This window comes from Crotalus tigris, unplaced genomic scaffold (assembly GCF_016545835.1).
Source record: "Crotalus tigris isolate CLP2741 ecotype Arizona unplaced genomic scaffold, ASM1654583v1 scf7180000017700.2314712, whole genome shotgun sequence".
Taxonomy (NCBI): domain Eukaryota; kingdom Metazoa; phylum Chordata; class Lepidosauria; order Squamata; family Viperidae; genus Crotalus; species Crotalus tigris.
In genome coordinates, this window is record NW_024096576.1 from 390,903 (window position 1) to 512,798 (window position 121,896).

Consider the following 121,896-nt stretch of genomic DNA (forward strand, 5'->3'; position numbering starts at 1 on the left):
ATCCTGTAGCATCTAGAGTTCAGAACACCCAAAACAGGGCTGCTGGACAACTATTCACAGAGTAGCTCTAACCCGTGCTCAAATGGGTGTGCTTCTTGTTGCCCTCCAGCAGTGCTCAGGTATTTCTTCACCCGTTTTAGCTCCATTAGCTCCTTAGTATGCCAGAGTAAGTTCTGGGATCTGTGGGGTGGGGAGTGGCAGTGAAGCCAGGACTCTTATTGGTGAACAATTAAAAACACCAATAATGTAAAATGAAGATGAAAGTTAAATACAGGTAATCCCCAAGTTACAAGCGTTCACTTAATGCTCATTCAAAGTTACATGATAAGCACCCCCTAGTGTTTATGAGCAATTCCCAAAATTATAAATATTGCAGCACCACAGCAGTTGTTTATCCTTATGAAGGATAAACATTCACCTATTCTCCCCCACTCCCCACAACTGCTTCCTCCTCCCTTCCTGCCGCTCTGGACTCACCTTGCAAAGATCTGTCTCCTCTCTGCTGCAGTTTCTTTCCCTTTGTGGGAGAAGAGAGTCAGCTTGGAAATAATTTTCGTGCTGATATTGGAAGCTCCTAAGTGCTATAATATCATGCAAGTTCAGATATCCATTCTCTGCAAAAGAGATCATGGTCTTCAGAAGCTTCCATTCTCCGGGGGGAGGGAGTGTTTGCTTTGTTTGCATGCCTATGGGACAAAGCTTAGAATTGGAGTTGGCCAGGCACAGGAACAAATGCCATCCATGGCCCGGGTGCGCTGTGCTGGAAGAAAGCAGAGGCGCAGCAGCAGGATTGCTCCCAATAAGGCTAGCAGTGCATCTGGGTCTTATTGTTTGAGAGCAATCCTGCTGCTGTACTTCTGCTTTCTTCCACTCAGATGGAGCCAAGAAACCCAAGCCTCTGCTGCCGCTTCAGTGGGGAAGGCAAGCAGGAGAAGAAGAGAGGTGAGGATTTGTGCCAGCCAACTGGCCAAGTGAGGAGTAGGTTGGGCAGGGTGGGTGGCTTGCTAGGGAGGGGAGAATCATGGCCACTCAGGTGGCAGCCATCAGCGCCAGTGGCTTGGATGCAGGTGCAAAGGGTCTGGCCCTGCGATGCCTCCCCACTCAGTGGAAGGCTTCGTTCCTGCTCTCAAACTAAGGCTGATGCATGTGAGCAAGCAGCGCACCCAGGGCATGGATGGCATTGGTTCCTATGCCCAGCCGACTCCAATTCCACACTTTGCGTGGAATGCAAGCAAAGCAAACACTACCCCCCCCCCCCCGGGAGAATGGAACTTCCAGGGATCATGATGTCTTTTGCAGAGAATGGATGTTTGAACTCCCATGATATTACAGCACCCAGGAGCTTCCATTGTTGGCGCAAAAAGCATTTCCAAGCTGATTCTCCTCTCCCTTAAAGGGAAAGAAACCGCGGCAGAGAGGAGACAGATCTTTACAAGGTGAATCTGGCATGGCAGGAAGGGAGGGAGGGGGAAGCATGAGGTATCTTAGTGGGTCAGGGAGGCCTTGGGGGCCTGTTCCATCACTAGCCCCCCCATGGCCTTCCCCACCCTGAGATACCTCATGTGCACTTAATGAGCCGCATGCATCTTAACGAGTAGGGAGTGATCTTGTTTGATGTATGATATTCACTCCCACGAATTCTTGAGGTATGAATGGAATGGGCATGCTCCATTATATTTGTAACTTGAGGACCACCTGTATACGCAAGAATAAAACAAAAGTGACAGCTGAAGATAAACTACAACAATGGTTAACAATGTCTCATATGCTTATTAGCCTGCTAACTTTGGCATTCTGTTAATAGTTCCCATTTCTCTTTCTACTGTACATGGGAATTGTTTTATTCTATTGTTTTATGATATATTCTTTCTATCTGTAATTGAAATGTTTCATATGGACCTTATTACACTTTCAAGTCATACTCCTGTAAAACCTATTGCTTTATTTGATAGAATTGATCATATATTAGCTGAATGATAAAGATTTTATTAAGGAGATGAAAAAAGAAATGGCAGAGAGGGTTTTTTTTCCATATCAGAGGAACTGGTTAAATTTACAGCAACAGGGTATCACATAAACATTTATAGAATTATGGTGTATTATTTTAACAGAAGCAATAATTGCCTAAAGTTAATTTTTAGAGGAAAAAAAGAATTGTTGAACCATTATGTATTCTCTCCATATCCTGACTGATCTAGAACTTTGGTTTGTACTAAGTACAAACATGTTATGTTTCCAAAACATATGTTATTGCATAGCACTAAATGATATTAGGAAAGGAGAGAAGACTTCTAAGTTATTGATCTTCCAACTCAAGTTAACCTATACAATACTTCATCTTCCATTTGCTTTATAAATATAATTTATATAATTTTTGTTTATTTTTACTCTATACTGTATAGTTTTAATTCTTCATCACTAGAAGGCAAGTTCAATGCCACTTTGCTTCTTGGTCCAATTCAAGGTGTTAGTTATTATCTTTAAAACCCTTCGCAGCAAGGGACCAGGTTGTATCATCCTAATTACATCAACTCATCCCATCCCACTCAAGCAGAGACAGTATGCTGCAAATCCCATCAGTTAAAGAGCTTTGACTGGTGAGGTCTAGGGCCTCTTCTGCCATTGTTCCTGCCCTTTGGAACATCTTACCCCCCAGAGGTGAAGCGAGCCCTCACTCTTCTGGCCTTCTGGAAGAGTGTTAGGACCTGACTCTGCCAATTAGCATGGGGAGTGTGTCTAAGAGTGTGATGCAACCCAGGGAATGGCTTGTTACTTGAGGGCATTCCTTCCATCTTTTTAAACTTTTAGTCTTATTAATATCTTAACTCTGATTTTATACTTTTAACTTCTAAAATTTAAACTTGTTTTTAATTTTATTTTAACTGTGCTTTTGGTCATGTTTTTGTATTATTTTAAGATTTTATGCATTGCTCAGAGACATTTGGCGATGTGGAAATTTGCTAAATTAAATAAGATTATTAAATAAGATTTTAAAAAATAAACAAGATTTAAAAAACCAAAATGAGATGATCCCACTTATCAGAGGATCAAGTTATTAATCATACATTATCTCTCTTACTTTAAGAAACTGTCATAGCAATTAAAACTATGAGGTTGGGGGAAAATTCCAGTTCCTAATTGTTTTCCAATGAACTAGTACATTAGGTATATATTCTCTCTCTCTCTCTCCCTCCCTCCCTCTCTCTCTCTCTCTCTCGCTCTCTCTCCCTCCCTCCCTCTCTCTCTCTCTCTCTCCCTCCCTCCCTCCCCCTCCCTCCCTCCCTCCCTCTCCCTCTCCCTCCCCTTTGCGTGCATATGTATGTAGGGCTGCTCTATTTGTCCTTCAATTTTAGCTTGAATCTTAGTTGTTCCATGAACATTTCAAGACCATTTTCTTAGCAATAGCATGGAAGTGATTTGCTACTGCCTTCTTCCAAGGTGTGTTTCAACTTTTCAGTCTTCTGTAACCCTGATATATCCTAGTTGTCTCCCATCCAAGTACCAGGCAAGCCCATCCTGCTTACCTTTGAATTCAGACAAAGTCACCCATTTGCTGCCACCTGCTGAGGTTCTATTCTTTTTCAAATAACGCCTTTCTTTTTAGTTTTAATGGTACAGCTATTATATCATTCATGAATTGGGCACGTATATTGATTATAGACCTGTTTCCAACAGAAATGAAAATGTTTTTAAGTGTACTTTGGGCCAGTTTGTTCTTTCAACTGTTGTGCATTCCGCTCTGATTGGATTTAAAGAGGACTGCCAACCTTCTCATAGAGCAAGAACATAATTTTAAAATCTGATGCTAACACAAAATAGACAATATTCAGCACCCATCATTTCTTTCAGAAAGTTTTTGAAGTTTTGTCAGTAGGTTTTGACTTATTTTGAATTTTCCCAATCTTTTATATTTTCGATGGATAGGATCTATTCAACACCTAAATCACAGGTGATTTATTAATGGTGCTATTCATCTGTGCTAACATTTATGTCCAAATCATACCAAGAATGGCCCATTTCTTCCGTTCTTTTTAATGTAACTTTAGAACCTCTTGCTGTATAATTAGAAATTCTGAAAACATGAATGGAATTACAATGGAGAAGGCAGAGTATAAAGATTTATTCTATGTTATTAATATTGTATGCTTAATAGATAGACCAGAAATTTCTATTCCTCTTTTCATTTGCATGTGTTTTGTATCCTATATTGTTATTCTATAAATTGAAATAAATCAGATTCAAAACCACTGAAGCATGGTAACAGTTTAGGAGTGTATTAAGGATTGGGAAGTTAGACTGTGTTCTTTGTTTATCTTGATATGGGGCTATGAGAATTGTTCATCTTGGTATGGGAATTCCCAGACAGTTTTCTTAATTGGTAATTCTGAACTTATTCCGTGCTGGTGCAAATGAAAGAAAATGTAGACAGATTGTCAGTATTCCTTTGAGTAATGTGATAAGATAAATGAGGTTAAGATGAATTTAATTTTAAATTTTGCTAACATTTTGAGAGACCTTCCTCTGTTTATTCCATCACATTATTTTAAATGAATGTACAGAGTTACTGTAAACAATTATTCGGCAAGATGGCCTATGGTTTTTGAATTGCAGAAATTGCAAAAGATGGGAAAGTTGAGTTTAACTTTGCACACTTTTAAACATATAATTAGGCCTTTATTACAGCTATAGTCATTGGGTGAAATATAAGGAATTTCAGAATACAATTAATTTTTGCCCTTCAGAGTTCTTACTGAAATCTTGACAAGTACTGAGATCCTTTATTGTGTGGGGATGAATCTTACTATGTGGACAATGTTAAGTAATTTTGAAAAATATTGGATTGAATATACAGTATAGTTTTGGTCTGTTTATCCAGTTTTAATGTAGCTGGTAACTTTATAACCTGAAATTCTTTAACTGAGTTTAAAAAAAACCCGGTGGAAGTTATTTTATTTTATTTTATTTTGCAAAATTTAATAACATGAACCTCATTCATCCAAATGTGCTTTCTAGCTTTCCACTCTTGCATTTGCTATTCAGTTTGTATAATACAAGATTATTGCTCTTCTCAAAGTTTATTTACCATTTATTTAATCAATTTATATAGCTGCCCTGCTTAGTATACAGCCCAGGGCAGCATCAATAATGGAATAATAAATAAAAACCACATAATGAAATAAAATATTAATAACACAACCAAAAGGAGCAACATAGAAACACACAAACACCATAAATAAATACATACATACATACCCTCCTCCAGCACATCAGACTATTCCCAGACCCAATGCTTGAGGGGAAAAAAAATATTCTTTAATACCTTCCAAAAGGAGACAGCATTGGAGCTAACTGAATGTCAAGGGGGCTGAGATGTTCCACAGGTAGGAACAGCAATAGAAAAATCCAATATGTTTTTAGGTTTTGGAGAGATGACCTATGGCTCCTAGGCCAATAACTCATTTACAGAAAGTTGAAGAATATTAATAACATTGTTATTGGTTATTTACATGGCACCCAGAATAATGAAGCAGACCTTCTCCCCATAGCACCTGAGTTGGTGGGAGTTGGTTGGGATATAAATTTAATATGTAAATCGTCATCATCTGATGGAATTCATATGCCCTCCTTCTGATGTTATTTAAATGAGCCCTTGAGACCTTACAATGTCTGCCAACTTTCCTGTTCCACGTTATTCTATTTGTCAAAATTCTTTTAATTAAATTAATAACCTGATAATTTGGCATACTGCAATGCAAAGTGCCAGCTTTTGGTTTATTTTTTATTTCTAAGAATGTAATCGGCCTCACAAATACTCCGTAGGTATTCTTAGAAAATACAAATTATCAGTGCTTTGGATACATATCATTTTCAAAAAATTACAAGCATCCTAAAGAGGTAGAAATGGGCACTTCTAACAACTGCTAGCCCATTTGACTTGTTTCTTAGCTAAGCAGCGGTTGCTAATAATTTACTTACATATATCAATTTGTAAGAATATAAATACATGTAAATTTAAATATAAAGTTAGATACATGTATCTTTTAAACCCTTCTTACCCAGTTCCTGGACTGACTATGTGACCAAATAATGTTGCACTGGCTTCTAATTATTTAATTTGGGGTGGCTGCATAACCCCCATTATAGATTAATGCATCCTCAACATTTTTTGACCAAATGTCTTGGAAGTCCTCTTTTATCCACTGTTAAACAAATCACTTTGACCCTTAACAAAAAAAATGCTACAACAACACTTCAGAACAAGCCTGTTTTGTAATTTTCTTAGCTGCTCTGCTATGCAGAATTCCTTCATGTGTTGATAAATGTCATATACTGTAAGTACAGCATAGAAGAACATGAACGTTTTTCACATATTGCTATGAAATCATATTGAGGGCTCTTTGCTTCCAGGCAAAAATGTACCAGTTAGTGACTCCCTAAAGTATCATTCATGCTGGCTCATTGAAATAGAAGTCTAATATATCTGGAGGATAGCAGAGAAAGCTGTTATATGGGAATACAAGAAGCAACAATAAATATCTTGAAAAAGGGCTTGGGAAGAATGCCAACTTATGTAAAATAATATACATAACCTTCAAAAGCAATGCGATCAGATATTTTTTAATACTGCACAACCCAAGCATATTTAGGTTGGGGTTCTGCAAGTTTGTCATGGCTGGTGCCTATTTTTCACTGTCAGTTCTCAGGATTTAATGAAAAACATAGTACAAAACACTTTTTGAGGGTTTTTTTTCACCCCTTCAGGAAACATATATTCTTTTCTTTTTATTAAAACTTCATCTACTTTTATTTTCCACAGCCTAGTTAGATGTTTATAATGATTCATTCTCCATTTGGGGACAATCCAACGTAGCTTAACTTCCCAAATGCCTTGTGGGTTTTTCTCTTCAGGGGGAAGTAGTATTTTTGACGCAAAGGCCTGCTGTGCCCTTTTTGGTTTACTCATTCATCTTTGGTTCCCACCCAATGCTCAGCTCTCATCTGTGGCTCCAAGTAGCTGTAACATGCCCCAACAGTCAAATCCTCAGAATCCAACCATTCAAACTCTAGCAAACAAAGCCCTTCATATGAAATTGTTATTATTTGTGACTTAACTCAAAGACAGAAGAGTGCAATTTAAATAAGTAACTTAAACAAATTAGTACAATTCCCTTCCAGCCAGCTAATACGTCAAAGCAGAGGTTGGAATGACCCAACTTGATTTATAGATTGTTTTCCTTCCTAGCTTAAACTTTCTCTCTACAAAGGTAATATTTTACTACCATGTCAATGTGTTTGTTTCATAATGTAGCACAAATGTGGTTATGGACAAATCCCCATCTTAGAGTTTGATCAAGGGTATTAATTAACTATTACAGCCAGCTCTCACTCTGAAAAGTTGAAGGACCTGGAGGTTACTTCAGATAACCTTGTTAGGAACAACTTGTCTGCTTGCTGGATATTCTGTTTCCTTGTGCCCTGAAAAAATCTGCCTGTGAAAACTCAGTGATTTTGAACCTGGATGAGATGATGATGCACAATGACTCTACAATCACTAGACTAATGATGTTTCTATCTACTTCTTGGAACTTTAGCTTACTGGGATCTTGTTTATGAGTTTTCAAAGGATTTGGGACTGTTTGAAATCTACATGCCCCACCAGCTGCTACTGTAATACTTAAGTCAAGTAAAGCCTTTGAAATATACTCCTTTGTGGATCTGTGTTTGTGCATCGTGCCTGGGAATCTCTCATGGTTAGCAGATTTTCTTGGGTCTTGCTTTGATCTTCTTCCTCCCCAGAAGAAGGATAGACATGATCTTTCATTTCTGGAATTTTTCCATCATGCCAGAATTTATCAGTGGCCTTTAGTCTGCTGTGGAATAGGCAGTTCTTCCATAACCAAAAACTGTTAAAATCCAACTTTCTCAAAAAGTCTTAATAGCAGCTTTTTTTCTTTGCTAGATTGTTGGCACATCCCAAATTTTTATGCACCCAACATGAGAAATTCTGAAAAAGCATAGATATCCTCTAATATTTCCCCAGACCAAGCATATCAGTTACATGTACACAATAATATATATATTATTCACAATTACACCAGCATTTATTTTCTACAATGACTTTTATTCTGGTAGAACTCAAGAGAATCAGAGAAAAAAATCCTACTGACTCTCTCCTATTTTTTCCTCTATAGTCAAACAATATATGCCATCAACATTCACTTTTTCTCTGCATTTACTGTAGTTACTTTGGCTGGGCCAGAAGCTATTAATTGGTCTCAGAGCTCTCCATTGCTGGGAATTATAGCTATCACAGCTGAACACTGAGAACATAATCTCTTTATCTCCAGCCTCTCCCAAAATTGCCATATTGCAGTCATTGTTATAGTCTTTACAACTATTACAGTCTTGTTATAAAATCTAATCACTTCCCATATTCATTTGAGTTCTTTTCTCCCTCCAGTTAGCTTTTTGACATGATTAGTCATAATTGGTATCATTCTTGTCAAGCTTCTTTATAGCAGATGGGATCAACTATCAGATTGCTTTCATGATTGCTAGATAAAGGAAGAAGAACCTTTTAAAATCTCAAACTTTAGCTATAGTTTATGGGATAATGAAAAGTTTCTATTATATGATAATATATTTTTTTTTCAAATTGAAAATACCATTCTGTGTTTTATATTATAATATACTCAATTGGTTACATTCACATAGACCCACAGCAGAAAGCACATAAAACCATTTAGAGACATATTTTTAATCACATATTCTTGAAAAACAAGATGTTAACATGGAGCTGACCTCAACTGTACTAGACATCTGATGACTTAGGAGCAAAATGAGCAACTTTTTTTTAATTCGGAGCTGGTCATAAATTACCTACAGTCGAGATTTACTCTCATGGCATCATTCCCATGATTCCAGCAATTCAAATTTTAAAAACTGATTCATACTGGGGAGGGCGGCTAATTTCCATGTGGGAGGGGGAGAGGGGATTTCAGCCAGAGTCCCAATTGAGAAGGGGAACAGGATTTTGTTTCCAATTTTTGCCCTTCTCAGTCTTCCTATGACAATTCTGGGGAGACTGACAGAGTGTATGTGTGTTAGGAAACTGCAGATGGGGTTGAAATTCTAGTCACTGGGGTTTTACTGACCTAGAAAGAAACATTTGAACACTTATTAAAATATGTCATAAAATTGCTCAGTGTATTAGCAATTTGGAAAAGTTTTTATTAGAGTTTATTAGACAAATGAAAATAAAGATCAGAAAGAGGGAAAGAGTGCAAAAAAGAAAAAGGAAAAGGAAATCAACTTCTAAATGTTTTTGGTGCAGTATAATATAAATATAATTGTAACCTCAACTTTTGCTTTATTTCTAATAGATACAAGCCATTTCCTGCTGAAACCCTAGAAAGTGTGCAGAGAAGAGCAGCAAAGATGATAAGGCTGAAGGTCTGGAGACTAAACCATATGATGAACAGCTAAGGGAACTAAGTATGTCTAGCCTATCAAAGAGAAGAATTGGGGTGGTAGCTGTCTTCCAACACTGAGGGGCTGTCAAAGAGAAGAGGGGATTGACTTAATCTCCAAAGCATCTGAGCACAGGACAAGAAGCAATGGATGGAAGCTCATTAAAGAGAGATCCAGTCTAGGTGAAATTTCCTGACAATGAGAAAAATTAGTCAAGGGAACAGCTTGTTTTCCAGAGTTGTGGGTGCTCCATTGCTGGAGGTTTTCAAGAACAGACTGGACAACCATTTATCTGGGATGGTATAAGGTCCTTGAGCAAGACTAGAAGACCTCCAAGTCTTTTCCAGCCCTATGATTCTAAGACAAAAGTCTTGTCCCAATATTTTTTTTGCTTTAGCATAAGTCAGTGCATTGCCAAGAAAAGGACACTGATTTAGAAGTTTGAAAACTACACATGTAGATGAATCCCATGAATCCAGATTTCTATAGGCATGAAAGAGTCAGTAAGATAGAAATCTGAAAAAATACATTATAATGGTTTAAAGGGGATTTCGTGTCTATCTCCTATCAGGGGCATGCTTTGAAGAAACCAGCTTCAAAATGGCAGCAGCAAGTAATGATTGAAGCCCCACCTCATTTTACATGCATGCAATAATTGGAACATGTTTAACAGGGATAGTGATATTTCCTGCAAACGCTCCTATTCGTGTGGCAATGCACTTCTAAGTCCAGATTCCTCCTTGAAAGGATTTTAGGCTGTTTTAAAGTTTCACCTGCATATAAAAATATGAACCTAAATCAAAAGGTTAGTAATAAAACACTGGCTTTAGTGTCTTTTCTTTTTTCTGAGAAAGCTATTTATAATAACTCAGTTCTTGATAGTTTATTGCCTTCTCCGCTTTATTCAATTCTTGGTCTTTCCACCATATGTCCATTGACCTTCTGGACTCCCTTCATGGGATGCAGCCAGATGCCAAGAACACTGTTTCCAAAAAGAGGACTTGAGCACAGGACTCAGAAATAAAAATTGGCATGCTGCGTTCTATTGTAATTCTGCCATTGATATTTCAGTGGAATAAGTATGATCTTGCAACCTTGCATTGCTTCATCTCAGCATGTGATGTCCTTTTCAGAAATGACCTGCTTGATAACCTCAACTCTATCCAATATTTTCAGCCCTCAACCAGTTTTGATTCTCACATATTTTAGGACAGAATGGCAAAGTGTATATGGAGAGGGATGAAAGTTAACTTTGGGATTCATAACTGAAGTACTGTAATACATACACAAAAGGATTTCTAAAGGAGCATTCTCTTTAGGTTTAAAGGCAGCTAACTGTTTGAGAATGTTGTTGAAAATACTGGAATGTAATATATTTAGGACACATTTCACTAACTTCCAAGAGCTTTGGTTAAATAAAAACCCTAAAAACCCCTTTTAATGACTTGATGCCTATATGGAGTTCGCAGATTTTTTTTTCTTTGTGCCTTAGGAGAGAAACATTTGCCACTATGTAGAATTGAAATCTCAACCTTTTGAGTGGGAGGCGAGCATCTTCACCACTAGGCCACTACGTTGTTCACCAAGAAGTTTGGTAATCAGAAATTTTTAAAAAGCAAAGCTACCCCCCTGGCTTTTGTTCCTTATCATCCCTATTGTATTTTATTAAATTTTGATATTCCAAACCTTGAAATGTAGCAAGAGTTGTACATTTTTGATAAAGATTACATAGCAATCAAGCAAGCTGTACTGATAAGGGTAAAATTTCAATGGAAGGTACATTAAAAACTATGAATGATTATTCCTTGGCGTTTCTATTTATCCAGTGATGATAATCTACAATATTTATACCTACAAAATGATAAAAAGATCTATTTCTCCCAAGCTTTCTATACAGTATACATTTATATGTAGAATGACTTTCTATAGCTTTTTTAGGTCTTGCATTCTGTACCCCTAAACCTACTTAATTGTACATATATTTATATCAACAAAGAACAATTGTTCACAGATTTAAAGCAGTAACCCCAGCAAGTGTTTTTTTTCCTCATGGAATGGCTCTTGGAATGGCTTTGCTTCATGCCATTTACACAAAGTTCAGGATTAAAGTGCTTCCTATCATCCAGCTTTCCTTCTGTGAAGTATCCCCCCTTCACAGTTTCCAGCAGTGATACTATCATTTCCTTCTCTAACTCTGCAAATGTTTGTTCTGTGAGGGTTAATGCACGTGATATATATGCACCTGGCACCCAAAATAGGTCATGTTCCTGAAATAAAATAGAACACAAGCTGTTAGTGGATGCATCTGAAGATGGCTTATGGTAATTCTTTTAGATGGAACAAAACACTGTAACTTGGTTGCTTTACTGAATATTTTTAATGTAATTTAATTTCTTGTCATGACTTTGCACAGCAATGCCCTCAGAGTAGTGGCATAGACAGTCAGGTTGGAGATTAATTCTGAGACATAATTTACCATTCCTAATTTCCTCTGAACTGCTATCATTTTACTTTTAGTACAGACATGTCAAACACAAGGCCTGGGGGCTGGATGCGGCCGGCAAAGTGGTTTCATGTGGCCCACGAAGCCATCCTGGAAACAGTGAGGGAACGGCCCCCCTCTGCCTTGGCCCTGGCCCAGGCCAGCCAGGAGCCAATGTACAATTTTGTGGTGGCCATCTATGCTGAAACATATTCAGTCTTAGCTCCATAAACGCTCCCCCTGCATGGCCTGAGAGGAACAGTGAGGCTCCTCCAGTGGACTATGCCTTGGCACTTGCCCTGGTCCCACCCCCTTCTACCAGAGACCCTCAGATCTATCACACTCCTGCCCAGGCCCCCACAGGCACCCTTGATGCAAACATTGTAGAGCTGGCCACACCCACCCAGTAGGCCACATCCACTCCATCCACGCCCACCCAGTAGGCTGCACCCACCCTGGCCATACCCACCTGGCCCCCTGAGGGCAACTGCAATGCTGATGCAGCCCTCAATGAAATTGAGTTTGACACCTCTGTTTTAGTACATTTCATTAGTATTTTTCCAAGACACTGTATTTCTTGATCTTTGAAACATTTGTTTTTGTTTAATTGTAATTATAAGGAACTTACTTTTCCTGCTACTAGTTTTAATCAGTGATTGTGTTGTCCTATAGAGATTGATATAAGTATATATTTAATCCCTACAGTGCTTTCCATCTGCTTTTCCATGATGTGATAAAACACTTCCAGGGCCAGGGCAACCCAAGCAATATGCTCCAAATATTTATCAACTAAACTTACATAAACATATTCTTTGTTTTTCCAGTGGTACTTGCCAAAACCCAACTAATGGACTCATCTTGAAAACTGGGCTGCCAATTCTGTTAGCAATTCCACTTTTGACAGCATATAATGTTTTCTCTTAAAACACCATATATTTAGTTATTTGGGATCCAAGAACATTCTTGTACTTTAAAAACAATGCATGGAATGTACCCATTAGTTTTGTTCATTCTATGGTAAATTATTTCTCTTGTTTCCATCATGTTAAATTCAACTTTCAGTTTTGTTCTCAAAGCTATTAGAACAGTTCGCATTTTGGTGACATGAAATGGTATAATGAAACATCACTATTTCTCATTTAGAACCAATACATTTCCATGCATTGTAGGGAAAATGCTGTTTTCTTTTTTTGTGATCCAGTAGAGAAATACTCCTTTTCATTCATAATGGAGAAAACTTGCAGCTCGCTGTTTGCATCATTTTCCTATGTCAGACTGGGAACCAACCATGACAGGTAATACAGTTTGTTAATGGGAAGAAAACAAATCTATGAAACATATATTCTTTCATGCTTACCCATGACAGCATCCTTTCGTGTAACAAAATTATATTATATTGAATCAACACAGGTAAAATACTGCAGCTTTTCAAATGTTGCAAGACCCAGAACAGTTCTTTCAATTCAGTACTACTGTATATGATAAAATGTACTTTTCCCTATGAAGATAATTTGATAGCCACTCTTTATGATTACTGTATTGAGTCTTCAATGGATCATGTTAAGGTACATAATTACTGGATACAATTCTGGCTTAGGTTTCAGTTGACTGAAATCACTTTTAGCTATTTAGGCTGATCTGAGGTGCTAAAGAAGGAATAGGTTTCAATTAAGTATCTTCCAATGGGCTAAAATAATAAGGCTAATACTCTATATACATTTATTTATGAGAAAGCCCCAGTGAATTCCTCTGAGTAGTCATGCCAAGAAATACTGTTAGCTATTCTTTCTTCACACTGATTTTAATTCCATCCATTTTTTAAGCTTGCAGATAAAGAAATAAAACCTGATTTGCTGAAACTAGTTTGAGCATTAAAGCTATTAAATGAAATAACTGCCTTTGGCATTATCAACAATTCAAGGAACCCTAGAATTGTGTTACAAAGCTAAGGAGGACCACAAATAAGAAATGACAAAACAAATTAATCATTTTCCTTTGGCAAAAAAATGGAATTACTGTACAAATAGGCCAGCATATACAGCTTCTGCACCAGCATTTATAGCATGCTGGCTTGTTTTCCAAAAACTAATTAATGTTTGTTCTTCTTTCTACAAATTCTTTGTTCACACACAATTAATATGAAGAATATTATAATCTTTTGATTACTTTTTCAACAAAAGCAACAATTCTGTGAAGTTGCTGCAAGCTGTGCATAAAATTGCAAGCACCAAGTTAACCGGTAACTCCCAGAGCTAAAAGGATTTTTAGTTGGAGAGGCTCCCTACCCACTTACCCACCTACACAGCAGATGGTATATTATATCCTGCTCTATGAGCTAACAATGTCTCCATCACAATTCTTTTTTAATGGTACTGGCAGAATTTGTTCTGTGTGATGGTTGCACCTTCTGTACTTTTTTGCATGTTTGGGTTTTGGTTCATGCCATGTTTTTCCTTATTGATTCATATTTCCAATGAAAGGGAGACTATGCAGTGCATATTGATTCTGCATAAATATGAAAAATTGTTATCTTTCCTACAAGACAGATCAAATCGACACTCATGTGGCAATCACTTCCATTTCAGTGCTTTTTCACTATAGTTTTCTTGCTCTGGTTTTTCCTAAAAGGAGAGTAATTCTCATTCTTTCCAATACTCCAAACTCACTTATAATATAGCCAAACTGCAAAATGTCATTGCATGCAATGAATAGCACTTTGTTTTCAAGAACACAAGATATCTGCATTGAGTGATATTGTCCAAACATCAGTTTGTTGAGTAGTGCTTCCAAAGGCTACTAAAAATGTGATGCCATTTGTTATGTCCCGAGCCTTGCAAACGGCTCGGGCGTTTGCAGGCAGTCCCGGGCAGGTGCAAAGCTGCCCGGGACCAGACAGGCTGTCGCCAGCGCCGTGCGCATGCGCGGGTGCTGGCGCGGGAAAAGTAACACATTTACCCGGGAAGCGTCTATATAAGAAGCTGGGAGGTTTGGGGAGCTGCTGAAGCCATCTACTTGTAAGCTGAACGCTGAATAAAGGAAACTGAGAACTTCAACTGCTTCTCGTGTCTGCTTCCCGCCAAGGACTCAACACTGGCGACGAAGGTGGGATGCCTTGCACTACCTGGAAAGGAAGAAGTGTAAGCTTACCCAAGGAGTCCTGAGCGGCGGAAAGGAACGGCGTCGACTCGGCAGCTGCCCGCCAATCCGGTGCGCATTCGGGGGTAGGCTGGCTGATAGACCCGTCTCCTGAAGATTTGAAGATGGCGAAAATCGGAAGGCTTTCGGAATTCGATGTCTCACATCCAGAGCGGTGGGAGTCCTACGTAGCCAGGGTGGAGAACTACTTCAAGGCAAACCAAGTGAGGGAAGAGAGCTTGAAGGCTGCCACCCTGCTTTGTGTTTGCGGTCAAGACGCCTTCGACATCGCAGAAAACCTTGCAGCACCTGTTCCAGTAGAGTCTGTCAGCTACGCAGATCTGAAGAAGCTACTGAGAGACTTCCACCCCACCGTCCGCATGGCGCCACACCTTCGAGCAGAGGGATCAACGGCCCGGCGACGGAAAGGCCGCAAGCACTGCGAGTTCAAAGACCTCGAAGAACGACTGAGGGACCGATTCGTGTGCGGGTTAAGGCATCGAGATCTACAACAGAGACTTTTCGCTAAAGAAGAACTGACCAAGATGCCTTAAGGGAAGTCACCGCAGAAGAAGCAGCAGGCGGCGCTATCAAGAACATGCGGCCGATCAGAAACAGTCCAGAGGTTGCATCCGTGCACCAGGAAGACGCCCAAAGGAACTCCGAGGAGGATCCGGACGAGGAAGTCGACCGTCTCCACCCCACGACGGAAGAAAAACAGAAGGGAAGCTCTTCAGCTCCGCTCAAGGCATCGCCACAGGAGAACCGACTGCAAGTTCCGCTCCGCTACCTGCCGGGCATGCGGCAAACAAGGACACATTGCAGCTGTGTGTCTGGGCCGACGAAAGGTACAACCTCAGGAAGAACCGCGCCTGAAAGGACTCAACAGTTTACAAAACTCAACATACAGGAAGTCTGCAAAGAAAGCTTTCAGCAGCCCCCAGCTGGGCACATTCAAAGGACCCCCTGTGTCCTTAAAGCTAGACCCCACTGTCACTCCCATTAGAATTAAAGCAAGAAGGGTCCCTTTTGCTTTAAAGAGTAAAATTGACACTGAGTTAGACAAACTGATTCAACAGGGAATCCTAGAACCTGTTGATTCCAGTCCTTGGGAGACCCCCATTGTCACGCCTCTAAAGGCAAATGGGGACATTCGCATTTGTGCTGACTACAAATGCACTCTGAATAAGGCATTGCAGCAACATGCCTATCCTGTTCCTGTGGTCAGTCATATTCTGGCCTCCCTCAAGGGGGGGCGCGTTTTTGCAAAGCTTGACCTAGCTCAAGCGTATCAACAGCTGCCTGTTGATGATGATGCTGCTATAGCTCAGACTATTGTGACCCACAGGGAGCCTTTAAGGTAAAAAGGCTGCAGTTTGGAGTGAATGTCGCTCCTGGGATTTTCCAAAGCGTAATGGAAAACACACTGCGGGGCATACCGGGGGTTTGCCCCTACTTTGATGATGTCTTAATTGCAGGAGACTCCACACACATTCTAGCTGAAAGGCTAAGGGCTGTTCTGTTAAGATTCAGGAAGTCAGGCCTCAAGCTCAAAAAAGACAAATGCAAGATTGGGGTGCCTTCTACTGAATTTCTGGGGTTCAAAATTGATGCTGCTGGGATTCACCCTGCTGAATCCAAACTGACAGCTATTTTAGAAGCACCTAGGCCAAAGTCCAAGGCCGAACTTCAGGCCTTCCTGGGCCTCCTGAATTTCTACAATTCTTTTCTTCCACATAAAGCTAGTGTAGCTGAGCCTCTTCACAGGCTACTAGACAAACAAGCAGTGTGGCAGTGGTCACATACACATGAGGCTTGCTTTAACAAAGTCAAGGCCTTGCTCACTTCTAACAGTGTACTTGCACATTTCAACGAATCTCTTCCTGTGTGCATCGCATGTGATGCGTCCCCTTACGGGGTAGGAGCTGTCCTGAGCCACCTCAGGTCTGATGGAACTCAGGTTCCTGTTGCATATTACTCCAGAACATTGTCTTCTGCTGAGCGCAACTACGCTCAGATAGACAGGGAGGCTCTGGCTGTTGTCGCTGGAATTAAAAAATTCCACGATTTTCTCTATGGCAGGCATTTCACGGTCTTTACTGACCATAAGCCTCTGCTGGGACTGTTTACCACACGTAAGCAGACTCCCCAAATCATTTCCCCTAGAATGCTTAGGTGGTCTATTTTTCTGTCTGCATATGATTTTTCTTTACTCCACAAGCCTGGGAAAGAAATGGGCCATGCTGATGGCCTCAGTAGATTGCCTCTGCCAGTAGTAGAAGCTGACCCTGCGCCAGCTGTCAACATTCTATCAATCCAAGCCTTGCCCGAGCTCCCTCTTTGTGCCAGGGATGTTGCCGCTGAATCAGGTACAGATCACACACTTTCACGTGTCCGTTCCTGGGTTTTGTCCGGTTGGCCTGAGCACTGCCCTAGTCCTGAGTTTCAGAGTTTCTGGTCCAAATGAAACGAGTTGTCCCTTTCTCAGGGTTGTCTGCTTTGGGGAAACAGAGTTGTCATTCCCTCCTCAATGAGGACTAGGGTCTTAGAATCCCTCCACGAGGGTCATCCTGGCATTGTTCGTATGAAGGCTCTTGCACGCAGCCACTTGTGGTGGCCTGTTTTAGATAAGGATATTGAGGCTCAGGTGCATGCATGCCACCTGTGCCAACGATCTCGCCCAGAGATGCCCCAAGCTCCTGTGCATAAATGGGAGGAAACACAGTCCCCATGGTCTAGGGTGCACATTGACTACGCTGGGCCCTTTCAGGGCCAGTTCTTCTTGGTCCTTGTTGACAGCCATTCAAAATGGCTTGAGGTTGTACCTGTCTCTTCCACCACCACTGCAAAGACTATTCAGGTACTGAGGGGGATTTTTGCTGCACACGGGCTTCCAGATGTCATCGTGTCTGACAACGGCCCTCAATTCACTTCCTCCAAATTCCAAGCTTTCTTACAGGCTAACATGATTCGTCATGCCACGTCTGCACCCTTCCACCCGTCCACCAACGGTATGGCTGAACGTATGGTGCGCATCACAAAGGACGCCTTGAAAAGACTCACCTACGGGGACTGGCATCACAGGTTGGCTGACTTTCTCCTTTCTTATCGCACCACACCGTCCACTTCTACAGGGAGAAGCCCAGCTGAACTTCGTTGGGGGCGTCAACTTACTACTAAACTTGACCGGTTGCATCCGGACAGACTGCCTTCATCTACCTCACATCCTAGGGCACCTAGACAACTACTTGTGGGTGCCCCGGTTTGGGCTCGCAATTACGGGCCTGGTCATACCTGGGTCCCCGCTTCTATTTCCAGGGTCACAGGTCCTCTCTCCTACGAGGTTGCCCTGGACAACGGTCGTGTCCTGCGTCGGCACATCGACCAACTCCGCCCTAGGCGGGACTTTTCAGATGAGACTCCTGGGTCTTTTCCAGGGGGGGAGGGGGACCCTTTGGAGCAAAGGGAAGGGCACGAGCTGCTGCCCATCTCCACTGATGGAGCCACAAACGGCCCATCCCAGGGTTCCGCAATTGCTCCGAAAAGGAATTCATGGAGCTTACCCACACAACAGGCACTCACGCCTACTCCAGCCAGGGAGTCACCCCGGGGGCATACTCACCTTCCACACACATCACACAGCACTCCAGTCACGGAGGATACCCGGGGGCATCCCAACAAATCATTCCCCGCAAGAGAGCTGGCACACAATCCCCAAGGTTGGCCTGACCTTACCCCAAATTCTACAGGGGGTCAAACATACAGGGAGGTGGTCGAGGAACCAAGTCCCGACTACAACACCTCTAGCCCAAATCAGGGAGTAACTGAGTTTTGGGAAAGTACAGGAACCCACACAAGCCGGACACAGAACGGGGTTCAGGGAATGGTCAGCCTCCTGACAGGTCTTGGACGGACCTAGGAGGTTCAACAGAGACGCCCAGCAGTGGCTATCACTTCAAGGGGCCCGAGGGTCTACAGCTAGGCAGGTCAACCAGGTCACAAAGTGACAGAAGCCCTGGCCTGACGAGCCCGGTGGGCAAGCAAGCAGGCCAGGCAGCGGGGCACAGTCCTTGGAAGGCACCAAGGCAAAATAAGGAGAACAGGCTCACATCTCCCTCCAGTCAGGGAACTCATGCTAGTAACCCAGAGCTGAGAAGGTCACAGAGAGCAAAGAAGTCTCCTAAATACTTAGAGGATTACATAACATTGCTGGCTAAACAAAAGCCAGGTAACGATAGGAGCACTGAGAAGCAGAACACTGCATAAAATAAATGTTTATATGTTGGTAGTAGTTTTAGCCCGGGGGAAAGGGGTGTTATGTCCCGAGCCTTGCAAACGGCTCGGGCGTTTGCAGGCAGTCCCGGGCAGGTGCAAAGCTGCCCGGGACCAGACAGGCTGTCGCCAGCGCCGTGCGCATGCGCGGGTGCTGGCGTGGGAAAAGTAACACATTTACCCGGGAAGCGTCTATATAAGAAGCTGGGAGGTTTGGGGAGCTGCTGAAGCCATCTACTTGTAAGCTGAACACTGAATAAAGGAAACTGAGAACTTCAACTGCTTCTCGTGTCTGCTTCCCGCCAAGGACTCAACACCATTAATTTCAATATTTTAGTGAAAGCAAATTTGCACAACAAGCAATCTTTACTGAATTACATTTGAAGTAATATCAAAGGGTAAATTGCATTAGATATTAGATTTTGTTTTCCTGTCTTTCATTTCCATATATTTTGCAAAGTCACAATGTTGCTTGTTGATTTGCATCTAATATATTCAAATCTAGTCAAATATGATTGGCTGAGTATACTGAATAAAGTTGTGGTCTATTTGTAAATGATTATTAGGCAATCCTTGGCTGAAAACAATGTGTGAATTTAGTCACTGAAATGTTTGTTGAGCTAACTATAACAATTGTTGGCCATGATGCTTATAAAAGTGGCAGGAAAAAGTGCCTGAAGACTCTTACGTTTAATTAATGAGTGAGATGTTACATATGTGAACCCAATTTTATTTACACAGGAACACATTTCACAGGAAAATATCACCACATTTCTAATTACCTCAGTTGCCTATAAGAATGTTTTAAATTTGACTGCATTGTTTTGGAACTTATTCATAAGTTCATTGTCTTAATATGCTAAAATATCACTAGGAGATTATGAAAGGAATGCATTCTTATTGAATGCATTACTTTTCTCCCAAACCTTTTGAAAAGTTTTGCTCATCTGTTAGTGAGAAGGTGAGACAAACAACTGAGAAATAATACCAATGTTTTAGTTGTAAACTCTTTATTCGTTGCCTCTTTTTCATCTAGTGTATTTTTGTCTCAGATGGTAACTAACCAGGTAGTTGGGTAGAATAAAATAGATATTTAATATTTTGAGAAAAAAATAATATGAAAATTATTATTATGCTAAATGTTTATGATATTTGGTTTATGGAGTCCTTAGTGCTCTGATGATGTTACCTAGTTTGGAAATGAAACATCTATAAGAAAACTACCAAGCTCAGAGAGCACCAAGGACCCCGCACTCAACTCTGAACTACAAATATTTTCTTCTACTGATACACTTGATTTAAAAGCAAATGGGATAGCTTTGGAGAGAGGGGTTGGAGTACCTTCCCTCTGATAATGGTGGTGACACTCTCCCAACTTTGTGTTTTCTCTCTATTCTTCTTCTCAAGCAGCCTCTATCTGCTTTTTAACCACAGCGGAAGCAATACAGGTTGAGCCAAAGATAGAAAAAAATATCAGATGATCTTTCAGATGTGACAGGAATTAATGTATTCTTGAATGTCAGTATAGATTGTGTAGATTATGCATAAAATGAGAGCAAGAGGAAAACTGATCTATAGTAACTATTGGAAATTAGTAGGCACTATCTAATACTGGACTATACTATTTCAGTGGCTGCCTGCTGCATCAGCTGATACTGTAAGTATTTCAGGGATTTTAATAAACTGTCAAGAGTCGTAAGCACCAGTGGAAATTCGCCAAGCATTTTCAGCAGTGCTTGCTAATAAAGTTCTGTATTTTCAGACTTAAGTAGCTGAACACTCCACTGAATACACTTAAAATTTCTGGAGGCTTACCTGGCTCTATTCTTGTATGCCTATCTTCAAATGGTGAATTTTCAAAGCAGAAATGGATGACGTTCTTTTATTATTTTAGTAGAGAAGAGAATGAATCAAGGCCCATTACAATTAGGTGATTCATAATCATTAGCCTAAGAATAAATTGCCATCTCAAAATTATCATGAAATAATTGATCACTATATTTAACATCCTTTTAATGTACTGGGATCCTTTCGTTTGCCAATATTTAGGCAGCGATATTGTCAGAGACTCATCGCTTTTTGTTCTGTCTGGGAGATTCGATTGTTAGCCAAACAACAGTGATTATGATTCTTATTCTCCACAATGTTTTTTAATAAAACCCTGGACTGTATTTTCAGACTTTAGCACTTCAGTTAATTGAGGACTCTCACTGTATATACGAAAAATTAATCAAAGCCTTTCTTGCTTTGCTTTTTCAGCTTCTGCAGTGTGAGGCTACTGAACCTATAGGCTTAAATTGGTTGTGCAAAATATGTGATCAGTTCAACCATCTTGGAAATTTAACCAATTATTTTACTGCAGCAGGCATAATTGTAAAGGAAGGATTATAGAGAAAGAAGAATTATAGAAAGGAGGAGGAATAAGTTGATCTGACGTACCTTACATCAGGATTTTCAAAACTTTTTGCCATCACACCTCACTTTCTTGTAATCTTAATACACATCCTCCCCTAAAATATCCAAACACCAAAATGAATGAACAATGAAATCAATTCAAGGACTCTGGGAAAGGTGGATTTATTATAACAATGTGCAAATAAAAGGTTATTCAGACATCCTCAAAAGAGGTACACCTCTCAGTATGGGAAATCCTGCCTTACATACTATTACTGATCTTCTTGAAACTCTTACTTAGGTCCCAACAAAGTTTGAACAAATATTCTTCCAGCTTCCTATTATGGAAAAGTTCCCATAAACTTGATTTATAGTGTCTTTGTAATCTGTTTATTTAGAAATAGCCAAGCGTAGCCTATTAAAAATGACCAGACTCCTAAAACAAGCAACAAAACAATGAATCTTTCATTAGATTCCCAAGGGCAGGAAGTATTTCAGTTTTAACTCGCTTAAATAAGCAAATAAGCAAACACATGAGAATTAACCATTTTCAGCTCTGTACATCTATTATCTAATATATTCTAATGGGGATTTTTCCAATGGCATTACTGCTACTTTTGCTTTAAAGACTGAATTTAGCAGTTTAGCATTGGATTTTATACTCTAGTAAAGAAAATGCTCTGATATATTATGGGAAAAAGGAGTTTAAAATATCTAAAGTTGTGATGCTTTTTTTTTTTAGGGTATATTTGTTTCTCCAAAACTAAGGCTATCATATTTTGGCCATGTCATGCGAGCTAACTCATTTGAAAAGTCAATCCTGCTGGGAGTGGTCAAAAGAAAAAAGAGAAGGGGCCGCCTTGGTACCTGTTAGCTAGACACTATAAAGGATGACACTGGGATGACCATGGCAGATCTGAAAGTGGCAGTACAAGACAGAGGGGCATGGAGAGTACTGAGGGTTGGACTGAATGGATGACAATGTTGATGACATTTCTTCCAGGTCCTACTTTACTATTTTATCTTTTTTTAACCTGGTAAACAGTGGTTCTCAACCTGTAGCCGCAGATCCCTGAGGGGGCTGTGATGTCATCAGAGGGGGTGGTGGTCTGTGAAGCTTGAAGAATTGTTATGATTTAAATCTTGAGTTAAGTCTTGGTGAGGTCCATGGCTACGGTCGGTGGCCACAAAAGGTATCCAAAGAGAGTCCTTGGTGAAGAAAAAGGTGAGAACCATGGTAGTAAATCATTATTCAAAGTAAGTTCAACTGTAAATAAAAGCAGTATACTTTCAATTCAAAGAAACTAACTCTATGTTTAACTTTAAAAGAAAATGGTTCAGTTTTGAATAAACTATCACTTTTTTAAATACAAGGCTGTTTGCTTCTCTAGCATAGCCACTAGAGCAGGGGGGGGGGTCAAACTTGCAACATCACGTGATGTATCGCGATGTATCACGACTTTTTTTCCATTGCCGGCAATGGGGTGGGCGCGGTTTCAGCATGACTCATCTGGCCTGCGGGCTGGGAGTTTGACACCCCTATACTAGAGATTCTAATTGATCTATCTGCAGCTTCCTCTACAGTCTAATTATAATCCTATGGCTTGGCTATCAATCCCAACTTTTTTCTCCTTGCCAATAAGTTTAATGCAAAGTTCCAGAGTATCTGTAAACTTGTATAGTATTTTATGATCGCAGATTGGCCTGAAAAAAATATCTTAATATGGATTTTGGAATGAGCAGAATCAATAACCAAAGATTCTCTCACATGCTTGAAATCCAAAAGTGTATAACTGAGTTTTTAAATGATACATTCATCTTAGCTTTATAAACAATTGACATCACTGTCCCTCTCTGTAGTATGTTTATTCAAACACATATGGTTCTAAGATACATTACAAATTTCGTTACTAATAAGGTTGGTATATAATTGAGCTTGCAGTTAGCTTAAACTGATTAGCATACTGGCTTGCCTATCTTAATGAGGATACCAGTCAAAAATGGTGGCTATTTTCTGCATGTGTTCAAGTTTCCTATTGCTTATACTTTTAAAAAGATAGCATAAATATTTATATCAGGCTATCAGTAGGTAATTTTTATGGCACATTATTCTCATATTCAGTATTAATGAAAATGCTGCTGCTATGGAAACATCTCAGTACTGTTAAATATATAATTATTAAAGCTTCTGTTGCATAAAATTGCTCATTTATAAATCTTCCATGCCACAGAAATATTTGTAGGACCTTTACCATACTTGTTTATACTAGTTCTCAGAAAAAGTTAGGATACAGGTTAATAACATTTGGTATTCAGCGTATGGATTTATACATACAAGCATATATTCATGTTCTCTTTTGCAGCTACTTCCAGGGAAAAATGACTGTGGTGGAAAGTTTAGCAAGTAAATTGGCTCTTTGTAATTCCTCTCCATACAAAGTGAGGACTTGAGATTGGCCACAAGTGCTTCAAGCAATTGCTCTTCTGAGGAATCTGTAAGGCATTGATCTCCGGTGGGTTTATTGCTCTGAGAGAGGAAGACATAGCACTTCTGCTCAAACAATGTTGCTGCCTTTAAAAGGACACTGGATGTGGATACTTCCTTTTCTAATCACTTTCAGAAATTGCTTGTTAGTTGATTTTTAGCTATTAGGAACTTTGGAGTCAACAGGTTTTATAACACCAGATGAGTTTCCTTCAAACCTTGACAAAAGGAGTTTTAAATACAAGTTTAAGAAATTAAGACTTTTTTCTGGAATAAACAGTAAAGGGGTGATTAAAACTTTGATTTTAGAAAGTTACAAACGGATAAATAAATTTGAAATAAGAGTTTGGAATTAATTACAAAGAATCTTTCCCATGGGAAAATGCTTCTATTTCCAATTCTTAAAAAGAAATAAGATATTGTTCCATTTTGCAGCAAATAGTGTTATGCAAAGCACAAAAAGAAGTAAGAAATAGTAAGCAAAGTAAATTAAATGTATGGTGTTATCTAATGTACAGCAACACCACTGATTATGGCTCTCTAAATTTTTCTTCTTGCAAATATCCTTATGCCCTTCAAAATATTCTTTTGTACTAGAATCTTCAGAAAAAGAGAGGTGAAAAGTTTCATCATCCGAATCAACTCATTTGTTTTCATTTTTCCCTTTGCACCCAACATGCTCATTCTTCCCTCACATGAGTGTTTTACAACTTGATCTACATTCATTCTCTTTGTGTGATTAAACAACCTCAATATATGTGTTAATTCACTTTTGTATTCAATCCATGTTCATTTAGCACCTGTTCATTCTTGACCCTACCTCTTATTTTACATCACGTATTTCTGAAGTAAACCATTCCCTCTATATTCAGTTTATTAGTATGTTTCTCCTAACATACATGTCTCATTCTCATATAATAATGGGTGCTAAAGCACATTCATATATTCCAAATAAAAAATGTTCTTCCATAGATATTTACATACTAGATAGTTCAAGTCTGGCTTAGCGATTTCTAAAACCCCAGCCAAATTTGCTCTATTCAATTGTTCTATGGTTAAGCATACCATAGATCCATAAAGCTACATCTTGCCTTCTGGAGACTCAGAGAATTCAAACAATGGAGAGAAACTATTTTACTTATGTTGTGTGTGTATTTTTAAAAGAAGAGAATTAAGGGTATCGGGAATGAGGTTATTGCAGCTGGATAAGTCCTAATCCTTTTGAACATGGTCTTTGACCTCATCTCCTTTCTGTCCAGGTATATGGCACAGCTTTGGGTTATGAGTCATATAGTAATTTCCCACTTGTCACCATCATCTTCTTGGAGGAAAGACATGCCTTGACTAAGCTCTTCCTCGTCTTTCAATCTGGGTTGTAAAAGAGATAAAACTTATTCATCCATAAACTTGGAATGAAAATAACACAATAACAACCCACTCTAGCATAACCTCTTGGCACTGAATAGTTTTGAGCATGTGGCTAGAGAACACCAGTTCTGTCTCCTATTGAAGAAATTAGAACAAAAGCAATCTTGTAAGTTAAGCTTGACTAGAAATAAGCAAAATTTATTGGAAATAAGCATATTTTTCTTTATTTTTGGATGTTTATTGTGAAATTTGCACAGTATATCTTCTTTTCCTCATTAATATGTATAAAAACAATACATAAAGCAATGGAGACTTTAATACTAAGTAATTAGCTTAAATCTGAAACTTTTATTGCAGCACAAATATTTTGATGCAATCTTCACCAGTTTTTTTTAAATGTTATATTCAATTTTGAATGAAAATGCCAAATAATCTTACACTCATTAATACTGCCAGCCTAAATTATAATTAATATAGATTGGATATTTCTTCTTTTTATTCTCAACAATCTAAACGCAAACGTATTAACAATCTTCAGTCAATACTTTACAAATATTGTTGTATTGAAACAATGTAATGTATTAAGATTTACACACTATAATTTTTATAAAGCTAAAAAAAGCTTTTTTTAACTTGTGTAGCCAAATGCCCAGTTACAGTTGAATAGAATAAGACATTTAACACTGATAAAATACAAAAGGCATTTCAAACATCAGTTTCTCACAGAATGAAAAGATGAGTGGAAGCTGCGGCTCAAATAGTTTCGATGGAATATATAAGCATGGGATTTGCAATAGACAATAAACTTCTCATACTAAAGTCTGAGGCAAGTGCCTTGAGATAATTAACAGGCACTTTTCAAATATCAGAACTCATGAGGCAGACTAGCAAACCTGAAAACAAAGTAATCTCAGTATAGATCTAGACCTAGAACTTTCACTTTAAAGTCAAGATGAAAATTTTCTCCCTAGCTTGCTTTTCCAGCCAGCTGAACATTACTTTGTTCTTTAATTCTCCTGAAGACCATGTGACTGTTTTCAGCTTACATCTTAGTAATAGTAATAGTAGTAAAGTTGGAAGGGACCTTGGAGGTCATCTAGTCCAACCCCCTGCTTGGGCAGGAAACCCTACACCATTTCGGACAAATGGCTGTCCAGTCTCTTCTTAAAAACTTCCAGTGTTGGAGCATTTACTGCTTTTGGAGGCAAGCTGTTCCACTGATTAATTGTTCTCACTGTCAGGAAGTTTCTCCTTAGTTCTAGGTTGCTTCTCTCCTTGATTAGTTTCCACCCGTTGCTTCTTGTCCTGCCTTCAGGTGCTTTGGAAAATAGCTTAATTCCCTCTTCTTTATGGCAGCCCCTGAGATATTGGAATACTGCTATCATGTCCCCCCTTGTCCTTCTCTTCGTTAAACTAGACATACCCAATTCTAGCAACCGTTCCTTATATGTTTTAGCCTCCAGTCCCCCAATCATCTTTGTTGCTCTTCTCTGTACTCTTTCTAGAGTCTCAACATCTTTTTTACATCGTGGTGACCAAAATTGGATGCAGTATTCCAAGTGTGGCCTTACCAAGGCATTGTAGAGTGGTATTAATACTTCACGTGATCTTGATTCTATCCCTCTGTTAATGCAGCCTAGCACTGTGTTGGCCTTTTTGGCAGCTGCCGCACACTGATGGCTCATATTTAAGTGATTGTCTACTAGGACTCCGAGGTCCCTCTCACAGTTACTACTATTGAGCATGGTGCCACCTATGCTGTACTTGTGCATTTGTTTTTCTTGCCTAAATGTAGAACCTTGCTTTTTTCACCATTGAATTTCATTTTGTTAGTTAGTGCCCAGTGTTCAAGTCTGTCCAGATCCTTCTGTATCTTAAGCCTGTCTTCTGGAGTGTTGGCTATTCCTGCCAGCTTGATGTCATCTGCAAATTTGATGAGTTCCCCATCTATCCCTTCGTCCAAATCGTTGATGAAGATGTTGAAGAGTACTGGGCCCAGAACAGAGCCCTGGGGCACCCCACTACACACTTCCCTCCATATAGATGCAGTTCCATTGAGGACCACTCGCTGAGTACGGCCGGTCAGCCAGCTACGGATCCATCTGGTGGTGGTTCGGTCTACCCCACATTTTTCTATCTTGTCAAGTAGTAGGTTGTGATCTACTTTATCAAATGCCTTACTGAAGTCCAAGTAAATTATGTCCACAGCATTCCTCTGATCCACTAATTTTGTCACTTGGTCAAAGAATGCAATAAGATTTGTCTGGCATGATCTATTTTTGACAAACCCATGTTGGCTTTTAGTAATGACTTTGTTTGCCTCTAGGTGTTCGTTGATTCGTTGTTTGATTATCTTTCCATAAACTCCCTTTCTTCTTCTTTTTTTCTGCTGTCAACTTATTTGTTTCTTTTCACCTCTATCAGCTACATCTCCTTCTGCTTTGTCCCAAAGCAAAGAGTTCTCACCCACAGCAAGGAGAACTAGTTGGGCAAGTCCAGGCAAATAACTTTTCCCCCCTTCTCTTGAGGCTTGGATTTTAAGCTGATCAGGAATCCCTTGCTCACACTCTGTTCTCAAGCACTGTAAGTTTGCTTAAATGAAGCTATCTTTCCATGACTAGGAATCATACATCAAACTTGAAATGGTAGTAAATGTGGGGAAGGGAAAGGTCTGGCATGCTTTGTCTAAGTGAAAAAAAAATGAGTGCTTTAAATCTTCATGCCTGAAGCTCTCCCCAGGAATGAGACTTGGCTCCACCTACTTTCTGAATGTATTCTTTACATATCATGCTAAGTGTGTTATGACCTACAAGCTGCTGGAATTTGCACATTTTTTCTTTAGCTCAATATGCAGATCAGGACAGTTATATCTTTACTGAAGTTTTAATAAACAATTACATATGAGGGAATTCATCTCAAAATAAAGGGGAATCATTTGATAGAGAAAAAGAAAATAAATGACTCTTTATATCACTTTTCTCCAGCAATGGACATATATTTGGCCAAGCCCTTTTAGCAGTTCATCATACATAACAAAAATCAGTTTCTCAAAAAGATGTAAATCTGCTTTTGTTCTGGAGCCATCTTGCTCAAATGTTGTTGGTTTTTTTGAATATTTTCATTTGCCTGCATCAGTCTAGAAATGTTTTTTTTTAAAGCAATATAAGCTACTTACTTGAAAATGAAATCTATTATATTTCCCTCATTTGACTCTATAATTATAATATTATTAATATATTTTATTTGAAACATCAGAAGTAATTCTATTTAGTGATCAGACAAATCGATACCATTCAATAAGATATCATGTGTTTGGAAGCTACATGTACACAAGTTATTTTTATGTAAATAATAATAACAACCACAAGTGCGATGGTAGAAGAGTGCTATTTTACTGGACTACATTAATCCATTGTTCTTTTTAACATAAATTCCCTCATATAATTTTCAGTAAAGTATATTTCAAGAGAGAAAACAAAAAACCCTGAAAGCAGCTGAGGGGAATCACATTATTAAACTGGCACAATTGGATCACATTAGTTGGATCACATTATCAAACTGGCACAATATTCCTATTTGCTATTCCAACTTACAAAGCCTTTATTAAACAATACTGAGCAGAATTGCCAATTACTTTGCCCAAGTATAACTTCTGTGCCTTGGGAAAGTTGCATAGCAAGATGTTGCTCTAAGGCAGTGCTTCTCAAATAGTGGGGCGTGCCCCCCAGGGGGGGCACGAGGCTCCGTAAAGGGGGGCTCGTTTGACCTCAGCAAATACTGTCATATTGGATTTTTAGATCGGATCATCCGACTCACTCGCAAGCGGCAACCCGACGCGGAGGACAACATGACCACCAACGCACGTGACACATGCAAAGGACCCGATTGGATAGACATGATGCTCTATCCTGATTGGCCAAACCCGCCCGTGTGACTTTTAGACCCGGAAATCGGTCCTCTGTACAGAAAAAAAATTTTTACAGTCGCGCGGGGGGCGCGAAATGTTTTCTTCTTCCTAGGGGGGCATGACAGAAAATAATTGAGAAGCACTGCTCTAAGGCAACCAGTTGTGAAAGGAAATATGTTTCCTGTTCTTTTCATACTTACTGAGATGTGCAAATCACCGGTGTAAGTTATTGTACAACAGCCCTGGATCAGTTTAGTAGTATTTATTAAAAATAATAAAACTTCCCCAGTTAAGGTTTTTCAACCCCCTTCAGAAGATAACTTCACCTGCTGGTTGCCTGCCAAGCTGCTTCTAACAGGAAATTTTCCAACATAGAAAAATGGCTAGAATTGCAGTGATATGGATAATGGCATAGGCTTTGAATTGGGTCTGCAAAGCACTGTGAGCAAGAAATCCCCTCTGCCTATAGGAACCTAAGAAGAAACCAAAAATAAACCTTAATTTTTAGCAGGTGCAGTATGGAATATGTGGTCCGGAAGTCATAATAGACATTTGCCAGTAAGTACATACATTCTGCGCCCTTATTTTAAGCATTTCTTCTGCTGTTAGGGAAAAGTATTATTATAGTGTCAGTGAGTGGTATTCTTTTTCTTGTGTATTGGCTGTGCACTTCAAAAACAGGGTAGACAAGTATTGGTGTCCAGGTGTCACCCAATATTTAACTTTGAAAAAGCAAACAGCTTCATGGGTGGCCCATGAGTTTACATGTGAAATCTATTTTAGAGTTTATGCTATGGACTAAACATGTTTTCCATCTCAACTCGGAAGAAAATCCCACTAAGTAGTTCCAGTGGGAAGAAAAAATGAGATTAAATGATAAGCAGTCACTTAGGCACATATTGCCTATTCCTGCTCATATATATGCCAGTTAAAGTAACAATAATTGATTGGACAGTAGCACCAGGCATTTACCAACAGCATTTTTATTTTATTATGTTTGTGAGAGCTACTACAGTCATCTCTCTTGAGATTCATATAATAATGAGAAAAGAAAAGAAGTTTTATTAATATGTTTTAACCAGGATACTTTTTAAAATATGAGATGAACAGATACTGTATTTCAAACTATAGAATTGTTCTTTTTACTCCTGTGTATGGATAGTTTTATCTGGGTTGAGACAATGTAAATGGTAAAGCCCAAAGTCTTTTTGTAATATTATTGTCCAAATGAGGGGCACATAACTAATCCAAGAACTTTTATAATTATTGTCTTACTCCATGATTTGTAGGTTATCCTGTAACAAAATATTTCTAAGCATCTTTTAGGTTAAATAGGAAGATTTAAAATAATATAATTAGCAAAGGCTAATTTGCATTGTCTGCCTGATATTACAGTATTTGCAACTTTGATTAATTTTAAAACACAATTTAGGATATAAATGAATATTAGTACAAAACTGAAATGCCAGCTATCTCCATTATGAATTATTTTTATTCTGCTAGACATCAGCTCCAACAAGATGTCTGTTGGGTTAAATAAATATTCTAAATTTAAAATATTCTGATTTTAATTATTCTGAATTTTATATCACACAAACATCCTTCCTTTTCAATATTTTGTCTGTTTGTCAGAACCTTTCACTCTAAAATTAATCTCCTTTTTATTTCTTCAGCATGCTGTTCATATTCATTTTTGTTGAATTCAAGAAAACAAAATTATGTATAGTTTATACTTTTCAACTAACAACTGTAAATTCTCTAAGCATGCTAATTGACATTACCATTATCTTTTTACCATTTAACAGTACCCAGTTTTTTTATAATGAGCTCTCCTAAGTCTTTATTTTCAACAAAAAAGGTGAAATCTTATCTCAAATTGTTAGCATTTCAACCTCCAATTTTGTTTCCAGCTATCATCCTTTCAAATCCTGTCATTCTTATATATTATCTATTTAAATTAAAAAGATATGGGAACAATATACATCCTTGTCTCTTTTTTATTCTGAAGCATTCTTTTTTCCCCCTTTCAGTTCTTATAGTAGTTCCTTGCCCATTATAAAGGCTCTCAAAGGAATAATCAAATATTGTAGCACACCCATTAACTTTAATATATTCCACATACTAACATGATTGACATAGTCAAAGGCCTTGCTGTAGTTAATATCTTGCATTTTCTCCATTATCCATCTTATTTTTGCTATCTGATCATGTGTTCCTCTTCTTTTTCAAACTTTCCAGGCCATTTGACATTTCTCTTTGTATTCATGGCTCAATTTTTCTTTGTAAGATCTTAATATTATAATTACAACCTTGGCTTGAATTCTAATTGTATGCCAAGATGTTTGGAAATGAAGGTTTTCTAAATACAAAGGAAGTAAGACAACATGGTTTTCAGAAGAATACACGGTAGGATGAGGACTATGGAAGAGTAGTGGCCCTGTTAAAATTGTAGTCCCATAATTTTCAAGATATAAAAGTTTCATTATTTGGCATTTTGAGTACCTTCCAACCTTATTTAATTCCAAAAACAACATTGAGTATTGATGAGAAAGATAAAACGTATTGAAAGAGTGTTTGGTTGCTGTGACATGGATATTTCCTTTTGGATCCAATACAACAATAAAACTTCCCTAGTTAAGTTTGTATGATGTTTTATATTACCTTCTATACACATTTCTTTTATACAGTAATGGCCAAAATTGTGGAAAGCTTTTGGGAAAAGTGTATTTTTGAAGTTTGATGGCTAATATCACCACTTTGTTTTGGAGTAGTACATAAAATTATATATCAATGGAAAGATAATTTAATCAAGAATGTAATGCAACAAAGGTGGTTCAATTATCTGTATTCTGTGAAAAGTTACAGCCAAATAAGCAGAAAAAGGAAGCACAACTTGCTTAGATTGATATCAGGTAGCTTTCCTTCATCTAATTGTAGCCAATGAGCATGAATGTTTAGAGAGCCAATCAGGTATCATCTTGTTTTGGCAATGAACCAATCAGATCACAGTAGGATTCAGTTATTGATGTCATGTCATGAGAGGAGGACATTTATCAGTGTGTTATGTGATTGCTATCAAGTTGGTTGGGTTTTTTGTGTTCTTTCATTTAGTGAGCTTCTAAAACATAATATAATTAAAGTAATGGTGCAAAGAGTTGACCGGTTGCCCGGAAAGTGATGTAAAATAGTATTATTAAGTGAACAAGGCTACAGTTATAAAGAAATTAGAAGAAAAATTGGTGGAAACTTAACTAAAAGTGGCATTTCTAAGTTTTTGAAGAGGTATAAGGAGACTCAGTCACTACAAAACCACACTGGTAAAGGTAGGGAAAGGTGCACAACAGCAAGTGATGATAGAAGAATTAAGAGACTGTGCCTACATGACAGAAGAAAATCATCTGGGTGTATGCAAGATGAAATGGCGCAATGTGAAGGTGAGTGCAAAGACTGTTTGGCGCAGACTGCAGGAATTTGGCCTAAAATAGAATTCCACAAAAAAAGCCATTTTTATCTCTCAAACAAAGGTTGAAAAGACTAAACTGGGCTAAAACCCATGTTACCTGGACAGAGGAACAATGGGACAGTGTTATTTGGAGTCATGAGACCAAGATCTCCCTATTTGGTAATGCTAATATTCATGTTGATGCTTATATTATCAGCTCCAATGAATTTTTAGCCACTGATCCATTTGCACAATCCAGTAACATTAGCTTCTAACTCTAGTCTGACCAGTTGGCCGGGATCAGAGAACTGACAGCATAAGAACTCAGTGTTACCTGTTTTTGATGCATCTAGCAGTGCTAGGAGTGGATGGGGCAACTTTATTAGGGATGCTGGTATGTAAAGAGGTAAAAAAAGCTACTTCTTTTTTCCCCACACCTGCCCAAAGATATATGGATCTGGGAAACACTAATCAGAGATTGAGGCGTATATACATGCCTGCAGCAGTCTTAGGAAGCCAATAAAAGCAGGGCAAGTTCTCATTTCTAACTTTACCCTAAGGCATTACTGTACAAATTATCCAAATAGCTAGGTTTGTATTGGCCAAAGGCAGGAAACATCACCTTAAAACTGGAACAGGAAAAGGTGAGGTAGCCTTCATGGTGGGTTAGGGTTAACAATTTCATCCATTTATGTCTTCCTGAAACTTAAGTTAATAAGCTATTTTTTTGCCCAATTAGACAGTCATGTAACAGTGTCTGAAATGGGGTCAGATCAGATTAATAGCTGAATGAGACAACTCTTGGGAGTACCAGGACTATGGGGTTGCCTGGCAAACCTACATTGTTGCCAAGAAAACGCATGTATACAGAGTTACCAGAAGTGAACCTGAGTCAAAGAAGGCTTCAATTTTATTACAAATTTGATAAATAGCATTCAGCCGCAGAGAAATGAAGTGAGATGTTTCTTATCTTCTTTTTATGTCTTCTTCTAATTCTACATACTATATCTGTACTAAACAAAAACTATATTCGCTGTTTCCTTATGTGTTAAGAAAACATAAAGTAAATGCAGAGGCAGGAAAATATTATGGTATTGTTGCAATACTATCATGTTTTATAGAAAAATTGTTTTGCATGTAGGTCTGCAGTGTAATCTCTGGATCTCTAATAAAAGTTAACAAACATCAGATTGCAAGTACTCATGTTAAACAATCTTGACCAGAGACCTTTCTCAATGGCTAAATAATTTGACCTACTACAAGGCAATTTATATATCCCTTAGTAACATCAGGGTGATACTTGTTTTGATTTTCCCATGATGTGGTGAGTTCATCAGTTTTCCAATTGCCATTATTTTATACTAGAAGAAAAATGCCTTTCAACCTTCTATATATTTCATATTTTCAAAGCCACAGAGTCTATTTCAGATGTCCTAGTCACAGGCAGAAAATTAATCTGTATAAAGTGATTCTTCCTGACTATGCACTCTTACTGTAAGCTAAATTAGGTGTTAAGGGAAGGAAAGTTTCTTTTAAGTCTCTTCACCTACTTCACATGTAAAGCTGCCTGATTTTGAAATTAAGACTTATTTGATCACTGAAATATTTAAAGAAAAATCACCATGCACAAACAGGCTGTATGTGGAGTGGACACTTTAAAAACTTGGATGAAATTACCTTGCTATTGAAAAAACAGTTAGAACATAGGTGGCTTGGACTTGTTTTATTTTTGCCACGTTTTGGACTTAAATTGATAGGACTGTTTAGGCTGATAGTTGCACATCATCCTATGTGTTCCTCAATAAACACCAGGATAGGGAAATTATCAAGACATTAAACATTTAGGGCATGAGGTGTGGAAGCTGGCCATCATAATAATAATAATAATGATGATGATGATGATGTTGGAAGGGACCTTGGAGGTCATCTAGTCCAACCCCTGTTCTGGCAGGAAACACTATACCATTTCAGACAAATGGCTGTCCAGTCTTTTCTTAAAAACTTCCAGTGTTGGAGCATTCACCGCTTCTGGAGGCAGGTTGTTCCACTGATTAATTGTTCTGTCAGGAAGTTTCTCTTTAGTTCTAAGTTGCTTCTCTCTTTGGTTAGTTTCATCTGTTGCTTCTTGTCCTGTCTTCAGGTGCTTTGGAGAATAGCTTGACCCTCTCTTCTTTGTGGCAGCCCCTGAAATATTGGAACACTGCTATCACATCCCCCCTCGTCCTTCTCTTCATTAAACTAGACCAGTGATGGCAAACCTTTTAGAGACTGAGTGCCCAAACTGCAACCCAAAACCCACTTATGCATCGTCGGGTGCTGGGTGGGTGTGGACCATTGGGTGGGCATGGCTGCAGTGGTAACAGCAGAGTGGGTGGGACTAAAAAGTTCAATCAATCAATTCCAACTTTGCAAGATCTTTTTTTTTCCCACGAGAAGTTGAAATTGACTGATTGATTGAACCTTTTTTTTTTGTACACAGCGGCAGACGCCTAAAGCAAAAATGTTTTATAAAACCCAGCTGAAGGCCTAGGACTGAGGCGACGGCACACGTGCCCACAGACAGGGCTCTGAGTGCCGCCTCTGGCACCCATGCCATAGGTTTGCCACCACTGAACTAGACATACCCAATTCCAGCAACTATTCCTTATGTTTTAGACCCCAATCCTCTAATCATCTTTGTTGCTCTTCTCTATACTCTTTATAGTCTCAACATCTTTTTTCATTGTGGTGACCAAACTGGATGCAGTATTCCAAGTGTGGCCTTACCAAGGCATTGTAAAGTGGTATTAATACTTCATGTGATCTTGATTCTATCCCTGTTAATGCAGCCTAGCACTGTGTTGGCTTTTTTGGCAGCTGTAGCACACTGTTGGCTCATATTTAAGTGATTATCCACTAGGACAAGGTACCACCTATACTAACGTTTGGTTTTTCTTGCCTAAATGTAGAACCTTACTTTTTTCGCCATTGAATTTCATTTTGTTAGATAGCGCTTAGTGTTCAAGTCTGTCCAGATCCTCCTGTATCTTAAGCCTATCTTCTGGAGTATTGGCTATTCCTGCCAGATTGGTGTTGTCTGCAAATTTGATGAGTTCCCCATCTACCCCCATCGTCCAAATCATTGATGATGTTGAAGACCACTGGGCCCAGAACAGAGCCCTTGGGCACCCCGGGCTACACACTTCCCTTCATGTAGATGTGTTTCCATTGAGGACCACACTAAGTACAGCCAGTCAGCCAGCTATGGATCCATCTGATGGTGATGCTGTTAACCCACATTTTTCTATCTTATCAAGTAGTAGGTTGTGATCTACTTTATCAAATGCCTTACTGAAGTCCAAGTAAACTATATCCACAGCATTCCTCTGGTCCACTAATATTCAAGAATAATCTATTCCTGATTTGTAGCAGTGGATTCCAGTGATATGTTATTGCCTTTTTTATAAAGATTTGTTTCTTTTGGTTTAACACAGGGCACTGGAAAAACTCCTGCCTGAATCACCGGAGAATTGCTGCTGGACAATGCCAACTCTATTGGTCAAGACGGCCTGATCGAGAACAGGGAAAGGAAATAAGGCAGCACTCCCCAAATACCTGAAAGAGAATCACACCGATCAAGATATGTTCTTCAACTCCCAGAGAGTTGGACACGGAATAGTGTTTTTTATTTTCACTATTTATAAGAAGGCGGACTCTGATTAGATACCAAGAAAAACTTCCTAACTCGGAACTTGACAGTGGAGCCAGTTACCTAGGCAGCTGAAGGGTTTTTCATTGCAGGACAGCGGGTTTTTTTTTTTTTAACTGTATTCCTGCATTTCGCCGGGACTGGTCAAAATGGCCCCTTTCGGTTCTGCGATTCGGGCTCAGATGACAGCCAGCCGCCTATCCTCTCTAGGCGTCCCGGGAAGGGGAGGAGACGAGGAAAGAATTCCGTGCCCTGCCAAGAGGCGAGGACGGGATGCGGCTATGCATTGCTCCGAATAGGCGGAGTCGCAAATGCGGAGGGAAGCGGCGAGGGCCCGGGAAAAGCATGGGCACAGACATCCGCAAACCCCCCAGCCCACAGAGAGCCGGGCTGTTCCATCCAATCTCTTTCTTACGTTCCTCGTAGATTGGCCCCTATCGGCTAGGTAAGAGCCGGGATTGGTCGGCGTTGCCAAGGCCGCGGGCGGGATTGGCTCGGCTAGCTGTCCGTCCCGAGACCGTGTGTATTGCGACTGCCGCTGGTGGTGCCCTCTCGGCCTTTGGCTTGGGAAGCGGGTAAGTGGCTGCGTCCGGAGGTTCAGGCCGCAGAAGGCTGGACGAGAGATGGGCTGAAGATGCTTTTGTCTGTGTGGAGGGTGGAAAGAAGGCGGGGGCGCGGGTTGGTCTTCCGCCACCTACCTGTGTTGGCGTTGCGGCCTGTGTTGGAGGAGAGAAAGCAGGCCGCGCCTTCCAGGCCAGCTTTCCCCCTGCCTCGAGCTGATCTTGGTGGCGGTAGCCGAACAGAGGGAATTGGGCTGATGCCCCCCCCCCCCACGGGCCCTTGGCTATTCTGAGGCAGATCCTCAGGATCTCTTGAGCCGAGGGCAGGAAGCGGCTGACGGCATCGGGAGGGCGCGGTGACAGGATTGCGCGATACAGCATCCTACTCTGGGTCAGGGGAGATGGGGATCGGGCGGCTTGTGGATCTGAAGAGCTGAATCGTGAGCTCACTTCTTAAAAGAGCTTTTATTCGCGTCTGTGGAAAGACGGGGGGGGGGGAATGCGGTAAGGTGAGGTTCACTTTGACAGCTTGGCCAGGTTTGGCCTGTTTCCAGGCTGCTGTGTTGGGGAGTCGGAGATGGGTTCTTAATTGGTCAGTTTGGGTCAGAGCAGCGAAGAACCAACCGAACGGCTCTCTTCTGCACTGAAGTATTTACTTACAGTATACCAGAAACTAGCTAGGCAAGGGGAAATTGTTTTAAGCAGTCTGGAGGGGCATAAATCTGTTTCTCTCTTTTATCTGACTCTTTAATTGGGACAGACGTCTATACAGTATCTTTACTGGTCTTTTCACATCAGAATGTTTTTTCTAATACCAGATCTGTCTTATCAAAAAGTGGCTAAAACTTTTGTGTAAATAGAAAAGACTGACCTCATAACATCTGTTCTGTGCACGTTAAATCCTGCTAGTCAAACAGTTCTGAATCATCTCCCCACCTCCACCTTTACATATTGCACCTGTGTCTAAATATATGAGAAGTATTTATTATCCATTTTGGCTTACATAAAATTTTACACATTTGAACAAAATGTACATGTGATGATTCTATTTTCCTGGTACATACTTCTGTATATCATTTTAGTTCTTGACCAATCAAAACTAGCCATTAAGTAGTATTTCATAGAATATCGGAACATTTATTCTAAGTCTTGCTAAATATTTCCTTTTCCCTACCATCAAACTATATGATCCAATATAGAAAAAATATGTTTTTTTTATAAAAATGCTTCTATGTGACAAGCTGTGATGACCTGTGTCATCCATGAATTAGAATTGAGGATGTTTACAACTAGGCAGTATCTCAAAAAAGTGGAATTGATATTTTTTTTTTCTTAGCTGAAAATAAAAAGTATTGAATTTAAATTTTTGGGTAAAGATTTGGTGTATTGGTTAAAATAAAAATGGAACAACTTGTTCATATTCAAGCTTCCTCCTTCCTTTATATTTTCAAGATGGACAGTGTTTAATATTTGTTATGTAGGTGTGAGTCTATACATTTGTTGTATATAGTATGTTAGGTGTGTGTCAATATATGTGTTCACTTTGAGAGCAGGCACCTAAATTTCATTTTTGATGTGTGCCGTTGTGCCCACAGTAAAAAAAAAATGACAATAAAGGTTATCTTATATCTTATCTTATCATTTGATTTTGATTAGTTGCAATACCTTCTCAAAGTTGTACATTTTTAATAAATTAAATGGAAAGTGGGTGCTGTGCTAAATCAGTATACTCTTTTTATTAATTTTTAAAATGTCTAAATTGAAGATGCACTTTCAAATGTTGATTTTTAATATGGCATAGTTTATCCCAGCATTTAATACACTTAGGGGAAGCATTGTCTCAGCGGTTAAAAACACTGAGCTTGTCAACTGGAAATCTGTCAGCCGAGGTTTGAGACCTGAGCTCCTATCCTTGCCCCAGCTCCTTCCTACCTAGCAGTTTAAAAGCATGAATGCAAATAGATAAATAGGTACCACTTGAGTGGAAAGGTAACAGCGTTCCATGCACCTGGTATATGATCATATGGATACATGATCACAGAAATGTCTTTGGACAATGCTGGATCCCTCAGCTAAGAAAGGAAGATGACCACCACCCTTTAGAGTAAGCACAGAATTGGACGTGACTAGATAGGGGAAACCTTTACTTTTACATTTTTAGTATACTCAGCTTAGAATGTTTTAATAGTAAAAAGTGATTTATGAGTTGATATGAAGTAGGTTTTATTGAAGTCAATTACTGTTACATTCTAAGATCTATGATTAGAATGTTAAACCTATTCTTTTGCCACAGTTAAAATGAAGGTAAGCTCCTCCCAATTCGAATATGTTCACGTATTGGGATAAAAGTACATAATGCTGTTTTGTGCTTCCACAGTTTTAGTAAGCACAGCTTTTACTTGGTAATTATTGGAAAACAGTTTTTGGAGACTTAGATAAAGTTGAAATACAAGCTGATCCAAATCATGACTAGCTTGACATTTATAATATACAGAAAATATGCAAATAATAAAATATGCAATTAAATAAAAATTATATAATTGTATCAAGAATAACTTCATATATTGCATGAAATCTATATTGCAAAACGTATGTAAATGAGTTGAGGCTGTAAAACTGACTGGTTAGAGAAAGAAAAATTGCTGAGAAATTTTAATGTGAGAGATGGAGGGAGGCAATAGGTCCGTATTGAATCTAATAGCATGTAATCTGAATCAATGAACTACAACAAAATGAATTAATATATAATAAGTAATGAATATCAGGATAAGATGTTAGGCACTTCTTTTTGTGGTGATTTAAAGTTATGATGCATTTGTGTGTTGTGTACATTGTTTTTACAAAAATAAAAATGAAATTCCCTGGAGGCAGAACAATGTAATAGAAATAGTTATCTCAAAATGGCTGATGCTGTAGTTATAAGAGGTTGGATCCCAGCATTTCACTTTTCAGCTGGCAACAATGACATACTGTATACCGTAATACAGTATTAATTTTCCAGTAGTTTTAAGTTGTGTAAAATATAGGTATAAGAGTTTTGTACAATTGTTTACTGATATAAGGAAATTATTATCTCAAAAGAGAGTATGAACAAATTCACAAATTATTAAAAGATTTCCTTTAAAGAAATGCTTCAGAGAGTGAACTTCTGTTAAGTTCTAAAATTTACAGAGAAAAAGTAGAAAAAAAGAATTATTTATATGTTTTGGAAAATATGTTTTCTCAACTCCTCCAGGCTGCAGAACCTGTTAATTACATTTTTGGAACCCCAAAAAGGCAAAGTGCTAATGACAGAAAATTGGCAATAAAGTGAAAAATAAATGGTGATTGTAAATTTTATTTATTTATTGAAAGGATTTATAAAAAAGCTACCTTTTTAAGTGAATTCTATGCAGTCGTTAAGCAAGGATGTCACAAGGTCACCATTTGCGACTTCCTGCCAACTTCACAATTAACCTTGCTTGTAAAAAACCAGTAAAGAAGATTGTAATAGAACTTTGAGGAGCAGACATAAATACCTCTCATGCAATACCTCACAATTTCAAATAATCACCGAACAAGTGGTCATTAAGCTGACCATCTGTAGTTTAAAACAGGGGGAAAGATTGCCTTCCTCAGTAATTAGACAAAATCAATGAACGCAGACCTGGTAAGATAGAGTAGAAGTGGCTTAGCTTCCATAGAATGGGCAAGGAAAGATCTTCCCTCAAAAACTCCATATTCTGATTAGTGAAGGGAATTCAAAATAATTTCAAGATGATATAAATACAAGAATGGGCTGGTCTAATGTTCCAAGTTTTTTTTTAATTAGTAGAATAAACCTATCAGTACATTGTGACTATGGTGAAAGACCTACCAAATATAGTAAGAGGGAATAATGTTGCTTTTGGTATTCATTTATTTCTTTAGTTTTTAGTCCTCCATGTTTCAAATGTATTTTTGTTTTAAATAGTTCAAGAGAAAACTGTTTAAGAGCCTTTAAAGAAACTGAAGGAACAGAATTGCATTGGCTCCTGATAGGCAGGGAAGTGCCACAAGGAGGAAGATCTCCCAGTAGTATTCACCACCACCTGGCATGCTAGATAAATAGCTCAAATATGGTGTTAATAAGTTTGATATTAGAATTACTTTAATAAAAAAACACTGCTGTGGTTTTTCCTGAAGTTTATGTAGAATGGGAAATTGCAGTAAATAAGTACTCTATGACCCCTGGAATGCTGTTGTGAAATGCTTCAGTTTATCAGTATTTGAAACTTTATATACCATGCACATTATTTGTTTATATAATTTTGATTATCAAGGGTATATCATGTACTAAGAGGTACTCAATTTTTTAGGGCATTAATAAAATTTTGTTGTAGAAAAATGCACTGGTGTCCAACAACACACTCTATATCAGTGGTTCTCAACCTGTGGGTTGGGACCCCATTTGGGGTCGAACGACCATTTCACGGGGGTCGCCAAACAATGTAGTCCGCCATTTGTTTCCCTTTTTCCTTAGCTGTGCTACTCCATTTTATTCTATTGGCTTTTGAAAGCCAATAGAATAGACTCTCTTGAATAGAGTCTAATTCTATTGGCTTTCAAAAGCCAATAGGAATTGTCCAGGCTGTCTCTGCCCTGTTGAGCCCGCCAAAAGTCCCATTCTGCAAATGGTGCTGCACCAGATGAGTAGTCCTCGACTTACGACCGGTTGAGTAGTCCTTGAATTACGACCGGTTGGGGGTTGCGGCATTAAAAAAGTTGAGAACCACTGCTCTATATTAAACAGATACATTTCAATTATTATCGAAGATCCATTGTCTGCCCATCCTTTGAATATACAAGAACACCTACAGTTCAACAGCATTTCTTTTAGCTGGCTATACAGTACTAAGAACCTAGCAGGAGAACTTCCATTAAAGTCAGAAAGCCATGGAACCTTGGTTGGATGGAGTTGATTCTTTAGAAAAATAATGAGAAATTTTAAGAATAGAAGACAATGTATAAATCAGTACATGAATGTGATAGAAAGTAGAATGTACGCAAGGATAGATAAACATGATGAGATATAAGAAAAATGTTGGTATGAAATAACAAATCTATATTACTTTCTATCATTTTCTGCCTTTAATTTTCTTTGTCCATTACATCTTGCCACTTTTCAATGCTTTGCATAATATTGTCTATCCTGAAAGGGAATGGTGCGGTGAGTTATTTCCATTTTGTTCCTCAGTAAGAGTTAAGAAAGACAATCAGGTTTCCTGATGGGGGGTGGGGGAAATATAGGCAAAACATATTCGTTGCAAATTATTAAAACATGCCCTTCTGTCTTCATTAAAATAAACTCACAGGAAACAGATCTTAGCACTTTATAGCTACAAGAGTTGTTTTTTATTTCTTTTTTTAGCTGTAGTGGGGAAGAATTGTTTCTTAGATGTTGGGCTAGGAACATTTTTCTCATTTCTGATTGTAATGTATTCTACTACTATCAAAATGTAACTATGTTAATGTAGTGTAGATATATTGCTACAAGAAGGTGCCTCAAGTAATGAATATAGATAGGAACATTCTCCAGTACAGGAGATGGATAATCCACGGATGGGTTTTCTCTGTCTGCCTGCTCTTGAGACCAAATAGCCAAAGCTTGACACGGCCCCACTTCCTGTAGAGCCCATTCTTAACTTGGTCTCTGCTCGAAGAAGACTCGTTTTGGCGTGGCTCTCAGCTTATCAGGTTAGACAAGAAATCCATTGATTGATTATCCCTTGATAATTGGCTTCCCCTTCCAAAAAAAAAATTGCCACCTATAGGAATTTAACCACAAAATTTTCTGGGGATCAGTCCTGATCTCAAACCTAAAATTAAAAAGGGGATTGGTGGGGAGGGAAATTTCCCCACAGATATCAGCCAGCCCCAGGGCTCTGGGGGGTGAAAAGGGGGGGAAGAAGGCATCAGCAGAGACTACTTGCTGAACCTTTTCCCCAACCACTAAGTTTTCCTTGGGATCATCCCTGATCCTATATTAAAATTGAAAAAGGGGGTGTGGGGGGGGAAAACTCCCCACGGATCCCAGTCAGCCCCAGGGCTCTGGAGGTGGAAAAGGGGGGGGGAAAGGCATCAGCAGAGACCACTTGCTGAGCTTTTCTCCCCAACCTTCCAAGGGATTTTTTCCTCAAATTGGGGGAAAAAATAACAATCTCCAGGTCCGGATTCAAACTTGAATTCGGATCATCGGAGATTCCCTAGCAGCCCAGGGCAACCGCGGGCACCATTTTAGTTGCCGTTTTCAGACAACAAAGGCAATCCCTGACTGGGATTCCCTTAAAACGTCACCAGCGCGCCAAATTTAAATCCCCGGGCACAAGCAGCTTCTGGGAGGCTGCGGAGCTTATTTTCAGAGGGAAACGAAGCACAGGAAGGGAGTAAGCCCCAACCAAGAAACGGAGGCTAGAGAACCCTCCTGGGATCCGCAAAGCCCTTTTTCAGGGAGAAACGAGCTGTGGCTGCCATCTCTTGCCAGAGAAAGGCAAACCGAGCTTAAGGAAGCTCTACATCATATCTGGAATCACTGATAGAGGCGGAATAGGAGCACACAACCAGCGCTCCACCCCCGATACACACATATAATAATAGGACAAAATATAATAATAATAAAAATAGATACATAAATTTTAAAAATAATAATAATAATAATTAAAAAAAAATTTTTTTTTAAAGCTAAAAATTAAGCGACTGCAGGGCCAACAGGCCTAAAGACAGAACACACAATATTATCATCATCACCATTATTGTTGTTGTTGTTATTATTATTATTATTATTATTATTGTTGTTCCTATTATTAGTATAATAGTAATAGTATTAATAAGAATAAATTCCGCTCTAGGTGACCGCCATTTGATACCTGCTGTGTATTAAGTCAGGCCTACAGACCCTTTTGAGGTCGCCACTAATATTTTTTGCCTCCCTTTTCCTTTTTCTACTGGTGCACGTTGCCTGGTCACCTAAGGCCTCCGGGTGGAACCCAAAGAGTGGTTCCAAACGTGCCTTCGGTACCTCCCTCAGCTACCGTGACCTTAGCCCAGAGAGAATATTTTTGTTGTGGTCGGGTGATCAGGGGAACAGTCCTGGTACTTGTTCCAATTTCGCTCCCGCCAATACTTGCCTGCCTGAGCGTCTTCTCAGTTTTTCTGGGACTGCTCAAGCGGAATGGAGGGACCCTCGTTGCCTCAATCCATGAGCACGACCCCTCCATCTCCCAATTACGGCTGCAACACACCTTCTGACCAGAAGGCGGCAGGCAAGTGCAAAGCGAAGACAAAACACTCGCTCAAGAGGCCCTCCAAGTTGGCGGAAAAGCAAGCCAGCCGTAGGCACCAGGCCCTGGAGAAGGAGTTCTCCAGAGCGCAGAGGCAGGCCCAATTGGAATTGGTTCAAATAGCGGCCACCGAGATGGAATTACCATTGGGTCCATCCACATCAACCCAGAGCGCGTGGTCCATTCCAGGAACACCGCAACCACTGGATCCGCCATCTACATCAGCCCAACAAACAACCACGGCGGCAGGCACAACCACTGAGTCCAACTCTCCACCTGCGGTCACCACACCCAAAGGTAATGACATAGGGGACATCTGGGCAGATGGACGGCTAGAGGCCCTATTAACCAAAGTGGTGGACCGAGCCCTAGCACAGCGCTCCGCCCACCACGACCAGGGGCCCTCCATCTCAGCCATGCCACACTCGGAACTCCCCTCAGAGTCCTCAGGCATTCAGGAACCCGTCTCCCCGGCCCAGTCCTCCATGAGTGGTTATTCTTCACCACAAGAGGAGGATCAACCTGGGATCTCTATGTCAGAGGATGAGGAACTTCCCCCTGAGCCCCCCTCAGGGGGATTATTTAATCCCAACCGCTTCCTCACGATACTACGCAAGGCCACAGCCATTGCGGACATGGGGACGGATCAGTTTTCTCAGCCGCAAGCGACACCGGCCACCACATCCAGACCCGTATTCGTAGAAAAGGTGACAACGCAACACCATATACCTTGCCCCGCCATTTTCCTGAAAGGGATCAAGAAGCCATGGGACTCTCCCGCTTCCTTCCCATCAGTGAGTGGTACGGACAAAAAATTATACAGCACTGCCACAGACCTCAATGAGGCCTTAGAAATTCCTAAAGTAGATGAAGCCTGGACCCCCTTGGTCTCCCAGACAGCCATGGCTGGGGACCTAGTGGAGGCCCTTAAGGCAGATGACAAAAAGTGGGAACAAGCCTTTCGCAAAACCCACCAGACAGCGGCATGGGCCATCAAAGCAGCCACCTCGGCCTCCTTTTTTGTCCGGGCCACCCTCATCTGGTTGCAACAACTACAAACCATAGTTCCTATGGAGGACATACGAACACACCAGGACCTGGCTAAGATGGTAGCAGCCACGGAATACGCTGCAGACGCAACGTTCCAATCGGCCATTTTTTCATCCAGATCCATAGCATCCAACATAATTGCCAGGAGAATGCTATGGCTAAAACACTGGCAAGCTGACACCAAGGCTAAGTGGCGGCTAGCGACCGCCCCTTACTCAAGCAACGGTCTGTTTGGGGAGGCCTTGGACCCCTATCTTGTAGAGAACAAAGACAAGCGGAAGGTCATGGCACACTTGAACAAAAGGTCAGACAAACGTACCACACCTTACTTTCGTAGGCAGTCCTTTCGCCAACCGACAACCACGCCTATCAGTCAGGCACCCAAGCCATTCACTCCCAGACAGAACAAACCGTACGGCCGCCCCTACGACAGACCGGGGTTCCAGCCCAGACAACAAAACCAGTCGAGACGACCCTTTCGTGGAACGGGTCGTCCGTACCGGAAGACAAAATGACTCCTACATAGACCTACCCATTGGAGGAAGACTAGCTCACTACTTCCACCAGTGGGAGCAGACCTCCACGGACAACTGGGTACTACAAACCATCCAGTCCGGGCTGTCCCTGGAGTTCCTGGTCACACCCCCAGACCGACTCATCAACTGCTCGGTCTCCAGGAACCCCACCAAACGCAAACTCATGCAGGAGGCCATCCAACACCTGTTGGACATTCAAGCTATAGAACCGGTCCCAGCGGAATACAGAGGCAGAGGATTTTACTCCATCCTCTTCGTGGTTCCAAAGACTTCAGGAGGATGGAGGGCAATCCTGGACCTAAAAAACCTCAACCGCTACATCACATACAAAAAATTCAAGATGCAATCCCTTCAGTCCATCCTGGGAAGCATCAGAGAAGGAGACTTCCTGGCATCGATAGACCTCACGGAAGCCTACCTTCACATCCCCATCCACCCAAACCACCGCCGGTTCCTACGTTTCTGTTACGGGGGAAAACACTTCCAATACAGAGCTCTCCCCTTCGGTCTATCTTCGGCACCCAGGGTATTTACCAAGATACTAGCAGCGGTAGCCGCCAAACTGAGAAAAATCCCAATACGCGTCCAATGTTACCTAGACGACATACTAATCCAAGCAACATCCCTACAGACAGCTCAGGCGGACGTAAGGACCGTCATTCGCGTCCTCCAATTACACGGATTCTCAGTAAACTTTCAGAAGAGCCAGACAGTTCCCTCGTCCAGGCTGCTGCATCTGGGGGCCATGATAGACACAACCAACTGTATGGTCTATCTCTCCCAAGACCGGGTGGCCGGCATCAGGGAACTGGCTCGCTGGGTTCACAGGCAACGTTCAGTTCCGATACTAACACTTTCCCAATTATTGGGCAAGATGGTATCGGCCATAGCCATTGTACCCTGGGCCAGGCTCCACCTACGGGAACTACAGTGGTTTCTGCTCCCTTACCAACGGCAGAACACCAGCGCATCCAACCACCTAGTCAGGGTCACGGCACAAATCCGCAGGGCGCTACGCTGGTGGTGCTCTCGGGCCGTGACCAAGGGGTCACCCTTCAAGGAACCAGTCAGAGTTACCATCACTACAGACGTCAGTCGGTATGGTTGGGGAGCCCATCTGGACTCCCAGTTTGTACAGGGACGTTGGTCCGCCACGGATCTGAGAAACAACATCAACTGGCTAGAACTCAGGGCTATCCACCTAGCCTTGCAACAATTCAAAGACAGAATCAGAGGCCACCACGTTCTAGTCCTAACAGACAACGTAGCAGCCAAGGCGCACATCAATCGGCAGGGGGGGACCAGATCAAAAACCCTGATGACAGAGTCACGACTCCTATTCAGCTGGGTAGAGCCCAATCTGAAGTCACTAAAAGCGGAACACATATCGGGGGTCAACAACCAGCAAGCGGACTTCCTAAGCCGCACCACAGTGGACCCTTCGGAGTGGGGGCTACACCCGAACTTGTTCCTAGACATCTCCCGCAAGTTCGGGTACCCGATCCTCGATCTGTTCGCATCATCAGACAATGCCCAGCTCCCCAGATTTTACTCTCGTTACTTCAACCCGCGAGCAGAGGGGACGGACGCTCTGAGAACTCAGTGGCCTCAGGGTCTGCTTTATGCCTTTCCCCCACTACCACTCATACCGGCGGTCATCCGAAAGCTGATTCAGGAGCGGGCAGAAGTGATCCTAGTAGCACCATATTGGCCACAGAGACCGTGGTTCGCCGACCTGATGAACCTGTCTCAGTCGCCCCCATGGAACATTCCCCCTCATCAAGTGTCCCTACACCAGGGAACCATCAGTCACCCGGAACCCCAATGGTTACAACTGACCGCCTGGCACTTGAGCGCCAGATAATGGCACAGGAACTATTCTCTCCCGGGGCCATTACCATAATTCAAGCTTCACGCCGTCCGGCAACAAACCGCATTTATGACTCCACTTGGAAAAATTTTTGCCTTTGGTGCAGGGAACGGCAGTTTGACTTACACAAACTCTACATCCCTCAGATAGTAGATTACCTCTTGGAGGGACTAGACAGAGGCCTCGCCCCCGCGACCATCCGCAGGCAAGTGGCGGCCTTGTCCACCCTCCTCACCTGCACGGATTCGGTTCCCTTAGCTCACCACCCCAGGATCCGCGCCTTTATCAAGGGCGCCTATAACACCAGACCTCCAGTAATTCACAGGTACCCGTCCTGGGAACTACCGCGAGTCCTTCACGCACTCACTCGGTCACCATTTGAACCATTGGCGACCGTTTCCTTGCGACACCTGTCGCTAAAGGTGGCGTTCCTGATTGCCATCACATCGGCCAGACGAATTTCGGAACTGGCCGCACTGTCAGTCAGAAACGACCTATGCATTTTCCACAAGGACAGGGTGGTCCTTAGGTTAGATCCTGCCTTCATACCGAAGGTGAATTCACTCTTTCACAGGACACAGGAAGTAATTCTCCCAAACTTCTGTCCAAATCCAACACATGACCGGGAGCGGCAGTGGCATACATTGGACGTCCGCAGAGCCTTTCGGCGTTATATAAAGCATACAGAACCCTTCCGCAAATCGGAGGCCCTATTTGTGTCCTTCCAAGCGGGCATGTTGGGGCGGAAAGTTTCCGCGGGCACCATTGGAAGGTGGATCCGAAGCTGTATCGCAGAAGCTTACAATGTATCATCCCTGCCGCCCCCAAGTCATCTCACGGCCCATTCCACCCGAAGCGCTGCAACTTCGGCGGCATGGGCTACCCAGGCGTCAATCGAGGAAGTTTGCAGGGCCGCGACATGGTCCTCGCCTTCCCCGTTTATACGACACTACAAGATAGACCGCTTTGCATCGGCGGACGCCTCCTTTGGTAGGAGGGTCCTCCAGCAAGTTGTCTCAGAGATCAATCTACCGGCCTTATCTGTTTCCCACCCCTTGGGACAGTGAGGCTTTGGTACGTCCCATCCGTGGATTATCCATCTCCTGTACTGGAGAAGGGGCGTTGGTCTTACCTGAACGCCTTTTCTCAGTACGGAGATGGATAATCCACACCCACCCCAAGGCCAGCAGGCCGCTAGTAGGGAGCTGAGAGCCAATACCTCGTCAATCATCAGCCAATTCGCCCTCGTTAAGAATGGACTCCACAGGAAGTGGGGGCGTGTCAAGCTTTGGCTACTTGGTCTCAAGAGCAGGCAGACAGAGAAAACCCATCCGTGGATTATCCATCTCTGTACTGAGAAAAGGCGTTCAGGTAAGACCAACGCCCCTTCCTAAATGATGATTCTATGTCTTGCCTATAATAGAAGCTGTACCCATTATATATATTCCAAATCCAATCACTTGGGTCAACCAGATTCATCAGATTCCTATTAATTCCCAGATAAGGCAAACAAATATGGTCTGTTCTTCCAGGCTTGCAGTGTGATTAGGCCAGTATTTAAGGTCTTGAGCAGGGGTGTGTCAAACTTAATTTCATTGAGGGCCACATCAGTATTGCGGTTGTCCTCAGGGGAGTGGGTAGGTGTGGCCAGGGTGGGCACGGCCTACTGGGTGGGTATGGCTGGAGTGGGTGTGGCCTACTGGGTGGGCATGGGCAGCTCTACATCATTCACTTCAAGAGTGCCTGTGGGGGCCTAGGCAGGAGTGGGACAGATCTGAGTGTCTCTGGCAGAATGGGGTGGGACCAGGGCAAGCGCCAAGGCATGGTCCACTGGAAGAGCCTGCCGAAGCCCCTCCCCCGGAGCCCATCAAGCAGGATATGTGAAGTAGGCGAGGGCCATTTGCTGGCCACTTCCAGGCGATGGTGCATTTTTTCATTCCTCACAAAGAGTGACACCTCCCCAGCGCGCACCCAGGGGGCGGGGCCAGTGCACCAGGGGCTGGTCCCTTGCTGTTTCCAGACGGCCTTGTGGAGCTAAAACTGAATGTGTTTCAGCATAGATGGCCACCACAAAATTGTACATTGGCTCCCAGGTGGCCAGGGCCGGGGCCAAAGCAGTGGTGTCCATTCCCTCACTGTTTTCAGGATGGCTTCGCGGGCCACATGAAACCATGTTGCGGGCCGCATCTGGCCCCCATGCCTTGTGTTGACATGTGTGGTCTTGAGGATTAGAAAAGAATGTAAGTACTAAGAATATAAGCACTGGGTATTATCAAAATAGGAGCGTGTCAAAGTTAATGATATGGTGTACTATTGATCAATGGCCTATTAAGGTGAACAGTCTATGCAGATACAAGATTTGTAGGATGTAATGATTAAATTAGACTGTAATCTTGAAATACCCTGTATATATATTGTAATTTGTTAGCCAATTGATATGCTACGATTGTATCCACAGTATATCTGTAAATCAGTAAATTAGGGAATGCTGAATTAGAACATAAACCTCTATTCTGATGCATTCATTGTGAGAATTGCATGTAATCTGAGGATGAAATTTCAGGCTTTCCTAAGTAACTTTTTAAAAATTAAACTCCAACATTTTTCAACTGGTATCCAATGCAAAATGCATATTTACAATTAATTTGCTTCTGCACACTGTGACCAGAGAGATCAGAGCCAAACCATTCTCATTTTTTAAAAAATAAAAGTTAATCCTGTTAATTCCAAAATACATTTCATCATAATTTCAAATATTTTGTTTTTGCTATTGTTAAAGAACTGGGCATTTTTGGGTGCCATTGTATCTCTGGCTTACAAAAATCACATAAAAGTGGATTGCAGAGGGAAATTAGTTTTAACTGGACAAATGTTTTCAGTAAAGCACTAACAAATCAGCTGAAAACAAGTAGAGTCTGCTGACTTTTATTCATTTGCTAGAAAAAAAATTGCTAAGGTGTGCTTTTACTAGCTCAAATGCTATAAACTAGCAAACCCAAGGGAAGTAACCTCTAAGAAACTACATAACAAAATTCTGTCATATTTTTTGGCAAAAAAGAGCTATTCCTTATTTTTCAAGCATAGGCTAGGACAGGACAGGACAGGACAGAATAGAGGTGGAAGTCTTCTAGTCCAGCCCCCTGCTCAAGCAGGAGAACAAGTGACTGTCTAGTCTCTTCTTAAAAATCTCCAGTGATGGGGCGCCCATGATTTCTGAAGTCAAGCTGTTCCACTGGTTAAATTGTCCTCACTGTTAGGAAGTTTCTCCTTAATTCCAGGTTGCTTCTCTTTTTGAAAAGTCTCCAACCATTGTTTCTTGTCTTGCCCTCAGGTGCTTTGGAGAATAGTTTAACCCCCTCTTCTTTGTGGCAGCCCCTCAAATACTGGAATACTGCTATCATGTCACCCCTGTTTCTTCTTTTCTTTAGACTAGCCAAAACCCAAGTCCTGCAACTGTTCTTCATATGTTTTAGTCTCCAGGCCTTTGATCATTTTAGTTGCTCTTCTCTGAATTTTTTCCAAGGTCTTTTTTGTAATATGGTGACCAAAATTGGTTGCAATATTCTAGGTGTGGTCTTATTAGGGTTTTATAAAGTGGCACTAATACCTCGCATGATCTTGATTCTATGCCTCTGTTTATACAACTCAGGATTGTATTAGCTTTTTTGGCTGCTGCTGCACACTGCTGGCTCATAGTCAAGTGATCGTCTACTAGAACTCGAAGGTCCCTCTCACAGTTGCTGTTTTTGAGCCAGGTCTCGCCTAATCTGTACTTAAATCCTTGATTTTTCCTCCCTAAATGTATTATATTACTAGAGTTATATTACTATTTCCTCCCTTCCCCCAATTTTGAGTCAGCAGAAGGATATACTGGTATGAATTTTGCTTGCCTTTCTTGGCTCTGGTTCAATTCATTGCTGCTATAAGGTGATGTATAACAAAACATTATAGACTGTACACATCTCAAAGATGTCTTTGGATGGTACCATCTTAAGAGGGAAATCAAAATACATCTAAGGAAGATTTACTATAAGCCCGTTTTACCCATGGACTGGAGATAAGATGAAGGCAAGGACATGGGGACATACAGGGAAAAAAAAAACTTCCTGTCTGCTTTGCAGTAGGGGGAGAGCCCACAGAAAATCTGAACTAACCAGAACATTTTTTTAATATACTATCTATACATTTTCTAAACTGAAGCTCTCTTTAATGATGTGTGTTATGGCACCAAGATCGGCCTTTGCTTTAAAAGAAAGAAATGCCCTCTCTTTTTATGCTGATCCAAGACAGTGTGTTAACTTAGCATGTAGTTTGCTGCTGTATTTATTGCCCAACTGTTTTGAATAATCCTGAGCCTAACCTCTAAAGCTAGCATATTTGAATGCCTTAGTATGAAAACCCCATGTATGCTTGACTAGGAATATGTGATTGTTTCCCTATATGGTCTGGAAAGGCTAGATTTCACAAACTATATAATTAGTAGTGTTTTGGTCCTCTTACAATTCTCAGTATAAGAAGAAACAAGAAATAGCAGTCAACATTTTTTACTTGACTAAAGTGTATTTTACTAATTTAAAAAATACAAATTTTACCTAATCTGAATACCTAAATAGTTTATAGTAATATCTAATGGTAAATTTCACGTGATCTGAAACAGATGATTAGTTAGGGTTAATATTAATACTTAATATTCCTGTGCAGTATTCAATTGACCATTTATATTGAGCTGACTCCATTGTCATCACAATAAAGTTGATTTACTATTATTTATTTATTAATTTTACATGACTGTCCATGTAAATAATATAATTGAATTTATCATTTACCTTGTAGAACTGCCTACTTTGTTAAAAATTCAGTTTACCACCCAAGTTATTGCATTCTTTAAGAATGGATATTATTAATGTATGAACAATAACTGTTTTTTTAAAACCAAACAATTGAATTTCATATGGATGATTCTATTATCACTGGAAATATTCTGGTGAAAACACTTACCATTCTGGCTCCCCATATGGTCAATATCTTTTTTAGATTTGTGTAGAAGACAATAACCTTATAAAAAGCAATGGACAGCTTAATTGCAATGTACCATTTCTTTTAGATACTTTTTTTAAATAATAGATACTTTTAAACTTTGTTTAAAAGGTGCTAATTAAAATCATGTGGTTGGCATACAGGTTTCATGGACAAATAAAATGATATATCAGATGGACAGACAGATAGCAGAAAGAGAGATACTGGGAAAATATGGCTCAGACTGAAGTACTTTCTTACAGGACCCTGCTGAATTGTAGGTATTCTGAAATAATCAGGCTTTTGATGAAAATATACATGGAACTCAACAAATTTTTACATATAAAGGTCAGTTCAGATGTTGCAGCAAAAACTATTGAAAATACATGATGAGCTTACATATATTTTGTCTTGAGAGGACTCTTTCTTTCTCTATTCCTTGGCTATCTTTGTTTAATGTTAAATCAAAGTTCAGAAAACCACTTCAACTGCAGGGTATGAACAATCTTATTCAGAGATGCAATGGATTGTAAGTAATCATAGAACACATTTGGTATGGTACTGTGATATGAATCAAGATGTAGAAAAGATAATGACTGCAAATTAAATATGAGCATGAAACAGGTGTCTTGATAAACATTGGGCATTTGAATTGTTTAATTTATCTAAACCTAAATCTAAATCAGTTTATACACCATAAATTGTTCATTTATTGGACAAATTGGATCTAGATGTTCTTACTCAAAGTGTATTTTTGTTTCAGTTGTAGTACCATATTTCACTACTCTGATTATAATTTAAAGTGAATTGTGTGGACAGAAATCAAAGCATGTTAAGCAGATGTTGGCAAGGTTTTATGTTGGCAGTGTTTTATAGCTATATTCAACTTAACTAAGTTGAAATCAGTAAGATTTACTTTTGATAGAAATATATAAAGACAGCATAGGTCTATACTAAATAGTCATGTATGCAAATTTTTATTTGGTTAAATATATATATATTTAATATATGTAATACATTGAATAATAGACGAAGAAATCATTTTATTGCATTAACAAAATATGCAAATTAGATTATAGATTAAAATTCTAGTCAAAGACAATTTGCTTATTTTTTTTTTCATTCAACGAGTAAGATTTTATTTAGACTTCGTTTTAATATGTATCTGGATACGTTTGCTAGCTGCATCTCTGTTATTTTCCTTTGAAACAAATTAGTTTCAATTCCTGCAGAGAAGATTCAGATACTCCTACTGAAGTCTTCAGTGTCCTGCTCAATGTTCCATATCACAGAGTTTATTTTCATTTCAACAATAAAGAAAGGTGAAAGAATTAGAAAAATTGTGAACTAAATTTTCCTTCAGATGTGATAGACAGCCAGTCCAGTTTGGAGTAAATATAACTTCACAAAAAAAAAATGAATTCTGAAGAATGATAACTTGCAGAAATACTGAAATACTAAATACTGAAATAAATACATTTATTTATTTCTGTTGATCCTCCTGTGTTCCAGTAATTTCATTACAAAGATTTTTTATAAAAGTTTTTAATTTTAGAACTATTTATCTCTATTACTGAAGTGTTGAAGAAGAGTTAGCTTCTTCCAGTTCTGATGTCAGATAGATCAGTTAAAAGGATAGATCATTTAAGAAGTTCTGAAGCTTTATTTTGATTAGAGGCAACTAGCCTCATCCTCTATGTCTCAGAGTTCTATTGCATCTGCTAAAGACTGGAATACAGTTTGAGTTTTAAACTATAATTTATATAATGCTGCTCAGATATTTTAAAGTGAAATCTATCTGTAAATTTAATTTTTCAAGACAAACATACTCATATTTCATCTTTTCAACTCTACTTTCTTTAGTGGGCTTGTTGGATTTTGTAAATGGTTTTATACATCTATTACAAATGTTTTCCATCAGAATGCCTACAGCATGCAAAAATATTTTTATGTTGGGAATGGTGACAGTCAAAATACCAGTTTTAAGAAGACATTATATTGAAGCTAAAAGATAAGTAACTGGCATAATGATTATAGTAATAAATTAGGGCTAGGGAAGGCCAGATTCATACCTAGTTATAGAGTTTCAATGATATCTTGAATAGTATTATTTCCCAACCCAACATATCTTACCAGATTATTCCTAAAAAAAACAAAAAAAAAACCCCAGTGGAAATACTATGTACGTTATTCTTGGAATCCTGAAGGAAAATGGTTTATACATCTACAAATAAGGTTCCAGATATAAAGACAGTTGCTGAGCTTCAGAATACAAAATAGTTTTTAACTTTTTTATTTATTTATTCTATCAGATTCTTTTCCATTATTCCAAAATATAGATATGGAATATTTTGAGAAATTAAGGGGTTTTTCCTCCCAAAAGATAACTGATCTTTTGAGGAACATGAGCAGAATCTTTCATTAAATATTTTGTCTGAGATGATTTGTACAATAAAATTTTATTTAATATATATTATGAAAATATTTAAGTCACTGTATAGCAGGGGTGCCAAACTACTGGCCCGTGGGCCAGACGTATCATGAGGAAACCGTGCCTACCCCATTGCCGACAGTGGGGAAAAAGTTCTGATATGTCGCACGATGTCATGTGATGTAGCAAGTTTGACATGTCTACTGTATAGTATCACAAAATTGTAAGTCTTCAACAAAATGGGCATTACCCAAACTCAGTTTTATAATGATATTGAAAATCTTCCTATAATAATGCAAACCAATTGCTAATTGAGACAGAGATAAATTACATAAATAAACTAAATTTATGCTTAATATCTGCCTGGTATGGATTTGTTTCCAGTTTTGCTTATATAAAATAATTCACCTATCTAGTTTAGTTTGGAACTCTTGTATATCTGCTCCCTTGGTACATCCCCAACTTTCAGGTCTCTTCATTTTATTTCCCATAGCCCTTAGACTTATAAAGAGACACAAATGCATGCACACAATTTCTCTACTTCCCCATTTCTCCCTTTGCTTTGATAAAGTCTAATATGGCTAAAGCTAGAAGAGATTGCAATAGCCTCTAGTTGAGTCATTCTCTTCTTTCTATAATGGAAGATTACTTGGTATTAAGAGAATTAGTTAGAATTTGAAAGGTGAAGAGTGATTTATTTGGCAGTTCTTACTCTGCTTTCCAGCTCCCCTAAATTTTAAAAAAGCATACCTTAAAGTATATGTTAAAATATTAAAAATTAGAACTCCTTTATATTGTGCCAAGAGAGTTCACCAATATTATGATATACATGAATCCTGTATTACTGTTCCTAAATAATTGAAAAAAATATTGTGCTAATTGATTCTTTGCTTTCATACCAATTGAAACTCTTGTTAGCATTTATATTTATACTACAAAAACTTTTAGTATTAAAACTAAAATTAAATTAATTAAAACTTGTGTTCTGTTATATTTAGAATTATCTTTTCCTCCTTTCCCCTCTCCCCCTCTCTTGCAGTGATGGGTCAGGAAGCTGGAAAACCCACATGGCCAAAACCAGCAGGAGGCTATCAAACTATTACAGGGAGAAGATATGGAAGAAGACATGCCTATGTCAGTTTTAGACCATCTCTGATGAATCAAGAAAGATACTCAAACCAACACACAGAAGAATGTGAAGGATTAGAACTAGACAGTGTTCTAAAAGAAAATTTATTGTGTGTGTGTCACATAATTACAAATTATTATTATTTGATTCAGAGAAAACTTTCTACTTTGGGCAAACATTGCATAAAAGTTGTGAACTTAATATAATTTGAATATATCATATTGATCTTTTTATCTATATAATATATCAGGACCTAATTTGAATAAGATATAGTTATTATGTTGTAATCCAAGTCTGCCCCCAGGTTTGCATTATTTATTTTTAAATCAGCCTGACTTATATAAAAATAGATGGTAAAAGTAGGTCATCAGTGCTCATTTTCTTTATTATACATTCAAAGATCATATCTTTGAATATCTTTTAATATTTTGGGGTTATAGTTATGCTATTATCTACCATACTTGTAATTTCTAATTCATTATTATTTTCAGGTTTGCTTTAATTGGAATAGTTTATGTTAGTTTGCCTTTCAACATTGTTAACATTATATGATTGGTTCTTTCTATGTTGAATATTGTTCCAGCTATCAAATCTCTGTAATTGGTTTTGCTAAACCTTCTTGTATTTTAAATATTCTAAGAACTATTAGAGGTTTTCTTCAATCAAATTATACCAAATAATATCCCTCAATTGTACTATTGCAGCCATAGAGGCAATATTACGTAAGATGCCATAGTATTTATTTAACACATTTACATAATATTACTTTACCAAAATTGACTCACAACACATACAATGTGAATTACAATAAACGATATGTGTACCATTAGAATAGTAATCATAAGTGAACATCAATAACTAAATATCTCAAACTCCATCATAATGTTTTTTATTAAATGAGAAACATTAAAGGGGAAGTTTGGTGAAGGGAAAGAGGAAGCAAATCTAGAATCAAATTAAATCAGTCAAAGAAACATCTGTTCACAAAGTAGTGACACTACTTGAGCCATGTTAAATGAAATACTATATATTTGGGGTGATTCTGTTTAATATTAATGATAAAATACCCCATTCTTGATCTATAAGAAAATAATTTCTTTTTATTAGTGACAGTTGCATAGGATTTTCAGAACAAGATTATTCTTAATGAAGGTAGCAAATTAATACTGTATAATGATTTGGAAGTATTATGTGGCATGCTAGTATTAATTATATAATTGTTTAAATACATAGTCTGATTTAAGCCATAGAAACAAGTCAAAATGCTGGTTTATTATGAATAATCAAGCATGGCAGTGCATGCTGTTTTGTTGCTAGCATCTGCTCTTTATGCCTCTTTTTGGTTTTAAAAAAAGAACCTTTATCCTTATTTATTGATTTGTTTACCACCCATCTTGCCTCAAGGCAACTCTATTTAATTTCTTTAGTACTGCGTCTGTTCCTAAGAAGCTAAAAACAGTCAATCTTTGTTTTACAATTCTAATATAGTTTGTTGAGCAAGTTAACAAGCTGAACATTCCTGTTTTTATGTATCCCTGAACAAAATGGAGGGAAGATTCCTGATTTAGTTAGTAACTTTTGCTATATGTCTAATGGGAACAGTGGAGCTGTATCCATCAATGTGTTTGATTATTCACAACAAACCCAAAGTTTTTAAAATTATTTTTCTATTGGAATCATGCTAATAAATGTCATATTAGTAACTTTATTGGTATAGTATTGAAAGGTGAGGTAGAATTACAAATTATTACAAATAGATTTTCTTCTGAAAATGAGAAATACCTTAGTTATTTTGATACCTAGTGTTCCTAACCACTTTTTCTAAACGATTTACTGTATATTGATACATCTTTAATTACTGATTTTATCATATCTCTTTTACTATATAATCCAATAACTGGTCTTATCCTTCCAATGTATCTTTTTTATAATTCTATATAAAGGTTCCAGTCCACATGTCCAAGTATGTTCTCCATCATTATTACCAAATGTTGGATCAGAAGAACCTGTTTGTGAAGCTGATTCTAGCCAAGCTATCAGCACAGATACTTCAATGTTTTCTCCAACATGCTACAGTTTGTGTGATCTCCAAAATGTTGCCAACAATGAGAATTCTAATGACAATGTGGAGTCTACTTCTGAAGAGTGTAACAATCTTCATGGCCAGAATGGAATTGCCTTTGTAAACATTGACTCTTATGAACCAGACAGCAGTGATGGAGAGGAAGACGGTTTCCAAAGTGCTATCTCATTAGCTAAAGAAGAAACAGGACTATTTCAAGAAAAACTGGACAATATGCTTTCCAAGTTAGAAAAAGATATGGACTCCTTCAGTGATTTGCAGTCACACCTGCCTAGTTTCAGTTATAATACCATAAATAAAAGTTTCGAAGATCTTAGATTAGTGCCTTTTAGGAGACTTTCTAGCATAGAATCAGATACTGTTTATCAAAATAAGTCACTTTTGAAAATATCTAATGAAGAAACTTTAGCAAAAAGTAAACTTGTTTCTACTTATGATTTAGAACAGAAAAACAGTAGTACAGCTGAGCCTACAATTAGGACACATGTAGGAATTTGTAATGCACTGAGTACTACAAGCATGAAGGTGGACCAAGAGAATTCAGCTGAATTGGTAGTAAGACCCAAAGTTAGAAAACAGAATCCTATTAGTGAGATTGATAAAAAACAGTCTGTAATTAATGAAGAGGAAGAAAAGAGAAATACTAAAATGTGGAATGATAATGTAGATGACCAGCAATACAATGCTGAAATTATCTCAAAGCATAATAAAGAAAAAAAATCTAATATGGTTTTTGACCCCAAAGAGTATGGATTGGCTGAAAATAAAATAAAAAATGAACCAAGGAAACAAAATACAAGTCTTCAAGAAAAAAATAAAATAGATGATAATGCTTTTTGGGATGAATTTGAAGATTGTGGTAGAAAACTATCTAGTTCCAACAAAGATGAAGATGACAGGTAAGTTTTTTAAGAAGTTTAATTTTACATTTTCCAGATATTTGAATATTTTTGGTTAATATGCATAGTAAAATGACCCCCCCCCCCAAATCCTCAACACTGCAGTGTTAAAATTCCTTTTCAGATATCACAGTGCTACTTAGTATTTCTTCCAGATGTCTGTTGTACTTAACAGGTAGGTGGATCAGGCAATGTACATTTAAATAACACAATCCATTTAGTTTCAGCTAAATGTATTCATTTAATTTTCTCTATCAATAAACAAGCAAATAAATGTTTTGAGAAACTATACAAAAATGTGGTTTGCCGTACTTTTGCTTTTGGAAGTAAATTTATTCTACCAAGAAGAATACTTTGGTGACTTCTATAACAACATTGCTTGGATCCCAAATCATCTTACCAGAATAGAAAAACACGCAAATGTGCTCAGAAGAATCCCACCAAACTCCCTACAATCTTATGTCCCTGTCCAAGCCAATGTGACTAGTGTTTAAGTTTATAGCCAATCCATTAGTCTTTTGAAGTGATTTTTTAGGGAACAAGTAAGAAAATGACTGTTACATAAAAATTCTCAATGATCTCTGAATCAAACATTAACAATGAAATACTGTAGCGTAAATATACTTAATTTTTTCTTCAGTAGTACTGTCTACACATCCTAAGAGTATTAAAAATTTTATAAGATATTATTGGCATCTGATAGAAAGTTGCCCATTGTGCAGTACTGTGTCTGTCATTAGTTTAAAAATACAGAGCAACGAAGAACTGAAAAGTATGAGACATGATTAAATGCATAGGTAATATCCGATTTCATACAATCAAATTCTCAGACCTTCAAAAGTTGGTCCAAAGGGTTGGGAAACCCTCCAGAACAAGTACAAGGTAAATAATTACCACCCCTTCATTTAATTAGTTATATGCTTCAAGACTTTCTATTGTGTTCTATTTGTTTTGAACTGCACAAATGCAGTGTTAATGCATTTCTTAGGTTTGATTAAGCTGAAGATTATACAGAACTGTACAACCTGTTCACATATGGTTACAGTGGCACTAATATGTTCAAACTAAAAGATTCCATCTGCCAAAACTACTTCTGAAACTTAAGTTGTAGGGAAGGTTCATCTTAGATAATCACTATTAAAGGATTACAATATTTCCTGATAAATTGGGAGGATTTTTTCCGGTGAATGAAATAGTTAAGAGCTTAGCAATATTTTCCTGAATATTTAAATGCATTTCATTATTTTTCACTATATCTCTGTTAAATATGATCTGTCAGAAATGTTCCTCCTTTAAATCTGTGTTGAAGAACTGAGAAATGCTCAGTTTGCTTTGTACCTTGAACCTGGCTTCCCAAATATATATAATGTTTTCTGAGGTTTTCGTGGGTGTTTTATGTAGGTCTTTGGTTGTTCGGGTTTTCTCCCGCGTAAAATTACCCACAGAATAATATCCACCATCCTTAGAAACCCCAAAGATAAAATTGAATTAGAAAATCAAGGAGTATACGAAATCCCATGCACCACTTGTCCCACCACATACATCGGACAAACCAACAGAAGAATAAGTGCACGCATTGAAGAACATAAGAACTCAGTCAAAAAAGAGGAACCAACATCTTCCCTGGTCCAACACCTTAAAGCCACAGGACATGAAATTGACTTTAAAAATACCAGAACCATTGCCAAAAGTGAACATTTTAATAACAGAATAATCAGAGAAGCCATCGAGATAGAAAAACGCCCACACAGCATGAACAAGCAAGATGATACCTCCTGCCTACCAGCCATTTGGAAACCCGCCCTTATTGACAAACGACTCCCTAACACAAAAAATGATACCAGACCCACACTCACAAAAACCACACAGGATGTCACCACCACACATCCACGCAAAAAGCAAACCCAAAGCCACACCGATGATGAGGCACGACCAGAAGCCAGACCACAGCTGCATCATTAGCCACTTTAAACCCCTCCAATCCATACATGAAGCAAATTGACACGCTCCATGAAGATGAAGCATTACCACGAACGCGAAGCCAAAAAATAGCAAGGCAGCCCAAAATCTTAAAACCCCCTGCAACTCAGACTAACCTGAGCACAACCAAACAGAACACGCCCCCAGCCAATCAGAGCACAGCCAACCCCCCCAGCCAATCAGCACAGCCAACCCCCCAGCCAATCAGAGCACAGCCAAGCCCCTAACCAATCAGAACACACCTCCACCCAATCAGAACACAGCCAAGCTCCCACCCAATCAGTTCATACCCCCACTGGCAGTTAAAAGGAAGAAACAGCTAAGAGCACACATTGCTGCTCGAAGCACGAAGCTGAAAACACCAGCCTGAAGATGACGAATGGGACTTCGTCGAAACGTCGCCAAGACACTTCCAATTTTACGCGGGAGAAAACCCGAACAACCAAAGACCTATATATATATATATATATATATATATATATATATATATATATATATATATTAACCTAAGATTACATTACTCCAACCTTTTTCCCGGATGGGTTAGGAATACCGCAATGTGTACAGTTGGAGTGTCTTGAAGATGAAACATACCTTCAAATAAAGAAAACAAAGACAATTTTGGAAGCCTAAGATGGAGGCTGCGGATTTTTGGAAGTCTCAAACTGATTTAGATTTTTTGTATATACCTAAAGTAAGGGGATAGTAGTTCTCCAGCACAGGAGATGGAGAATCCACCAATGGGTTTACTCTGTCTTTCTGCCCAATCAGATCAAGTCAACCAAACCTGCTACACCTGTCCTGAACTAGGGTGTCCCAATCTCAACTTGATCTTTGCCCAGGGCAGATGTGCATGTTTGGCTCACAGGCAGGTATATCGAGTCCCATTGGTGGATTTTCCATATTATCACTGTCTCCTGAGCAGCGCTGGGATCAGCGCTGCTTCAGCTTGACTGCTAAACACCTGAATTCCCTCTAGACCCAGGCAGAACGGAGGCTTCTGTTCTCCCTTCCTTCCCTCAGGCAGCACAGGGCTCAATGCTGTAGCGATTCCCTTCCTCCGCTCCTCATCAGGTCTCCCTTTGTCAGAGCTTGCAGCCGCAGCTTCGATGGCGGCGCGGCGGCTGAATCAGGCATTTTGCACTCACGTGCGGGCCCGATTCTTTTCTCCTTCGTATCAAGACCTGATTCTCTCTTTTGGACTCGGCGACCAACAACGGGGTGGTTGCTTGCTTGCGTCACCGGAATGGCTATTTAGGTAGGCGTGCGGGTCGGTTTTACCCTCCTCTCCGACAGTCGCTCGGGGGATTCTTACTGTTTGATGCGGCCGCCATTTTGCAGACCATGTGGCTACCAATGTTTCTTTGCAGACCATGTGGCTACCGATGGGGAAGGGGATCCTCCTTTCTACTGTTCCCAGCCACCCTGTTCCCTCCAGACTCCTCGCATAGTGGCGTGGGCCAGCTCCCTTCTTCTCAGCATTGGCTTAATACAGCCTTTCTCCATTCAGCGCAGAGGAAATAGACCAGGCCGCAGCCGCCATTTTGAACGGCCTTTATGCTCGTTTTCACTGGCCCGTAGGCCTGTGTATTCAGTGGCTCCCTAGGGTTCTCAAAAGGGTTTCCCCAAAGGTTTTTGGGGTCCCTTCATAGGGGTGTCACATACACTTCTTCCTTTTTATTTTTTCCTTTTTCTGGAGCACATAGTCCATTGGGCCCAATTTAGGCCCCGATCTAGTATCTCCCTACCTGGTCACCACCTGGCGGGCTGTGCATCGGACTGTGGTTACCACACAAGGAATTTTGGTCACCTCCACAGATCTGCCTGCCGCACAAAGCGTGTTGCCAGTTATCACCTTGCTGGCCTGGTAACACCATGCATCCTACGAGCAGGCTGGCTGTCATCACCTCGGTGACTTTGCCACAGCCGTAGACCCGACCGGTCATCGGGAGTACCACCAGTCTGGTGACCAGGGGGGCAGGGCGATCATTATCATCCCTTGCCCTTAACTTTTACTCGCCAATCGATCCACTGCCAGGGGTATCCTTCCGTGCACCTGAGTTTACCTTCACCAGGATGAAGGACAGCACAGCCTCCCAGACTAAGGACACCTTACCTCCTTTCTTGGGCCGGAAACGGCACAGGTCCTCCAACCAGGAGGCCGCAGATAGGATCTTGGACAAGGCCAAGGCTATCTCTAGGAGGAAGACCTCCAAATTGGCAGAGAAACAGGCCAGCAGGAGACACCAGACTATGGAGAAAAGCACAAAAGCAGGCCAAAAGCACAAAAGCAGGCCAGGGCTGAGGCTGAACAAGCTGAGGCTCTTTTCTTTGATTTACCACTGGGTCCCTCTACCTCTGCCCAGGGGGTCTGGTCACCAGGGGCACTTCTCGCTTCTCCCGCTCCGCCTGGACCAGATCAGAACATCCACACCCTTCAATCACTACCTGTACCACGGGTCCAACGCCGGGTTCCAGAGGCAACCTTCACCCCCACGGCTATGGGACTCAGGATAGCTGAGTCTGACACCTTCCCCCCTGAGGATTGCCTTCCAGCTTTAATTGCTCAGGTGGTGGATCGGGCTCTCATGGCCAGGTCATCGCATGTGCCCAGGGCCAATTCAGTGATTTCCCTTCCAATCCCCCAGTCGGCAACTCCGGGATATCACGGGCCTCCCTCCCAGTCCCAATCTTTATACAGCAGGGCCTCATCCCCTCCAGAATATGATCAAGAGTTAGATGCCCCATGGTCGAAGGAGGAGAATTCTCCCCCGGACCCGCCAACATTTGGCAGGCTTTTTAATCCCTCTCTTTTTCTGCCCTTGCTTTGTAAGGCCAGTTCTATGGCACACATTGGCCCTGATCGTGCTACTCCAGCAGCAACAACTGCACCCGACTCAGACGCGGACCCTGTCTTCACCGAACCGGTAGTAATACAACACCACGTATTTTGTCTGCCCCTATTTCTCAATGCGGTCCGGAAACAGTGGGTCACCTCTAGCACTTTTCCTCTCCCTAGTAGAAATGATAAAAAACTCTTCAGCGTTGCTCCAGATTTGGCAGATGCGCTAGAAGTGCCTATGGTGGATGAGCCTTTAGTCTCTCTCCTGTCCTCCACCACAATCTCAGGAGATATATCTGAGGCACTAAAGACAGAAGATCGGAGATGGGAGCTAACATTCTGCAGGACCCACCAGGCAGCGGCGTGGGCTATCAGGGCTGCCACTTCAGCATCCTTTTTTACCAGGTCCTCTCTCCTTTGGCTCCGTCAGCTCCAAGCCAGGATTCCCTCGGAGGATGTTCGTACACATCAGGACCTGAGCAAGCTAGTGGCAGCAATGGAATATGCTTCCGATGCGACTCTACATGCTGTCAGGTTTTCTTCCAGGGGCATGGCATCCAACGTCATGGTACGTCGCATGCTCTGGCTAAAGCACTGGCATGCTGACGCTAAGTCCAAATGGCGCCTGGCAGCGGCCCTGTACCAGGGTGGTAAACTATTCGGGGAAGCCTTAGCCCCGTACCTGACCGAGAACAAGGACTAACGGAGGTACTTACCCATCTCACCAGACAGGCCAACAGATGGGCCAAGCTTTACGCCTGCAGGCAGTCCTTTTGGTCAGGAGCTAGTCCCAGCTATGCACAACCCCCTGCCCCTTCACAGCCAGGCAGGACCGCCCGGCTGACAGGTCGGGTTCTAGGCCCAGGCATCAGTTCCAGGGCAAACGGCCCTTTCGGGGGGACGTCCATTCCGACGGTCTAAGCGACTCTCGGACGGTCCTCCCATAGGGGGCAGGTTGTTCCTCTTTGCTCACCAGTGGGAGGTCACCACCATAGACGCCTGGGTCCTGAACACCATCACAGCCTGTCCCTGGAATTCAATTCCAGTCCACCGGGATGTTTCATTTCTTGCCCTCAATCAAGAAATCCCACAAAGGGGACGCATGCAAGAGGCCGTTCGTCACCTCCTGGACATAAGGGCCATAGAACCGATGCCGGCAGGTCAAAGGGGTCGGGGATTCCACTCCATCCTCTTTGTGGTCCCCAAGGCCTCGGGAGGATGGAGAGCAATCTTACACCTCAAAGGTCTGAATTACCATCTTGCATATCGAAAATTCAAGATGCAAACGCTCCAGTCCATCTTGGGCAGTGTGAGAAGGGGAAACTTCCTGACGTCCATAGACTTCACGGAAGCGTATCTCCACATTCCCATCTCTCTCAACCACCGCTGGTTTCTAAGGTTTAATTATATGGGTCACCATTATCAATACAGGGCACTCCCATTCGGCCTGTCTTCCTTTCCGAGAGTGTTTATCAAGATCCTGGCGGTACTTGCCGCTCACCTGAGAGTGGTGCCGGTCCGTGTCCAATGCTACCTGGATGACATTCTAATCCAGTCGTCGATCCCAGCTGCCTAGTCAGACTTCAGGCTGGTGATAAAAGTCCTCCAGGACCACGGATTCTCAGTAAACTTTCAAAAGAGCCAGACAGTTCCCGCGACCAGGCTATTACACCTAGGGGCCATCATAGACAAGGTAGGATGCCGGGTTTATCTGTCCCAGGAACGTCGGGACAGTATTCGGGAGTTGGTCCTCAAAATATGCAGGGACCAGACAATGACATTGGCCATCCTTTCCCAATTACTAGGGAAGATGATATTGTACATAGTGATTGTTCCCTGGGCCAGATTACATTTCAGGAACCTCCAGTGGTTTCTGCTTCCTTTCCAAAGGCTGGGCACCAGCTCCAGCAGCCGAAGGGTAAGGGTCTCTCCTCAAACCTTGTGATCTCTCAAGTGGTGGCTCTCTCCAGCCATGGCCAGAGGGTCCTCCTTCAAAGAGCCCGTTCGACTCACCATCATGACTGATGCCAGTTTCTTTGGTTGGGGAGCACACCTTCAGTTGCAGTGGGCTGAAGGACGGTGGTCCCGGTCAGACCTGAGGCACAACATCAACTGGTTGGAGCTCAGGGCTATGCACCTGACCTTCTGTCACTTCCGCAACAGGGTTGCGAGGCATCACGTGCTGGTCCTCCACAGACAATGTGGCGGCAAAGGCCCATGTGAACCGGCGGGGGTACCCGATCCTGGACCCTCATGTCTGAGGCCCAATTGTTGGGCTTCTGAGCAGAGACCAACCTTGCCTCCATCAGAGCTGACCACATCTCAGGGGAGGCGAACAGAGAGGCAGACTTCCTGAGCAGGTCGACAGTGGACCACTCAGAATGGCGTCTACACTTGGACCTCTTCAGGGAGATCTCAGACAGGTTTGGCACACCGATTGTAGACCTGTTCACCTCCCTAGCAAACACCCAACTACTGAGGAAATGCTCAGTTTGCTTTGTACCTTGAACCTGGCTTCCCAAATATATATATTAACCTAAGATTACATTACTCCAACCTTTTTCCCAGGTGGGTTAGGAATACCCCAATGTGTACAGTTGGAGTCTCTTGAAGATGAAACATACCTTCAAATAAAGAAAACAAAGAAAATTTTGGAAGCCTAAGATGGAGGCTGTGGATTTTTGGAAGTTTCAAACTGATTTAGATTTTTTGTATATACCTAAAGTAAGGGGATAGTAGATTTGGAATACAAACAAAAATATTCTGAAATTGTGTCTACTATTGTTGTATTTAAATGGGAAGGCTTTGGTTTCATAATTTTAGAAAGTAAAAGTATTTTACAGTAAAAAAATATTGCCTAGATTTGAATGAAAATGAAATTTTCAAGTTTTTTAAAACAAACTTTCATGAAGATCAATGCTATTTTTCTATTCATATTATTATCACATTAGATTTATATCTTTTATTTTGTATATTAAATCTACTTTGTGATATTATTTAACAATTAAGAAAAATAGAAAATAATGGAAGTATTCATAATACATCTTAAAACTGGCAGCATTTCAAGTCTGCTGTTAATAATTCCCTTAGTGCTTACAGACATTGCTGTCCAATATCATTAGGAAAAGGCTTTGGATTTTAAATGTAGTTAGAAAGTGTTGGAATTTTAGAGTAGTTTCCTGTTAGCAAATAGTTCAGAACTGAGACTGCAATGTTGAGAATGTAAAATAGTACAAAGACCATAATTTATATATAAAATTAAAAGCTTTAAAATACTCAGTAACAATAATAGAGTTGGAAGGGACCTTTGAGGTCTTCTAGTCCAACCCCCTGCTCATGCCATTTCAGACAAATGGTTGTTAAGTCTTCTTAAAAACTTCCAGTGTTGGAGCATTTACAACTTCTGGAGGCAGGTTGTTCCACTGATTAATTGTTCTAACTGTCAGGAAATTTCTCCTTAGTTCTAGGTTGCTTCTCTCTTTGATTAGTTTCCATCCATTCCTTCAGGAATTTCTGTTCTGTATCTAGCTCCTTGTGATATGGTTGATAATCTTGATATTTGTAGGAGCAAATTATGTTTAGCAACTTTGATTCTAGAAAGCTACCAACTGCCCATTCATTCATTGTTTATTTATTTACAATTTTTGTTTAAAATTTAGGTGTGTGTAAGAAGAAAAAGAGAACAATATATGAATGTCCAGAACATTGTTTCATCATGTTCTCAACATGTTTATTAGATGTTTATTGCCAGTCCTATATTATTAAATATACATTTTCATATCAGAAATGAGCTTAAAGTAAAGTATTATTTTTCTTTGCATTATGTCAGTTCTAATCTGATGCTGCAGAGGAATCTAAAGTCTAGTATCAGAGAGGAGATTTTTTAATAAAATAGATCTTAATTTTCTTGGTGTTCCTTTCTCAGAACATTCCCATCAGATTATAGATATTTTATTCTATTTTTTAATAGGATGTAAGATTAGGATTTCAGGTTGAAAGAAGCAGTAACTTTTTCTGTTTGGACTCTCCTGGGAAAATTTGTAAGGGATTTCTTTTTTGTAGTATGATTTTAGTAGGAAATTATCTCCTACTCTTATGGACAGAGTCATCCAAACTTGAGCATGTTCATATCCAAAAGGGAAACTAAACTTCTCCATTTTATGGTTAGCTTGATTGAATCATGGCAAATATTAACTCTATCAATCTTTAAGTGCAACTGGACTCTCTCAAATTGCAGCTCAGAATGCAGTGATGGTGAATGGTCTGCATCCGTGCCTTCATATTTTTCTGTGACTGTGAAAGATCAGTCCTCCAGTGATGAAAGCTGGGAGACACTTCCAGGCAAAGAGGAACAGGAACCTGAAGAGCAGAGTGATAGCAGTGGTGTTGAAGAGGAACATAATGAATTTGGTTTCCAATCACGGTATGTCATTCTATTAATGAAGTGCTTTTCCTCCCTACAAAAATCTATGCTATACTGTATGCACTGTATGTAGTCTATACACAACATAGAAAATGCACATAAATGTATATTCATGTATTATACTAAACATGTACGTATAAGTGTTGCTGAGAGAAAAGGAGAAACAGGAAAGGTGGGTGGAAAATAGTCATTAAAAGGAGAGGTGTATGGATTAAAGAATTACATGTGAGGTTTTTTTTGGGGGGGGGGGAGATATACCTGTGTTTGATACAGTTTTGGAATGCTTTTCTGACTTGAGCAAGCTGCTGGTCTTCCTGTCCTTAGCAACTGTGATAGAATCAGAGAATCCTTGAGAGGGAAGAGGGGATAAAATGTAAATTTAAAATAAAACCCCAATAATAAAACAAAAACATAAAAAGAAATAGAATTTTCAAAATATATTTAAACAGGCTAAGCATATAACAATAATAATAATAATAATAATAATAATAATAATAATAATAATAATAATAATAATATAATGGAGAAGATAACAAAATACAAAGACCTACAAATAGAAATAGAAAGACTGTGGCAAAAGCAAGCAAGGGTAGTACCAATAGTCATAGGCTCCTTGGGTGCAATCCCAAAACAACTGGAGCACCACGTGAACACCATTGGCATTGACAAATTCGCTATTAGTCAATTGCAAAAGGCGGCCTTATTAGGAACTGCTTCCCTCCTGCGACGATATCTGTAATACCATCAAACATCCACATCTGCCTATCCCAGGTCCTGGGTAAGGACTCGATAGGTAGACAAAATGCCAAATCCAGTCTGAACATCTGGCTCACTGTGCGATGATCCATAATAATAATAATAATAATAATTGATAAAATTAAACTGCTCTGGGACTTCAGAATTCAAATAGACAAGCACCTGCAACATAATACCCTGGACTTAACAATTGTCGATAAGAAAGACAAAAAAGTCTGGATAGTGGCCGTGGCAGTGCCTGGAGACAGCAGAATAGACGAGAAAGAACTGGAGAAGATAACAAAATACAAAGACTTACAAATAAAAATAGAAAGACTGGCAAAGGCAAGCAAGGGTAGTACCAATAGTAATAGGTGCCTTGGGTGCAATCCCAAAACAATTGGAGCACCACTTGAACACCATTGGCCTTGACAAATTCGCTATTAGTCAATTGCAAAAGGCGGCCTTACTAGGAACTGCTTCCATCCTGCGACGATATCTGTAATACCATCAAACATCCACATCTGCCTATCCCAGATCCTGGATAAGGACTAGATAAGTAGACAAAATGCCAAATCCAGTCTGAACATCTGGCTGACTGTGCGATGATCCATAATAATAATAATAATCCCCCAGTGAGGCACTACCTTGACGTGGTTGTGGGGCTTGTGTACTCTGAGGAAGATGAGAGCTATGCCAGAGGTTCAACCATACTGGACAGGTCTCATCAGAGGAGTCAGACAAAGAGTGTCTCTCCCATACAAAATATGGTGAGACGTAAATTTCAGAATGCCATACCGGCTCGGACGTCGCCCGGGTTAACAAGGTCCGCACTAGATATTGGAGTTCCTGGATATCTGGTGAAAAATGGGTTACAGGACTCAGGACTGTTGGCTGAGCAACCAGGGCCAGCAGCTGCAGAACTACTGGAAGAAAAGGTGTTTACCCGTCGCAGATACACAGTGATGGAAAACAAAGAAATAATGATCTGTTACTACAGATCAAGTCCAACAAGACGAGGATATCTAAAACGAATGCACCAGTTCTGGAAAGAACAACATCCAGAATCAGAAATAACAGAACAGAGACTAGCAGATCAACGCCGATTTATAATACGAAATAAAGTATTTACAGAAACAGAATTGGACGAACTGCAAGAGGTTTACCCAGGGCAAAGAAATCAAAGCCTTACCAGAAGTAATTCAGAATATAGAGGCAAACCAGGGGGAGTTTGCAGTGAAAGAATCCAGTAGAGATATACAACTGTTCTCATTTGGAAACCAGGCACCTCTTCCTCAGGAAGAACAAAACCCTCTAACTAAAGAAATAAAAGAATTGAAACAAAGAATAACTGAGCATCTAGAACAGCACAAAAACAACAGAATAAGGCTGCCTGCATTGAAGCTTGTTCCAAAGAAACAGCTAGCACAAGCATTAAAAGATGCAAATACTGCAATAGCAAGTATAAGCACCAATTCACTGCAAGAAACAAACCAACTAATGTACAGCACAGCTGCAGTTATAACTGAATACCTGGGATGCAAAATCAACAAAGAAGAAAAACAAACAAACAGTGCACCAGAAAAATGGAAGGTTAGACTAGAAAATAAGATCAGCAAGTTAAGATCACATGCAAGCAAGCTAGAACAGATGAAAGAAAAGAAGCTGAAGAACAAGAAGACCAAAGAATACCTAATCAAGAAATACCACTTAGAAACAAGGAAGATCAAGGAAGCACTGGAAATAATAAAGCAACAAATAACAGCTATAGCCAGGAAAATCAGTAGATATGAAGCTCGAATTGCAAACTATAGGCAGAACCTCCAATTTCAATCCAATCAGAAACGTTTCTACCAATCCATCAATGGAGAAACTGCAAGGAATCAGTCAGTACCTGACAAGGAAGAAAACAGTGCAGTTCTGGAAGCAGATATGGGATAACCCAAAGAAATACAACAAGGATGCGGCTTGGTTAAAAGAGGTGGATGCAAATAAAACAGAAGTTGAAATGAAAGAACTAGTAATAACAACAAAAATGGTAGAAAAAAGAGCAAAGAAAATCAAAAAATTGGTCAGCACCAGTGAAGATGAAGATGAACATGCATGGGTTTTGGTTGAAACATCTAACTGTTATACACCCACTCATTGCCAAGCAGTTCAACAATATACTACAAGGAGGAGAAATTGAAAAGTGGCTAACAACTGGGAAAACCTACCTAATAATGAAAAATCCAGCAAAAGGGGCAACACCAGGTAACTACAGGCCAATTACCTGCTTACCAACAACTTTCAAATTACTAACTGGTGTGGTAGCTGATGCAGTACAACAGCATCTAGTTGAAAACAATCTCTTTCCACCTGAGCAGAAAGGAAACCGCCCCAATAGCAGAGGAACAAAAGATCAACTCCTAATAGACAAAATGATCTTGGAAAACTGCAAGAGAAGGAAGACCAACCTGAATGTGGCATGGATTGACTACAAAAAGGCATTTGACTCTCTGCCACATGATTGGATAATAAAGTGCCTAGAAATAACAGGAGTCAGTAGAAACATCAGAAAATTTGTGCAAAGATCGATGGCACAATGGAAGACACAGTTGCAGATCAATGGTGAGAGGCTGGGAGAGGTTAATATCAAAGAGAGGGAATTTTCAATGAGATTCATTATCACCATTACTATTTGTTATTGCACTGTTTCCTCTGTCAACAATACTGAATAACTCAGGACATGGCTATCAAACATCAAAAACATCTGCTAGACTATCCCACCTCCTTTACATGGATGATCTGAAGCTGTATGGAAAAACATCATCTGAAATAGAATCGCTGCTCAACACTGTCCGTATATATAGCCAAGATATTGTAATGGAGTTTGGCTTGGACAAATGTGCCACACTTACTATCAAACAAGGAAAAATAGTGAAAACTGAAGGAATCAAGATGCCCCACGAAAATAACATTAAGAGTCTGGATGAGGAAGAGTACTACAAATACTTGGGTATCCTTCAAGCTGACAACATCAAGCACACTGAAGTCAAGAGAGTGAAGAAGATCTTAAAGTCCAAACTCAATGGAGGAAATACCATAAAGGCAATCAACACCTGGGCAATCCCAGTCATTAGGTACACAGCTGGAATAGTGGACTGGACTCAAGCAGAACTAAAAGCAATGGATAGGCAGACCAGAAAAATAATGACAATGAATCATGCCCTTCATCCACGCAGTGACATTGACAGACTTTATCTACCAAGGCAAATAGGTGGGCGTGGAATGCTACAAGTACATCAGATGGTTGAAGAAGAAAAAATGGCTTTGGAAGAATATCTGAAGAACAATGATGAAGATGCACTGAAATTAGTATATCAGGAAGGCTTACTAACTACTGGAGAGACCAAACTGGCCTACAAGAAAGACCAAATGAAGAACAGAATAGAGGCATGGGAAGACAAAGCACTACATGGCCAATACATGAAAAAAATAGCTGGGAAAGCAGATAATAATAAAACCTGGCAATGGCTAAGAGCAGGAAAATTGAAGAAAGAGACCGAGGGACTAATTCTGGCTGCACAAGACCAAGCCTTAAGGACAAATGCATACAAAGTCAAAATTGAGAAGACAGCAACAGACAGTAAGTGCCGCCTATGCAAAGAAGCTGAAGAAACAGTGGACCACTTGGTAAGCTGTTGCAAGAAGATTGCACAAACTGATTACAAGCAGCGGCATGACAAAGTAGCAACAATGGTGCATTGGAAGATCTGCAAAAAATATCATTTGCCTGTAAGCAAAAACTGGTGGGATCATAAAATAGAGAAAGTCATAGAAAATGATAAAATTAAACTGCTCTGGGACTTCAGAATTCAAACAGACAAGCACCTGCAACATAACACCCCAGACTTAACAATTGTCGATAAGAAAGACAAAAAAGTCTGGATAGTGGACGTGGCAGTGCCTGGAGACAGCAGAATAGAAGAGAAAGAACTGGAGAAGATAACAAAATACAAAGACCTACAAATAGAAATAGAAAGACTGTGGCAAAAGCAAGCAAAGGGTAGTACCAATAGTAATAGGCTCCTTGGGTGCAATCCCAAAACAACTGGAGCACACTTGAACACATTGGCATTGACAAATTCGCTATTAGTCAATTGCAAAAGGCGGCCTTATTAGGAACTGCTTCCATCCTGCGACGATACTGTAATACCATCAAACATCCACATCTGCCTATCCCAGGTCCTGGGTAAGGACTCGATAGGTAGACAAAATGCCAAATCCAGTCTGAACATCTGGCTGACTGTGCGATGATCAATAATAATAATAATAATAAATAAGAGAGTTAGAAGGGACCTTGGAGGTCATCTAGTCCAACCCCCTACTCGGGCAGGAAAACCTATACCATTTCAGACAAATGGTTGTCCAGTCTCTTCTTAAAAACATCCAGTGTTGGAGCATTCACAGCTTCTGTAGGCAGGTTGTTCCATTGATTAATCGTTCTAACTGTCAGGAAATTTCTCCTTAGTTCCAGTTTGCTTCTCTCTTTGGTTAGTTTCCTTCTGTTGCTTTTTGTCTTGCCCTCAAGTGCTTTGGAGAATAACTTGACTCCCTCTTCTTTGTGGCAGCCCCTGAGATATTGGAACACTGCTATCATATCACCCCTAGGCCTTCTCTTGATTAAACTAGACATATCCAATTCCAGCAACCTTATATGTTTTAGTCTCCAGTCCTCTAATCATCTTTGTTGCTCTTCTCTGTACTCTTTCTAGTGTCTCATCATCTTTTTTACATTGTAGTGACCAAAACTGGATATAGTATTCCAAGTGTGGCCTTACCAAGGTTTTGTAAAGTGGTATTAATACTTCATGTGATCTTGATTCTTTCCCTCTGTTAATGCAGCCTAGCACTGTGTTGGCTTTTTGGGCAGCTGCAGCACACTGCTGGCTCATATTTAAGTGATTGTCCACTAGGATAACTTCTAAAATATATAACTTCTAGAATAGTTATGAAGGTAGACAGCCAGCATGCATAGAAACTCCTCAACTTACAAACAATTACTACTATTCAAGTTATAGATAGCCTCAGAAAAGGTGCTTTTTGCAGTCTATTTATTCTATTTATTAGGCATTGGAGGGTGTTTTGGAAAAAGGTGGACCTATACTTTAGGGATGGGCTCCACTTGAACCAAAATGGAAACAAACTACTGACACTTACAAGGATGGCAGAGTAGCAGGGAAAAACCTGATAGGAGTTGAGCAACATTCGAATTGGAAACAATAATTACTTAGGGAAGGAATTGAAAATTATGTCTCTTCTAAAGGGGAGGTGATGGACTTAGGAAAGGATAATGTAGTCACATGTGATACTCAACATGGCCAAATAAAGGAATATGGCCCAAACCCAGTTTATTTAGAAAGAGAAACTGAACAAATTCTTTGCTTTCACAAGAGAAAAAATCAGGACAGTTTTCTAAACCTGAGTTTCTGTTTTCAAGAAAAGAATCAGATGAATTGAGCCATAGTGGTGATAACAGAAGTGGTGCTTGGCCTTATTGACAAATGACCAGGCCTTAATGGCATCCACCCAAGGATTATTAAGGAGTTTAAAGCTGAAATTGTAGACCACCTAAGTAAAATATGCAACCTGTCTTTATACTTGGGCTCTGAGATGAAGGACTGGAAGGTTAGCTAATGTAACTCTTTATTTTTAAGAAGGCCTCACAGGGAGATGAAGGAAATTATGAGCCTGTCAGCTTAACACATGTTCTAAGGAAGTTAGTGGAGACTGCTATTAAAGATAAAATTACCAAACTTTGGAAACATGGGCCTTGTTCAAGAATACCCAACATGGGTTTGCTAAGAGAAAGTATTATCTAATTAATTGAACAGAGGTTTTTGAGGATATTAGTAAGGATGTGGAAGAATAAACCAATAGGCACTGTCTGCTTAGATTTTTCAAAAAAAATAATGTCCCTTTTCAAAGATAATGTCCCTTTTCAAAGACTTCTAATTAAGCTTAACAGCCATGGAATAAAAGGACAAATCTCTTTATGCACTAATCAAATCAAATCTTTTATTACAGGCAAAGACTAGCATAAGGAGGATGGGATACAGTTAAAAAGCATAAAAATACTGTATATCAGAATAAAATATTTCATATAAAAAACTAAAAAAAATCTAAAAGGAATCTAAAAAGGAGGAGCAGTATACAGGCATAAGCACAGCAAACTAAATATTTCACTACAAATAGAGCTATGTGATCATTAAAACTGGTTTATGGTATCAATAAATTTTATATTTTAACAGTTTATATCTAATGCTATTTAATAAGGAATGCTTCTAGTAATATTACTTGGATGTGAAGATAGTTTGGCTCTGTAACTTATCACTAGGCCCATCACTACATGAAATGAGACTGGTTTACAAAATGGCAAATGTAACTGAGGGAACAATTCACAAGAGAATCACCACCACACCAAGATTTAGGCTTCCATAAAATACATTTTTACAATATAGTATAATTTTGTGCCTCAGTAATTAACCAGAAGTTCTGTAACATATATACTACTGTCTGCCTCTTCCTCTCTGGTAATGTAGTATTTTATGAGGGGGTTTTTGCCATTTGGATTACTGTCATAAATGCCAAAATAGCAAGCAGCATAGTATTTTTAAAGCGTTTAAACACTTTAGAAAATGAACAAAAAAGGAGAAACCTGCACTCTTGTTTTGGGTAAAACAAAGGAAATTGCTTCACATGCATTCTAGAATATCACAATATTCCAGGCAACTTCCTCAGTCAGCAAATATTTGGAGTTATAAAGATGAAAAAGTAACTTCGCAATCAATGCCCACATTTATTACCTTTGCAACATCTCTCTTTTCACCACATATTTGCCTTACAGTCAGTTATAGATGTATAGTTGTTCTGTGCCTGACCCATTTTTTCCTTTATCTTCCCCTCATAGAGTAAAGAGATTGCCTAAACAAGCAATCTCTTCTTGAGCTGCTTTTCTCTGCAATGCAGCACTCCCTTAAAAATTGCTAACTGCAAGTAAACAACTCAGTTCTATGAACTTAATTAGCCTGCTTACAGCTGCCTGCAACTGACAAGACTTTAATCAAACAGTAACATGATGTCACTAAAGTCAATGACTTCTTTTAATGATTTAAATTTTTCTTTGCTCTTAAAGGGTATAAATCTTAATGAAAATGGAAATAGGGCAAATTTGGAGATTAATTTATGGTAGCACAGATAATAAGCATGTATATGATATGAACCTTTTTAGGGGAAATTTCATTGCCTATCTAGGTTAGATTGTTATACTTCCTACCAGAGAAGTAAAGACTCTGACTCCAAAAGACTAAAATGCTAAAGTCTAAAAAAAAAGTTGAAAAATACCAATCTTATTTTTAATGTTTTTATCTTGCTTACAATATTTGGCCATTGTGCAATGTCATATTTAGAATAATAATACAGATTATTTAATTTCATCTAATGTTATATTACATTCAGATACAAAAATACTGAAATTTGATAAATGCAGATTTATCAAAAAATCCTCAGGTTGATTAAAGCTTTTTAGTCTTACTTTTGGATCATTTTTCTCAAGAAATGAATGGACACATATAATTTTTTCAGTCATTTGTGTAAACAGATTCTCTTTATCTAGTTTTAGGATTGTGTGGAAAACACATCACATTTTAGATCATGTTTATGCAGAAATGTTATTCAAAAGGATCCAGAAACTTAAAGATACTACAGAGCTAGTAAAAGGTTTTCTCTTGCAAAATAGAAAATGAGAATTTCAGCCTTCTTTTGCTTACAAATTGATGTTTCACTTTCCCAAGCAGCAGATCTATTTAATCCTTGTTTTCTTTTGTTTTGCTCCATTTTTAACATTTTTTGTAGGTTTCAGCTCTTTCAGTGTTTGAGCCTTCTGGTACCATACATAAAGATTCAGGTTGTTGTGTCATACTCAAGGCTTGGTTTTATGTGCATCATTCTTTTTCTTATGTATTATTTTAAAATTTCAGCTCATTATGCACCCATAGTAGTTTCCAATTTTTTCAAAGTTAAGCAGATGTATTATCCAATACTAATTCTCAAAATCTTCCACCTGTATTGAATTCGTTTCTTCTGAATTTCTATACAGGTAATCCTACCAATATAACTCCAAGCTAAAACCTAATGCACCATAATCTTTTCTTTCTTTTTCTTCCTGAGATAAAAAGTCATCAGCAAGACAGTTCTAGAATTTAATTAGACATCCGATTCTTAACAGTATTCACAGCATCTATGGATATTATGTCATCTTTTTCAGAATATATTTATATAACTTCCAATGATCTAATGGTCTGTAATAATACAGTACCACTTATTTATTTGTCTTTCTGTACTTTATAAAAATATTTTCAGAATTTCTTTCATTCTCCATTCATGGATTTTCATATAGATAGTGTTGACATGCTTCATATACAATGTTATTCTTTTCCATTTCAGTTTTGCCTGTTTCTTTTGAATCATATGCAACCTTTGTGCTATGTTAGAATCATAAATTTCATTGTATTTTCAGCCCACATTGGTTACAGTAAATAATTAGGAAAATTAAAAAAAAACCCATCTCCTAATTACAAATATCTTAGTTTTTGACTTGAGGGAAAAAAAAAAATTAAGATTGATGGTTGAGATCCACATCCACATTTTCACATTCTCAAAAAGAATAATATTAAGACATCAGGTTTCAATGAGATCTGACTTTTTATTCAGGCGTTAGGTCCCAGATGTTACAGGAGTCCAACAGTTAACATCTGTTTGTAATGTGCATTTGTTATATGATAGCTTGGTTTCTTTTTGTATTGGACTAATTTAACTACATAAAAAGAGATATATTTATTACATTCATTTTCCTCATTCATTTTCCTCTGTTCAATTGTGTCTGATTCTCTGAGACTGCCTGATCAAGTCCCTACAATTTTGTTGGCAAGGTTTTTCAGAAGAGGTTTGCCATGTCCTTACTCCTCTGGCTGAGAGAAAGTGATTGTCCCAAGGACACCCATCTGGCTTTGTGCCTAAGGCAGGACTAAAACTCATGGTATCCTGGTTTTTAGCCTGATGCCTTAATTATCACACCAATCTGGCTCCTATTACTATCATAGATCAGCTTAGAAACAAAATGAAAACATTAAGTGTAAGGCAGCAAGAAATAATCACAAAAGTGCCCAATAGTTTTAAAATTGGTGTGGTATTTATTTAGTACAAAACTTAACCATGTTAAGAGAAATAAATAAAATCATATTGATTTGATAGTAACTACAAATAAATTGAATCTAGGCATCCTGGAAATCTAGATAGGGCAGTATTAGCTGCAACTGGAAATCTTTGTGATGGCAGCAGTATAAAAGTACATGGGTTAGGTTTCAGGAACTGTTTTCTCCACGGGCAGAGTCTTTGTTTACACTGGTCTCTTTTCAGATCATATTTTGGCTGTTTTTAACTATATTATTGTTTTATTACAGGGATTTTTGCTTGTTTTTTGTTGTTGTGAACTGTTAATTATCCAGAATTATGTATCTAAGATGGGCAGCCATAGAAATAAAATGTATTTCTTTTTTTTATTCCCCACTAGAATAATTATTTATCTGTTTATTTTTTTAAAAAAAATACATAATAAACATTTTGGGTTATTGCTGTGCTGTATCCTGTGCTGTATCTTAAGATAAAAATATATACACATCACATATAAATATAGTTCATAAAGCATTGCATTTTAGCTGTGCTGTTGAACTGTGCTGCCTATTATTTTTAATGTGATGTCTGTTGAAAATAGATTGCAGGTATTTGACTGTTAGCACTCAGTATAAATAAAGAATACTGTACTTTCTGTACTATTTGCTTACATGTAGTTTAAATTTTGTATTTGCTATATTTTGTATAGCTTTTCTCATTTTTATATAAAGGGAGCAGGCCTCTCTAGAGGATGGAGAGATTCCTTGGTTGCAGTATCATGAAGAAATTGAAAGTAGCAGTGATGAAGAAAATGATCAAGCTAGCCATTTTGTACATCCTGGCTTTTTTATGTTGGATGGGAACAACAATCTAGAAGATGATTCCAGTATGAGTGAAGACCTAGATGTTGAATGGAGGTTGGTAGACTCTTTACTTTAACCTAGGTAAATAGTGATCAGGAACATACTGGCTCATATTTTATTTGAAATAGAATTGCATAATGAAACTCTTCTTCCATGATAAATGTAAGAGCTTCTTGTTAATGTCATATCAGAAATATATGACAATGCTGAGCATCGGAACCAAACTGGGCTTAATAGTAGTTGCCACTTGCTCCCTGATTGTCATCCTTTACACCAGTGGTTCTCAACCTTTCTAATGCCGCGACCCCATAATACAGTTCCCCATGTTGTGGTGACCCCCAACCACTTATACATCACCGGGTGCCAGGGGTGTGGCCAAAGAAAAGGGGTAAAAAAATGGCGGACAGCCTTGTTTGGCGACCCCCATGAAATGGTCGTTCGACCCCAAATGGGGTCCCGACCCACAGGTTGAGAATCACTGCTTTACACTGATTAAATGCTTAATGGTTTGAAAAAGCACAAATTTGATTTTTTTTCACAATGTATAAATTAATAATGTAAGGTCATATTTATTCAGAAACAAACTTTTAAGCATCACTGAACATGTTTTCATCCCTACTTAGAGATTAAAAAACCAACACTATATTTTCCTATAGGTTGCTGGATGAATTTGGGGATGGTCTTGGTGTTGCTCAAGCAATTTCGTATGTGGATCCCCAGTTCCTTACTTATATGGCTTTGGAAGAACGATTGGCACAGGCTATGGAGGTAAGTTTTAAGATTCGACATGGTGAGAAAAAACATGGGTTAAGTCTGCTTATCATTAACTTCCATTGTGGATTTACATTTTTTAATTATGTAATATAATATCATAATGCAATACATCTTTTTATGTAATCACTGTATCACAATTACTATAGAAAAAGTAACTGCAATATTGATGGTATTTACATTTCATCCTTAAAATTCAGTTACTATTTACCAGTCACTGTGCTGCATACTGGTAATATCTGCACAAAGGGTACCATTCAATGTTGTGATAATGTTGCCATAACTTTTTAGCCTTCGTGCATAGCCTGCTAGATGGCACTTATAGCATTCCCCTGTTGAAAATAATCAATTTAGGAAGGCACTATCGACACATGTATCTATAGGCTCCAGGAATTTTAAAAATGGATCAGATATAACTAAGAGAAAACACCATGACCAATTGGCAAGGCAGGTCATTCTGGTTGCAGTAGGTGAATGCTATAAGTCAGAGGTCCCCAATCTTTTGGGCACCAGGGACCGGTTCCGGGGAGAGAGGTTTTTCCACAGACCAGAGAGTGTGTGGTTTTATGTGCTGCCTGCATCCTGCAAATGGGGCTTTGCTTGTTTGTGCGGACTGTTGGCTGGCATGCCGTGGCCCGGTACTGATCCATGGACCGAGGGTTGGGGACCCCTGCTATAGGTAGTCTTTGACTTACAACCAGTTGCTTAACAACCATTTGAAGTGACGAGAGACTCAGGAAAAATTACTCATGAGCCATCTTTGAAGTTACAGCTGCCACACCACCCCCAAGTTCATGTGATCATATTTTGGGCACCTGGCAACCTGTTCACATTTAGGACTGGTTGCCAAGCTTCCTGCAATTATGTGATTGCTATTTGCAATCTTCTTTGTCCACTTCTCCAGAAAGTCAACCAGGAAGCCAGCAAGGAAAGTTGGAAGCTGCTGCTGCTGCCTGTAGAAAAAGATTTCCCTTCTTCCCTGTGCATAGGATTGAGAACTCCATCACTGGGCTGGAGAAAGGAAGCTTGCATCCTGAAGATCCGAATTTCTTTCCAGTGTTCCTACCATTCATAAACATGGTGTTCACTAGCTTTCCAGCCAGAAAGCTTACAAACACAATGTTTGTGAACAGTAGAAAGGCTCTCTTTTCTTGCCTTTAGAAACATTGTGAGACTTGGTGCTCTTCTCATGATTGTTCTGATGGCTAGAATGACCCTCTATCTACTGTTCGGCTGGACCCTCTATCTTTCTGGCTGGAAAACTAGCAAATGTGCTGTTTCAGACAGTTAAAAAGGCTGGAAAGGTTTTTGTGCCCTTCAGAAAGACTGCATTCTCTAGCTTTCTGGCTGGAAAGTGGGGAGGGGGAGCACGGCTTCAAAGTCATGGTGCTTGCCTATAGACTAATAGCCTAGGTCAGTGATGGTGAACCTTTTAGAGACCGAGTGCCCAAAAACTGGCCCCGCTCCACCCCACCCCATCCCCCGCCCTGCCTGCCCACAGGACCACTCACCACCTCCAGGGCCCGCCACAGATCGCCCAGGCAGCCCAGCAGCACCAATAGCGGCCACGCCCTCTGCCCGCACCCCGCAGCATCAACTGCGTGATGGGGCGTGAGACCAAGTCTTGTCCACACTGCCTGGTTGCCGTGTCCTTGGCTGCTCTGCTCTGCATGGACCATGCTTGGGGGCAACTCTCCTCGAGGGGGGCTGCTGGTGAGGGGGTTGTGGGGGGAGGCAAGGCTGGGGCAACCACAGAGAGGGCTCCAAGTGCCGCCTCTAGCACACGTGCCATAGGTTCGCCACCACTGGGCTAGCTCTCCCTTAGGCATGAAATCTGGCTGAGTGACTTTGGACCAATCTCTCTCTCATCCCAACCTACCTCACAGGATTATTGTTATAGGGAAATAGGAGGCATATATAAAAATATAATGATAATGATGCACCTGGCTATTCTATGAGTCAAGTATATAGGTGTTTTAAAAGTTGAAGAAAAAAATATTCCCGTATCATCTGATGTGGATTGAAGGTCTTAACTTTGTGCATTTGTAAATGTGCTCCCAATTTTTGCAATGTGCGTGCACCCGTACTGGATGGTTTGCATCATTCCATCATTCTCCCTTGCTAAAAGCTAGTTTTGCAGCCAGCAGCTTTTTATTCAGTTGGAAGAAGATGTCTGGAGTAAAATTAACAAGGCAAGTAATCCAAATACTCCTACTGGGGAAAATTAAATACATATTTTCTAACTAAGCCAAAAAGTTGTGTTCATAGAATTGCTCCGAGACATTTTTAATGTGAGTCTCATGCAAGGATGGTCTTCTGAAAGGGAATCAGGATTTATTCAGGTGCACTACCACTTAGTTATGCAAAATAACTTCATGAACCTGAAGAAGACAGCTGGACAATGAATCAATTCATATTATGTATTCAAATTTGCTGCACTTAGTATCAGAGACTATTACATTCAGAATCTACATTAATTTTGATCAAACTGTAAATGCCTCATAAGTCCAATTAGGTTAATGAAGACAGTCTTTTGGATCTGAAATAAGAGGCACTGGGTGTGGTTTTGTAATGGTTACAGAGTTAGGAAGCCTGTAATGTTATTTACTTGTTTGTTAATTTGTTAATTTAATTTTAATGTTACCCAATTCCAATTGACTATTGACAGCTGACAGAATAATATAATATATAATAATATAATATATTATATAATAATATAAAAACAAAATAGACAAGAATAAATTGCAGAATTATTACAAAACAGCACTACAGGCAATACATCAAAAAATAAAACATCACAAACATAATTGCGTACTGATGTCAGGAATTATTTTTCTTTGGTGCAAAAAATGAGGGTGCAGAGGCTGGAGATGTAGAAGGACAAATGAAAGCTTCCTTCAAATTGTAGTCTGGAAACTCATTTAAAATAGCAAACTTTTGTATATATATGGGATGTTGCCTTTTTGCCTGCAAGGTGGGCTGGGAGCTTCTAGTTGATGGTACAGGTTAAGTGAAGAGGCAAATTAACTGCTCCCTTTTTCCCCAGAGCATCAGCAAAATCAGTGCACTTTTTGTGCAGGGAAAGAGATTCATGAGGAAGAGGGGGAAGAGAGGGATGCTTACAAATGGCGGCACTGATATTTTTGACATGGAAAATAGTTCTTCCTTCCCTTCCCTTGATGTTTGAATTATGCGCCCAGTACTATTGGAATGTGTAAGGAAGCTATGAATATAGTGACAAGAATGTTGTATGATCATTTATTTTTAGTTGCAGAGTAGTTGTACTTTGTATAATAGAACTAACTCATAGTGATTGCCTATCAATTGTTTCAATTAGCATGAGGTTTTCTAATAACTGGGTGGATAATTTAAGATGATGCACTGTAGTCTCGTCTATAAAATTAGCAGTTGTGCCAGAATCTAAACGGGAGCTATATTTCTCTGCCTAAGAGGGAGTAAAAAATTACAAGGATATTAAAATGCTCTAGCCTGTTATTACCTATTTAAGTTCATATTAAATGACCAAGAATCCTCCTGCAGAACTCCAGAGGAGAACCTACAAAGCGTCTCAAAGACAAGGTACTGGAGTAATTTGGCCATTTACTTGTGAGGTAACTTGCAGTTCCACTGATATGAAACTTTTCAGGAGAAGAATTAACTTCAGCAGGGCAAGCCTGTAAAAGCATAAATCAGGGTCTCTGGTTTCCTGCTGCAATCAGAGAAACCCTATGTGCATGGGTTACTTCCAATAGAAGAGAATATATGTAATTCAGGGTTGAGTTTTTCTGTCTATGAGTTTGGTAGCTTGCTGGCAGACATTTACATATTACATAGGTAATATCATCTGTACTAATGTACTAATGAGAACAGGGTTTGCTTCTTCTTTATATAAAGCAGCTTGTCCTGCCAGTGTTGTGGTTGTATGGTTTTCTCCTTGATAGTTCGTTGATTAGGTTATTGTTTTCTGCTTGATTGGTTGTCTGGTGTTAATCCTTGCTTATCTGAATGTAGGTTGCTGGAGAGGATGTGTTCTGATGTTTTTGTTTCCGACTTAGTTTTTTTATCATCTCTTTTCAATATGGCTTATGTCTATGTGTTTACTGATGGCTGATTTGTCTGAATGCCAAGCTTCCAGGAATTTCCTAGTGTTTTTGGATTTAGTTTGGTCTAAGATGTTCAGTTTTCCAGTTGAAGCTATGATTGAGTCTATCTATATGTTGTAGGATATGTTAAAGAATTTTTACTGTAACTTCTGACTGATAGTTGGTGTTGATGGATGCACTCTGCTAGTCTGTTCTACTATCTGTCCTACATAGTGGCTGTTATACTCTTTACACTGTATGCTGTGGATAACTTATATTTTTCTTCTGGGCTATTAGATTTTCTGATTAAGATGCATTGAAGGACTTTAGTTGGTTTGTGTGCTATGGTGATACCATGGGGTTGTAATAGTCTGTTGATTGTTTTTGAGATATTTGTGATGTATGGCAGTGTTACGTTTTTCATAGCTTGTATTGGTTGTGCTATAGTGGGTTGAGTAGTAAGGCACTTTGTGGTAAAGTTGTGTGGTATCCGTTTTGTTGGAAAATGTTGTGTAGGTGGTCTATTTCCTTTTTCTGATGTTCTGGTTGCTGCAGTGCATTAGAAAGTAGATAGTGAAGCAGAAGTATTTTGATCTTAGTGAATTTGGCTAGATTGGCTGTGTTGTGTAGTACCAATGCCATTGATTCTTTCGCTAGTTCTGGATCTATGGAAGTAAAAAAATACTCTGACATCAAATGAAAACATATTTCATCTTTTTCTTTTTTTAAGTTTTTGATTTTTATGGAAGCATTGTAATGGGGAATATTGACTCCCCTCTCTGAGATGTCCAAGCTTTTTTGTAAGTTCTTTGGCTATGTTGTATGTTATGTTTCTTTCTTGTATAGCTATGTTTCTTTCTCCCTAAAGAAAATTTAGAGAGATTATTTCATGTGTTGTATGTTGGGGTCCCTGGTAATGCTATAATTGAATAAAAAGATATGTGAGACTTGTGTATTTTGAGACATCCATACAAGCATGGGAAGATGATCCACTGCTTTTCATCTGCCTCTGTTTTTCTTTCGTGATTTAATCTTTCTTAGTTAAGTTGTTAAGTTAGATCTTGATCTGTTTGCCTGGTTTCTACATTGGATTGGTATTTGCTGAGATGTGTCTTTTGTCCTCCCAGTAATTCTTTGTCTTTGTGTAAAGCTTGAATCAGTATTTAGCATCAGTGTTTGCCACATATTATTTTCATAACAATTCAACCATTTCTTATTTATTTAATGTTATATTTCAATATTATTTGGGGAGATTAACTAAAAGGCAATAAAGTTAATAAATATTATTGAAATAATAGACAATCATGACTCCTTTCAGAGATATTTCCTTATTTAAATAGAGAAACAGAATAACCATGGTTAGGCAAAAGATTATGGGAATATGAGCGACTTCCAACTTTCTGTTAGTTTTCCCATTGTTTTACCAATTCAGTGGACAAATAGAAGTGAGCAATTCTGAAAACTTTAAATGCACACATATTTAAGCTAAAAAAAGCTTCACTGATTTTAACAATTGCAAACATGATGATACCTTATTTTTTTTTCTTTGTAAAATACAAAATTGCATATAGTATTCTATCACCAGATCTTGAATGGTATAGGAATATTTAACTCATACCTTTTTTTCCATGATAAAATAACTGTATTTTTCACGATAAATATTTTTATTTTAAGTCAACTTATGCTGACATTTGAATGCTTTCCCAAATGCAATTTTAGAATCTGCATATACATATAAATAGAAAGATGTCACATTTGTATCTTCTGAAAATGATTGTATGTGTGCTTAAATATTAGATTCTAAATATGGACATTTTTCTAAACCAGGGCTTTTCAACCAGTGGTACGGGTACCACCTGTGGTACATTGGCACCTGGCAGGTGGTACTCGACCATCCTAGAAAAGTAGTAGTGGGGGAGGGGAATGAGCTGAACCGGTGGCAACACCACACAAGCCTGAGCGAGAGATGGCTGGAGCTGCAGGGCTGTCAGGGCTCAGCAGAAGCGCCAAGATCAGTGCCGCTTTCCAGCTGATTGGCGCTTCGGGGCTGTCAGGGCTCAGTGGAAACGCCAGGATCAGCACCAGGATCCAGTTGGAACTCAGTGCTAATCCTGATGCTTCTGCTGAGCCCAGAAGAAGCGCCAATCAGTTGGAATGTTGCAGCATCTCCAGGGTCTTGTGATTTACATTCAGATGCTTGGCAACTGATTCATATTTATGATGGTCACAGTGTCCTAGGGTCATGTGAAGTGATCAAAACCTGCAGCAACCACCCAGCAGATGGGGGGGGGGAAATAAAAACCAAACACCCCCCACCCCATCCCCACTGCCAATCCTCAACAGAAATGCTCACAACAATGAAAACCTCGGACAGGAGGAAGAGCGCTGCCGGGTGGGCAGGCAGATGTCTTGCTCGGCTGTGGCTTGGGCACTTTTTTCAGTGTCGTTGTAACTTCTAAGAGTCACTAAGCGAACTGTTATAAGTTGAGGACTATCTGTACTTTATCACTTTTTTCATTTTTTGGGGGGGGGGCATCAAGTTTTTGATACCTTGCTAGGCGACTGGTGGTACTCGGATGTTGCCATATTCTAAAAGTGGTACAATGGGTGAAAAGGTTGTAAAGCCCTGTTCTAAACCATCAGAAAAATGGTCAGAATATAAATAAAAGCATGAGTTATTGAGAGCATTGGCATATTTGCTTTGTATTTAAAGACAGTTTAAAATGAATTTTAAAGGTCTTTAATACTCTACTACATATGCCTTCATATTAACAGCTTCCAAGTATTTAAAATGTCAAAGAAGCAGATGCCGTTTTATATGCTTCCTCATTACCTTTGCAAACATGTTAATAGCAAAGATGTTAATAGCAGCAGCAATCTGCTGACAATGTTGACACTTGTCATGTTCTGGCACTGGACTTGCAGTTGTTTTAATATCCTACTAATTCTTCTCTGGACTTTTTAAAATACTATTGATTTAAAAACAGTGGCATCTTTTTCGCTCCTAAATAAAAATGTAAGTTGAAGCATACAGAAAACACAATATTATAAATCCATATAAGTAAATCCATATAAATGATTTTGCTATTGCACTTTCATAAATGCAATTCCTTTTTTTAGTACAGTTGAATAAAATTAAATATTTTATTTTAAATGTATGTGCCACTGCTTAATATTCCCAGCTAGGCAGTAAAAAATATTTAAAAATCATCTTAGCATGATCCCAGCACAGTACTTCAGTTATTTTAAAGTAGGTCATCTTGCTGGTAAATGGATTATCTATTTCAGTTGAATTTAAAACAACATTCTGTTTAATCTGTTGCCAAAGACTCCTTCTATTTCTCACATTAAAATGGATTTCTATTTCTTACCACAGTACATATCTTTTATGTAGAGAAACCATTGTTAATTGCTAATAGTAATAATTCCTTTTAGGAGATTTTGAGCTTCCTGAGCTTTGTGAAAATACTGTACAACTTTCAAGCCAAGCAATGCATGAGTCTATACATTAGCAAAATGTGCATTCTTTGAAAATATTGAGTATGCTTGATATATCTAGAAAAGTATATATTTCAGTAGAAAAACATAACACCAATGTAACCTGGAAGATTAGTCATGGCAACTGAACTTCTTTTCTTTTTTGGTTTGAAACATTTTGCTGCTTAGTCTAGTACCGTGGTGGCGAACCTATGGCACGTGTGCCACAGGCGGCACAAGGAGCCGTCTCTGGTGGCATGTGAGCCATTGCTGGGCCGAGCTGTTGCCTTCTCTTCGCACATGGTGGTAGTAAAAGGCATGGGGGGGAGTGGCCTGCCTGGTTAAGCTGCCTTGCCTCGGCCTCATGGAGCTATGGCGGAGGCGGCGGTACGGAGGCCGATCCAGACAGCCACGCAGGGCAGAGGTGCTGCCCAGGGCCAAAGGGGAGGCCGGGCAGATTGTAGGCACCGGCAGGGATGCTGGCGCGAAGGCCGATTGCACGTATGAGCGGGACAACTGTGCAGGGCAGAGACAAAGACGAGCCTGGCTGGCCGCAAAGGAAACAGGCAGGAAAGGTGAGCGGCACGTCTAAAAACAAAAAAAAGGAGAGAGAGCGGGAAAAGTGACGAGCCAAGTCGGGAAAGGAAATCCGGGATCTCCCTGACCAGCGCAGAGGGAGCGCCCAGCCTGCCTGGCCTACATTTAGGAAGGGGGGAATAAAGAAGGAAAAAAGGGCAGGATTTTCTCTGCAGGCAACCCACAAAGCCTGAGGCCGGGCTGAAGGAAGAGGTGGCGGCGGCAGCGCTTTCTCCCTTGGGATCACGCGATCACATCTGGAGGGAATGCAGGAGGATCTCCCAGAGCCCGACCAGGGTCTTTCCAGCTGCGGAGAAGGGAACCAGAGCTGAGCAGAGCCTCCGTCTGGCCCGCCGCAGCTCAGAACCTTCGACGGTGCTGATTTCCACACTCCACCCGTCAGCGCGCCTCACTCTTCCCAGGCATAGTGAATGCCATTTTCATTCCCTGGTGTCCGTTTGCTCCCCTCACTGAGCAGCCGGCCAGGGAATGGGCTGTATGAGCCACCCTTCACCTGGAAAGGAGCCAGAGACAAGCCCGAGAGAAGGAAGCCACAGGACGGACTTCGTTCTTCCTACCATCCCTTAATCCCGCCAGCAGGTCCTCCCAGAAACGGCTGGAAGTTCTGATCCCTCCACAGAAGTTTCCCGTCCCTCCACTGCCCTCCTTCTATGAGGGCGCTGGTTAAAGTTTGGAGGAGTTTCCCACCCCGCTTTATTATTTTTGGGGGAGGGGATTTACCAGGAACGGTGCCTCTCCCCGGGATGACCAGAAGGGATCCCCTTCTTCAAACAGAGCCCCTGAGGTCGGCTATTCGGACAGCTCCCCGTCCGATCCAAGTGAGCCTCTCTCAGCCCCAATCCTCACTTCTTCTGAATCAAGGGACACTTTCAGGGCAGCCTTGCACCAGAAGAGCCCCCCTGATTCTCTTGCCCTGCACCTCCTCCTTTTAGTCTTCCACCTCACCGGCTGCCAGGCTCCTGGTGGGCCTGCCCCGCCTCAGCAGCCTCAGCCTGCCCCCGCCACCCCAATCTCTACTTCAGCCCCAGCACTGCCACCAACACTGCTGTGAGAAGGTACCCCAAGCCTTTTTGCCAAGCTGCCCGGCAGGACGCCTATCTTTTGGGCGGGGCTGGAGGGGAGGCCGCAGTGCCTTTGCACTTTGCAGAAGCTCGCTGTAGGCAGGGGGGAGGAGGCGCGTGTGTTTGCATTTTGGAGGAGGCAGGGGGAACATAGCACCCATTTGCGCTTTGCAGAAGCTCGCTGTAGGCAGGGGAGAAGAGGCGCGCGTGTTTGAACTTTGGAGGAGGCGGGGAACGTAGCACCCATTTGTGCTTTGCAGAAGCTCGCTGTAGGCAGGGGGAGGAGGAACATGTTTGCAATTTGGGGAAAGGGAGAGAGAGAAAGGAAAGAGGGGAGGGAGGAGGAAGGAGATGGGAATGAGAAAGGGTGACAGGCAAGGAAGGAAGGAAGGAGATGGGAATGAGAAGGAAGGAGGCACCTGACCCTGGGGATGCTGCAAAGATCAGAAGTGAAAAATGGTCATAAGCCACTTTATTGCCTTTGTAACTTCAAGCAGTCTCTAAGTTAACTGTTGTAAGTTGAGGACTACTGTACTTTATCACTTTTTTCTTTTCTGGGTGGGGTCATCAAGTTTTTGACACCTTGCTAGGGGATTGGAAAAACCCTGAGTTAGAGTACTTGGATTGCAGCTGCTTTCTTGCAGGTATGTGGAATGGCGTGTAACCCACAGGTTTTACAAAGTTAAATGAGAAAGTTGGTTACAGCTTATTAGGAAAGATAAAATAAACCAAGAATGGTTTATTGACCATTCTTCGTCCAGATTTTATATCAGTTGCATCTGCTAGTACAGGCATTCTGCTTCAGATTTCTGTTATTTTCAGCATCTGGCAAAAGGAATGAGTACTTTTCCAACAACCTATAAAATCCAAGACACTGTGCTTTCATTGTTTAATTCCCCCCTCATACAGTACTGGCCAAAATTGTGGAAACCTTTTGGGAAAAGTGTACAGTAGAAATGCCACCTTTGGTTAAGTTTCCAGCAATTTTTCTTCTAACTTCTTTATAACTGTAACCTTGTTCGCTTAATAATGCTATTTTACATCACTTTCTGGGTGATCAGTCAACTCTTTGCACCATTACTTTAATTTTATTTCGTTTTACAAGCTCACTAAATGAAAGAACACAAAAAACCTAACCAACCTGATAGCGATTACATAACACACTGACAAATGTCCTCTTCTCAACTTCAATACATGACATCAATAACTGACTCCTACTGTGATCTTGTAAAACAAAATAAAATTAAAGTAATGGTGCCTCCTGCCCACTGCCCCACCCACAGAGACCCTCTGGATCTCCCCTGCCTGGCCCCCACAGGCATCCCTCCTCAGGAGCAAAATTGAGGTGACCACACCCACCCTGGCCACGCCCACCCATACTGCCATGACTACCATAGCCACACCCACTCGTTGGCCAAGCCCACTTGGCCACACCTGCGCGGCACTCGGCGATGCATAAGTGGGTTTCAAGTTGCAGTTTGGGCACTCGGTCTCTAAAAGGTTTGCCACCACTGGTCTAGTAGCTTCTTAGTTGCCATGACTCAACTTCCAGACAACTGTACTGCGAATCTTCATTGACATATTGCCAAACACCAGTGTAATGAAAAACTGCTAGTCCAGTGATGGCGAACCTTTTAGAGACTGAGTGCACAAACTGCAACCCAAAACCCACTTATTTATCACTAGGTGCCAGGTGGGCGTGGCCCACTGGGTGGGTGTGGTCAGGGCAGAATGGGTGGGTGTGGCCAAAGTGGGCATGGTCACCTCGATGTTGTTCGTGGGCAGGGATTCCTGTGGGAGCCTGGCAGGGTTGGGGGAGATCCAGAGGGCCTCTGGTGGGCAGGGCGGTGGGTAGGAGTTTGTCCTGTGGGGTGAGGGGAGCGAGGCAGGGCAGGGTTGCCATTGCCATGGGGCAAGGCATGGCAGGGGCCAGGGCAGCTGCTGTCTGACACCATCGGCCCCCGCACACAGAGGCCAGCAAATGCATGGGGGCCGATGGTGTCCGTCAGCAGCACAGCACTCTGGGGCTCTGCAGCCCAGTGTCAGCAGTTCAGAGAAGCTGCCTCTGACCTCAACGGCTGGCTGACAGCTGAGGAGGTGAGGCAGTGGGTCGTGCCTGGGAAAAGGAGAGCATACGAGGCTAGGAAGGACGGGACGAGGGGAGGGAAACCAGACGTGTTGGGATGCATCTGGCCATGTGGGACCTCGGCAAGTTAGCGGGTGGCTGATTGAAGAGGGACAGTTGCTATCTCCAGGGCATGGCGCCCATGCCCACAGAGAGACCTCTGAGTACCGCCTCTGGTACACGTGCCATAGGTTCACCACCACTGTGCTAGTCAAATATTATTTTCTCATTTAAAACATATAATCACTTCTCAAGATAACTGCTTTAAGCAACTTGAATCCATACTAAGAGATTTTTAGGACTGTATTTATAGTTATAGTTAAAAAATAAAGATGCATTATAGCCAAATAAACTTTTATACAACAATATAAAATGTTAAAATTGTTATGCTTGTTATATTGTAAATTATGAAATAGCATAATTTTTCATAACTAGCTTTCAATATTTCATTAGTTGCTTCTGATATGTTAAGTCAATCAGTTGAGAGTAAGATATAAGGTGCTGTATATCATTAACACTAACTGAAATTACATAGAAATTGTTGAGAAAAAACACCATGAAATCAAGGCAGTAATTCATGACACAAGGAAAATGCCCATAGCTAATGCATTTCGTCTTTTACACTGCCTTTGTAAATGTAAATGACTTTTTTGGCATCATGTCCAGCTTAGTAAAGTGTAATTAGCATCTTGAATTGGATGGGTTTTTGAATTTCCAAATAATTTTGTAAATTTTGACAAATGGTAGGAAATCTTAGAAAGAGGAAATACAAGAAAGGGTAAATGAAAAAGAGACTCAACTGCATCTTCTGTATTTTGAGATTTTGTCTGTATTAAATCATATTAAACTTGCTTTGAACATTTTCTCCAGGTTTCATTGATCGGAAAATGTTTGAAGAACCTTGTATATGAACATTATTCATTTTGACAGTTTTAATATATGTGCTTTGATAGTGACAATAAAAACACCTCTAGCTAAACCTAATACTTGGAGGTTATAATTTGAAACAAACAACCTAAAATAGTTTACCAGCAGATACAAAACCATTATGTAAGCTTTCATTTAGTTTGAGAGGGGAGATCCCTTCAGTTGTGGAATGGGATGTTTAGGCACCAACCCTTGGCCTCAAAGCAATCTCGGACAGCCTTTTAAAAAAACCCTGTGGAGCGGCAGCTTTCCATTTTGATCCCTCTCCCTATTGTTGCCTCGGCGCCTGGACTCCAGACTAATGTGAACAGGTAGTCAGCTGCCTCCTTCCCCACCCCGCACCTAGTCCTCCCAGTTTGATGCCAAATGGGCAGTTTGGCTGCCTCCCCACCACGCGCCATCACTGTTCACCCTCTTGCAATGCCAGCAGCCACGCACCATCACTGTTCACCCCCACGACACCAGCAGCCGCATGCCATCACCATTCGCCCCCCTGCAATGCTAGCAGTCGCATACCACCGCAGCTCTTGCTCTCTCCCCCAGCTTGCCACTGATCATATTGCATGCTGCCCCTCCCACAGCTCCCACAGCTCCCTCAGTCACCCCCCAGTGCCATCGCTGCCTCCCATCACCTGGTTGGTTGGGGGCTGTTTGTTCCGTGCAACCAAAGGCCAGGTCAAATGGTTTCTGGGCAAATGGACAGGTGGAGGTCCAGGGAGAATGACCGGGGGAAGGCCAGCTGAGGAGAAAAGCTGGCTGTAAATCAGGTGAGGCGGGTAGCTGGGGGCAAAGGAGGCGTGTCCAAGGGTGGTGTCTAAATATCCTAGACCCCTTCAATTGTGCCAGTCCCAAAGCAAAAGTATTTTCTAACTTTAATAAATAAAATTCTGCAATTAGATATGGGGTACAATTTTTAAGAAAGTTGTGCTCCTCCCTTCACTAACCTGAATCTTTTCAAATTCAGGTAACAAGCATGTTCATGGAAATGACTTATCAGCGTCTACAGGTACTTGCAATTTCTGATTGCCTACATTCCACATGTAGATAATATACTTAAATTGAGAGGTAGGCAGCATTTTATTTGTATTTATTTAAGTGTAAGTTACTTATGTGTGAATGTGCAATGCATTTTAAGAGATCATTGTTACACCAATTTCTATATGTTTAAGGAAACGTTTAACCTCAACTGAAAACACATTCTTTCCATAAGAACTATATTTTAATAAAATTGCTTTACAAACAGTAACTGTGTATTCATACTGAAGGCTTTAAATTCTGCACATTGTAATAATAATAGCATCTACGATAAATATACCTGAATTTTACAAACAGAGAAGAGGATTCACTAAAGTGATCTTGACAGTTTGATTTCATTCAAGTAGAATTAATATAAAAATTAGCAAAAAAAAAAAGTAACCACATCATTTTGACTTTCGCCATTAGTTACATCAATATCGATGCATTAGGAGTGAAGTCTTGATGCTTTGCCTACCACCCATAATAACTGTTATTCACAATGATTTCCCACTTATTTTATCTTAATCTAATTTAGCATTAAAATATGAAATTGCTGTACATTTTAAGGCCACAGAGCTCTACAAGGAAGCTTTCTTGAAACAAGAAGAAAATTTAGGGAGATTATTTCATATCATTTCATTAATGGAATTTTTGTATGCTTTACTACTTTAAAGTATTACTGCTACATAGATATGTATTATCTAGGGAAGTGCCACTATTAGCATAAGAATGCCACTAAGTAAATATTTAGCCTTATGTTATAATGCTACAATGATAACTTTTGTCAATCAGAATAGAGCTGGAAGAGACCTTGGAGGTCTTCTAGTCCAACCCACTGCTCAAGCAGGAGACCCTATACCAGTGGTGGCGAACCTATGGCACGTATGCCAGAGGCGGCACTCGGAGCCCTCTCTGTGGGCACACATGCCTCCCCAGCCTCGCTTCCCCCCAACACCCCTTCCTCACCAGCAGCCCCCCGGAGCGTGGCCCACACGGAGCAGCACAGCCAAGGACATGGCAGCCAGGCAGCATAGACAAGACTCTGCCCTCACGCCCCATCCTGCATAATTGATGCTGCGAGGCATGGGCAGACGGCGTGACCGCCATGGCACTGCTGGGCTGCCTGGGCGATCTGCGGTGGGCTCTGGAGGCAGTGAGTGGCCATGCAGGCAGGTGGGGTGGGGGCGGGGCAGGGCAGGGCAGGGCAGGGCAGGGGGTGGAGCGGGGGCGGGGCCAGTTTTTGGGCACTCGGTCTCTAAAAGGTTTACCATCACTGCCCTGTACCATTTCAGATAGGTGATTGTCTGGTCTTTTCTTAAGAACTTCCAGTGATGAAGCTACCTAGAACTTCTGAAGGCAAGCTGTTTCACTGGTTATTTGTCCTCACTGTTAGGAAGTTTCTCCTTAATTCCAGGTTGCTTCTCTCCTTGATTAATTTCCACCCATTGTTTCTTGTCTTCTCTTCTGATGCTTTGGAAAATAAGTTGACCCCTTCTTCTTTGTGGCAGCCCCTCAAATACTGGAATACTGCTAATGTCCCTCCTAGTCCTTCTTTTCTCTAAACTGGCCATACCCAATTCCTGCAACAGTTCTTCATATGTTTTTGTCTCCAGGCCCTTAATTATCTTAGTTGGTCTTCTTCGCACTTTTTCCAAAGTCTCAACATCTTTTTTGTAATGTGACGAAAACTGGATGCAGTATTCCAGGTGTGATCTTACTAAGAATTTATAAAATGATACTAATACTTCATGTGATGTTGATTCTATGCCTCTGTTTATACAACCAAGGATTGTATTAGCTTTTTTGGCTGCTGTTGCACACTGCTGGCTTATGTTTAAGTGATCATCCACTAGGACTCCAAGGTCCCTCTCACAGTTACTGGTTTTGAGACAGGTTTCACCTAATCTGTACTTGTACCTAATCTGTACTTGTACCTTTGTACTTTGTACCTACCTAAGTGTAAAATATTGCTTTTCTCCACATTAACTCTCATTTTGTTGGATAGGGCCCACTGTTCAAGTTTGTCAAGATCTTTTTGGATCCTGAGTTTGTCTTCTGGGTGTTGGCTATTCCTGCCAGCTTAGTGTCAATTGCAAATTTGATGAGTTCCCCTTCTTTTCTCTCATCTAAGTCATTTATGAAGATATTGAAGAGTACTGGGCCTAAGATGGAACCTTGTGGTACCACACTGCTTACTTCCCTCCATGTAGATGTAGTACCATTAAGGACTACACATTGAGTACTTTTTGTCAGCCAGTTACAAATCCATCTGGTAGTGATGCTGTCCATCCCACATTTTTCTAGTTTACCAAGAAATAGGCTGTGGTCTACTTTGTCAAAAGACTTGCTGAAGTGTAAGTATGTCCACAGCATTTCACTGGTCTGTTAATTTAATCACTTTGTCAAAGAATGAAATAATATTAGTTTGGCATGATCTGTTTTTAACAAACCTGTGCTGGCTACTAGTTACAACTTTATTTGTTTCTAGATGTTCACAGAACTGTTTTTTGATTATTTTTTCCAGTATCTTCCCAGGTATTGATGTTAGGCTGATTGTTCTGTAGTTTCCTGAGTCTGTTTTTCCTTTTTTGAAGATGGGAACCACATCAGCATTTTTCCAAACCTCTGGTAGTTCCCCAGTGTTCCAGGATTTTTGAAAGATATGGTACAATGGTTCTGAGATAACATCTATCAGCTCCTTCAGAACTCTGGGATGTAATCCATTATGTCCAAGTGATTTATATTGATCAAGGTCAGACAGGTGTTCTCTTACCATTTTCTTTCATATTTTAATTTTTATTTCCAGTCTGTCTTTTATAGTTATGTTTTGGTAGGTTGGGCTATAGTTTCTTTTTGCGTAAAGACTGATGCAAATAATTAGTTAAGCAGCTCTGCTTTCTCCCTACTGCCTGTTACTTTCTTACCATTTTCTCTTTTTTAGTGGACTGACTGTTTCCTTGACCTTATTCTTGTTATATGTTGAAAGAAACTTTTTTTTTATTATCTTTGACTTTTGTTGCAAGTCTTTCTTCATTCTGAGCCTTTGCTTTCCTGACTTCATCTTCGGACTGTCTGCTGATATTCTGCTTAGTTATGTGTCTCTCTTTTCATTTTTTATACTTATCTTTTTTGTCTTTCACTTTATCACAGAGATCTTTGTGATACATGCTGGTTTCTTCTCAGATTTCTTATCCTTTTTCAGTGGTATTGTGTTGGACTGGGCTTTTATGATCATACTGAGTGTTTCCCATGCTTCTTGAGTTGTATTCTCCTTTAGAATTTTTATCCATGGAATTTTTCTTAGGCTCTCTCTGAGTTTGTTAAAATCAGTTCTTTTAAAGTTTAAGACACTGGTTGGATTATATTCTATTTCTTATGTTTGCATTATATTAAATTCCAATATGATGGGGTCACTCTTGCCCAAGGTTCTGGCAACTTGAACTCCCTCTATCATTTCTTCTCTATTAGTAAGAATTAGGTCCAATATAGCTTTTCCTCAATCCCTCCTTTTAAGCTACTTTAAGTAGAATGTTAAGGTGTGTTTTTTAATGGAAATATTTTCTTTATCTAAATTATTAGTAGCAATAGCATTTAGGCTTATATACTGCCCCATAGTGCTTTATAGCACTCTCTGGGCAGTTTACAGTGAAAGCATTATTTGCATATTGCCCCAAACAATCTGGCTCCTCATTTTACCAACCTTGGAAGGATACAAGGCCACAGTCTTGAACCCGGACAGGATGGAACTACAGCCTGTGGGCAGAGTTTGTCTGCAATACTGCACTTTAACCACTGAGCCACTAGGGCTCTATCTATCATATGTGGATAGGGATTTTAACTTAACTGATTTTCAGTTTTACCATTATGCATATATTTTAACTTTAGTTTTTTCAGTGGTATGCAAATGATAAAAAAAAGCTCCCAGTTGGGCACAATTAGAAAGTTATATGACCCCTTTCACTTCATAGCAGGGGGATATCTTCACTTTCAGCAGTAACACTGCTCTATTTCTTGTTTAAAGGCTATGGATATTAGCATATATGAAGTAGTATTCACTTAGCAATGGTGATTGGAACTGGCAACTCTGTTGCTAAGTGATGCATTAAAGTACATCACATGACCATGCCAACTTAAAACAGCAGTTATGACAGTCACAGTTGCTGCCGTTAGATGATTCCTGCATATTCACAGCATCTCAGGACCATGTGATTGGCATTTGCAACCCCCTGTCTGCTTTCCCACAGATTTTACTTGTTGGATGCAGGCAGTGAAGGTGATCACGTGACTGCAGGACATTGCAGTGTCATAATTGTGAGCCTTTTGCCAAGTACCCAGCGTGTGATCATCTGACAAGGGTGATATGACTGTCCAGCTATAGCCACCCTCAGTCACCTTTGTTCAGGCTCTTGTAATTTTGAAAAGTCACTGAACGAATGGCCATTTATCAAAAGACTTAAAGTATCTTTTTAATGCATGAGATGAGACTCAATAAAAGATTTTGTTTTATGTTTGCTGAGTATAAATGGGTTCTTAATATTTTTGTCTTAGAGAAAAACACTCATTTAAACTACATGTTAGGTAAAAGGATTTTTGATTGCTGCATAAAACATACAAGATAGCATTATTTTCACCATATTTTTCTTATAATTTGGTTAAAGAACAAAAAGCTTTTAAAACACTTCTGTAGTTACCATGCTTTATCCGTAAGAGTTATTAATTATTGCTTCTGGCTTTTTTAAATATTAGGCCTTGCAAGTTGAAATTTAACTTGCTTAAAAGCCAAAATATTTCAATAAGTAAATCACTGTTGTTAACCAATGAAATTCATGAAACCTGTCTCTAAGTTTAAATTAGCATTTTTGACAGAAGATGTCACTGAAGGAAGAACAAAAATTCATCTTTAATTTCAAAAATATATTTCAAGATGTCTTTCTTTTGATAGCTATCAAGCCTGGAAGTACAGATAGTCCTAAAGTTACAAATGTAGAGGAGTTAGCCCATTCCATTCCTAACTCGAGGATTCGTAGGAGTGAATCTCATACCATGAATGTGATTTACTCCCAGCTTTCGCCCATGCATTCGCTACTTTAATGGGTGGGCGAATGCACGGTTCGTTAAGTGAACATGAGGTATCTCAGGGTGGGGAAGGCCATGGGGGGACTAGTGCTTCTGACCACCCAAGGCCTTCCCTGACCCACTGAAATAGCTCATGTTCCCTCTCTTGAGGGCCCACAATTGCTCCCCCCACCCTGCCATGCTGGGTCACTTACCTTGTGAAGATCTGCCTCCTCTCCAACCACTCTGTTTCTTTCTCTGTTCCCAGCAAGAGCAGAGGGAGGCCCCCGAGGCTCAGAATGGACCTCCAAAAGCATGTGGCTGCTGCCCATGGCCTTCATTCTGGGCCTCCGAGGCCTCCAGGCCTCAGAGGCCCAAAATGGGCCTTCGGAGCCCTGCTGAAGCATCCCCCAGCGTCCTTTCCTGGCAGCAGTGGCCCAGAAAAGGCCTCCAATGCCTGGATCGGGCCTTGGTAGCCCCACTGAAGCATTCCCCCAACATCATTTCCGGGCAGCAGCAGCCTGGAGAAAGCCTCTGACACTTAGAAATGATGTCGGGGGATGTTTCAGTGGGGCTCTGAAGGCCCGATTTGGGCATTGGAGGCCTTTTCTGGGCTGCTGCTGCCTGGAAATGAAGCTGGGGACGCTTCAGCCGGGTTCTGGAGGCCCATTCTGGAGGCAAAAGCCTCCCCCAGCTTCCGTTCTCCCCTAGCTTCCATTACGTTCTCTGTTGCAGAGAACTGAGGCCTAAATTACCATGAGATCATGCGAGATCAGTAGCAGGAGATCTTGTGCCACTGATCTCGAATGATCTTGCGTTACTTTAGGCCACCATTCTCTGCAAATGCACAGAAGGAAGCGGTGAAACAGCCAAGAAAGTGAAGGATCTCTCGATCTTTGCAAGGTGAGTATCCATAGGCCTAGAGGGGGAGGAAAGGAATAGCCAGAGTGAGTGTTGCGGTGCCACTGCAGTCATTTATAAGGGCTAACGACTGCTGTGGTACAGCAACATTTGTAATTTCTGGACTTTTTTGTAAACACCAGGGGGTGCTTATCGCATAACTTCGACCGTTCGCTAAGGGAACGCTCATAGCTCGTTGATTACCTGTATAAAAAGGAGATACACTTATTCATTTCTTTTGCTTTTGCCTGAGGTAATAATAATAATATAATTTCAAGTATAAATATAGAATGTATACACTTCAGGTGGAATTCAGATGGGACGGTACAATTTCAATAGGTAGTGCTTTTCTGTAAATATTATAATACAGTCCTTAACAGTCTAACATTACAGCTTGACTCTACAAGATAAGCTGAGTATAGTACCCTGCCATTGCTCATGTCCCATAACTGCTTGCTCCAACACATCTTTCTATTCAATATTGCTCTGAATAATAAAATGTCCTCAAATGAATTTTGAATAAAACCTTTGAAACCATATCTGGAAAATTAACTTTTTGCCAATAGGAAATAGATAACTTGTCTTGACTATTGGCTGGAATGTACATATGTAACCCAAACAATTTTTTTTATTAGAAGAATACATTAAAAAGTGCATTTAAAAAAAATAGAAAATAATTCTTTGATAGCTCTTAGTGACTCATAATACATAAAGGTACTTAATTTTTTTTAAAGAAGCATCCTAATTCGTTCACCTGAAAAGATGCACAAGTAGTTCTCATTCTTAATTTCTTTTATCTATTGCTTGAGAGGGGGTGATTGTTAGTATAAACACCATGTATAAATTGATAGACAGATTTTTGTGTATCCATAAAGTTAATTCTTTTAAAGCTTAAGTGGCCTGATTACCAATACTGTGATTGGAAATTTCAAAGCAATGGTTATTTTATTCCCCTTTGAACAGAATATTGACAAATTTGCAACTCTTCAGAGTAGAAAGAGAATGAGTATCGGTATATTTCCTAAGAAGTAGCTTTTTTTCTCAAGAACTGGTACCGGGTCATAGATCACATTTTAGGAAATACTGTTTTATAGTTTTGTGTGCATTCTGATATAACTGCAGTTTCTATAGCTTGGATTGTTAGAAATGACTTTGTAACAACTGGAAGAAAGGCATATTAATTTGGAATTAATTCTGAGCTTGATACAGTAAATTCTTAAGACTGTATTTTCAGAGCCAAAATCAAAAGTGGGCAAAATTCAGAATATTCTTTACTAGCTTTTATATAATTAAGTAAGAAATGGTTGAACTTTCTATTGAACTGATTAAACTTTTCTATTTCATCCCAGTAAATAATGTATTTGGCTAACACCCCACATTTATGCCACTGGCAGTTAAACATGAATAATGTAGGCTTTCTTTAACCAGGAGTTTTGCGCTGCGGCAGCCTCCCCTTTGTCCTCCGCACTGGCCAAAGCATTGCCTGACGTTCCAGCTGACGGGCGCGTGTCAGCGGCCCTTGGGGGCCATGCAAGCCCTGGCAACTGCTCCAGCCGAAGAAGCAGGCTGCTGGGAGGCGCCGCAGCACCAAACTCCTGCGCCCATCAGCTGGCGACCCCTGGACCTGCACCCGTGAGCTGGAATGTCAGGCAACACTTTGGCAGGTGTGGAGGGCGAAGGGGAGGCCCCCACAGCGCAGAACTCCTGCACCCATCAGCTGGGAGGTCTGGCGACGGAGCCGGCTGATGTGGAGGGCAATGGGGAGGCGGCGGCTTGGTGGGTGGGGTCCACCTGCCCGCGAATGTCGGGCCCACTCGCCCCATCTGTAAAAGAAAAAATCTTCCGCCCAAGCATAACGCCAGCAGTTCTGTGCCACAGAGGATTGATATACGGAGGCGCAGTACGCGGAGCAGTGGGTGCCGTGGGAGACGGCAGGACAGGGAGGATGGGTTACCTGCATCCTACCAGCCGAATTCTGAAAGCTTGCCTGAATGAAGAATTTTAGGGGGTGTTGAAAGCGAGACAGACTGAGGGCTGTATTAAGACCATAGAGATGGCTGCGTAAAGAGAGTGGAAGGGAGGCGAATTTGGGGTGGAGCAGAAAACGGGGGGGGGGGAGGCATTAGGAAATAAGCACCAAGGTACATGGTGCCTGGCAAGGGATTCCCGAGTGTTCCGCAATTGTTTTTCCTCTCTCCTCTGCACGAGAAAAACTTTTGCAGCGTAAATCTTAAACCAGGTGTTCCTGTGAGGTGGCGCAGGAGGTTCTTGGGAGAGGCGAGGACAAGCTTGGCGTTTCCTCTCTCCCAATCCTCTACCTCTTCTTCACCCCCTTCCCTGGCCTGCCTGCGATCTGAGCTTGCGGCTCTGTGGCTTTTCTTTGCCTAGCCTAGCCAAGCTTTCTTCCACCCGCCCCATTCCCGGGAGCGCCGAGGAGGTATGGCAGAAACACATGAATTGGGATTGTGGCGCCCTTGGGAAGCTGATCATGCTTTGAACCTTAGGAGAGGGGGGGAGTCCCTTCCTCCTTCTTTCCCTCTCTCCCTGTCAAGCCCCGGCAGGCTCAACATGAATGGGCTGGGGGAGGGGTCGAGGACGACGTGCAGGGTAGCAAAGGAGATAGGCGCCCGGTGCCTGGGCCAGACCTCTCAGCTGACAAGCGCAAGTTTGGGGGGTCGCCAGCTGATAGGCGCAGGAGTTCGGTGCTGCGGCTGCTTCCCCTTCGCTGATCTGAGTGTACGAGAAGTCAAACCAGTTGCTGCACAATGAGTCCCTGGGAAGGGCGGGGCCTTGCTCTGCGCCTGCACTCTTCACGAGCCTCCTGCAGGGCACATTTGGTAAAGTTCGTGCAGGCTGCCGCCAAGCAGCATATTTTCTACAAACAAGTGAAGTGAGAAGGAGCGGAGGGGGGGAGAAAGGCGACGCCGCGGGGGGGAGGAAGGCGATGCCGCATACCACCAGCCAGGTGGTCGCGTACCACAAGTGGTACACGTACCACCGGTTGAAAAGCCCTGCCTTAGAGAGTAATGTTAGGAAAAATGTTGTCCAAATAATCCATAGCTTTTGCTTTTGAACTTTCAATTTCAGTGTGTGTGTATGTGTGTGTGTGTTTATGCTAATACCACTTTATAACACCTTGGTAAGGCCACACTTGGAATACTGCATCCAGTTTTGGTCACCACGATGTAAAAAAGATGATGAGATACTAGAAAGAATACATAGAAGAGCAACAAAGATGATTAGGGGACTGGAGGCTAAAACATACAAAGAATGATTGCTGGAATTGGGTATGTCTAGTTTAATGAAGAGAAAGAGTAGGGGTGACATGATAGCAGTGTTCCAATATCTCAGGGGTTGCCACAAAGAAGAGGGAGTCAAGCTATTCTCCAAAGCACCTGAAGGCAGGACAAGAAGCGATGGATGGAAACTAATCAAAGAGAGAAACAACCTAGAACTAAGGAGAAATATCCTGACAGTTAGAACAATTAATCAGTGGAACAACCTACCTCCGGAATTTTCAAACTGCAACTAGTTTCTCAATTCTTTTTATGTATTCACTTTCCCATGATTGTGTCTACATCAGTGTTGTGTGCACAAGGGCATTTAAATATTTATCAGTTTCTTTTCATTTTGTGCAGAAGGCAGAAAAATTAGGCAAATGAAAAACAAGGCATGTCTAACTGGAAACAGAAACATTGGCCAATTATATAAAAACAGTACATGGCACTGTTTAAATTCTTACTGTGCAATGTATGGAAGCATAATATCAAAGATTTGTTTGATTAATAATCTTAGCAATGAAGTAACAGTGTTATCTAACACTGTTGGGTTGTGGTTTTTATCTGAGTTTGCCATATACAAACTACAAAGCAAAATTGAATGTAAATGTTAGAGTATAGCTTAGTTTAATTTATTACACTTGTCATAAAGATTAAGAAAATGTAATTTGAAAGTGCTTAGAATATTACATTTTCAAAGTGTGTACTTTCTCACTCTGAACAATATTCAAACTTACTTTATTAGATTTTTGTATGAGGGTTTCCTAGTTTTACAAGCTAGACTCCTGGTAATCTAGCTCTTGTTTTTTATTTGATTATTTGTTCATTTGTTGTGTGCATGGGCAAAGAAGCAAATGATATATGTATACTAAGATATTATAGTAAATGTCATTTTTATTTCATTAGTTTTTTTAAACAGAAGCTACTGTCCTAGTCATCTTATGTACTATGCTATGATGGTTTTGAATGTGTTGCTTTTATTGTAAACAATCAAAAGAGTGGCAACAAAATATACCTTTAAAAATCTATGATAGGAAATTGGAGTTCTGAATTCACTATATTTTCATGTATCTTGTTTAAAAATCATGGAGGTTATCAGTTTAGATTTTCTGTGCAATGGTAACCAACTAATATGAAATGAGAGGCATAAAGTATTTCATTCTGGATTTCCTCAAGCTAAATGAATTCGTGTAGTAACTTTCTTATTTAATTACTAAGTTATCTGAACTTTGAAAATGTTCCTATAAAGGGACTTTTATTAGATAGGCAAAGAATGTTTTATTAAATGCTTAGATAATTACAATAATTTTTTATTTTAATTTATTAACCCAGCAAAGTGAGATTCTGCCAGATGTTTGAACAAATTTAATGAAGTACAGTAAAACCTTGAATTAACAGATGGGGGAAACGATGTGTGTTAAATCCAAAAATCCATTAAATTCAAATTTATCTCAATGACATTATAAAAGCTATTATGTATTTATGTTTATATTTATGCCATTGACAAAGTGATGTAAAAAAGTCAATTATGAGAAAGGACATAAATGAATAAATGGAGCTTATGGAAGAACGGATCATTAATTATATTGTCAGAATTGGTTATAATTCTTCTAAGAACAAAAACCTTAGAATTTGGCTCGGTACAGCCAGCTGAGGAGTTCTCGGAGTTGAAGTCCACAAGTTTTATTAAACTACACCCTTGATGTATATATTCTTAAGAACTGCCAAGCGTTTTTTAATTAATGGATAGAATAAATTTACTAGCCATTCCCTATGCTCTCTGATCCATTATTGAATATGAAATTGGCATCTATTCACCAAGTTTGGCAATCTGTTCATACAGTATAAACTTGTGGTCTGATAAATGAAAATTTGATTGAAATTGTAACTAGTGGAAACAAGATGAAAATCAAGCCTTCTCCAACTTGCTGTCTTTCAAATATGTTGAACTGGAATTCCATAATTCTAACTAGTGTGGAAATTATGCTTGCAATTTGAGAAAATGCAAAATATTCTATCCCAAATATATGGAATTGCTCTTTATCTCATAGACAGTAATTCTGCATAGGTTTGCCTTGGCTATCAGCTTGCCGGTGGCCATTCTCTCCATAGATATTCTAATAAGATTTTCTGAAAAGTTATGAATAGATCAGGGGTGTCAAACTGCCGGCCTCAGGGCCGGATGCGTCATGCCCACCCCATTGCCAGCAATGGAAAAAAAGTCACAATACTCTGCGACACGTCACGTGATGTTGCGACTTTGACACCCCTGAGCTAGATAGTAGTGGCTGCTTAACTATACTATTCACATAAGCATAGTATAGTTGGACCATAGTGGACTGTGCTTTTCTCCTGAGCAATAACTGAAATAAAGATTTGACTTAATGAGCAATAAAGCATGCATTAGGAGAGACAGTTGTTACTTAAAAATGTGGAAAACTGAAAGAGAAATGTCTCTATGTGTGGCATTTAAAAAGATGACATTATTTATATATACCTCCTTAGTGTTGGATTATTGAAGCCACTATTTTTATGGTCCAATTTCAAGTTACAACTACAAGTAATTGAAAAAAATGCCATAATTCATGACAATATCACACTGTTACTAAAGCAATTGAAGTTGGAATAGACAGATAGTTACCCACCTTAATAAAATACACTCAAGTTAATTAACAAAGTTTATACTATAATTTCTCATAATTTAATTAATTTTTACTATAGAACTTCGTTAAAGTCACGTATATATATGTGCTTGTTTTCTTTCATGTATTTTTCTAGACTGCTCTGGCACATCTAGAGTCTCTTGCAATTGATGTTGAGCAGGCTCATCCACCAGCTAGTAAAGAGAGCATAGATTGTCTGCCACAAATTATTATTACAGAAGATCACAATGGTAAGGATAAATGACATACTCACTGTTCTGGTCAAATAACTTTATATGATCTAATACAGTGATTCTCAACCTTTTTAATGCCGTGACCCCCAACCGGTCGTAAGTCGAGGACTACCCAACCGGTCAGAATGGGACTTTTGGCGGGCTCAGCAGGGCAGAGACAGCCTGGACAATTCCTATTGGCTTTTGAAAGCCAATGGAATTAGACTCTATTCAAGAGAGTCTATTCTATTGGGTTTCAAAAGCCAATAGAATAAAAGGGAGTAGCACAGCTAAGGAAAAGGGGGGGGAAATGGCGGACTGCATTGTTTGGCGACCCCTGTGAAATGGTCGTTCGACCCCAAATGGGGTCCCGACCCACAGGTTGAGAACCACTGATCTAATAGTATGATATTATGTTATTTATTGTTTATAACTTAATTTGGTCCAAAACTATTTTAATTTATTAATAACTATCTCACCATAATTTTTAATAACCTAGTTCTACATTTGAATAGTAATATGCATATTTTTTTTCCTAAGCTGTAGGGCAAGAGCAGTGTTGTGCTATTTGCTGCAGTGAGTACATCAAAGAAGAAATTGTAACAGAGCTTCCATGTTGCCACTTCTTTCACGTGACATGCATAACACTTTGGTTACAAAAGGTGTGTATTATGTTAATACTTTAATGTTGCTTTTAAATTAGGATTTTTTAAAAAAAATTATGTCTATATCTCTATCATCTATGTCTGTCTGTCTGTCAGTCTATATCTATCTATATCTATCTATCTATCTATCTATCTATCTATCTATCTATCTATCTATCTATCTATCTATCTATCTATCTATCTATCTATCTATCTATCTATCTATCTATCTATCTTTTATGGCCACCCATCTATCACAAAGAACTTTGGGTGGCCAACAATAATAAAAAAATACAATACAATTAGAACAAAAACATTTTAGACAACCAACCAAAAAACCCCAATGTTGAGGCCCTGATAAAATTTGCATCCATCAATCAACCATACTCTGCTGATCCCATCCACATCCTGGCCCCAGTGCCTTAGCAAAAGCCAGGTCTTCACTGTTTTCTGGAAAGCCAATAGGGTTGGAACCATCCATACCTCTAGGGCAGGCTGTGACAGAAAAGACATGCTTCAAAGGTTCCACAGGTGACAGTTTCATAAGGGAATTTGTTGCATGCCTACCCTATCCATTAGGGGTAGGCAATTGCATATGTAACCTGACCCTGTGCCATGTAGCACTTGAAAGATCATAGCCAGCACTTTGAATTACATTCAGAAGCTTACCAGAAGCCAGTGCCATTCATCAAAGAATAATCCAATATGATCACCACTGCCCAAGCTACTGCATTTTAGAGCATCTGTATCTTCTAAATGCTTTCAAGGACATTCTCACATACAGCATTTGCAGTAGTCTAGTTGACTAAGACATGAGTGACTGTAAGCAATGCTTCCTGATCTAAGATATAATAATAGTAATAGTAATAATAATAATGTTGGAAGGGACCTTGGAGGTCATCTAATACAACCCCCTGCTCAGGCAGGAAATCCTATACCATTTCAGACAAATGGCTGTCCAGTCTCCTTAAAATCTTCCAGTGTTGGAGCATTCATAGCTTCTGGAGACAGGTTGTTCACTAATTAATTGTATTTGGGCAAAAGCTCTCCTAGCCACAGTTAAGTCCAGGAGAACCTTCAGATTGTACACCATCTCTACTGGTGGAGTGTAATTGTAATTCCAGGCAGAGTTAAAGATGGCAAATCACTGGATGGGGAAAGAGGGGGCAAAACCCACAGTCATTGAGTCTTGTCAGGGTTGAACTGAACCCAGTTCATCTCTTTTATATCCATATAGCCTTAAGGCACTGAGAAATATCCATTTATTTTACTGCTTAAGATCAGTGACTTAATTCAGTTCAGTCTTGGTTGGAAACACATCAACAGTAGCACTCCATATTGATGTGCTTGACTGTGATTAGCTGTATTGGTATGGTACCTCACAAGGTTGTTATTGTGGGGAAAATAGGAGGAGAAATGTGTGTTAGATACATTGGCTGCCTTGAACTATTTGTAAAAACTAAGCAGGTTACAAATAAATAAAATTTTAAAATATTAAAAAATAAATTTAATATTTTCTAGGCTTGGGCAAAGCATTTGAAAAGGTGCTTTGCAAAACAAGTTTTATGAGCAAAGCAGTATCCTTGAAGAGTTAAATGATTTCTCAAAGGTTTAAGATTCCCTGCTATGAAAGAGACGGAAATTTCCATTAAGTACCAGGCAATTAAATAGATCTTCATATGCCCTAATAAGCGAATACTGAATACAGTACTGAATACTGTTAAGAACACTCAGACTTCCTAGTAAATAGTTTTAAATTGATAGTTACCCAGTGTAGAGAATTTACAGTCTCTTCCAGATCTCACAGCACTTCTGAAGAGTTTTATTTTAATAAACCATAATTTAGCTAATTGTTTTAACTTGTGTGTTAAGTCTTTTATAATGGGCAAGGTGGCTGGATTATCACATGAACAAAAAATTACAAAAATCCCTGCTGTGCTTATCAGTTGTGAATTAATCTCATTCCATGGACTTATATATATATTTAAAGAGCCATGGGGAAATGAATTAGATTTCACATAGAGATTGCCATTTGATTGGAAAATATCTGAATTTAATTGAAGTGTACTTGCCTGCTTCCTAGGATAATATATGGTATATGTTAAACACGTGGATCTTATGTAGTGTCTAATACTAAGAACTTTATTAAAATATCCAGTGATATTGGGGTTCTGTATATCATATAACATTGAAAGCAAAAGGAGAAGGGGAGGGCAGAAGATGAGATGACTAGTGTCATTGACGCAATGAACATGAATTGTCCAGGAGGCAATAGAGGACAGGGGAGACTGGCAAGCTCCCCCGTCCATGGGGTCACGAAGAGTCAGACTTGGCTTAGTGATTGAACAACAATCTCACATAACACACATTCTCTTGTATGTAATTAAAATTAATACTGTCAAAAAGTAGAAACCATTATGAAGCTGACATGAGCATTTTAAAGGAGGCAACATAAAAATGTGAACCTATGTCTTTTTAGCTTTTTTTGCTTTCTCTAATTTGCAGTTTTTCCCTAAATATATTTCGAGACTGTACATTTGACTACTCTTGAATTCCTGACCTGAATTGTATTTAAACAGTGATGTTTTCTCTTGGCTAGTCTGGAACGTGTCCTGTTTGCCGCCATGTGCTTGCCCCTGGGCTTTCGGAGACAGCCGCTCCCATATTCACCTTCCTGTCCGACCAGGATTATACTACAGTCCAGAGTGCCTCGGGAACACAATAAAGGAATACCTGAACAAGAATTTAGCCCATCACATTGTACTGTAAAGTTCTTTTATTTAATGATAACATGAAATTGGTTTTGTGTGTGCGCATGTGTATGTAGCATACTGTACACACATACACAAAAACATGTAGAAATTCCAACACACACATTTGCAAGAATATACGAGCTTACAAAATGGTTTAGAATTATAATAAGAATAACAGACTGAAAAACAAAAAGGTTGCACTAGTTTTCTGCCGTAAACTTATTGCTCTTAACTAATGTGTCATGGTAATTATTCAGTTTGTCTTGAAAAATGATCATTAATGTGGCACTTATAGTCAAAGTAATGCAGCTGCAGTGCAGTTGGAGCTTACACAAGTTATGCATATGATATGTTTTACTTAATATAATTTTAGATGCTGAGATTATTTCTTTTAAAATAGTGCCACTTAATTACTCTGTATATAATTCTTTCATATTTGCATCAAATGTGAAGATGTTCTGTGATAACATCAGTAGCATACTTTGGTTTCACTGAAAATAAACAGCATATAATCAAAGAATTACCCTGTGATTTCATCATGACCTCTATGTTCATAAGAGTGTTTGTGACTAGTACAAAATAGGTTTAATTTCAATTATTTTACACAGTTCAAAATCTGCACTTTCACCTTCCCATTATAAGAATTGAGGAAACAGCAACGGAATTATAGAAGGCTTATAGAGCTAAATAGTTTGGTACTAGAAGACTCAGCAACAGACTTTCATTGGAGCGACAGGAATTCAAATCAGGATAGGCACATTTTAATAAGTACCATATTTTCCGGCGTATAAGACAACTTTCTAAACCATGCAAATCTTCTCCAAAGTCAGGGGTTGTCTTATATGCCCAGTCGTCTTATACACCGGAAAATACCGTATTTTCCAGCATATAAGATGACTTTCTAACCATGCAAATCTTCTCCAAAGTCGGAGGTCGTCTTATACGTCCAGTCGTCTTATACGCCGGAAAATATGGTACAAGTATTGCAATGCTATAATATCCATGTAATATTGTTACACAATGGAAATCAGTTGACCCATTATTACAGCACTAAAATAGCCTCACAGTGCAGTTTCTTAATGCATTTAGTTTCTGCCTTATAGTATTGTTTTGAGTGAAACAGCAGTTCATTTCAGTAAAATACTTAGACAAAGTTCTATCCTCTTATTAACTGTATTCACTATTATATATTACAGAGAGATGAATCAAACAAAAGTGTTTTGAGTGTTAGAAATTAGTTTCTTATAATTAAATCGAGATAAAGCATACATTAAATGGAGATATGGTGTAGGTTATTTTACTGTACAATGCCATAAGATATGCTTTCAGAGGTCCTACCCAGGTCTTTTTCAATTAATTTAATATTAGCTAGATTGAGCCTTTATAGAAAAAGAATCTATTTAATGACTGCATTTTTTTCTTCTTAACTGTAGTTAGAATCTATTCTCCGTTGTTTCCAGGAAAAATACATTTTGTAATAAAACAAGCTCAGTAGAGGATTGTGGGGGTGGAAATCAGTGAGGGAATAATCCAAAGTTTTACCCAGAAAGCCATCAGCTAACAATTTCTAGAGTAGAAGAGAAAAACAGTTGGGCTCTGTTTCAAAATGGAATAGACTAATTATTATTAAGACTTTCAGAGCATTATAGCACTCCCACTCCTGCAAATTCTTGCATTGCTGAGGACACAACCTTACCATGTTTTTCAAGACTAAAGGAAAAAGAAATTATGTTCTCAGTTGCCTAGTTACAAGATGTTTTCTTTCATCTTTTCTAAAAAGACCAGGTAAAAATTCATAGATTATTTGGTGTGGAAAAACAAACTTTAGCATAGTGGAAATTAAGACAAATTCCTTTTTTAACCACAAAAGACTAGGTTCCTCTGGCTTCTTGGTGACATAAATATATCATGGCAAAAATTGGACATTTTCTATTCTCAGCAATATAAAAAATGCTTCTTGAGAAGTAAATTTCATAGACTTCCTGAATAAACAGGCATTCTGCAATTAAACTATATTGCAACTGAGTTTTTGTACAACTATATAATCTAGGGGCACGATCAAAATATATGATCATATAGCTCACATATCTTCTGTATTGCAGAAATATAGCTGCAGAGAACTATATTCTGCTGTTTCCTTTCTCCCCTCATTACTAAGCAGGTTTACATGCTTTATTGTTTTAACATCTGATACATTCCAATGTTGAAACAAATACCTTTAAACAGCATTATGGCAATGGTTAGTTAAGTTGTAACTACTTATAATCTGAGGAATAATCATACAGCAGATTTCATTTTGTAACATTTCTTTCAATTTGAGAACATAAAGTCTGTAAATTGAACTGCAAAGAGAAGCAAAAAACAGCTTTTCTTTAGACTTCATAGGCAAGCTCTTAGTCCACAAATCTCATGGAAAACTCAGTAAATAAAGAGTACATGAATTACCGTGTCATTTAAAATGTTAATTTTCCACCCTGCATTTTGGCTTCTCTTACATGCAGAGCATCTGAACAGCCATTCAACCAGTACTGTATCTATAGAAACAGAAACAGAATGTAAGGTAATGACTGCCATGAGCATATGGCAACAAATGTTATGCTCCTATCCGGCCATACAAACAGAAAAAAAAACACATATATGCAAGGCAAAGTGAAGTAAATAAAGTCAGTAGTGTTAGAAAGTGAAAAAGCAGTGTTAGTAGCCATAAATTTTAGGGTTTCCTCTTGTCCATCAGGAGATTTCATCTCAACAAAATGTCTGCAAATGTCAGCCAATCCTAATCACATACAACTGGAAGCTACATCAAGAAGAAAAGTTTGTAATTCTCCCCATTCATAGAAGAAAGGTTCTATACAATCAAGATTTCAGCAATTTGAATTGGGGTGCTGAAAACTGTTGGGGAAAGTAATGCAACTATTAGCTGTTGAATGCTCATCAAATAGCTTTTAGCAGTCAAATAATGAATGAGTCCACCAATCTAAGAGCTGATTGAGTCCAATAGGAACTATTCATTCTTTCTAAATCTAAATTATTTGGGGTTGTGTGCTCTAGTATTAGATTAGTTTTATCTTTTATTGTCCTAATGCCATCAGTTTTATTTCCTAGAAAACTTTCTGGATAATAGCCTTTTGATGATGTCTACATAAACTTACAATATGTTGCTGTTCATAAATATTGAAGTAAGTCCCAAATACTACAAGCAGTATTTTTCTGTACAGAAATCCCTTGGCATGCTGGCTTTGGCAGCAAGTAAGCTGCCTTTCCTCTGTTGTCTATAAAACTTTTGACCACTGGCTTTTCATTAGAAATTAATTTTCTCTTGGTCTCTTAAAACTTTTGTTCACAGCTTTGATATTTCAGTACAGTGTCATTTCATCCATATTTGAATTTGAGAGTTTTAGCCTTTTCTGTCTTTAGGATAAGAAATGTTAAGTAGGACAAGGATGGGCATTCTCAGACCATACCATGCCTGATATCCACAGTGGGTAGAGTTGAACAATTTGGATGTATTCCTATTATTACCAGAGGTATAGCCGATCTTTCCTTTACAAGCTTAAAGTGACATGTACAGCACTCTGCAACCTTGCAAAATATGTTAGGCTAAGGGAGAAGGATGTGCTCAAGGTCACCTATTGGACCTTCACAGCTAAGGTTGGATTTGATTAGATCAACTTAATCAGGATGCCACATGGGTTTTATTGTTTGAACAGATGCTTCAGATTTGTAGATTAAAGACCCTATAAAGACCTTTTAAATCATAGCCTTCCTCCAATTAATAGAAAGATAACAACTGAGCACAACAGATATGCCCTCCTGCAAGATGCTACCCGTTTCACCCTTTAAATCCTAGTACATACACCTCCATTCTAGTTATATCAATCACTAACTACAACCCCTTTAAACTCATTGAAGGATATAGCCTCTTTGCAATTGCTTCTCCAGCTTTAAAAAGTTGCACAACCTTGTGCTATGATGTTAGCATGTAAACTAAAACCATTTTCTCTGTGTGGAATTGAACTACTTTCTCCATGCTTTCTGGTTGTGTGTAAAAAATAAATTGTTTCTCTGTTTGAATATTATTTGTTTGAGTTAATTCTTCCCATTGCTTGTTAATGTAGAAAGTGAAGCTGAATTAGTTTTCTTTTACTATTTCTATTTCCCAAAGTGCAAAATGAACAGATTTTGTGGTTTACATTGCACTGGGTTTAAAACTTCCATCTCTTTGGCTTATGAATATATATACACATATACACAAGAATCTCTAGCAACAGCATCAGAGTAATGCATGGGAACCACTAGAAAAGGAGATGAACTTCCTCCTTTTTACTTCACATTAGGATCCAAGCCATCAGGTCTACAAGAAAATGCCTATCACTTCAGTATAAGAAAGAACAAAAGGGAGGTGACAAGTCCTCCATATAAAGTGGCTTCTGCAGTTCTATTCTAGCCTTGTAGAAATATCCCAGAATGTAGTTAATGAAATTATACTGGTAGGATTCCAGGCTACAAATTCCATTAGATCCTATATACTACACACTGTTGAAAGTAGATCCATTCTTATTATAACTTCGATGCTGCAGAAACTAGGTCAATAAGAAAAATTGACCAAGACTTCAATCTTGTTCCAAGGTAATTTCACTGCATCCTGCCAGTCCTTAATTCAAGATCTGTGAACAGATCTAAGCTCCAGCTTAACGGTTTCTAGTTAAGCACCTACATCACGGGTGTCAAACTCATCACGTGATGTGTTGTGACGTATCACAATTCTTTTTGCATTGCTGGCAATGGGGTGGGCATGGCTTCAGTATGATGAAACTGGCTCGCGGACCGGCAGTTTGACACCCCTGATCTACATGAATGGCAGGTCCTATTACAACATTAGCTAGGATCACCATGGTAATAACTTTGTAAATTTAAAATGATACTGATAATATAAAATTCAAAATTGACATACAAACTAGGCTGGAAGTAGCAGAATGAAATTCAGCAGAGATAAGTGCAAAGTCTTTCACTTAAGAAATAAAAAATGCCACATACAAGTACTGTGCAAAAATGCTGTAAATTAAGAATGCGTTCAGAAATAAAAGTGTTCATAGTTTAATTTTATCAATTAAAATGGAAAATAAATGAACAGAAGATAAAATTCAAATCAAATCAATATTTGGTGTGACCACCCTGTGCCTTCAAAATGGCATCAATTCTTCTAAATACACTTGCACACTGTTTTTGAAAGAACTTGGCAAGGTTCCTGCATGGTTGTTCCAAACATCTTGGAAAACTAACCACAGATCTTCTGTGGATGTAGGCTGCCTCAAATCCTTTCTGTCTCTTCATGTAATCCCAAACAGACTTGATAATATTGAGATCAGGGATCTGTGGGACCAAACCATCACTTCCAGGACTTCTTGTTCTTTATACTGAAGACAGTTCTTAATGACATTGGCAGTGTGTTTGGGGCCAATCACACTCCCCCCCAATGGTATGGCATTATGGATAGGTATCTGCCTGTATTTCTCAGCATTGAGGACACCATAGATCCTGACCAAATCCCCAACTCCATTTGCAGAAATGCAGCCCCAAAATTGCAAGGAACCTCCACCAGGCTTCATTGTTGCCTGCAGACACTTATTATTCTGTTACTGTCCAGCCCTTCAGCAAACAAACTACCTCCTGCTACAGCCAAATATTTCAAATTTTGACTGATCAGTCCAGAGCACCAACTGCCATTTTTCTGCACCCCAGTTAACTATGTTTTCATGCATAGTTTCTTGTTTCTTGTGGTTTTGGGGCTGCAATTCTTTTATGAAGACTACTTTTGATCAGTGCTTCTCTAGACAATAGGTGGGCCTACCTGGGTCCTACTGGTTTCTGCCAGTTCTGTGCAAATAGCACTTCCGGACATCTTCTGATGTCAAAGGGAAATAAGCATGAGGTGTCTTTCATCTGCTGCATTAAGTTTCTTTGGCCAACCATTATATCTACAGTCCTCAGCATTGCCTGTTATTTTGTGCTTCTTCAAAAGAGCTTGAACAGCACATCTTGAAACCCCAATATGCTTTGAAATTGTTGCCTGGGAGAGACCAAAACTACCTTTTGTCTTGTTCCTGTGCTTAGTTTTGCCATGGTGTATGACCAGTGTATCATTTTAGTAGCAGAGTTTAGCTGTTCCTCACCCAGTTTTAAGCCTCCTATACAGCTGTTTCTGTTTCAGTCAATGGCTGTATTTCAACCCTCATATAAAATTGATGACCGTTAGCACCTGCTTGGTATAACTGATTAATCATAAACCTGACTCTATTCCTACAAAACCTGACTTTGTGCAAGTATAAGAATTGATGCTGTTTTGAAGGCAAGGGGTGGTCACACCAAAAATGATTTGATTTGTATTTCTCTTCTGTTCATTTGCTTTCCATTTTGTAAATCGATAAAAATGAACTATTAACACTTCTATTTCTGAAAGACTTCTTAATTTACAGGATTTTTACACAACTGCCTAACACTTTTGCACAGTACTGGGTGCAAAAAGTGTGATATTTCTGCTTTGGTTACAGTATTTGTGGAAAATTGTGGAGTAATAGCTGATTGCAGATTGCATATAAGAGAACAGTGTGGCGTGGCTACAAAAAAGAGGTAAGTGCATTGTTAGGCTGAATCAGTGCTTCTCAATTATTTTCTGTCATGCCCCCCTAGGAAGAAGAAAACATTTCGCGCCCCCCGCGCGACTGTAAAAAAATTTTTTCTGTACAGAGGACCGATTTCCGGGTCTAAAAGTCACACGGGCGGGTTTGGCCAATCAGGATAGAGCATCATGTCTATCCAATCGGGTCCTTTGCATGTGTCACGTGCGTTGGCGGTCATGTTGTCCTCCGCGTCAGGCTGCCGCTTGCGAGTGAGTCGGATGATCCGATCTAGAAATCCAATATGACAGTATTTGCCGAGGTCAAATGAGCCCCCCTTTACGGAGCCTCGCGCCCCTCCTGGGGGGCACGCCCCACTATTTGAGAAGCACTGGGCTGAATCAACAAGCATAGATTTCAACATTTTGGAAATAGTAGTTCTATTTTATTTTGTATTTGTCAGATCACACTTTGTATTTTGTTTCCAGACCTGGACATCCTACTTCAGACAGATTAGAAAAAGTTTAGGGAAAGACAATTAAAATGATCAGAGAAAAATTTAAGAGTGTTATTCTTTTGTTGGGGAAATACCTGTCCTGAAACAGGATTATATTAAAATGGGATCAAGGCCGATTCTCTCTCATTCCAGAATGCAGGATACAGAATAATCAGATTTAAGCCACAAGAAAATGACTTCTAATGAAATGTTAGATGACAAGTATGAACAGTACATCTGTAGATGTTTGAAAAATATAAAAAATGACATGGTACTTTGACTTATAAACCAATATAGAGTGAGAAATTAGAATTTCCGTGAATCTCCTCGGCTTTCAACAGCAGCAACAGCAATAGCATCCTATCCTAAGTTAATAGTGGTGTCCACCCCTGCCTTACTCTGAGCAACAGCACTTCAAGTTCCCTAATCTACCAATTGTTGCCCTTTTGGCTGGATTTACCTTCCATCTTCTTCATCAAGTGTAGAAGACTTTGATGGGGATATGCAACCTCCATTAGCAATAAAGGATGACGCATATCTTAAATCCACAACAGGCAAATAATATTCAGAAGAGGCTCAGACAACCACCTTCCTTATTCACTGGAATATAAGTAAAGAGAGGAGGTCCAGCAATCAGACTGGGAAGATTCTATTATTAGAGCCAATCTCAATAAATGTAGTTTTACCTTTCCTTTGGAACTGATTTCTTGGTCTGGTCCACCTAGTGGGACTGATGTGTGTACTACCCTCATCTCCTTTCCTCCCCTCCCCTCCTCTCCCTCTTCCTGTCCCCCCTTTCCCTTTCCCTCTCCTTCTCCTCTCATGTCTCAAAGCTTCTCCTCTTCTCTCCCATAACCCCAACACTTGCAAGATTGTATAATTTATAGCTCTAAAATTCCGTGGGATACTACATTGCCTTTCAACTAAAATGCCCCAAGGTACCACAGATAATCGTGTACTGTCACAAGACTTGAGTTTAGATATTTTAAACAGTCTATTCATTTTATTGTAAAGATTCCAAAAAAAACCCCAATACAGATAGTCCTCAACTTATGACCACAATTGAGCCAAATTTTCTGTTGCTAAGTGAGAAATTTGTTAAGTGAGTTTTGCACCATTTTATGACATTTGTTGCCACAGTTGTTAAGTGAATCACTGAAGTTGTTAAGTTAGTAACCTGATTGTTAAATGAATCTGGCTTCCCCATTTTGCTTATTAGAAGATTGCAAACAGTGATCACATGACCCTAGGATGCAATAACTGTAATAAATATGAAGCAGTTACCAAGCATCTGAATTTTGATCACATGACCATGAGGATGCTGCAAAGGTTGTAACTGAAAAATGGTAATAAATCATTTTATTAGTGTTGTCGTAACTTTTAATGGTCACTAAATGAACTGTTGTAAATTGAGGACTACCTGTAGTGTGATCTCTCTCTCAACACATTCTCTCTCTCTCTCTCTCTCTCTCTCTCTCTCTCTCTCTCTCTCTCTCTCTCTCTCTTACATATGTATCCAAATGTTCAATCTTTAGATTTAAATAATCTAAGGGTTTCACCTTATTTCTTTAATGTCTTAAAGTGGCTGCCACTAATCTTATTCCATTCCATTTCAAACCAATTTCATTTTAAGTTGACCATGCAGTACAATCCGACATGCATCTATCAGACATTCAGTGGAGATTTACTCTCATGTAAATGAAGAAAAGATTGCAGCCTTTGTTTTTCAAATAATGAGTTGCAAATTTATAAACTTCCTCTGGGTTTAATTTTAAAAATTTCAAGTTTAAGTTAAAGAATCAAGAATAGAAGTATAGCCAATGGCCTCAGCTTCAGGTTTCCTAATTTTCACCATGCTTTAGCTGCTGGCTAAAAGAAAACTTTTCTAAAGACCATGATTTCTCCATCTGAATTTGTAATTTTTGTTGACGCATTTCCATATTATATATACATTTATCAGAATACAAATTCACTTTTCATGCTATTTCTAAATGGGCAGCCATGCTAATCTTTTGCTGCAAATACAGTTTACAGTCTTGTGGCATTGAAAGGCTAATATGCGTATTATGATATTTCACACACAAGATGTTATCTTAAAGTACGAGTGTATCTATGGGGCCAGCAATCCATATAGCCTGCCTCACTTTCTGGAGTTACTGATAGGAGTAGAAGTGACTACAAGCAACCAATGCATTGATTTTTCACATCCTGTATTTCTGTGCAAAATTAGCCAAGTGGTAGCCATAAGAATGCACCACTTTTCTGAAAATGATGAAAGAGGCATTATACTTAAGCTCCTGTTGGATGTGTGTGTGATATTGGGATGCACATGAAAAGGGGCAAAGATTGAGTTTCAAAACCACAACATTGCTGAAACTAATCTGACTCTCAATGGTATCCCCCACCACCTCTATCGTGATACCACTGCTTCCATATCCTTCCCCTCTTTGTGCTTGGGGAAATTCGTGTTTCACTAAGGAGAACCTGGCCTTTTCTAATTGCCCCATCTCGGCCCCAAATGCCATCCATTCCTCTTCCAGCTTTAATTTTGCCTCTCAAGCATTACACTGCTCCCTATAATTTTCCATACTTCAACCTGTGCTCTACAGCTTTGTTCACCAATTGACTAAAGAAAAAAGAAGCAAACATAAACCAATCGTGTGAAAAAAGTAAGATAGGCATCTAGGTAAATAGAACACATTTTTCGAAATAAAATTTAAAAAATGTATTTGGCTGTGGTTCTTCTTTCTTACATGAGCTGGGGGAAGGTGAAGTTTCCACCTTCAAGTAATTGAATGCTTGCCCAATTTGCAACAAAACAGTAGAATCTGCAAGAGAATACAAGGGATCACACTGACAAAAGCAGCATTGTGAAGAAAGCCCCTCCTTTTCCATGTGGATTGTGATGTTGCATGCCACATCACAAGGGGCAGAACTCTGAAACGGACAGAGGTTGTCGTGTGAAACTACAACACTGTTTTCATCATCCTGATAAAAATAGCTAGATTCTGCTGTCCAGGTGCATCCTGGTTCATGCTATAAAAAAAGAATCAAGTGGGAGGTTGCAACTGTGCAATTTACTCCTACATTTTTGTACATGAATTGATGTTGACACACATATATAGAACAATGGGCTTTAGTCATGGTTGCAACAACCAGCTTGACTTTTTTTTTTTTTTACTGCTCCCATGGCACTGTAGAGTGGAACATTTTTTCTCCACTGTTCCCAATTTTATGTATTTTATAAGTGGCCTCTGGCTTTGCCTACTACCATTTTACTATTTTTTTACTTGAGGAAGAGTTGCAATAGACAAAACTGTGTCCTCCGTTCCAACTCTAATTCTTTTTGCCATTAGAGACACTACACCAGAGGAAGAGAGGAAGAAGAGGATAGGCAAGATTAAAGGCAGTGTTTGAAAACTTGTTTTTTGATATATTCAATCATAAATTATCAAATTAATGTGCTTTGGAGCCTTTTTTCAGACCATGCTAGCTGTGCATGTTGGGATTTGTAGACTAAATGTGGGGGTTGTCATGAGAAGGCGGCTTTATAACTAAATGATAAGGTGATCAACCATCCTCCTTTAGGGAGGACAGTCCTCCTTTTGTAAGTTCTGTCCTCCCTCAAAAAGTGTCCTCTTACATGTCCTCCTTTTCGATATTTGAAGACTAATCTGCAGGGCTTTTTTTTTCATAGAATGCTCAGAACGGCGTTCCAGAACCATTTTTTTGATGGTTTTTTTTCAACTTTTGCATGAGCTGTGCTACTCCCCCTATTGGCTTTCGAAAGCCAATAGGAATTGCTGCTGAGCACGCCAAAACACCCGGCCGGTATACTTTTATTTACAAGTTTATTTGCTTATGTTATTGTTTCAGTTTTAATCATTAATTTTATTTATTCATAATGAATGTGCTTACATCGTTCGTGTAGCTCTATATTTTATTTTAAATTTTAAATTTCATTTAGGGATGGAAAAATCAAAAAAGAGGAAATGCCATTTCAATGATAAATTGAATAAGGAATTTCCATTCATCACATCAAAGAAGGATAACATTGTTTTCTGCAATATTTGCAGCGGAGAATTCTGTATTGCAGTTGGGGGCAGAGCAGCTATTACGAAACACTTGTCCACCAAGAAACATAAGCAATCATCAGATGCATCTGCTTCCAGTTGTAAAGTAACAAGTTTTTAAAAACTTCAAAGTATTCTGAAGATAAAAAACAGCTGCAATGGAGGGAACATTTGCATTCCATACCATAATTCACAATCAAAGTTTTCGTAGAATGGATTATACAACTAAATTATTGAAAAAGTTTCACGATGCTAAATTTTCATGCTCCAGGACAAAATGCGAGGCTATTATTAAATCAGTATTTAAAAATTACTGTCACAAAATACTTACAGAAGAGTTGGAAACTGCAGCATTTTATCTGATGCATCCAATCATAATGAAACTAAATTGTATCCAATACTAGTAAGATATTTTAATGTTATCAAGGGCATTCAAATAAAAATTTTAAATTTAGAATCCATTGAGGGCGAAACTGCTGAAATTTTGTCAAACCATCTATACAGAGTAATAAATGAAAACAATTTGAAATCCAAAGTTGTTGCACTAACAGCTGATAATATAAACACAAATTTTGGTGAGCGAAGATGCAAAGGGGTGAATAATGTATATGTAAAATTACAAGATTTACTCCAAAAGAAAATACTAGGAATAGATTGTAATGCACATATTTTGTCAAATGCAATCAACACGGCATCATGTGCCATGCCAGTTGATGTAGAAGTAATAATTACAATTTATTTGTATTTTAATCATTTTACCGTTCGTGTGGCTACTTTAAAACAATTTTGTGAAGAAGCGAATGTTCAATACAAAAAACTTTTAGGATATTCAAAAGTTAGATGGCTTGCTCTAACACCTGCTATAGAGCGTGTTCTACAATTATTTGAGCCTCTCTGTTCATATTTTTTAAGTTTAGACAAATGTCCTAAAATCCTGGAATCATTTTTCAATCATGAAATATCTGAGATATTAATGCATTTTGTACATAATCAAGCATCTATTTTTCACAAAACGATTCAAAAGATTGAAGATGAACACATTTCAGCTACAGAAGTTAGTCTTATTTTGAATAACTTTATCCTTCAACATAAAACTCGATTTGAAGAAAAATTTCTTCCTTTAGTTATAAAAAGAAAATTGTCAGACTTAGAGGAATCAAATCCGGCCATAACGGAAAAGTTTATCAAAGAAGTGCAGAATTTTTACCAAACATGTTTTCAATATATCGAAGAATGGTCTGAAACAAACATCACAGGAAATAACAGTTTTCAATGATGTTTTTTGACTTCATCACAAGTATATTGGACAGATATTGAATCTTGTGTTGAGTTTTTATTTAAAGAAATGCCAGACATTAAAATAGATGACAATTGTCTCTTTGAAGAAATTAGAAGACTGAATGTATTTTTAAATTCTGAAAAATTAATACAATGGGAAAATAAACACGTTGAAATTGATAAAAGATGGGTGGAAATATTCAGCCATTTCAAAAATGAACATATTCCATGTGAAAATTTATTTATTCTTGTTCAATTTACATTGTACTGCCCTGGAACTAATGCAGCAGTTGAAAGA

At 39.6% G+C, this 121,896-nt stretch overlaps 1 protein-coding gene across 10 annotated transcripts; it reads left to right on the forward strand.

The window, feature by feature from the left end:
* The first annotated feature begins 36,921 nt into the window (after positions 1-36,921).
* PJA2 (praja ring finger ubiquitin ligase 2) lies at positions 36,922-111,930 on the forward strand. Of its 10 annotated transcripts, XM_039338386.1 has the most exons (11): positions 37,124-37,219; positions 53,139-53,251; positions 56,445-56,645; positions 58,478-59,516; positions 68,576-68,761; positions 79,441-79,626; positions 80,229-80,340; positions 93,577-93,618; positions 105,641-105,755; positions 106,278-106,399; positions 108,981-111,930. In XM_039338386.1, the coding sequence occupies exons 2-11, from the start codon at positions 53,209-53,211 to the stop codon at positions 109,104-109,106; spliced, it is 2,172 nt and encodes a 723-aa protein (XP_039194320.1). In that variant the 5' UTR covers positions 37,124-37,219; positions 53,139-53,208; the 3' UTR covers positions 109,107-111,930. The 10 variants fall into 10 exon arrangements, with proteins under 10 accessions (XP_039194321.1, XP_039194326.1, XP_039194323.1 ...); XM_039338387.1 differs by lacking the exons at positions 37,124-37,219; positions 53,139-53,251 and adding an exon at positions 36,922-37,089 and having other exon boundaries at positions 56,445-56,539; XM_039338392.1 differs by lacking the exons at positions 37,124-37,219; positions 53,139-53,251 and adding an exon at positions 36,960-37,089.
* The last annotated feature ends 9,966 nt before the right edge of the window (positions 111,931-121,896 follow it).

Excerpts from the sequence above, each read along its gene's own strand:
- PJA2 (XM_039338386.1), top strand. The coding sequence starts at position 53,209 with ATGGCTCAGACTGAAGTACTTTCTTACAGGACCCTGCTGAATT. Across the intron at positions 68,762-79,440 it reads GAATTTGGTTTCCAATCACG|GGAGCAGGCCTCTCTAGAGG; the intron begins GTATGTCATTCT and ends TTTTATATAAAG. Across the intron at positions 93,619-105,640 it reads TGACTTATCAGCGTCTACAG|ACTGCTCTGGCACATCTAGA; the intron begins GTACTTGCAATT and ends GTATTTTTCTAG.